The sequence below is a fragment of the Juglans regia genome, chromosome 2, assembly GCF_001411555.2.
Source record: "Juglans regia cultivar Chandler chromosome 2, Walnut 2.0, whole genome shotgun sequence".
In the NCBI taxonomy this organism is placed as follows: Eukaryota; Viridiplantae; Streptophyta; class Magnoliopsida; order Fagales; family Juglandaceae; genus Juglans; species Juglans regia.
In genome coordinates this window covers 15417875-15562053 of record NC_049902.1, presented here as the reverse complement: position 1 = coordinate 15562053, position 144179 = coordinate 15417875, and the positions used below count along the sequence as shown (strand labels likewise).

General features: G+C 37.5%; 2 protein-coding genes, 1 long non-coding RNA gene and 1 other non-coding gene across 6 annotated transcripts; 1 reads left to right on the top strand and 3 right to left on the bottom strand.

The window, feature by feature from the left end:
- Window positions 1-6870: 6870 nt before the first annotated feature.
- On the bottom strand, window positions 6871-6977 carry LOC118347799. Its single transcript, XR_004800946.1, has one exon. It is a non-coding gene; the product is annotated as a small nucleolar RNA R71 (small nucleolar RNA).
- Window positions 6978-45997: 39020 nt separating this feature from the next.
- On the bottom strand, window positions 45998-66838 carry LOC108995587. Its single transcript, XM_018971180.2, has 15 exons — window positions 66332-66838; window positions 66154-66215; window positions 64530-65435; window positions 64258-64324; window positions 64091-64153; window positions 48871-48934; window positions 48683-48776; window positions 48479-48562; window positions 48313-48402; window positions 48160-48187; window positions 47321-47848; window positions 47181-47242; window positions 46843-46952; window positions 46664-46751; window positions 45998-46579 (listed from the first exon to the last, which is right to left on the bottom strand). The coding sequence occupies exons 1-15, from the start codon at window positions 66777-66779 to the stop codon at window positions 46265-46267; spliced, it is 3009 nt and encodes a 1002-aa protein (XP_018826725.1). The 5' UTR covers window positions 66780-66838; the 3' UTR covers window positions 45998-46264.
- A 27619-nt stretch (window positions 66839-94457) lies between these two features.
- On the bottom strand, window positions 94458-104320 carry LOC108995596 (vesicle-associated protein 2-1-like). 3 transcript variants are annotated; one of them, XM_035685442.1, is made up of 8 exons: window positions 104026-104320; window positions 103797-103917; window positions 100855-100925; window positions 100643-100724; window positions 99539-99654; window positions 99296-99427; window positions 95418-95492; window positions 94458-94780 (listed from the first exon to the last, which is right to left on the bottom strand). In XM_035685442.1, exons 2-8 carry the CDS (start codon window positions 103864-103866, stop codon window positions 94646-94648), a joined length of 681 nt encoding a protein of 226 aa, XP_035541335.1. In that variant the 5' UTR covers window positions 103867-103917; window positions 104026-104320; the 3' UTR covers window positions 94458-94645. The 3 variants fall into 3 exon arrangements, with proteins under 3 accessions (XP_035541335.1, XP_035541336.1, XP_035541334.1); XM_035685443.1 differs by having other exon boundaries at window positions 103797-103884; XM_035685441.1 differs by having other exon boundaries at window positions 103797-104320.
- A 1916-nt stretch (window positions 104321-106236) lies between these two features.
- LOC108995509 lies at window positions 106237-108914 on the top strand. The gene is made up of 3 exons (XR_001996871.2): window positions 106237-107845; window positions 107936-108511; window positions 108603-108914. It is a non-coding gene; the product is annotated as an uncharacterized LOC108995509 (long non-coding RNA).
- Window positions 108915-144179: the final 35265 nt, after the last annotated feature.

Here is a 144179-nt window from a genome sequence, read left to right as displayed (position 1 = left end):
TTAAGACCTTATCTGGATAGTTTTGTAGTCGTGTTTATTGACGACATACTAATCTGTTCTAGAAGCAAGGAAGAGCACAAGAACCATCTCTGTTTGGCTTTGGAAAGGCTAAGAGAACATATGTTGTATGCCAAATTCAACAAGTGTGAATTTTGGCTTAAGGAGGTGAAATTTTTAGGGCATGTGATCTCTAGTGAAGGAGTGTCAATAGATCCCAGTAAGGTGGAAGCTATGGTAGATTGGAAACATTCGACTAGTGTGCATGAGATTAGGAGATTTCTAGGTTTAGCTGGATATTATTGATGTTTCCCTCAAGGGTTTTCTAAGTTATCAGGACCCCTTACTGCCCTGACTAGGAAGAACGTTAAGTACGTTTGGTCAGAGGAATGTGAAAGTAGTTTTGTGGAGTTGAAGGAAAGGCTCACAACTGCACCAGTACTCACTTTACCTGAACCCCATAGGCCTTACGTTGTGTTTAGCGATGCGTCTAAGTTAGGACTCAGATGCGTACTTATGCAAGATGAGCGAGTGGTCCCCTACACCTCACAACAACTAAAGAATCATGAGCAGAATTACCCCACTCATGACTTGGAGCTAGCTGCTGTAATCTTCGCTCTGAAGATTTGGAGGCATTATTTGTATGGAGCAACGTATGAGGTATACATGGATCATAAGAGCCTCAAGTATTTGTTTAGTCAGCAAAACTTGAATATGGGGTAGATGAGGTGGTTAGAGACTATTCACAATTATCACTATAAAATCAAGTATCATCCCGGTAAGGCTAATGCAGTAGAGGATGTGTTAAGTCAGAAGTCTCACAGTGATTTGGAAGAAGGATCACTTCTGCACAGCATGAGGAACTTGCTGATTAATGATCTTCCTTAGGACATATATCTCATTGCAGTACAAGAGGTTGTACCTGCTATGTGGGATAAAGTAAAGAAGTTGTAGATAGAAGATTCCATGTGGGTAGAAGTTAGGAATAAGGTAGAAAGGAAGGAAGGGCCATAAGGTTTTGCCCTTAGGGATGGTGGGTTACATTACCGTGATTGGAAGGTAATTTCAGTAGATCAAGAGATTAAGGATCGGACTTTGAGAGAAGCCCATCAAACCTCATATGCGGCTCATCCCAGAAGTACAAGGATGTATCAGGATTTGAAGCAACACTTTTGGTGTGAAGGTTTAAAAAGGGACGTAGCCGATTTTGTTAATAAATGCTCTGTTTGTAGAACAATCAAGACAGAGCATTAGAGACTTGCTGATCAATTGCAGCCACTTCCGACTCCAGAATGGAAATGGGAGGATATATCTATGGACTTCATTGTCAGATTTCCAAGGACCTCGATAGGAAATAATTCCATTTGAGTTATAGTCAATCGCCTGACTAAGAGTGTTCATTTTTTGCCGATAAAGAATATTGACACATTAGAACGACTAACATGGTTGTTTGTATCGAAAATAGTGTGTTTGCATGGAGTACCAAAAACAATAGTAATAGATAGAGATCCTCGATTTACCTCTCGTTCTTGGCAAAGTCTTCAGGATGCACTGGATTAAGTTGAAGTTTTGTAGTGCCTGTCACCCTCAGACAGATGAACAATCTGAGCGGACTATACAAACTCTGGAAGACATGCTGAGGGCATGTGTTCTGTAGGTTCCTATGTAATATTAGAAAGGGTAGGAGCCGTAGCTTATAGGCTAGATCTTCCCGCGGAATTCTGACGAAATCATAATGTATTTCACATATCTTCTCTTAAAAAGAGTTTTGAGAAATCGACAAATGCTATCGTGGATACAGTTGAGATTTTGCTACAACCCAACCTGACCTACGAATAAATTCCTATACAGATCATCGATTTGAAGGACAAGGAGCTTTGGAATAGGAAAATATTGTTAGTTAAGGTTCTTTGGAGGAATCACGATATCGAGGAAGCTACGTGGGAAAAGGAGGAGGACATGAGGAACCAATACCTTTACTTGTTTGGCATGTGAATTGCATTGCATCATTCACATCATCATGACATTCACATCCATTCATGCATGCATGGCATCCATATCATTTTCATCCTTTGACCCACAATTTCTCTCATAATTTACAGTTTCACCATGGCCGAACGAGACAGAGTCGCACGACGGGCATATATGACCTCCAGTAGACTCTGATGGCTTATGGCTGAAAGACGGCGTAAACGACTGGAGCACACTAGAGAGACACTGGAGAGGTTGGATTATCATAGAATTCATGTTCTTGATCATGACAGGAGAGGCAACATCTATACTAGGAGAGCTCTAACCCACAAGGAGCGTCAGCCCCTCGAGCCCATTAGATACATGGATGTGTCAATCGTAGCCTGGTTTAGTAGACACCTTAGAGTTTCCCTCTGGATGTGCTAGATCAGCCAAAGTGGAGTCACCAGTTCCCGAGCCTCTAGTTGAGGACACTTTTGAACTTTCTAACTCTTCGATGGATCGTATATGATTCTGTGAAGAGGGTGAGCCTTGGTTAGAGAGGACGAGGTTTGCCAGTGGAGGTTTCATGAAGAGCATCTCAATGTTTTTTATGATTCGGATGATGACGAGTATTATTATCATTCTGAAGATGAGGTGTCTGATGAGGATTCTGATAGACCCCCATCGAGCCCCACGTCTTAGTGCAGTCGATGAGTCTTGTTTGACATTGTGTTTGATGCTTGTTTGTTTTGTGTGCTAAGACTCCGATTTTGAGGACGAAATCTTGTTTTAAGGGGAGAGGATGTAGAACCCAAGAAGCAATTGGCTTAGATCCTTTTGGAGAACTGGATATTTTGTACTAAGATTAAGCTACCTAATGTTTTGAAACTTATGGTTCAATCTATATTATTGGGATGATTTAGTTATTCTGGCATAAGTTCATTATCACCCTTATTTTCCGTTGTGATTATTGCATACTTCTAGTTGCATTTCTAGGATGCATTGCATATTAGCTATTAGGTACGGGGCTATGTAACCTTGTATTGCATGTCCCGTCGCTTTAAGTCTTTGTTACATCCCAAGCAGAGGTTTGGGGGCGTCATACCTAGGGAATGAGCATAGGAAGAAGAAGGTTTTTACTTAGGGTAGAGTATGGATCACACATGGGGAAGGGGAAGATACACCATGGGGAAGAGGAAAGATCCTTATGGGGAAAAGAGAGAGGGGGGACAACCCTTGAGGGACTCCATATGCCAATGCCACTTGGCATGCATACAACACCCACTTTCTTGGAAAGATGAAGAGGCTTTGAGGAAAATTACACAATTGCATATAGGATTCAGGATTCATTGAACCTAGACATTGGAGGGGAGCTTAGAGGGCATTGGGGTTTCGGCCAAGGAAAGAAAAGGAAGATCCACACCACATGTCCAACATGCATTGGCTCTTGATTGTCCAATTGGCTTCAAGGAGGTAGGCTATATAAAGACCACATGCCATATGACCACCCATTTTCTTCTTGTTCATTTTTGGATTCCTAAGGCATTCTCTCTACTCCATTTCTCTCACACCACTTAGAGGATTCCTCAAGTCCACACATGATTTTCGAACACTTTCCTTCCAACCAAATGATGTCCATACACTCACTACATTCAAGGGAAGGCCATGGCTTTAGGAGAAGTTCCACGGTAAGAACGTTACACTTCGATTCCTTTCATCTTACAATCAAACACACCTATTCCAAAGTGTAGGAGATGTCGAAGTGAGTTTGAGATGTCGAAGAACACACTTACACACAGAATTTCAATGGGCAATTTCATCTTTGAAATACCTAAGGTTTCCAAAGAAGGGAGACCGAAAGTTTAAGGACGCAAATCCTCAAACCAATCGGCCATATCACTTGCACATCTATTACAAGTTGGTGACCTAGCAAGGGTCGAGTAAACTATAAGGTTTCATCTTCTAGAAACCTATTGACCGAATATTTGAAAGGGCCACCTTGGGCAAAATGACCAACCCTGGTTATCCCTTGACACACACACTCATGGATTAGGGTTAAACCCTTGTTCCAACAAGTTGTATCATCCATTACAGCTTGCTAGCATTTCTTTGAAGGACTTTTGTAGGTAAACCCTCAACCTATTTTTGGTTAACATATGTATATACTTGTGTGAATCTTTCATCTTGTTGGTATTGTGTATGTTTGTTATTTAGTGAGTTTGTGAATAAATATCTTGTTGTAAGTTGTACAAGAAATAATGCCATGATTATATGTTTCGGTTTGTATGATGATATGCCATGATTTGAAGTGATTAGGGTTTCAGCTAGAGATTAGGGTTTTGGCTTGTGTGATGACTTACCATATTTTCATGATTCCGATTATGTGATTATCTTTGTCATGATCTATAGTCCATTGTAGTTCAGATTTGGTCCATGATTAAGATGAATTTAACATACTAATGAACCCTATAAGTTTAGGCTAAGCATGTTTGTGTATGCTTGGATTAAGGGTTTTGATGTTCCATGTGTAATATGCTTCGGATTTTGTCCATGAACTATGCCATGCTCATATGTTACTAGGCCATGACCCCATTGTGTTATGCTTGTTCTTGCATACACGACATTTCATACATTACATGTCATGTAATAAGTGTGATTTTTAAGTGATTTTTATTACTTTTTTATTTATGAAAAATGTCATTTTTCCTTCAATGCTATTGATCTTATTTTATTTCTATATATATTTTTTTATTTTCTTAGATTTGAAGGAATGAGAAGATTTAGTACAAAATGAGAGCATTTTGGTACAAAACAAGAGACTACAGATCCAAACCAAGATCTGAAAAGAGCCAAGGAGATTTAGGCAAGGAGACTCGTGACCAGAAGACGTGACCAGAATTGGCCACAAGAGTTAGGCAATAAGCGATATATTTTACCTTCTGGTATGAAGACTTGACGACAAGGATTTGGGCAGTTAGATTGGGCGACTAGTTTAAACGACCAACTTAAGTAGCCAACCTAAACAACATCGTGGGCAACAAATAGAAAATGCGAGTAGCTTTACTGCTCGATAGGTTGGCGAGAGGGTTCTATCATCCCAGTTGGGAGTCTTCCCTCTCGGTAGGTGAGGAGACCAGTTATATTTAGTGCACATGGCATCTACCCTGTGGGACCCTTTCAAGTTCCGCAATCAATTTGCTAACCACCAAATCCTCCCGAACTCTGTAAATCAAGCCGCTTATTACTGAATCTTCCATTTTAGGAATCTTCCATTTTAGGTAATTCCATTATTCTTTGGATAATTTCTTTTATGTTAACATTTATCTTTAGAAACTACTTTCCAGATCTTCAGACTACATTGTAGCTACATTTATCGTGTTTCTAGATTTGAATTTTGACATCTATTTAATCTTGTCTTGCGGGATGAATAGAGGGTCGAAGTTAGTTTTTAGAGTCTAAGTTAGGGTAAAAAATATTCCAGAGTTTATTCTTGAAGTTTCTTTGAAGGAGGCGGATCTAGGGAGCAGAAGCGAGAGTTGCATGCTTCATCAACTGACTCCAATGAAGAACACTATTTTTATTTTTCTTTTTAGTTTCATTATGAACTAGTTCTATTTTCTAGAGTTTTGATGTAGTCTAGCATTGAACACAATTTATATTTTAAGTTATCATGTTTTCAATATTTCCATGATTGAGTATTTATTCAATGTTCTTAATGCTTGCAATTTTCTAACTAATTAATGTTTGATCTATTGAATTGCAATGAGACTGAAAGTGATTTGTGATTAAAACTCTAGGATTAAGCACCATCAGTTGAGCAAAAGTAGAGATATTTTACCGCGATTAGTGTAATTTTCAAGAAAAATTCAAAGAACTTAATGAGTCTCCAATTTGTTAAATTCACAATTAGATATGGAGTTATTAGTTGGAGATATTTTTGGTATTGTTCAAGAGAAAATATTGAATAGTTAAGAGATTTTTATCATCAACTTTGAATAATTGGAATTCTATAACAAGGAAGAATAAATTGTGTGAGATTTGCAAGATGAAATCAAACGCTCTAGATCTATTCTTATTATCTTTAAAATCTTAATTTTAATGCTATTTTTCTTCAGTTTAATTTAGATAATCTATCCTTTAAATTTTGGTTTTTCAAATTGTAATTAATTTAGTCAATTTCAATACTCAATTGCATAATTATTCCATGTGGGTTCGATATCCATTTCATTTAAAACACTTTACTACTTGTTAGGATTTTGTGCCGTTGCAGATATATTTTCAGCACAGAAAGCTTTTGACGCCGTTGCCAGGGAATAGTTATTTGTTATTGATATTGATACTAACTAGATCTTTACTACTTTGGATTTTATTTTATTGGTTTAAATTAGATCTCAGTTTGGTTTTTCTTTTCAGGCGTTAGAAGTGCATGCCCCGATCTAAATCATTAGAGCATACACTTTTCAATCCCGAGATTGAATGAACCTTATGTCAGATCAATAAAGAGAAAAAGAAAGAGGTCGCCACATCTAAATTTAATATGGCCGACTAGGAGCACATGGCGTTAAGAGACTATGTTATGCCTTCTGTCAGTGGGGCAATAACTAGTATAAAGTGGCCAGCTATACAAGCCGATAACTTCGAGATTAAACCAGTCATCATTCAAATGATTCGACAAACCGTCCAGTTTGGGGGGCTATCACAAGAGGATCCTAATGTCCATATTGCAAATTTCCTAGAAACTTGCGAGAATTTTAAACACAACGGAGTGATTGATGATACAATTCGATTGAGACTTTTTTCTTTCTCACTTAGGGAAAAAGCAAAAGCTTGGTTGAACTCTCTGCCACCAAGTATCATCACCACCTGGGAGGAGTTGGCACAAAAATTCTTAGTAAAACATTTCCCTCCAACCAAGACAGCAAGTTAAGGAATGATATCACTACCTTCACCCAATTTGAGGGTGAATCATTATATGAGGCATGGCAGAGATATAAGGATTTATAGTGCAAGTGTCCACATCATGACCTCCAAGCTTGGCTTCAAGTATAGACATTTTATAATGGTTTGGGACCAACAAATCGATCTATGATTGATGCAGCTGCAGGAGGAGCATTAATGAGTAAGACCCATGAAGCTGCATATGAACTTCTGGAAGAATTGGCGTCTAACAACTATAAGTGAGCTACAGAGAGAGCAATGCCAAAGAAGGCGACCAGTGTCAATCTTGACTCTATGTCCGCAATTGTAGCCTAGTTGGCAAATCTATCCAAACAACTAGGTAAAATGAACTTTAATGCTATTCAAACTAATGTTGTTTGTGAACATTGCGCAAGAAATCATTCAAGTGTAGATTGCCAAGTGGGGAATCATTTTGCTCAACTAAATTATCAACAAGTCCATTACGTGTCCAATTTCCAACGTCAAAATAATCCTTATTCAATCACATTCAATCCTGGATGGAGAAATCACCCTAACTTTTCATGGAGCAATAATCAAGGGCTGGTTAGACCACCTCAACAGTTTTCACAGCAAGAGAAGAAGCCTACACTTGAAGATATGCTTATGCAGTACATGCAAAAGACTGATAAGGTGATGCAAAACAACTGGGCTTCAATCCACAATTTTGAGGCACAAATCGGTCAGCTCTCAAACATGCTTACCAAGAGGACATTAGGGACTTTACCGAGCAACATTGTGACCAATCCGAAGGAACACGTCAAAGCCATAACATTGAGAAGTGGGCGGACATTTGGCCAGCCACAAACAGTAAATACCGAGCAAGATGTAGAAGCTACTAAAAATATGGAGTCCGAGAAGAAGGAAATCGAGTACAAGGTAAAAGAAGCAGAGCGGGATGTTATCGACCAGCAAGCTAAAATGACTAAGGAGAATAAAGAGGCTGCAAAACCCAAGAAATCTAGGGAGTTTATATCTTAAACTTATTTTCCTTCAATTTATGATGCACAAATTCCTTTCCGCAGAGATTAAGAAAAAATAAGATTGATAATCAGTTCTCTAAATTTTTGAGTATATTTAAGCAATTGCATATTAGTATTCCTCTCATTGAAGCTTTAGAGCAAATGCCTAAATATGCAAAATCTTTGAAGGATAAATTATCAAACAAGCTGAAGTTGGAAGAGCATGAGACTATAATACTGACTGAGGAGAGCAATGCAATTTTACAAAAGAAGTTGCCGCCTAAGTTAAAAGATCCAGGGAGTTTCATGATCCCTTGCACTATACAAAGTTCATATTTTGATAAAGCTTTATGTGACTTAGGGTCAAGTATTAATCTAATGCCTCTCTTTGTTTTCAGGAAACTAGGTCTTAGAGAAGCAAAGCCGACCACCATCTCTCTAGAGTTGGCAAACATATCTATTAAATACTAGAGAGGACTCATTGAGGATGTACTGGTGAAAGTTGATAAGTTCATCTTCTTGGTCGACTTCGTTGTACTCGATATGGAGGAGGACAAGGAGATCCTTTGATACTGGACCGACCTTTCCTTGCGATGGGGAGAACTTTAATTGATGTCCAGTAAGGGAACTCATTTTGAGGGTCGAAGAGGAGCAAGTCACTTTTGACATATTTAAATTTATGAAATTCTCTTCCAAGGTACATTCTTGTTTTCAAATAAACGACCGAGACATGATCATGACCGATGAGACTTATGGAGCTAAATTTCCAAAGCTACCACTTGAGGTATGCCTTACTCACTCTACATCTATTGAATCTAAAGATGATGAGGTTAGGGAGTGTGAGAGATATTTGGAGGCTACACTATCCTTTCCTCCTTCAATAAAATTGAAAGTGGAAGAACTAAACTCATCTCAGCCAACATCTCCAAGTATTAGTTTAGGCCAGGACTTTACTTTTCCATTTATTATTAACAGTTCCTTGAGTGATGAGGAAGAGAAGTTGCTGAGAGTCTTGCAGGAACACAAAATGGCCTTGGGTTGGACCATCTCGAAAATCAAAGGAATTAGTCCTTCAATTTTGCATGCACAAGATTTTAATGGAGGATAATTTTAAACCGATTGTCCAACCCCAGAGGGGATTGAATCCAACGATGCAAGAAGTAGTGCATAAAGAGGTATTGAAGCTTTTAGATGTTGGGATCATTTATCCAATCTTAGATAGTGCATGGGTAAGTCCAGTACAAGTCATCCCAAAGAAATGAGGACTAACCATGATCAAGAATGACAATAACGAACTCATACCGATGAGGACGGTCACAAGATGGCGAGTATGCGTAGACTATCGAAGATAGAATGATGCAATTCGGAAAGACCGACCATTTTCCCTTACCTTTTATTGATCAAATGCTAGAAAGACTTGCCGACCATGCTTACTACTGTTTTCTAGATGGATATTCTGGTTACAATCAAATAGCCATTGCACCCGAGGATCAAGAGAATACCACATCTGTCCTTATGGCACTTTTGCAAATAGGCGCATGCCTTTTGGTTTTTACAATGCACCAGCCACTTTCCAAAGATGCATGATGTCCATCTTCTCAGATATGGAGGAAAATGTTTTACAACTCTTTATGGATGACTTATGGGTTTTTGGGTCACTCTTTTGATAATTGCTTATCTAATTTATCTTTGGTTTTGCAGAGATGCAAGGAGACAAATCATGTTTTTTTTTTTTTATAAGGAAAGAAACTTCATTGAAAATAACCAAAGTGTTACACAGACTTGTCCACCCATACAACCTGTGGGATGAAGTCTGGACAAGAGTCCCACCAAGTTAAAATATCATCTACATGCCAAGCATGTCTAGCTAGATTGTGGGTACCTTCATTACCTACCCGCCCAACTTGTTGGATAGTGTAACATCGTAATCTGGCCATAAGTTGCTTTGTTTCCATTATAATATTCCCCAATAGAGACCAGGGTTCCTCCTCTTCCTTCAGTTGTGTAACCATCATGAGTGGGTCACTCTCAAGGATAAGTTCCTCAATGCCTAAGGGGAGAGACTAAGTTGCAGGCCTCTCAGCATAACAGGAAGTTCAACTTCAGCTGGATCATTAACTTCATTCTCGTTTTTGCTCGTAGCCAAGATGACCTCCCCAGCTGCATCTCAAAGGATTAAACCAACTCATGCCCTGTGTTGATCTTTGAATATTGCCCCATCGACGTTGAGCTTCAACACACCTGTGGGTGGCTTTTCCCACCCAACAAGTAGCTTGGCACCCTGTTCTAACTTGTGTTTCCCTTTCTAATGTGACTTTAACATAGAGAGTGCATGTTCCATTGCTTGTTCTGGTAGCAGGATCTTCCCCTCATGTACCATCTGATTCCTCCTATACCATAAGCCCCAGGACATCATTATAATAGTCTCTAACTCTGCCTTTCTTCCCCCTTCACATATTTGGTGTAGGATATCTTTGAAGCTTCTACTTCTCTCTATTATATTCACATGGGGAAACATTGGATACTTATCCCAGCAGCCTTCTAATTGAGGACAAAAGACTAGAGCATGCGAAGCATCTTTAGGTTCCTGCTGGCAGAGATCATCAGTTAACACCCTTCTCTGCTTCAGGTTGGTCCTCGTGGGTAGGCTCTCCTTGCAGGCTCTCCAAGCAAAGATCTTAACTCGGAGAGGAACTTGTAGCCTCCATATTGCCTACCACACTCCTTTCTGTTGTCTCACATTCTCCCCTTCCTCATTTCCTTGGCCCTTCTCCTAGAACAATCTGTATGCACTCCTCACACTGAATTTTCCATCCTTTGTACCTCCCCAGATCAGCTTGTTAGCATGGTCACTTACTCCCTAGTTGATCTTCTATATTTTTGCTGCAACTTGTGGTTGAAAAAGCCTACTAAGCTTCTCCAAATCCCACCATTTGGTATGTTGATCGATGAGGAGGGAAAATGTGTCTTCCACATTACAATGTTCAGACACCAATAGGCAGTGGCTGGATGGATTGAACCCTAGTATCCAGTAGTCATGCCATATTTTAATGGATCTTCCATTACCCATTCTCCAAATACACCCATTTTCCAGCTTTTCCTTTGCCTCCCAAATCCCTCTCCATGCATTGGAAGGTTGTTGGCCTAAACCTACCTCTAGGAAATTGCCATGAGGGAAATATTTTATTTTGCCTTATATAACTTATACAGTAGAGATGAATCCTCTTGCAAGATGCGCCATCCTTGTTTTGCAAGGAGGGCCATATTGAAGGATTTGAGGTCCTTAAAAACCATTCCCCCTTCTGCCTTTGGGATACACAACTTCGACCATCCAACCCAATGAATATTTCTTTCATTCTTTCTTTGACCCCACCAGAAGCTAGCCATGAGCTGCTCTAATTCATTGCACAATGTCTCAGGTGTCTTGAAATGACTCATTGAATATGTGGGGATGGACAATGCTATTTCTTTGATGAGGATCTCCTTTCCACCCTAAGATAGTAGTTTTCCTTCCAAGCTTGTAGTTTTTGCCAGACTCGATGCTTGATGTCTAAAAAGACTTCTCTCCTAGCTCTACCTACCATAGGGGGCAGACCTAAATACTTCTAATGTTGGAAATTCCCTTGCACGTCCCAAAAAGCCGAGATATCCCTTCTATGTGCAACACCTACATTTTTGCTAAAGAACATAGTTGTTTTGTCTTGGTTTACTTTTTGACCTAATGCATGTTCATATTTCTCAAGCATGTTATGGATATTCTCATTCTCCTGCATTGTAGCCTTATAGAACAACTGACTATCATCTGTAAATAGGAGGTGGTTTAAGCATGGGGCTCCACTACAGATCTTAACACCAGTAACCAAGTGACTTATCTCAACTTTGTGCAATAAGGAAATGAGGCTCTTAGTGCTTAATAGGAAATGGTATGGTGACAAGGGATCACCTTGTCTAAGGCCTCTTGAGGGGATGATAGGTCCTTTAGGTCCTCATTAATAAGAACAGAATAGGATATAGTTTTCACACACCTCATAACCAAATTTATCCATTTAGTATGGAACCCCAGCATGTACATGGTTTGTTCAAAGAAATGCCATTCTAATCTATCATATGCTTTGCTCATGTCTAGTTTAATGGAGATAAAGCCAATTTTACGCACTCTCTTCTTTTTAAAAAAATGCACAACCTCATGAGCCACTAGGACATTGTTAGTAATTTGCCTCCTTGGGACAAAGGCACTTTGAGAATCTGATATGATGTGTGGGAGGACAAGTTTCAGCTTGTTAGTAAGAACCTTTGCCATCAACTTGTAGGCCACATTGCAAAGGCTTATGGGACAATAGTCTGCCACCCTCACTGGCTTATTATTCTTTAGAATTAATGTGACATAGATATGGTTAAGAGAGCTAGGGAACATACCAGTGTTCAATGCAAGCAAGACAATAGCAGTAACTGACCTCCCAACTAATTTCAAGTATTTTTGAAAGAAAATAGGTGACATTCCATCCGGGCCAGGTGATTTGGTAGGGTGCATTTGTTTAAGGGCTCTCTCAACTTCCTCCCCCTTGAATTCCTGAGTCAACATCTAGTTCATGTCCTCACTCACTCGACCTTCTAAGCCATCCAAGCAATCCAGGCCTTTGTCTATATTTCCTTACTAGTAGATGTTGTGTAAATGTGTTGAAAATCCCCAAGAATTGTGCTGTCTCTTCTGTCCCCCACCTGCCATACTCCTGCATCATCAAGCACTCCTTCAATCCCACTTTTTCTTCTTCTCTATGAGGCTTTATGGTGGAAAAACTTCGTGTTTTGGTCCCCTTCTCTCAACCACAGGGACTTTGATCTCTAGCGCCGCATTATCTCCTTCTTCTCCAGCCAATACTGGAGGGTTGCTCTAGCTGCTATTTGCTCATCAATTCTGAGCCCCGTGGGGTCATCTGCTTGTAGTTGCTGAAGTCTGTCTCAGGCTTGATGAATGTTCTTGTGTATGTTCCCAAAGGTCTTGTGATTCCAAGTTGTTAGGCTCCTACTGCATCTATCTCAGAGTGGGCTATTGTCCCATGAATAATTCTAGCTGATGGGAATTTGTTGTACCATGTCCAATTAGCCAAACCTCTATCCAGTCTTTCACTAACTCTATCATGGGGACCCCTTCTATTACACCAAGTATATGGAATCCCTTCAAAACCCATATCTTTGAGTTGAAATTCATCCATCATGTTTCTGATGGCAGGCATTTGCCTCTCTGGCCTCTCTCTTCACCCCCCCCCCCCCGCCCCCCCAACTTTTTCCCTTTTGTTCAGAATTTCATTGAAGTCTCCCAATACCAACACCCCTCACCTTCTTCAATTTCCTTTAGTGACTTTAACAAACTCCAAGTCTCTTCCCTTCAAGCTGCTTTTGGGTGACCATACACCCCTGTTATAGACCACTTGTTAGTCCCCCTTCTTTTGTAATACAGGCACTAATATGGTGCTTTGAGAAGCTTCTAACCGAAAGATTCATCTCATTGTGCCACAATAGGGCTAGCCCTCCACTATGACCTTCACAGTCCAATACTAAACAACAGTTAAAGCCCAGTGTAAACTTTAAATTTTGCATTCTACTAGCTAGCAACTTATTATCTTGTATGAAAACAAGATCGAGAACTTCTTTCCTGATTAAGTCTCGAAAGGCTCGAACTCCCCGGGGGTTCCCAAGCCCCCGAGAGTTCCAACTTAACAGCCTCATAGCCCCCGGCAGGGCTGCTGGCCAGCCTCTACCGATATCTCATTAATACTTGTATCACCACTCCTATCCACCTTCAATCTCTTCTGTGATTGTTGCTGGAGCTGAGAGACAAACACCCCCCCCCCCTCGCGAACCTCCTCTCTTCTGATTTGGTAAAATGGTTGGTGAAATATTCCTCAATCCCCTCCTACCTCTTGGTCTCATGGGCTGGGCTTCTGATTGGGCTATGGGGCACTCTACCAGGGCCTTATCATCCACGTCCCCCGAAAGGCCCTTTTTGGGCATAGCAATTGACCCTTTTCCTTTTTGTGTAACTGCTGCCTATTTACAACTCGCAGAGACAACCTCTGGTTCGATAGGTTGCTGCCTACTCGTATCACCTCTTCCTGCCTCTACATGTATCATAAATGGGGAATGTGTCAGGAAATCTTTCGGATCTCCCTAGCTACTGGGAACCTTATTTTGGTGAAAAACATATGCACCTAGTTTCATCGACCTCTCAAGGCAAACATCTTGAGCAGCAAAAGGACTGTCTTCATTGACTTCACCTACCATCGACATAGGCTTTGCCGCCCCCCGTTGGTTGTGATTCTGTCATCGGGGAGGGACGTCGAGTTCCTGTTGACTGTTTTGCCCGTTGATCCCCGCCCCCCATCTTCTATAGATATCACCAACTCGCATCCACTGTCGAAACGGTAGCCCTGACTCTTCACTATGGTCATCCCTCATCTTCCATAGTGAACATTCTTTGTGGCTGTGACCAAGAATTCCACAAGCATAGCAAAAAGTTTGGTAGGCGTTCATATGCAAAACTAACCCAGCAAGACCCAAGGTTTCCCAAGTTAACTTTCTTTCCCCTCATCCATGGTTTAGTAACATCCAGTCTTACTCTGATATATAAAAACTCACCCCAAGCCACTTTGCCCTCCTCAGCATCCACCTCCTCTACCACTCCAATGGCAGCCCCTATAAGACATCCCACTCTCTCGTTCATATATGTGGTGGTAGGTCATACAAACAGATCCAGAAAGAGGGTTCAAAGAGTTTGATCTGGGCCGCCTATAAGTCACCTTCTAGTTCCTTCATTAGGACTAGGTTCTTGTCAAAAGACCACGGGCCCTTCTTACGGATTCTGTCCCAATCCCTACCCTCCTCAAACTCTTCTAGAATCAATGTTGGTCCCAAATTCTGGAATGAAATACTCTTGACTGGTCTCCAAACCTTGAGCATTGTTTACTTGAATGCTTCATGGTGATCAGTAAGTAGAGAGATGCTCAAACATCTCTCCCACCATATGATGGTTTCCTCCAGTAACTTAGTCTCCACTAATACCTCCTCATTTTCCTTCTCAAATAGTGATAGTCTGTTATATAGAGCTTCCAATCCTTTATTCATGGCCATAATAACCCTAGAGTTGCACCTCATTGGGCTACCTATTAATGACCGAGAGAGATATAACCTAGACTAAGCCAGGGAGAGAACCCCCATGATGGAGCAGAGCTAGCTTTGTTTGAATTCTAGATATGACTTTTCAAATGAACAAAATGGTGGAGACAAATCTTGTTTTAAATTGGAAAAAATGCCACTTCATGGTTGAGGAGGGAATAGTGCTCAGCCACATCATTTCCTTCAAGGAAATTGAGGTAAACCGAGCAAAGATAAAAGTTATTAACAAACTTCCACCACCGACCAATATGAAGAGCATGAGAAGTTTCTTGGGTCATGTTAGGTTCTATCATCGGTTTATCAAGGATTTTTTTCAAATTACTAAACCTCTTTACAATCTGTTGATTTAAGATACTCGGTTTGAACCTTCTGATGAATGCTTGCATGCTTTTGAAACATTGAAAATGAAATTAATTTCAGCCCCTATCATTGTATCACTAGATTGGAATTTACCTTTTGAATTAATGTGTGATGCTAGCGATTATGTTATAGGGGCTATTTTGGGGCAGAGAAAAGATAAAAAATTTTCATGTTATTTATTATGCAAGTCGGACCTTAACAGAAGCTCAACTTAGTTATACTACTACTGAAAAAGAATTGTTAGCAGTAGTGTTTGCCTTCAACAAATTTCGTTCTTATTTGATAGGTTCGAAGGTGGTCGTCTACACCGATCACTCAGCTCTTAAATACTTGTTGTCGAAGAGGGATGTCAAACCAAGACTGTTAAGATGGAGTTTGCTATTACAGGAGTTTGATTTACAAATAAAAGATAAGAAAGGTACCGAGAATGTAGTGGCCGACCACTTATATCGTCTTGAGCCTAAAAAGGTGGCAGGCAAGGAGAAATTCCCAATTAATGAGACCTTCCTGGACGAGCAATTAATGGCTATACAAGTCGTTCCATGGTATGCTGACATGGTAAATTATTTGGTGTCCAAAATTCTATCAGCCGATTGGGTAAGTGATTAAGGCATTCTTTGGACCGATTGAGTCTTTCAAGCTTACCTATTTAATTTCTTTATCCCTAGTCACCCCTTTGAGCTTTTTTGAATTATACATTGGCCTTATATTTTTCTTTCTTGTAAACCTCATAGTCTCTGCCCTATTTGAGTTTAAACAGTTATTTTCTTACCTTTCAAGAGAATTAAGTTTACACAAAATCACAGACTCACAAGAGCATGAAAGGCAAGAAAAGTAGAAGGTCTAAGAGTAAAGTTAATTATAGCCGTATTATAAAATCATAAGTTTAGGGGTATTAAAAGTCAATTCGTCTACTGTGTGGCCAACAAGAAAAGGCCGACGAGAGTCATCCACAAAGGTAGTCGAAAGGGAATGGGATATTTCCATCAAAAAAAAGAGAGAGAAAGGAAAAGAAAAAGAAAATGTCTGACTTGCCGAATAGAAAGGTAAAGAGAGAGATACTTGAAAGTACAATAAAGAGAGGTATGTTAAGAGATTTAGAATGATTGAGAAGAGATGTTAGAAGTGAGAATGCTCTATTTGTCTATTGGTGTTCAAACTTAAGTTCTCTTGCTTTGTTTGAATCCTACATTTTCTTTGTAGCCCTCACCATATCCTTACATTACAAGCTTAATAAAGATCTATTGATCCCTGGTGATAGTTTCTATTCTACATTAGTGGAGAGTGATTTGAAAAGCAAGCTTATTGAGTGTTTAGAGATCCATTATTTATTTACTTGTTTGCAAAAAACTATCCAGGGAGCTAATGATGAAGTGAGAATGATGGGTATGCATGAATGTAAGGATGGATAATGCGGTGGAATCTAGTCTTGTATTAACTTTTGGGACTTGGTTGATCGTGAATGATTCCTTTGAATTATAGACTTTAAGCTATCTTTGAGGCAATAAATTTTATGAATCAAACTAATGCTTGTCTTAATTGTCTTTCTTTTCTTCTTTGCTAGAGGGTGAGCAAAGCTTAAGTTTGGGAGTATTTGATAAGTGTAATTTTTATGTGATTTTTATTACTCTTTTACTTATGAAAAATGTCATTTTTCCTTCAATACTATTGATCGTATTTTATTTCTATATATTTTACTTTATTTTCTTGTATTTGAAGGAATGGAAAGATTTAGTACGAAAGGAGAGCATATTGGTACAAAGAAGAAACTACGGATCCAGACCAATGAGAGCCAACGAGATCTGAAGAGAGCCAAAGGGATTTAGGCGAGGAGACTCACGAATAGAAGGCATGACCATAATTGGCGACAAGAGTTAGGCGATAAGCGATATATTTTACCTTCTGGGGGCGGAAAAGTTTACCACAAGGCTCTGTATGATTAGATTAGGCCACTAGTCTAAACGACCAACTTAAGCAACCAACCTAAACGACATCATGGGCAACAACTAGAAAAGGCGAGCAACTTTACCGCTTGCTAGGTTGACGAGAGGGTTCTATCATCCTGGTCGGGAGTCTTTCCTCTCGGTAGGCGAGGAGACTAGTTATATTCAACGCACACTGCATCTACCTAGTGGGACCCTTCCGAGTTCCGCAATCAATCTGCTGACCACCAAATCATCCCGTACTCAGTAAATCAAGCCACTTATTACTAAATCTTCCATTTTAGATAATTCTGTTATTCTCTGAATAATTTCTTTTATGTTAACATTTCTGCTTGTATGTTATGTCTTAACTTACTGAGATTTTCTGAAATCTCATCGTGGTAGTTTCCACTACCATTCTCCACCCAAAATGGTAGAAATTGTGACAGGTCAGGAAATCGATCATGGGGAAATGCAAGAAGCCTGATCCCCCGGTAGTTAAAGAAGTCCCGAAGAGCCTTGAGATCTCGGTGGAGCCATCTTTAGAGGATAGGCTAGCGGCAGCTGATCAGTTCATCTATGAAGTGCTTAAATTATTTGAAGACTTGCAGAAGATTATCAACAAGAACAAGGTGAAATTGAAATAGGCTCAAGAGAAGGGCTTGTAGGATTTTTTTATTTTTATTTTTTTAAAAAAAAAGAGGGAAATAGTTTACTCTTATATTTGGGAGTTTTGAACAATGATGTTATTTTGGGATCTATAGTTTTAAATGTTACAATGACACTTTTGAAAATTGCTCATGATCTTACTTAGATTTATATGAATTTCCATTGTGAATTATTACATACTACTAAAAATACACTAGGTGCATTGCATCTCAACTCATATATATAGGGGTATGTAGCCTTGAATTATATGTCCCGACACTTCAGTCACCATCCAATTCCAAGCAGGGGCTGGGGGCATCACATACATTGATTCTTTAATTTGTATTATGTTAAAATACCACGCCAGCATCAATAATACTACTGAATGGCTGCCATGTGTTATTTAATATATCATCTGTAAAAAAAATAAACAAAAATTAAAAGTTAAAACAATCAATTATGAGCATAAGAAATTATAAAAAGAAAAAAAAAGACTTGGTGAAAACGTGGGTCGTGCACATGCTTTCTTCCCAAGAGGAGGTTTAGATATACAAAGTGATAACAAAAGAGTAAACTAAAAAATTGAGAAACTTTGATGTGGTACGTCAAATTCTGAAGTTCTGTTTTGATAAAGTAAATTAGATGTATCACATCAGGCTACTTCAATTTGTAAGTTTACTTCTATGAGATCTCTCTATGGATGAACCATTTTTCTTTTCCACTTATTTTGCTTTTTCTTTCATGATGTGGCGCCCACAACCTCTTCTTGGAATTTGATGGAGATTGAAGCATTGGGATACGCAACGCAAGTTTACATACCCCTGTTAAAGGTTAAAAATAGCGCAACAATCCGGAAGGGGAGAAAGGTCCATTTCCAGCCCTGCTGAGGTTGTTCTAGGCCTAGGCTTGGATCAGTATTGTGTGGAGCCCCCGACAATGGTCCAGTGTGGCTGTACGGTGTACCATGTCTGGTGTACATCCATGACGGTGAACAATAAATAAATGCAGGGAAAATAAAGAGAATGAGATACACAGATTTACGTGGTTTGGTATTGGGCCTACATCCACAGGGGTTCGAGAAGAGAAGAATCCACTATAATAAGCCTGTTTTATAGTCTCTCATCCTTACTGTACAATAGATCTCGAAGGTCTGTCTTCTAGAGGAGATATTGTCTCTAGAACTCCTTTTCGTGAGGTTGAAGAAGCCTTCCAGGAGAAGCTTGGCCAAAAGTCCCTGAAGTCGTCGTATGTGCCCTTGCCTTTAATCTCTTGTTCCTTTTGCTTTGTGTCACATCACCCATCATTTATGTCCACTCCCCTTTTTTCCTCCAAACACCCTGACACCATTTTCAGCCTTTTGTCTCATTCTTCCCTCTCTCTTTCTTCTTTCTTGTTGAGTTCCCCCTAATGGGCTAGGCCGAGGAAATACCACGAGCTTGTTGTATTTTATCCCTTACAGTTGCCTGCATATCTTAAAGGTAATTTGCTCCAAAAAGAAGACATTGAGAATCTTCAAAAATAAAATATGCAATTGAAATAATCCACCCAAGTCTGTAGAGAAATAAACTTCAGGAGTTGGCCTGGGTTATCCGTTCCTTTTGCGTTAAGTAGTGAAGATTTCTGAGCACGTGATTAAGAGGGACATGGGCTCAACCTCATGAAGTGCTAGCGTGAGGCTCAGCTTAGCGAAGTGACTGGGAGATGGACTCAACCGCTTAGAGTGCGAGTGATTAACGAGAAATCATGTTGATTTAGATATCATTAATATTACTCGATTGAACAAGTTTTATTTGTTTAACATTAGATTACACAACATTTAGCAGTTGGGTGTGTATTAACCTGTAAAAGACCAATCTGCATGTTAGAATGATTGACACTGGGCCTTAGACTTGTCTAAATATGGGCAAACACTTGACAGGTGAAAATTGTAGGATACAGGGCCCAAGTCCCTAATACTGATCCAAAGGGATGAAAGAGCCTATGGGGGAAGCTTCTAGAGAGAACACAAGGAAAGAGGATGAAGGAGGGAGGAGGCAACAGTTACAAAGAGAGAGAGAGAGAGAGAAAAAGGTCATGGGGATCACGAAAAAATCTGAATGAGAGACTAAGAGGAGGAGGTTGGGTTGTTGGCAAATTTATGCACAATCTGTTTTCACATTCCTAGCGGAAGTATCGAAAGTTTTTATTCTCTTTAGTTGATTTCTCATATTTGAAACGATGATGTTAGGCTAATTCTGAAACTGGGGTTGCAGGAAAAGCTTCTATTTGTTTTCAATGTGTACTTGATTTCTGTGGTTCTCAATTCTCTACTTCACTTTGTCGAAAACCAGATTATGAAATTGGAAAGTTGAATGAATCTCTTACTATTGTTCTATTGTAGACATAAGGCACATCAAAACCTTGAATTAATCATGGTTTCGTTCGGCCGAATGCTAATACAATGTTGGTTGGTGGTATAGTGAGGCATTTTCAAAGTAATGGTGCAAACATCTAAGTGTATTCTTTGATTGGATTGGTAATAGAGAAATAGCACCCAGAAATCCAAGTTTAGTATTGAATCAGAAGAAGCCCTAAGCCATAGCTCAAGTGTTTGTTAAATTGTTACTTAGATCTTTGCCATTTCGAGTTTTGGTAATTACCCTTTTCTGACTTCAAACTAATTACCTTAGGTTCATTAATTCCATTTTCATTACATTTCCTATTTCTTTGCATTCTGATTTTACAACTGAGACCTTAAAATCTTGACCATTTATAGCAATCATTCCCCTACGTCCATACTCTTCAAACTTTTGTAGATAGACCTCAAAACATACTATGCTTTTGACCAAATTTTTATATATATGATTTTTTTTCATACAATTTGACAATAACCTTTTTATTTTAGCCATTTCCCTTGCATATTCCTGCATTGAAAAACTTCGGTACACTTTTGTCTCTGAGGAAATGACCTTGGAATCTCCTTTGTAAAAATGCTAACCCTCAACAAGATAAAGATGAGCCAAGCACATTAGAGTTTGAAATAAATTCATGCCTCATACCTACTCCATTCCCTCATCGATTGTTTTCTCTGTATAAAGAAAAACAGCATGCTGAAATCCTAGAAATTTTTAAGCAAGTTAAGGTAAATATTCCTCTCCTAGATGCTATTAAAGAGTTTTGCTATGTACAAGCAAGTTTGGGTACCAATCTGCACGCTAATGTTGTTGCCTTCATATTCTAAATTCAAATTAGCATTGTTTTCAATAAAATCTACTTTCTGACCAATCAATTGAATGGGAATACAATTAGTTCGCAGAATCGCTTACAATAAGATTTTTCCGCTATTAAATAAATCTCTGCCTATGCTAAATTTTTAAAAGCTTTATGCACTGTGAAAAGAAAGTTAAATGTGTAGAAAAAGGTTTTTCTCACTAAGAAAGTTAGTGCAATCATTCAAAATCACACATCACCTAAGTACAAGGATTCTGGTTTACCTACAATCTCTTATGTCATTGAAAATTCAAAAATTGGCCAGGCTTTGTTGGACTTGGGGTCGGGAGTTAACTTGCTGCCCATATAGTGTTTATGAATAGTTAGGGTGAAGGGAGTTAAAACCCACCTCCATAATTCTGCAATTAGTCAACAGATCCATCAAAATGCCAAAAGGCATTGTTGAAGATGTTTTGGTCCAAGTGGATAAATTCCACTTCCCAATAGACTTTGTAGTATTGGATATGAAGCTAACAGCCCACTCAACCTCTTCAGCACCAGTGATTTTAGGAAGACCATTCCTTGTAACTTCTCGTGCCATAATTAATTGTAGGAGTGGTGTTTTAAAGTTTAGTTCTGGGACTATGACTTTGGAACTTAATGTTTTTAATTTGTGTCGACAGGACAGTCTCAAGAATTAGAGGAAGTTCAAGAAGTTAATGCCCTAGAAAATCTTCTTACTGAAAGTCCATTGTTAAGTAATAATTGTGATGAACACTGGGGAGATTTAGATGACCCCCTTTACTTAATTGATGTTGCTGACAAAATTTCAACTGTTTTTGCTACAAGAAATTCAACTGATGTACAGTGGAGGCTTAGATTTGAGCCATTGTGATGCCCCTGATTCCGCTTGGGATCGAACTAACATTTGAAGCGTCGGGAGATGCAACACATGGTTACCTACCCCCTTTCATGACATATAAGAGATGCAATGTTCATAACATGCATCTAGCAATATGCAATATTTGTAACGGATAATTTTCTTTTTAACAACATTATGCACCAAACTAATAATATCTCAAATGCTTAAAACATGATCCATTCATACTAAAAGTATAAACATCCATGATTATAGTACAGGTCTCAAAAGACTGTAATCTCAAAACATGGGAGACCGGGCTCCCTCATTATATTACCAAAATACACTATTGAGCTAGTTCGTAAAGTAACTCGTGCAACTCGACTAACGAGGATAGAATATTGTCCAAAAACCTAATTATGGAAGTTGAAAGGTCCACATCGTGTTTGCGGTGTCTAGTCAACCTCCTCTAGTTTTCCAATGTTCGCTTCCTGCTCTGATCCTGACACATCGCCTACCATTCAGGGGGGATGGTAGTTGGAACTACCACGGTGAGATTTGATTACAAATCTCAGCAAGTTAACAGGAAACTTACACACAGGTTAATAATAAACATAACATGGCATGAAATAATAAGCATAACGTGACTTCTCATAACATGGCATGTGGGTTCATAACTTGAACTGAAACATGACATAAACTGGAAACTTGACATGACATGAACTTGAAATGGAGACTTGACTTGACGTGACATAAACATGAACTGACTTAGACATGAACATGAACTAAAACATGATGCAACATGAGACATGACTTGAATGTGAAATACATGAACTTGGAATCTTGTTCAATAGACTTAATTAATAATGTGACAATATGGGTTCTACACGGGTCCCTTTGAGCTGTGTGTCCCTGTCGATTACTACATCACAACACAAGTATCTACACCACCTGTGAGTGCGTTAATACGTACTCCACAGTTGTTGTGGCCCCATGTATTCTACATGTCACAATTGTTGTGTCTTACGTAGTGTATGCTCCACAATTATTGTGGCCCCATGAGTTGTTGGTGCCACAATTACTGTAGACACAAGTAAAATAAAATATGGCTCCATTGGCATTAGGCCTGGCGCTACGGTGACCAGCTAGTTAAGCCTCATTCGCAACTTGTTGATAGTATTTTGTCAACTCAGGAAATTTCATACCTATTTAGACAATCCAGCATGAATGAAAGAGTTCTACTAGGATATTATCCCATCCTAGTACTTAGGGTCGTGATTGACATGAATAATTTTACATGATTGTTCTCGAATACACAAATTGTATCCGAGACAAAAAGTGACATGAATACGTAAGGACAAAAGTCCTGACATAGTGTAACATGACATGAAAGTAAGACAACAGACATGACGTACTTGACAAAAAATATTTCTTAGCATGACATAACATGTAGCAGACAATATTTTGTAACATGCATAATATATAACAGACAACATTTTGTAACATGACATAACGTGCAACACTGAATATTACGTGACGTGACATAAATGTAACAAATGGAATACATGACATGACATACTTGCAACAAATAGGAATGCATGATAGAATATATTGTAACAAATAAGTATTTCGTGACAGTATACATCATGTGTAACAGATGAACATGTAATGATGTTGCATGGCATAACATATATGACAACATATGAATATAATTGTAGTTCCTTTACCCATCATACATACACAGTAAACTGATAGTAAGTTAAGAGCTAACTTTTCCCGGTCTTTGCATTTTTAAGCAAAAACTCAAGTGCGATTACGAGGAACTAAAAGTAGTGATTTCTAAAAAGTAGAACTTAATCACTAACATTTAGAAATATGGAAAAATGCTAACTTAGAGCAAAATTACCATTCTACCCTCCACATGTAAAAAAATGACCATTTTACCCCTAACCTAAGGATTTTGCATCCTAACTCCAAAAATTACCAAAATTAACATACCTCATGTAAAGTTTGTCCTATACTCAAATATTAAATAAAAAAAATTAAAACTAAACATAACCATGAAAACTCTATAGGGGCCAAAACTTACATAGGCTATTTCCCTTATTTTTGTTGCAATTCTTTTAAATCCAAAACTCATGATTAAATTGAAATTTTGCAACAAAGATCTTCCTATCCTAAGTTTAAAAACATACTTAGATATACATTAAAAGAAATGCTAATCATCACCACCAAACTTTTTAATTAAAAGATCCAAACCTTTTAACCAAAAACAAACCCTTGAAACCCAAGTTTTGACCTTATTCAATATAGCTCCAGGAATTCCAAAAAAATCAAATCTTACATCAAACATATTCATAATGTCATCCTAAGATCAACCATGCTTTAAATCATCAAACAAAAGTCACCAAAAATCACAAAACAACACTTAGAGTTTTCGGCTCTACACTTAGTCCAAAAACATAAACTTTTCCTTAACTAGCTTTGATCAATCTCCTGATCCATGGCTTAAAAATATGAGATCTTCAAACTAAAATATCACATGGCTTAAAAATGTGTCCTAAAGAGATCTAACCATCAAACTTAAAATCACATGGCTACAAATTAATAAAACATGGATCTAACCCCAAAACATCAAATCTTAGGCCTAACCGCAATCCTCTTGTATAGAAAAATCATATCTTTGAAACTGATACTAAATATCTTCAAACCAGCATCCTAACATACATATAAGAGGCTTAGGATCATCAAATAAAAATATAAAAGCCATTAGAGTAAGATTAATCCACGAAACATTCAAACTTTCTCAAAACAGAAACTGTTTTTCCACTTCCAGTTTCTAAGTTTCTATATCTAAGAAAATCTTTCATCAAAAGTTTTATTCATGCAACAAATCCTCAATGAACATTCATAAACACATGTTAACAAAACTCCATAAAATTCTCAGACCAAGATATCTCCATTAGCTTGGTCAAAAATGATAATATATAACATACTCTCCAGTTTAAAGCCCAGAATTATCTTTCCATGGTTAAAACAACTTTTTCCTCACCTAATGACCACAAAATTAAACAAATAAGATATATATGGAAACTACACTCAAATTATAACAACTTTTATGAATCAGTAATTGTGGGAAAATGCCTACAAAGAGTCAAAAAGTGCCATGCAATGTGACTCATAAAATGAAATGAAGTCTGTCTTGCCTGACTTAAGACTTCTCGAGGGAGGAGGTATGGGCTTGAATGACCTTTGATTGGAGGTGCCTATATCACATAAAGGGAAAAATAGTGAAGGGCAAGGACTGTCTGCTGTTGCTGTGAGGTATGAAGGGTGATGAGGTGGTTTTCCCCTCTCACATCAAGGCACAATTGGGTGAAGCCAAGGGCAGTGGATGGCCTACCATGTGAGGGAGGATGAACCCCTTCATTTCACTCATAAAGTAAAACAAAACCTAAAGTAAGCAAAGATACATGTGGTGGTCAAAACATGGAGGATGAACTCCCCCTTCACTAATCGGCTTCAAGGGTTTTTCTTGAAAACCCTAAATTATTTCCAAGCAAACGGTAGAAAGTGTGTGTGTTCGATCTTTCTCAAAGTCTAATGAGATTTGAATCTCATTTTTGGATTGAGAAATGACATGTGTGTGTGCAAGACTTAAAGGAAGCCGATCCTTACCATGCTAATCCTTGGTAGTGCTGAAATCTCTTCTCTTGCAAGGATCCTCCTTGTTTGGTTGGAAAGAAAATACAAGTAAATGAGGGAACTTTCAAATGAACATGAGAGAATTGTGTGGAGAGAGTGAGAGCTCATGCAATTCCGAAAAAAATGGCAAGGGAAAAGCCCCTTGGCATGAACCCTTCTATTTTTATAGGAGATCCTTCACTTCACTTCCCTCCTTGGTTACATCCAAAGTCCCGTGCATGGATGACAAGTGGTAAGGTTTCTTCTCCCCCTTTCCCTTTTGCTGAAATGCCTCTTGGAGTTCTCCACTTGGATTGCATTGGGAAGGGACATCTTGAGGGGTGGCGTGTAGGGTCATGTCATATTAACTCGACAGTACTTTGTTGGGTTACATGCCTTATGCACCCACTAGCGTTAGGCGCTTCCTCTCTCCGAAACTCTTTAAAAAGAATCCATTCGAGGCTCGTCGACCAAGGGGTTACCACTCCATTCTTAAGAACTCCAGAGTCAACGGAGGAGTCCCACTAGGACATTCCGTCGTCCTAGCAATTGGGGTCGCGATAAACCATTTAGACTCTTTCATCTGAAAAACACTTTTCTTTGAAACCACCCTCCCAAATGCATGTGACATGATACTTAAGACTTACACATTCTTGTACTTCACATGTGGCACACGAGATGTCATGCATGAAATAATCAAGCGTAACATGTTTGAATCTTGGCATAGTAACAAAGAATACATGAGATATCAAAACACATACATGGAACTATGAGAACTAGTCTTGGCCGAAACATCCAAGTGCAAAATCCTGAGAAAACATCACTTTAACATATTATAAACTTGGAGCATATTACATAGGAATCATTGAATAATGAAACAAAGCAGAAAATCATGGTGTTTGGCTAAGATCTGAAACTTCTAAAACATGCAATAGCCAAATCTTCAAGTTTCACAAATCATCAACATCATACTTACAAAACTGAAACATATAGAGGTTGTTCTTGTTATTTTTCATCACAAACCGAAGCATATAATTCCTTTCATAGACATGTTCAAAATCACATTAGTATATTCAAACAAAGAAACAAGAAATAACAAGCAAAATAAAGATAACATGAGACGGATCTACACAAACATATATGAGCATTAACAAAGAGTAGGTTGAGTGTATACTTACAAAATCCAAGAAATCAAATCAAAGCAAGCTGTAAATTGAAATATAACTCATTAGGATGAGTGTTTTAGAACCCCTAATCCATGATCTTGAGTGTGTGAGGGTTTCTAGGGTTATCACTAATTTTGACTACTCGGCCTCTAGAGTTTTTAGGTCAAGAAACCCTTCATTTCACTTGTGTCTTCATCCAAAACACGAAATGGAATAAGAACATATGAGTTGGCCGAATTCTTGGAGGATTAGCACCTCCCACCATTTGGCTTCAAGAGGATTTTGAAACTCTAATTCACTTTTTATAAAAACGTGTAGAAAACATGTGTGTTTCGCCATTTTTGAACTCTTTTGAGATTATCTGTGTGCAAAGACTAAGAAAAACCGAGTCCTCACCTCGGTTTCTCCTTGAGAATGTTGAAATCCTCTCTTGTAACGAATCTTCCATGCTTGGTTGGAAGAAAGTGTCAGAAAATATGAGAATCTTCAAGTGAGAGTGTGAGAATTGTGTGGAGAAGAGGAGGACACATGCAAATTCAAAAAATAGCCAAGAGGAAAAGCTCATAGGTGTGTGGCTCTTCCCTTTTATAGAACTCTCCTCTCCTACCTATTGGTTGCCTCAAAACCCTAGCATGAGTGATAAGTGGCAAGTGTTTCTTCTTCCTTTCTCCCTTTTGCCGAAAAAGACTCTTAGAATCCTATCTTGGGTTGCATTGGGAAGGAACATGCATGGGTAGTGTGTAGGGCTTCCTCTCCCTTGGCCGAAACCCTCATTTTTCCCTTTATGCCCTTCCTTTTTCTTAAGCAAGTGAATATTCTCCAAGGGTACTTGTGTAATATACTTCATGTCTCTTCCTTTTCCCAACAAGCAAGCCTTGCCATGAGTGACAAGTGGCACAGGCGTGTGCCTTGCCCATTGCCATAGACTCCTTTCCACTTCTTCCCACTTTGTTGCTTCATCTTCCTCTTGCTTCTTCTCATGGTGACTTTTCATGTGCCATTGGCCCATCTTGTAACCTAAGTGACAAGTGGCAAGTGATCGTCATACTTGGGATAGTGGTGCCAGAAATTATAGGGGTAGTTTAGTCCTTTGTGCAAAAGTCTTTTCATCTTTCCTTCTAGAAGCTCATTTGTAACACCCCGCTCCCCAATAAAGACATTTTTTTAGAATATTCGGGGAGCTATTGTGCTACTAAACTTGACTAAAAACTTTTCTTTTAATAATGCGTCAGATGCGAAAGATTCCATAATTAAAACAAACTTTATTAAATATTTAAAATCCAAAATAGAGTCTGCGGAAGCACTTATTTAAGAAAAATACTAAATCGTAAATTGAACATGACATAAACTCTCTAGGGTGATTTAAAAACAAAAGAAATATAAGGTGGTTTAGGTTTAGGGTTAAAAACAAAAAAAAATATAAAAAAATGAGTCGAATACTCAATAAACAACACATCATACAGTAAACATAATAAACATAAGGTTTCTTGAAAAACGAGTAAACTCGTAAATACATACATAAATAAAATAAACATGAACATGAACTTATCTTTCACATATCATAGGTCGATACTCACTATTGAATCCTGTGAGTTAGGGTTAGCAAATCTAAGTAGATTCCGATTCCACCCATGGCCGCGGGTTGTGGAATCCATACATAAGGAAAACATACTGGGTGCACTACCAACATGTACGACCTGGCAATATAATATGCCCATAACATAGGTACCGTCTTCATATCATAACATAGGTCGTTACATATCTTATCACTCATACTTCATTATAATCATACTTGTATACTTGTCATATCATAGATTTCAAAAGAAATCGCATGCATACTTATCATATCTTATTATATCATATCATTGATTTCAAATGAAATCGCATTCTTTCATAAATTTCCGTGATACATGTTTCCTCACATAAAATCATGATTTTTCATAAATATTTTTATGCATAAATCTTCACATAAAATCATGCATGGCTTTTTGTAAGTAATTTAATGCATAATTCTCACATACAATCATGTCTTTTCATAAATCTTTTGATGCATAACTCCTTTCATATAATCATGAATTTTCATAAATAATTTAATGCATAAACCTTCACATAAAATCATGAATTTTCATAATTTTATCATGACTTGGGTACGTAAAAAAAGGGCTTCCAATGGAAGGCATACATGCATAATATTTTTATAAAAGACATGTTGTTTACCATACATACATGTAATGGTATGATCATGCTACTTATCTCGTAGCGCTAGTCCAATATTTTCAACACGTAATCGGTCACCTATACAATAAGCAAGTAATTTGCATAAATTTCTAATTAAACATGTGATTTATTTAAAACCTAAACTACTAAAATAGTTTATAGTTTATATTTTCTAAACCTAAATTTTTCCTAACACTAAAATATTCTCACCCGTTAGTCTTAGATAGGTATGGGTATTTTTGTAATTTGGCCCACACACTTAATATTTCAAGCTACAGGGTTCAAGCATTGAAATAGGCTTTACACATACAAGAGACAATGGCCAAGAGCATTGGTCGTGACCTTTGGGCTAGGCGGTGCTTCAGGGCGGAGCTGGGTGGTTTTTCGGTGGCTCAAGGCTGGAGAGATAAAGAGAAACCGAAAGCTTGAGAGAGAGAGAGAGAGAGAGAGAGAGACCAAGTATGAGAGAAAGAGATGGATTTCGGGAGGGAAGAAAAAACACCGAGAGGCTATGCATGGGAAGGATCTGCATGAGCTTACGGGGAGGTGGTCACGGCGGACCTGGGTGCATGACTAGCTTCTTCTGGTTATAGCTGGCGGTGGTGTCGTGACCTCAACTATGGCAAGGTGTGGCTCTCGATGGGGGAAACCAATGCTCTGTTTTGGTGGGGCTAAAATAGAGGTGGCGGTTGTTCTCGGATTGGTTCTCTTTTGTGGCGCCTCCAGCCCCCGCTTGGGATTGGACGGTGACTGAGACGCCGGGACATGTAACACAAGGCTACAACCCCTTGTACATGACAGATAAATGCTATGCACCTAAGTACACTTGCAGTATGCAATAACATAGCAGCAAAAAAATAATAGAAGTCAAATAAACTAAGCAACGCGATAAGCAATTGCAAAGTACATGGCACCATACTAATATTATAACCCAAACATTGTCCAAACGTAAACATGAGCCATAAAGGCGTAATATCCAAAAACTCATAAAGCATTGTTTAAAACTCCCAAAACACAAGATCTCCTCAAAAAAACATAGTTCCACATAAGTTGGCCATAAGTATTGTTTTCATTCTTCTCTTTTTCTTTTCTATTCAAAATAACTTAAGCTCCCATAATCTTCAAAAAGATTCAAGCTTCACACGTTTTTCCAAAGCCTTATCCTTGTCCTGGTTGTTATACCGCTTGAACTCCGCCATGACTTCATGTATACCAGTGATCACCCAGTCAATGGCCTCAATTCGCTCCAATATGGAGGGCTTGGGCTAATTCATAGCCATCTTAGGCACAATCCTCTCCGAAGGAAGGGGTGCCGTTCTCTTCCTCTTGTTCATGGTCGTTATTTACTAAACTTGTCACAACTTCTACCATTTTAGTTGGGGAATGGTAGTGGAAACTACCACAATGGGATTTCAAGAAATCTCAGCAAGTAATCACACAACATACCATAGTTAACACAAGCATACAAAAGGTATATCATGAAATGCGTACATGGACATGTACTTAACTTATGCCTTTGACTAGAACTTGACTTATGCACCTGACCATTATCAAAAGACTTGTAACAGAGACTTAAGTTTTTCATAAAAACTTCTTAACTTTTTCTTATTCACGTGAACTTCTTCAGAACTTGCCTTATCAGTACATATCACAAGATTTGCATCGAGTGATCCTTAGCACTTAGGCTCATATTCTTATTCAGAGGGTGGACACAACACAGTTCCCCTTAGCACTGCGTGTTCTTGCTAGTTACCGCACCATCAACGGTCTGTGCACCCTGATGAATACGTTGTAAACAAAGATTCATATTAACTCGACCATACTTCATCAGGTTACATGCCTTATGCACCCATTAGCATTAGACGCTTCCTCGCTCCAGTATCCTTTGAAAAGGATCCATTCGAAACTCGTCGATGATACTTTGTCGACCCAGGGGTTACCACTCCATTCTTAAACACTCCAGAGTGGATGGAGGAGTTCTACTAGGAAATTTCCCCTCCCCCCAACACTTGGGGTCGCGATAAAACTTTAAAATCTTTTCTTTGAAAACGTTTGTCCATGAAAACACTATTTGAAAAACACTTCTTTGAAAAACTTTCCCCAAATGTATGTGACATGAGACCTAAACATGCTTACTTATACTTGAAATATGACATATTGAATGTCGTGCATGAAATAACAAAGCATAACATGTTCATTTCATAGCATGATAACATAAACCATAAGAGATATCAAAACATATACATGGAACCATGAGAACTTGCTTGGGCTGAAACTCATAGGTAGAAAAACATGAAGATTCATCACTTAAACATGTTCTAAACCTCAAGCATATAATATAGAAATCAAGACATAGTAAAATAAAACATGAAATCATAGGTTTTTGACCAAGTCCGAAACTTCCAAAGCATGTTCAAACTGAAACATCATGTTGCATAAACCATCAACCTCAATCAAGTGAAAACTGAAACTTATAGGAACATTTCATGGCATTTTCATCACAAATCCGAAACATATAATTCCTTCCTTAGAGTTACTCAAGATCATATTAATATATTCAAATAAACAATCAAGAGATAACAAACCAACAATCAAAACACTGAAAGGATTTACACAAATATATACAAGCATTAACCAAGAGTAAGTTGAGTGTATACTTACAAAAATGCATGTAAAGAAATACTAGCAAGCTGTAAATCCGAACATACTATATTAGAAAGAGTATTGAAAACCCTACCTCATGTTCTTGAGTGTGTGTGGAATTCTAGGGCATCAACTTGGTCTTAAACCATTCGACCTCTAGGGTCTTTAGGTTAAAACCCCTTCATTTCACTCATAAAGTAAAACAAAACCTAAAGTAAGCAAAGATACATGTGGTGGTCAAAACATGGAGGATGAACTCCCCCTTCACTAATCGGCTTCAAGGGTTTTTCTTGAAAAGCCTAAGTTATTTCCAAGCAAACGGTAGAAAGTGTGTGTTCTATCTTTCTCAAAGTCTAATGAGATTTGAATCTCATTTTTGGATTGAGAAATGACATGTGTGTGTGCAAGACTTAAAGGAAGCCAATCCTTACCTTGCTAGTCCTTGGTAGTGCTGAAATCCCTTCTCTTGCAAGGATCCTCCTTGTTTGGTTGGAAAGAAAATACAAGCAAATGAGGGAACTTTCAAATGAACATGAGAGAATTGTGTGGAGAGAGTGAGAGCTCATGCAATTCTGAAAAAAATGGCAAGGGAAAAGCCCCTTGGCATGAACCCTTCTATTTTTATAGGAGATCCTTCACTTCACTTCCCTCCTTGGTTGCATCCAAAGTCCCTTGCATGGATGACAAGTGGTAAGGTTTCTTCTCCCCCTTTCCCTTTTGCTGAAATGCCTCTTGGAGTTTCCCACTTGGATTGCATTTTAAAAAATGAAGGTATTTTGAGTGTAGGCCATGTAACGCCCCGATCCCGGAAGTCCGGAGAGTTAGCTCTTAATATTAATATCAACTCCAAAAACACAACTATAAAATCTAGAAAACCCCATAAAATGTTAATCCATTTACTTAAACCAAATCTCTATGTTCCTTCATAAGGACAATACATAAATTCTTAATAAAATAAATTGAAACTCTCCAAAAGACTCGATAACATTCTTAACTCATCAAATCAATAACTGAAAATAAATTACTAGCTAAGACTCTCAAATAAAAACTTGTACCCTCGGGTACTTATTCCTCAGCAAACATCAAACATCTATAATACTGCCTACTCTTGCTCTCCAATAGAACCATCAAGATTGCCTAAAAAAATGATTGGAGACAAGGGGTAAGTTATCAACAACTCAGTAAGCAGAGAATATATACTAGTGTGTAAACATGAGCATTTACATAGATTAGAATGCAGAACAAAACATTTTCATTTTCAGAGTGTGGAAGCAAAACATGTTATCAAAATGTCTGAGCGAAGATTTAGAAATAATTTCATTCAAAAATATCCTTTGGCATAGCATAAATGATCATCATCATCATCAGAACATCATATCAGAACAGAAGCCATGTATAACCCCCGTGGTAGGGTTGTGCATCTGCGGATAGCCAAGCAGAACATAAATCACTCTATCACTAAGGTGTGCACTCAAAATAGAGACCACTACTATAACCCGTGGCAGGGCCATATCCACTACTATAAATCGTGGTTGGGCCGTATCCACTATTGTAACCCGTAGTTGGGTCGTATCCACTATTATTACTCATAGTTGGGCCGTATCCACTATTATAACCCATAGCAGGGCCATAACTGAATAGAGCAGAAACAAAATCAAATTCAGAATCAGAATCAGAGAGTCATGCCAGAGGTTTTCAGAAATCACGTCTTATCCAAACAGAGTACTAAACAAAATCTTCAGAACATAACAAAATTATATCACAACATAATTTATGCACAAATTTTATATTCGCTCTCTTTTTCAAAGTTTAGAAACAGAATGTCAAAAATAAGCTCATGTCTTCACCAGTCAAGACAGAAAATACTTTCTTCTTAAACAGAATCTCATGAGTAATGCCGAACAAATAACTGAGGTAGTTCAAATTTATTTTCATAACCAAATATGTATATTTTCCAAAAATCAACCTCAGCTCATTTTATTTTAATGCAAAATCTAGCATAGGAACTCCGCTTACCTGGACTTAGCTTTTTCAGAATTTCCTTCAAAATGTCGAACAATAATTAATCGTCACCTATAAAATAATCACGTAATTCTCGTAAATTTCCAATTAATCTCATATTTAGATATTTAATCCTAAAATTCTAAAATAACCTATTTAATTCCTCAAAACCTAAAATTCTCATAATTCCCAAAATACCCTCATTTTCCCAAAACCATCAATATCCACTTAATCGAATTCGTACCGAATAAGAATTTAATCAAACAAGTATTAAAATAAATATAAAACTCAATAAAAATTAATATTCAAAATATTTAAAATACCAGCAACATTTTATAAATAAAAAGAATACATTGGTTACTAAACATTTCCATAAAATAAGTCATGAGAAACTCCTCTCTTAAAAAAAAAATAGGTTTGCTTCCTTTAATTAACAATATTATTAAAATATAAATATAATATTTATTGAAACTTAAAGCAAAACTCATTTAAACATAAACCCCAAAAAAATAAAACTTCTCACTCGAAAACATTAGGTTAAACCTACCTTCCATATATATATATATATATATATATATATATATATTATATATATATATATATTAGGTCAAAACTAGTAAGTACCCAACCTAGGTTAAAACTTTCCATATAATATATATAAAGTACGTATATATAACTTATAATCATATAACAGACAAATAACACACGGGATTAACACATATGCGGCAGCAAGAACTTACCTAAGGGAAACCGAGGCACGCGTCGAGGAGTGAGGCGCGACAGGGCTAGCTGGAGGGATAGTGGTGGCACGGCTGAGAAGCAAGAGTGCGACAAATATTTCGTCGAGTTGGGCTGAGCATGAGAGAAAGAAAGAGAGAGAGCAACCGAGAGGGAGTGAGAGAGTGCTGAGAGAGAATGAGAGAGTGATAAGCAAAAGAGAAAGTGATGGGGGAACGGAGAGAGAGTGATCATGGCATGAGGAAGAAGATAATACCGAGAAGAAGAGAGGGTTGTACGGTGGCGATGCATGGTGGCTCTGCATGAGAAATAACACTGAGCTGTTGATGCTCTGTTTTCGGGAGCTAAAACAGAGTATGTCGTGCGTTCCTCCTTCAATGGCTGGGCGACGATGGTTGGCTTTCCGTGGTGGTGAGGACGGCTGAGGGGTGGTACATTGTTGCACAGAGGAGTTGTTGTCTGTGAGTTCGTGTGGCAGGGCAGCTGCGTCACAGAGAATCAACCAGTGTTGCGCTACAGGCTTGGCCAGTGATTGGGTGTTGCATGGCTGCACTGAGGAGAAGGTCTCACAGTGAGGAAAAGAAGTGGTTATGGTGAGGCTTTGGGCCCTGGGTGATGGTTGTTTACAGTGGAAGTGGGTTGCTATTTGTGTGGGAAGGAGTTGCTAGCGGCGGCAGTGAACATAACGAAGGCGTTCTCTACGCATGGCTATTGTGTGCGTATAAATATGATGTGAAAACCCTAGAGATAAGAGAGACGTGTGTGCGGATGAAAGGCTGAGTCATGTGTGTGCATGCATGTTGTGGACGAGAGGAAGACCTAGGGGGAAAAAGAAAATAGACGGAAAGAATAAAACATGCGGAAGTTAACGTGTGAGAAAAAAATAAAATAGATTAAAATAAAATAAAATAAACTAAAAATAAATAAATTGAGCTTGATTGGGTGTGGGTGTTACATTCTCCCCCCCTTAAAAAAATTTCGTCCTTGAAATTTGCTAGTAACACAAGCAAAGCCTAAATATTTGTCCGCTACAAACGTTCCATGCATACCCCAAAAGTCAATCATATTATCAAACTTAATTAATATTCCACAATTGTCGAACCAAATATTCCAAATTCTAACCCTCCCATATTATCGATCATATTCTCCCATATTTTCCTTAGCCATACACGTTCGCACACACTGCTTTTCCAAGTCTAGAATATAAACCTCCCTAATGCAATTGAAGACCAAATAATAATTTCCAAAATCTCCACCTAATATAAAACCTCAATAAATAATGAAATAAACTCTCAAATTATCATCCACCAAAACCACACTTCCGCTGCTCACTCTAACAACTTATAGTCCTAAAAACATTGAATCTCATACATCAGAAAAGAACTAACCCCCACATTTAACCAGTCCGTACATTTTTTCTTTTAAACTAACTAATAGAGAACTCCTAAAACCATATAATATAATCAAAAGTTCCAAGCTTAAGTCCTAAATAACCTCGATTCACAAATTTCAAGTCCTCAGAAAATCTACTTTCAACCAAACTTCAATATTCTAAGCTATCCTATTAGAATAAATCCACACAAGCATAACTAATCTCGACTCAATTAAAAGATTTCAAGGAGAAGTAGAGTGAGGTACCTGTGATCTCATTGTTGTCGCCCTCAGCATCTTCAGCTATCAATGCAAACACTCGAGTTGGTCCCATTCTACATTGATTTTTTCCCTGTGTCGTTTGTCGGGGACCTGGAGGTGTATTGGACTTATTCTTGTTGTCTGACAGTAATGGGCATTCTCTGATAAAATGGTCAGTCTTTCCACATCGAAAACATGACCCATTTTCCTTTCTACACTCCCATGTGTGTACGTGGTTACAAAACTTATAGGGGTTATTTTATTGATATCCCTGCACTTGCTTTTGCCCCGAGCTGCTCCCATCATTTCTCTTCTTCCATGGCCCTTGATCCATCACAGAATGAGACCCCTATGGCATAGTCCTCTTCCTCTGTTCCAACAGTGATGCGCTTCTTTAAAGGCTCCTCTCGAATATTGTGGCCTTATTCACCAACTCTGAGAAGTTTCGGATTTGAAAGCCCACAATTCGTTCATAAATATTTTCATTCAGCCCCTATTCAAACTTACGAGCCTTCTTCTCCTCATCAGGGATCAAATATGCAGCAAAACGTGATAACTCGATAAATCTAGCTGCGTACTGGTGTACTGTCATAGCTCACTGTACCAAATTAGCGAACTCCATAGCCTTGTCATCTCAGACTGAGGTTGGGAAAAAGTGTTTCAAAAAGATCTGCTTGAAGTGCAGCCAACAGACTATTTCTGTCCCTTCCGCTTCTCTGATGGTTCTTTCAGAAATCCACCATCTTTTTGCTTCTCCCGTTAGTTTGAAAGCAAAGTATAGAACCTTCTGTTCGTCCGTGCAGTTTATAACGCAGAGTATCTCCTCAATATCTTGGATCCAGTCTTCTGCTAAGGTTGAGTCGCCCCGACCATCGAAGGTGGGAGGATGCATTCAATTAAACTGTTCTATGGTGCATCCCCATTCATCATTTGTTGCATTCATACCCGATACACTTCTTTCCCGATGATGAGGGGGCATCCTGACAACTTGGATTATTAAACAAATATTACAAGAATAAAGGGTTTGTACAAAATAAGCAAATGGCGATAATAGTAAAACAAACATAAATACATATAAAAAAAAATTGTACACGCAACACTAGTAGCTTCTCTCCACCTCACGGCCTAGATCCACCACCTCCAGCCACCATGGCGCCTCCCCAAAGCCACCACAGCTCCACCAGCAGCCCCCTTAGCCCTTCCATGGCCAGCCACAACCAGCCATGCTTTTCCCCCCATTTCCATGCTTTGCGAAGCACGGATTCCCCTTGGAAGCCCACAGCTCCGCCGTGCTCCGCCACCCCAGCCACCATGAACCACCCTTAGCCTCCCTTGGCCTTCCCTAGCCTAGCCCTAAGCCCAAACCGCCACTTTATGTGGTGGACAGCCACCATACATGGTGGACAGCTAGTGTACGTGGCTAACCGCCACTGTGCATGGCCTTAGCCGCCACGTACGACCCTTCCAACACCATCAACCGTGATGGTCAGCGAACAATGCACGGGTTATCGCGTCGATGGTATAACCATTTATCCCTCGTTATTTATGTTATTTGTTGGTTGGTTAGATTGTGGACTGTGCTGTTAGTATTTGTGGAGTTCGTTGTGTAATGTGGTGATGTGATGTGCTGTGTACGTGAAGTGTTGGGCGTAGTTGGGAAATATGTTGTGTAATGTTGTGGACCGTGCTGTGAAGTGTGGTTGTGGAGTATGTGTTGTAATGGTGACGTGGCATTGTGTGAATTGGACACGTAAGGGTACTCTGTGAGGCGTAGCGTGTGTGAAGGGAGTACACGTGGAGTGTACTCCATGTGGTGGAGTAATGCACCATATGATGGGTATGCCGTAGTGGTGATGGGTCGTAACGTGTATGGAGGGAGTACACGTGGAGCGTACTTCATGAGATGAAGCGACACACCGTGTGGCATGTCACAGAGATAAGGATGGTTGTGTGGTTTATGGGCGTAGAGCGTAGTGAGTAGTGTCGGGAACTGTGGAACAGTGTCCCGAAGTAGCTGTGATGTGGCTTGTAGTCTGAGGTGACAAGTGTCACCATAATTGACTTATGGCTGGGAGTATGTGTGAAATGACAGAACAAGTGTAAGAGTGCACAGCGGAAGCATGACTGGGGAATGTCACGAAGTGGCATGGTTACTGGTAGTCGTGCTTGTGATGGGTGAGGAGTTAGTGTAGGAATGGCGTAGCAGGAACGTGACGAGATGTCACGATGTGACAGGAGTACATGAGGGACTGTACTAGTGATGAGTGAGCAGTGGTGTAGAAATGACGTAGCTGGATGTCAGATGACGTGACAAGGTCACAGTGTAGCTTGGGAGTAGTCTTGAGCTATATGAAGTGACGTAAGACGTAGTTATGAATGAAGTCTTGTAGTATTAAGTGTTGGGATGAACTATCAAAAGGGACAAGTAGCATGAAGAGTCATGCTAGCCGGGTTAAGAGAAGGTTGGTATCGGAGTATGGCGCTTGTCCCTATAAGCATGTGATCAACGCATTATATGTTGGTCTTAGGTGTTGAATGGGTAAGGTACACGTGTAATCTGGTGAGACATGTGCCGGACAGGTTCACCATATGTAATGGGTAATCTGTCTTAAGTACAAGCACATGGTGCTTAAGTCTCAGAGTTGGCTTATAGCCGTGTGGCATGTATGGATGAGAATGAGGATTAGTATGAGTTAAGGAGCATGGAGGTAGTGACGGGTGTATTGTCTAGGATTGGGATACGGGATCCGTCGGTTGGAATCATGCGTCGAAATGTGGTGTCTTAATCAGTGTTTTAAATTTCCTACTGTACCGGCCGGTACGGTCGAAATTTTTCGTTTCGGCTGTCCAGCCGGTACAGGTACTATATCTGTTCCGTACCGGCTAAAATACCGGCCGGTACCGGCCATACCGATCTAAATTTTGGCCTGTACCAGCCTATATTTCGGCCTGTGTGTTTTTTTTTTTCATTTTTTCAAACTACAAACTTATTTTTTAACCCTTAATTCAGACTAGACTATTTATAATTTATATATATATGTATTTATATATAATTTATTTATATACAGACTATTATTTTGGAATATAATTTTTATATATATTTATATATATAATTTATTTATATATCGACTATCCCGAAATGCTATCCCGAAACGCTATCCCGAAACAGTATCGGTACTGAAATATTTCGTTCCAGTGCCTTGACCGGTACGACATCCGGTACGGTATTCAAAACATTGGTCTTAATCCTAAAGTGAATCATGGGTTCACCTTAGTGGATTGGCACTCGAGGTAAGACCTTGAGTTTGGAAGATGTAGTGACCATAAGTGGATCCCGAAGGTTTTAACATAGTAGAAGGCACGTAAGAGCACAGGATAGAAGAAGAGTGTTCCAAGTGAATTGTAGTTTGTGGCTTCTAAGTTTAGTTGCTTATGTATTAGATAAAGAATGACGTCAAGGTTATGTGTATGCATGTAGATTGCCATCTAACACGCACATGAATGGACTGCATGATATGAAAGGAGCATGGAGTCCAGGTAAGTATTACGTTCATACACTTCTAGAGTTTTCAAAAATACACAAAATGAAAATGAAATGATTTTCCCTTACGATGCCTTACGAAACGGCACTAAAGATGTTTTACGAAAACATGCTAAGTATAAGTGCTCAAAGGTATACGTATGTACGGCCCTCCTTGGCAACCCCTTTTTACGCAACCAAAGTATTAATTGTACACATGTGAATCGATGACTATACGCAGTATCTATTGTATGTATTTTCTACGAAAATATATGTTGAGGCTTGTGCCTTGAGCTTTGACTGATGCGAAGAAAGTGCTTTAAAAGGTCCCTATGAACTGATGTTTTAAGGATGCAATGAACTAATGCTTTAAATGATGCCATGAAAGATAATGTTTAAGCCCATGCTCTTAGATGACGTTTTTCCATGAATGAACTGAAAAGATAGAGCTGAAATGAACTGAAAGAAAAGACTGAAATGAATGGACTAAATGAAATGAACGTTTAATGCATGAAAATACGTAACGGCCATATGAATGAATGAAAAGGGTACCGAATGAATGGCCAAATTGCAATGTCGGGTAAGTAGTACTGGTAGTGTAACAGCCCGCTAGAAATTCATTGGTGGAATTTCTATTGACTTTAGGAATCTCGTGAAAACTCCATAAGTTTTTACGAATCGACCAATCGCATAGGTTTTAATCTGTAAACATAGTCAGTGTTATCACTCACTATGGTGTTAGAAATATAAGTTTTATTTATTTAAGGTGGTTAGAAGTGTCAGAATGCATTATGGTCCACGCCATTAGACTCAATGGATTATTTAGGATTTTATGGTGCAATAGTCTATTTTCATAATTCCAGACGAAACGTCTGTTAGAAACTGTGAAATTATTTTTATAGGCACTTTGAGGTTGGATTTCAGTAAAAGATTTTCACTATAGGTTAATATGAATATTTAGGAATTTTTAGTGTTAAGTTTATGATTCACTTTTTCAGAGTGAATAGTAACCTCGGTAAGCGTACCAATTGCAGTGTTTCAAAATCACAGTGTGGAATGTCCAAATTAGATTAGAGAAATTTTATTTGGACACTTGGCAAGTTCTTAGCCACACTTAGTGAGTAATATTAGACACCTGGTACCATGAGGAACGTTTGATGGATTTGAAGGAATCAAGCTGTGAAATCATGTCACTTAAGCAAAACTTTGTTTCATCTGATCAACCATATTGTGCCAGACCAAAGAGATTTTCAATCCTAGTAAAACCCTAAATGGTGGGAATCCAATTGAAAGCACAAAAGCTTTGTTGAAATCGAAACCCTAAACGGTTTCCCCAAAACCCTAAAGTTGGCCTCTAAACATTTTCTAATCCGATTTCTAGTATTGTGTTTAATCACTTGATTAAATCACTTCCACATGCTATTAATCCTTCAAATTTGTGTTAAAACATCATTATCTAACCTTGTTAACCTTGAAAAATTGATTGGACCAAGTGATATTGGATTTGGGCTTGATAGCAACCCAAACCCTCTTTAAACCCCAAAATTTAGGCCCATTCGGTTTAGGCCCATTAAGCCCCACGAATTTGGTCACCATAGGTTTGCTTCATGGCTAAGTTTTGTACCCCCACTTGGCTGGCCAGATCTTTACAAGAAGGGCCTAGAAGGTTCTTGAAAGACAAAGCTAAAGGGCCACCTCACTCTTTCACTCTCACACTCCACCTTGAGAAAAGATCTTGGTCTGATTTTTATGAAAAGAAAAGGCCAACATTCAACCATTCCTTCAGTCCTATCACTTTACATAGCCTAGGTAAGAATCTCTCCAGTCCACTTCCCACGAAAAGCAGCTCTCCTTTACACTTTTCCTTCATAGAACACAAAAGACACTCTCGGACAGTTTTTCTTACCTCTTTTGAACGCCAGTCTCGAAGCTTTTGTAAGTGTTTTCTCGAAACGTTTCCTTCATGAAAGTTCTTTATTTTGGAGTCTAGTTTACGTGGATACCTTATTCGTTCCATTTGGAGATCGTTTGATTGGTCAAAAGTTGTTTAGACCCCAGAAAGGTCATTCTGGGCGATAAACTGGAGAGTGTGTTATATTTGGGAGTTTTCGACCAAGCTAATGAATAGATCTTGGTCCGAAATTTTTATGGAGTACTTTTAACATGTGTATATGATTATTGGTTGAGGATTTGTTTCATGATTAAAAGTTTTGGTGAAATATTTTCTTAGGTCTAGAAACTTAGAAACTGGAAGAGGCAAAACAGTTTCTGTTTTGAGAAAGTTTAAATCTTTTATGGTTTAATCTTATTCCAATGGCTTTGATATTTTTATTGGAAGATCCTAAGCATCTTATATACATGTTAGAATGTTATTTTGAAGATATTTGATATTAGTTTCGAACATATGAAATTTTATGCATTGAGATATTTGGTTAGGTCAAAGTGATTATGTTCTTGGCTAAATTTATGTTTTGGGTGATGTTTAACCATGTGATCTTGAGTTTGAAGCTTGGATCTGTTTTAGGACACCTTTTTAAACCATGTGAAGTTTTGGTTTGAAGATCACTTCTTTATAAGTCATGGATCAAGAGGTTGATCAAAACAAGTTAGAAACAAAATTCTGTTTTGAACTTAGAAGAGAAACCAAAAAGTTCAAGTATGGTTTTAGTGATTTTGATGACTTTTTTTCATGATTCAAAACATGATTATTCTTAAGAATATGTTATGAGTGTAGTAGAAGAAAAAAATTTGGTTTAATCATGCGTTTTGAGATTTGAAAGAATTACAACAAAAATCAAAGGAAATAGCCTTTGTAAGTTTTGGCCCTATAGAGTTTTAATTCTTGTGTTTAGTTTTAAATTTTTCGGAATTGATATTTGAGCTTAGGACAAAATTTACAAAAGGTATGTAAATTTTGGTGATTTTTGGAGTTAGGATGCAAAATCCTTAAGTTAGGGGTAAAATGGTAATTTTACTCTAAGTTGATATTTCTCCATTTTCCTAATTGTTTAGTGATTAAGTTTTAATTTTTAGAAATCACTACTTTCAATTTCCCGTGATCGCACTTGAGTTTTGTCTCGAAGCGCGAAGATCGAGGTAAGTTAGCTTTTAACTTACTATCAATTTAATGTGTATGTGTGATAAGTAAGGAAACTAAATTGTATGTATGCATGTTATCATGTGCCATGCCAAGTCATTACATATTTATCTGTCACACAGAATTTATTCTGTCACGTAATGCTATACATTGCAAGTATGTCATGATAAGGTAAGTATGCCATATGTTACATGTATTTCATGTCACGTAATATTCACGATCACATGTTACGCCATGTTAAGAAATGTTGTCTGTTACATGGTATGCTATGTTATGAAATGTTGCCTGTTACATGTATGCCATGTTATGAAATGTTGTCTGCTACATTTATGTCTCAAAGTATGTCATGTCTGTCGTCTTACGTTCATATCACGTTATGCTACGTCAGGACTTCTGTCTTTTATGTCACGTTCATGTTACGTCACATTACGAAATGTCATGTCTGCCAGTTAAGTCATTCATGTCAATCACGACCCTAAGCGCTAGGATGGGGTAATGTCCTAGTGGAACTCCTTTGTTCACGCTGGAATGTCTAAATAGGTGTGAAATTCCCTGGGTTGACGAAATACAGTCAACAGGTTGCGAATGGGGCCTAATTAGCTGGTCACCGGAGCGCGCCAGGCACTAACGCCGATGGTGCCACACATTATGTTACGTGTGTCCACAGCAAGGGTGGCACAAACAGATAAGTCATGGGGCCACAACAACTGTGGAGCATGAAGTATGGGGCCACAACAACTGTGGAGCATACACTACGTGAGACACAGCAATTGTGACACATAGAATACGTGGGGCCACAACAACTGTGGAGTACGTATTAACGCACTCACAGCTGGTATAGACACCTGTGATGTGATGCGGTAATCGGCAGGGACACACGGCTCAAGGGAACGTGTGTAGCACCCATATGGTCACGTTAATGATTAAGTCTATTGAATAAGATTCCAAGTTCATGCATTTCACGTTCAAGTCATGTTTCACGATATGTTATGTTCAAGTTTACGTTCATGCAATTATGGTAATCCCATGAGACAAGAATATGTTCCAAGTTCATGTTATGTTATGTTCACGTTTACGTTATGTTTCAAGTTCACATTTATGTTATGTCATGCTCAAGTTCATGTTCAAATTATGCATGTTCACGTTCATGTTATGTTTCAAGTCCATGTTATATTTCAAGTTCACGTTCATGCTATGTTTCAAATCCATGTTATGTTTCAAGTCACGTTCATGCTAAGCTTCAGTTTCAGTTTCAGTTTAAGTTATGCCAGTTATGTTATGTTGTATGTCAAGTTATGCTATGATTACTTATGATTTGATTATGCATTCATGCTTTTACTACCATGCATGCATCATTAACCTGTGTGGAAGTTTCTTGTTAACTTGTTGAGATTTGTAATCAAATCTCACTGTGGTAGTCCCAACTACCATTCCCCCCGAATGGTAGATTTTATTACAGGATCTGAAGGAGAATCAAGAATCGACCATCTGGAAATGATCGACTAAGCGATGGTGCGACGTAGATGGTAGTACAGTAGTTACCTCAGGTTACGACTTGTATTTATGGAGTTCAATCTCCAGCACTCTTTTGATCACAACCATTTTGGACTAGTGTAGTTATCTCAGTTGTTTAGTACCTCATTATGTATGAAGTATGTTTTAAGTATTTGGGATATTTCGGTTTGGTGCATAGTATGGCGGAGTCCAGGTCCAAAGGAAGACTGTTAACCCCAACACACGGGGCGTAACAATGTGTACCAACCAATGAAAGTGATAAGAAAGAATGTATAAATGTATGAATACATCGCATTCTTTAAGAAATGAAAGCACTGACAGGAGAAACGTTTTACAAAGATAAAACCCCGTCCAGTGATGTTTTGAAACAAATGCACGCATGCATGTACGTATAGTATGTATGGTATGATGAATGCATGAATGAAAACCTATGTTATTATATTTTATCTATATGAAGTAATGCTTACAAGCCATTGACTCATTTTAGTTTTTATGTATGCCCCTCCCTCCACAGGAACTGAATGAGCAGTACGTGTCAGAACAGATATGGCCCAAGGGGAAGAGCACGGAAGTCTAGGCTTGAGAGTTTTAACTGTATGAGAGGCATTTTTATCTTAAGATTAATGTTTTCCGCTGTAAACCTCTTTTATTCTCAAAGCACATTTTATTTTATAATGTAGAGTCTTGCACCCTGGGTATGGAAGCAAAAAGTTTTAAAACTAACGGTAATTCCCGTCGTCCTTTCTAAAATCATTTTATAAAAAATCTCACCACAAGGACGGGCGTTACACTTTTATGTCACGTTCATGTCACGTCACTTTATGAATGTTATGTATCTCAGTTAAGTTATTTATGTCAATCACGACCCTAAGTGCTAAGATATGATAATATCCTAGTGGAACTCCTTTGTTCATGCTGAAGTGTCTATATAAGTGTGAAATTCCCTAGGTTGACGAAATACAGTCAACAGGTTGCGAATTGGACCTAACTAGCTGGTCATCGGAGCATGCCAAGCACCAACGCTGATGGAGCCACACTTTATGTTACGTGTGTCCACAGCAAGTGTGACACAAACAATTCATGGGGCCACAACTGTGGAGCATACACTCCGTGAGACACAGCGATTGTGACACGTAGAATACGTGGAGCCACAACAACTATGAAGTACGTATTAACGCACTCATAGCTTATATAGACATCTATTTTGTGATGAAATAATTGACAGGGACACACGGCTCAAAAGGACTCATGTAGCGCCCATATGGTCAATTTTATTAATTATGTCTATTGAATAAGATTCTCAAGTTCATGTATTTCACATTCAAGTCATGTTTCATGTTATGTTATGTTCAAATTTACGTTCATGTTTAGTTTCAAGTTCATGTCAATCATGGTAATCCCATGAAATAAGATTACTCAATCATAGTAACCCCATGATATAAAACTACTCTATCATGGTGACCCCATGAGACAACCTTGTGTTACATGTCCTGGCGCTTTGGATGTACGTCCAATCCTAAGCAGAATCTGAGGGCGTATCACCCACACCATGTCTTTGCTCGTGGGTGTCTCATACCTACAAGAAGAAAAAGTGGGGCAAAGAGGAGAGAATAAGTAGAAGAGGCAAAGATGTTATGCCTACTACGAGGTTGGGGTGGCAATGGAAGAGGAGATGAAGAACAAAAGAAAAGAAAGGGGAGATAGAAGTCGAACGACATAAGTAGAGAGTGATAGAAAATGCTACAATTATAAAGTGAGATGAAAGTGAGATAGGAATATAGCATATAACAATGCTCATTGATTAGACATCTCTATTCTCTAATTCTACAATATCTTAGCACTTGAATTCATATCATTGAAAGAGATACAAAACTACAAAAGGAAACTATACAAGGTGATAAAAGGAATCTAGCTAAATGGAAAAAGCATGGCTGATATTTTACAGCATTACAATGGAAATTGATATCATAAACCTAAGGGCTGAGAGCCAAAATACATGGCTTAAAAAAGCAGAAACCCTCCATATCGCTGATCAAGCTTGGTCCCCAAAAATGTTCACAGGTTCAATGTTGTTTTGTGTATATAAAGATTGGCTACTTCCAGAATCCAAGTTAAAACTGTGCCTCCGCAGTCTCTCCCTTCTCAGACCTTCACGGCATGGAGCAAAGAATTCGTGCTGGAGAGCTTCCTCTGCGCCAATCCTCACTCGAGGGTTCACCGCTAAACACTTATCCACAAGATCAAAAAGGGATTTTGGAATTTCCTCCAGAAATTCTGGTCTTTTTGTGTTTGTTTCACACCAGTCTTGTAGCTTTATGGATGGCAAACATTGTGTACTATAGAGATCCTGCGTCAAAATGATCCTATTCAATACAAGGTATCTTCAAATTAATATATAACTGACCAAATGGCTATTATGAATGATGAATACCACTGGGAATGAGGATTCACGATTGTGTAGCTTAGCAAGTTCCCATAATTCTTCACTGCCCCTCAACTTTGCTATGTCTTTTATGTTCCTGAAAATAGCAATAGCGCTATGGTTGGCCAAATGGATTATGAAGAAGAAATACCAAGAAGACAAAAAGCCTTCCGAACAACAATTCTTACTGTTCAGGATCACCAAAAAAAGGCATTCTTCCAATAATCAGGTACAGTAAGGTGACCCCAGCAGACCAGATATCAAGCTTGGGGCCTTGATGTAAAGACTTGAACAAGACCTGCATTGATCACTAAAAACGTCAGCTCAACCTTTCCAGTTGAAAACAACAATTGAGGAAACAATAGGGTTTATATTTGAGAAACTAGACAATTTTAATGATAAAAGAGCTTGAAGCTCACTCAACTAGCATCTTAATTTTCAAGTCTAGGCAGCATGATGCTGCAACAGGACAGACAGTTTATAAAGCGAATTAATCAGTTATTAAGGTTCATTTATATTTTTTCACCTCAGGAGCCCGGAAGCCTTTGGTTCCAACACAAGGGCCTTCTCTCTTCTGCTTTCCATCCCCTAATAACAAATGAAACAAAATCAATGGGAAGAATACAGCTTGTTCAGTCCAGTGTCCCAATACTGCAAGAAACACACCTTTTTTCTTTGTTGAGCCAGCACCAGTAACATCAATTACAGTTGAATGCAGGGGCATAGGAGTAATATATACAAGCTTGCCATCCACTTCTCTAGGAGAGGCAGAAACTCTCTTTCTCATAGGAGCTGGAACACTTTTTGCCTCACAATTTGGGCTTTGCATTGCCTCCTGCAACAGGCTGATGAGCTCCTTCCTACCTTGGCATGGCATAGGTTCCCTCCACCTTTCTGCTGGAGTCGTCCTGGTGCTTGTCACATCCTTGGCTGAGGTTATGCCTGACCCATCTGCTTCTTGACTTTTGATTGCATTCCAACTACCCAAGTCATTATAAACCTTTGCTTGCCCGTACACCTTTCTTTTCAGATCCTTTGGATCTAAAGTTGACTTTGAACCTCTTGCTCTCTCCAGCTTGACTGCTTCTGAAGTTTTAGCAGTTGGGAACTTCCCACTTTTGGTTGGAGAAACAGATTTGGAATTGGGAACCATAACATGATTGATGCTTACATCTCGTCCCATCCTTGACTTGCCTATAAAAGTATATAGATGAACAGAAAGTTTGAATTCTCTGATCATGTGAAAGTAGACCAGAAGGCATCAGATGAAACAATTATATATATAGCATATAATTTTTGGGGTGGTATCAATGGTATGAGTGGGGCGGGGATAGGGTTTAGAAAGCAAGGGCCAACTTAGTTATTTTCCTTTTCTTTTTCTGTCAAACTAGCTGTTGTGAATTAATTAGAACTAAAACTGGACGCATTACACAATCAGATGGTCATTACAATAAATTCGTGATACAGTAGATTAAAACACGAACTGGAGAGAAAGAAGGGCTTACTGGTGTTCCCATACTTGTAATGCAAATCCTATAAAAAACAGTAAAGAAACACAATCATGAACCAATAAGATTAAATTATATTGGAGAATTGAGGAAATATTGGTAAAAAAAACTAGACGGGAACAATATTATAACAGGAAAACTGTAACTAACCATGGCAAGGTTAAAATCAATAAGATAACCTTTATTGGCCTTGCGAGAGAAAAGGAAATTGCCAGGTTTAACATCTCTATGAACTATTCCCTGTGTAGAAATAAAAACCCTGAACATGTGAGAAGTAAGTGAATCCATGCAAAACATACGTGTAAACTATATTTACCTGCTTGTGGAGACTTGCAAGCGCTCTAAACATGCAATAGCCATACCACCGGAGCTGAAATACATCTATTTCTTTTTTTAACACCTGAAAATAGGGCACAGCAAATATGTTTTTTATAAGTAGATAAGTAGGCATAGTCATCATCAAACACAAAATAAACAAAAGAAAAATGGAAAAGAATAGATGAGAGCATCCAATAATTACCTCAGGCCTATCATGCTCAACATGCTCTAGAACAAAGCAATCAAAATTTCCATTCTTGAAACAACCCTCGTATTTTATAACAAAGTTTTTACCCCTGAATTAAAATAATTCATTTGCATATCAGATCACAAGTTCTTGGTTTCAGAACACAATGCAGTAATGTAAGTGAACTTAAATGAAACCCTTACCCAAATCGCTCCAGCATCTTCAGTTCATTGCTAACATGGTGCCTATGAGCATTTGCATGAGGGCCTGCAGATCCATTAGAATAAAACTGGATCAATACATGGCATCTTTGGGTAATGAGATGAGATGACAATTACGTGAATAGTAGTGAAATGATTTGAGTTAAATTATTTTATAGGGTTTTGGGAAAGGAGAAAGAAACGTTGAATAAAAATATTATAAAGTTAACAAATTGTTAGAATATAATTTTTGTTTTGAAATTTGAAAAAGTTGTATTGTTTTTTGTGTTTTGTTTGGAATCTTAGGAAAGTTGTAATGAGATGAAAATTTTGAAAATTTGAAATTGATAAGTATTTTGTGTTTGAGTGATGTTTGGGAAGGTAATTATGAGAAGTTTTGAGATGAGATGAGAATTTCTCTAACTTCCCAAACAACCCCTAGTCTTCATCAAGTGTCTCACTTTTAGTACCCCAATATTCCTCCAGAACACAAAATGTAGTGGAATTTTTGTGATGTCATTGGCTACACCATACTGCTGGGTGCAAATACGCATCTAGGTGTCAAACTCTTCTGGTTTGGACACAGAGATATGGCTAAAGATCTAACTATACATTAAGTTCAATATGAGGCAAAAATGAGGTACATATGCGTCTTAGGATGTCCAGCATTCTACCTCACTCAAACAGAACTACTTGGTAACAAAGAACTAAATTAAAGGGCATATTTGATGCATCTCTCATACTTAAATCCAACTCATATCATGTCCAACAAATGTATCAGCCATTCTTTATTGTCCATGTAAAACAGCCTATTTTAGACATGATTATGGCATGGAAGCTAATGTATGAGAAAATGAAATCAGCAGAAACAAATTATTTATATTAACACAACAATTTGTCAACATGCTTTCCATTCCCCATAACAGTATTTGCAATCATATCGTTACCATGCAACCATACTACCACAAGGATGACTTAATAAGTCTAAGAATAATGATATTCATACAACAATTTTACAATTTATTATTTTACAACAAACCTAGGTTATAATGCCACTTCATCAAAAATACTAAGTTTTATTTGAATTTCAAATTTTGTATAGCCACCCTCCATTTAGAACGGAGTCATAAAAATTGATTGAGGGTGTATCGTTACTCTAATCGGATGTTTGTGAATAATTGTAAAAACTTTTTGGGATCAGGTTTTAATAAGTTTTATAAAATGGTGGTACCCATTGAGAATATGTTTAGATGTAAGAAATTTTTAAATGGGTTCTATGGAGGATATATAAAAAAATTTAAAATTTTTGTTTTTTATTTTCAGTTTTTTAGAAAAACCTAGAAGCCACCTAGTGGTAGCCTATCACCATGAGGGGGCCATCTTGATAGCCACGAGGCAACCCAGATCGAGTTCCTTGTGGTGGCCATAATCCTCTGGCCACCCAACAGCCAGAGGAGCCACCACAAGTGGCCCAATCTTGGCCGCCTAACCTGACCACTGAGGGCATGATCTGGGACAGCCCTAGTGGCTAGGCAGCCACCTGATGCCATCTTGCCAAGATTTAATATTGTTTGGGAGATGGGTTTTTGAGTTTTGGTGTTTTGGAAAATTTGAGGAGTTTTTTAATATAGATGTAATATGTTTGGGAATGAAGACGTGTGATGACCCGAGTTTGTCTAGACATGGCTCATAGAATTCATTCTTGATTGCCATGGCATTTTAAGAGCCTTAGTTACTTTGGAAGGCCTTAGAGTCTATGATTTAGTGACTTGAGCCCAAGAGGGGAGTGACCTTAGATTACCTTGTAATTTTTGGCCCTATTAGAAACCCACGCCCAATGGCTTTAGGCCCATGACCCAAATCTTAGTCACTAGTGCCATGTGTCATGTAAGTGTTACACTTTGAATCTAGACTTGATAGTGGGATAAGGGGGAGAGAGAAGTGTAGGAAAGCACCAAGAAGTGGCTTGCACGCCTACCCTAGAGGAATTGCCACTTGTCATCATGCTAAAAACCTTCTAGATGAATCAAGGGACAAAAGGAACCTAAGAAGACTAAGGGATTTTCAGCTAGCCCATCATCCCACATGCCTAGACCCTTGTCTTGGCCCAAATTCAAGTTCCAAGGTAGATTTCTTTTGGAGTGAAGCCTAGGGAAGAAAAATAGAGCTTTTCTAGAAAATCTGCATGGGGAACCGAAGGGGGGGCATATAGGATTTCGAATTTGGTTAGTTTTCACCAAGTGTCACGCATGCACTAAGCTTCTAGAAGATTAGATGAAGGGACTTGTATCAAAGAATATGCCCTTAGGGTTTCAGCTAACACACTCCCAAGCACCCCATTCACTTGCCACTTGTCACTTAGACTATCCTTAGACCAATGGCACATGAGAAGTCACCTAGGGAATGAGCACTAGGAAGATGAATCATAAATTTGGGAAATGGAGGAAGGAGTGGACAGCTAGGGCAATGGCACATGCCCAATGCCACTTGTCACCCATGCCAAAGGTTACTTGTAAGGAAAAGGAGGAGGCATGAGAGGTTTTACAAAAGTACCCTTGAAGAGATATTCTCTTGCTTAAGAAAAGGGAGGGCATAAAAGGAAAAAGGGAGGGTTTCAGCCAAGGGAAGAAGAACCCACACGCCACCCAAGCTTTTTGTCTTCCCAATGAAATCCAATGTTGGGGAAAACCAAGGGACATTTCTGCTAAAGAGAAAAAGGAAGAGGGAAGGGCCACTTGTCTTGCATGCAATGGACTTCAAAACAACCAATGAAGGATTGAGGAAAATTCTATAAAAAGGGAGAGGAGTCACGCCCAAAGGCTTTCCTCTTTTGCCATTTTTGGATTTTTACATGCTCTCATTCTCTCCACTACCACTTAAGGATTTCCACTACTTTCACTCCGTTTCTTTCCAACCAAGCAAGAGGGTTCCTTTTTAAGAGAAGTTTTCGCCACCCCCAAGACTAGGAAAGGTAAGGATCGATTTTTCTCTTAGTTCCACACATCACTTCCTCAATCCAAAAGTGAGATTCAAATCTCATAAGATTTCAAAATTATAGAACACACACTTTCTACCCGATTTCTTGGAAAATGACTTAGGGTTTTTAAGAAACCCTTGAAGCCGAATAGTGGGGGAGTTCATCCTCCATGTTTTCAACCACCACATGCATTTTTGTTTTACTACATGAATGGAATAAAGGGGTTTTTGACCTAAGAACTCTAAAAGCCAAGTGGTTTAAGATCAAGCGATGCCCTATAAATCCTCACTCAAGAACACGAAATAGGGTTTTTAGATACTCTTTCTAATGTAGTATATTCGGATTTATAGCTTGCTAGTATTTCTTTACACAGATTTTTGTAAGTATACACTCAACTTACTCTTGGTTAATATTTGTATATGATTGTGTAAATCCTTTCATTGTTATGTTTGCTTTGTTCGCTATTTCTTGTTTATTGGTTTGAATATGCTTATACGATCTTGGAATATGAATATTACATGAATGTATGATTCGGTTTTAAGAAGAAAATGACAAGAATGTCCTATGCATGTTTCAGTTCTAAGGAAAACATTGTGGTTGAGTTGTGTTACTTGATGATTCGGCTATACCATGTCTTAGAAGTTTTGGATCTTGGTCAAATACCATAATTTTATGTTTTGTTTTCTTTTGTTTTGCTTTGATTTCTAAGCAATTATGTTTGAAGAAGCATGTTTAAGTGATGAACCTTCTTGTTTTGCATCTATATGTTTCAACCAAGATCCTTTTTCATGGGTTCATGTATATGTTTTGATATCTCATGTGGTTTATGTTATCACACTATGAAATGAATATGTTATGCTTGGTTATTTCATGCACAGCATTTCACATGTCATATATCAAGTGTAAGTAAGCATGTTATAAGTCTCATGTCACATGCATTTGGGAGAAAAGTATTTTCAAAGGAAGTGTTTTCAAAGAAAATGTTTTTAAAGAAAATGGCTTTAAAAGTTTTCGACAACCCCAAATGCTAAGACGGGGGAATGTCCTTGTAGTACTCTTTTGTCCACTCTGGAATACTTAAGAATAGAGTGGTAACTCCTGAATCGACAAAGTACCATTGACGAGCCTTGAATGAATTCTTTTCAAAGAATGTCGGAGCGAGGAAGTGTCTAACGCTAGTGAGTGCATAAGGCATGCAACCCGACGAAATAAAGTCGAGTTAATATGAATCTCTGTTTATGACGTATTCATCATGGTGTACGGACCATTGATAGTGCGGTAACTAGCAGAAACATGCGGTGCTAAGGGGAATTGTGTTGTGTCCACCCTCTGAACAAGAATAAGAGCTTATGTTATAAGAATCACTTAATACAAATTTTGTTATATGTTCTGATAAGGCAAGTTCTAATTAAGATCACGTGAATAAGAAAAGTTAAGAAGTTTTTCTGAAAAGTTAAGTTTTGTTACAAGTCAAGTTCTGGTCAAGTGCATAAGTCAAGTACATGTTCATGCACGCATTTCATAATATACCTCTTATATGCTTGTGTTAACTGTGGTATGTTGTGTGATTACTTGTTGAGATTTCTTGAAATCTCATTGTAATAGTTTCCACTATCATTCCCCAAAAGGAATGGTAGAAGTTGTGACAGATGTAAACAATGACCATGACCAAGAGGAAGAGAACGGCACCTCCTCCTCCAAAGAGGATCATGCCTAAGATGGCTGTAAGTCGGCTTGAGCCCTCCATCTTGGAGCGACTCAAGGCCATCGACCGGGAGATCACTGGTATACTTGAGTTCATTGCGAAATTCAAACGGCGTAACAACCAAGACAAAGATAAGACCTTGGAAAAACGTGTGAAGCTCGAACCCTCTTGAAGAGAACAAGAACCTAAAGTTATTTTGTGGGAAAAAAAAAAAAAAAAAAGAAATAGGACTTATGGTTTTAGACCTCAACTTTTGTAGAACTATGCTTTGAGGAGGTCCCGTGTTTTGGGAGATTTAAACTATACTCTATGATTTTGGGATGTTATATCATTCTAATACATGTTTTATGTTTTGGGCAATGTTGGGATATGATATTAGTACGATGTCATGTGCTTTGCAATTGCTTATCGCATTGCTACGATTATTCGACCTTTACTATTTTTCCGCTACTACGTTATTGCATACTGCTAATGTACTTAGGTGCATAGCATATTATCTGTCATGATCGAGGGGTATGTAGCCTTATGTTATATGTCTCGGCGTCTCAGTCACCGTCCAATCCCAAGCGAGGGCCGGGGGCACCACAAGACGTCTTTAACTATCAATTTCTTTGAGGGGATTTTGGTTGCCAATCATTTCCCAAGTCTAAAGGACCCCAATACCTCCAACCCCACCCACTCCCTTTTCTTTCTTTGCTCATTTCTTGATTTTGAAAAAGTTGTGCAAGTAGGCAAATGCCAATGATGTTACTACATAGGAGCACCATCTTATACAATGACCAAGAAAACCCAAGCCACATACAGAATTATACTCTACCAAGACCATTAATATAACAATTCGAAGTTCCATGAAATCATTATAAATACCTTCTCCCTCTTAGCCAATATAAGATCCCTTATGCTTGCCTATAGTTCAATCAAAGCTATTGCAATCTTCCCTCATAAATCCGAGCATCCTTGTTAGGCTTGCACAACTCAAACCCCACATTTCAAATTTGTTTTGGAATGAAACCCAAATGTGACTAGGCCATTCCTTAGGTCGTTAGTCGTTACAAAATCCTACATGAGTACAATGTCAATCGTCTCTACTCGTGGATGAGGTTGGAGAACAGAGGTCATTTGGTCCAGAAATAATCTAAGATATGTGTGAGAAGATCAATATCATCTCTAAAAGACATAGCCGCGTAAGAATGACAAAAGAAGAATGCATACTGTCAACGACAAGAGTTGCAATTTGAAGTTGGAAAGAAAGTATAATTAAAAGGGGACAATGAGGTTTGAAAAAGGAAAACTAAGCTCGAAATGCATACGGCCTTTGAGATACTTGAGAGGCTCAAAGCAATAGCTTATAGACTTGCCCAATTGCCATGATTATCGATCATCGACAACGTCTTTCACATATTGAAGTTAAGAAAGTACGTTTAGTATCCTTCTCATGTATTGGAGTACGAACCACATTAAAAGAGATTTCAAGTGGCATATATTAGGCAACCCCTTAAAAAAGATTAAACCCCCTAAAGAAGCATATAACAGGCAACCAAATTAAACTCTTCAGACTTTAAAAAAAAAGTGTCCAACAGGGGAGAAAAGCAAAAACTTCAAGGTATGCATGGTTTGCACTTAAAGGTTTTGGAAATTTCGATGTGTCAAGTTATTCATAGCATTATTAACATGAACTACAGTGTTGATCCAGGGTTAAAGGATAGCTTTGTTAGAGATTAAACAATGCAACTATGATTGTATGCAAAGAGAGTGACATCGGTTAGGAATTCTACTACATCAGAAATTATAGTTTTTTCTACAAAAACTGGCCCCATTCAGATAGTGAAAGTGTTTCATGATTTCATCTCATCTCATCTCATTATTACAAATTTTCCTAATTTTCATACAAAATATAATAAACAATTCAATTTTTTCAGATCCCAAAACAATAATAATATTAAAAAAAATAGTTTATTCAACTTTCATCTAAAATCATCTCATCTCATTTCACTATCCAAACCGCACCTAAATGTGCTCTTTGGCAAACCAATGAGTAGATTTTGAGATTTGATATGTTAGGCCTACCCTGTTAAATTTTACGACTCATACTTGAATTTCCACTATTGCCTTCTCCAACCTTGATTGTGATAAGAATTAGGATATAATGAAAGAAAGAAGTTTTTGTAAAGGCCACATGTCAAACAGTGATTTTGTAGTCAAAATAGGATTAGGGCTTCATAAACTAAATTGGGAAAAAAAAAAATTTGAGGGGAGTTGAAGTATTAGTCTTAAGCTGATAATAGACATTTTGGTGTGAGAAAAAGTCTTAGGATTTCAGGTAACTCAATTAGTGAAAATCTATTTCAGGTAACTCAATTGGTTTTTCAAGGAAACAAGACCTCCAAATATGGCAAAAGCCTTGTAATTCTTCTTTGTATTTCCTCCCAGAACATTCGATCAGTACATAAACAGAAAACAATTTAAATGACTATAGTGCCCTTAACATGATGATGGGCCCTCAATTAACTATCGATCTAAGGGACCAAGCTCCATCATGTGAATCTTTTAACTGACTTGCTACTACAAGCCCCAATACAATTCAGCCCACAACTTTGTTGTGAAAAAGATGACACACAAAGCAAAAGCAAATATAAGCTAATCAATCACACGATACAAAATTAACGTGATTTAAAAATGTGTCTACGTCTATAGAGCTGCAGAAAATTTTATTGTACTAAGGAATTTCAAAATATACTTTGAGACGAAATCTTGCTGTTCAGAACACTCAAAACACATATACTATTAATTAAGTACATATCTATAGTGTCACACAATGACAACCCTAATTTTCATTTTTTTGCATTATTCGTTTGCAAAGTGTTGAGCACGCCTCAAGCAAACCCATTGTTCGACATTCGCTCGCGCAAACTTTCTGCTAGTTCTTCCTCTACACTCCATGGCCCAAGCCTAGTTAAAATCCGCCAAAAAATCATAACGCATTATTGTCAGGTCAGGTCATCAAATCAAACCAACACAGCAACAAACCAATCTCCACAAGTAGATCCCTGGTCCAAAAGTTGCCCTTGCTGTAGCTTCTGGCAAAGTTGAAAAAGTTCCATGTCAATTTTGTAGGAGGCCTTGAGATCTTAGAGCCATATAGGGTCCAAACTATGATCCTTGCTAAGGAAATCTCCCCCTCAACCTCGGGTTGCCTGTAAATCTTCCCTTGTATTCAATAGAGAAATCATATCCTATTAGTTTGCTTATCCACTTATGTTGAGATGAAGCACCTATTTTCTGATCTAGCAGAAATTTCAAACTCTGCTAGTCTGTCCTACAATAAAAGGCTTGCCCAAAATACTCGCACCAAAGGTTAATAAAACCAGAATAAAATTGTGCGATAGGTAAATTGCCTTGACTATAAGTACTAATTTCCAATTCTAATTGGAACTTCCGATCACTATGATCTTGGTGGTAAATACGGTGAAGATAATCCCACATAGCTTGAGCCGTAGTAAAAAAACTAAGATTGGTCACAAGGTGGGACTCAATCGTCCCCAATAACCAAGAGATTACCTTGGCATCCTTGACCTCCCATTGAGCAAATTCTTTTTCATTAGTGGGAACTTCAGTAGAATTATCAATATGATTTGATAATTCTTTTCCTTTTAAAAACATCTTAAACTGAAATTCCCACGTAGGAAAATTCTTTCCAGTAAAATTCTTTCCAGTAAAGCGAACAATAGTATTTTCAATAGACATGATGAAAAGCACTTAAAGAAATATGCTTAAGTAGTCAATCAAATAAGTGGTAAGTTTAGGATCACAATAAGCCAAACTCAAAGTCACGGTAACAAGGAGGGGCCAAAATAAAATGCCCAGACTAAAAATAAAGGACCCAAAGGCACAAGAATAATAGGCACTTCACGAAACAAGGGCCCAAAATCAGTTATTGGAGAGAAATACTTACGGACTGCAACAAGAAGTAGCCGACCACCAGAAACAAGGGCCAAACTCAAAGTCACGGAAACCAGCAGAGAGAGACCTGACTGCAACACAGCCACACCCAAAAACTTTCGAACCGCCACAAGACGTAGCCGACCACCAGAAAGTGCCAAGAAGCACCAACAAACCACCACAGACGTAGCCGACCACCACACAGCCACCCACAGAAGGAGTCGACCACCACAAAAACTACCGTCTGCCACAGAAATGGCCTACTGCCCCACAACTGCCCAACCACCACGAGAAGGCACCAAAAGAAGGAGCCCGCAAGGCAAAACAGTGTTCGTAACACCCAAAATAACTCCGACAGCCACCAAATACTCAAGCCCACAAGTGAAAACACCACAGACAGCTCCGACTCCCAACCGAGAATACCAAAAAAGAAGGAAAGCAAGAGAAACTTGCGGAAACAGCGAGAAAAAAAAAATTCCTCCCGTCGCAACAAGCCAACACTCAAGGATTAAGATCACAGAGATGAATATCAGACTAGGGGCTCTGATACCATGTCAAGATTGGTCTGAATACCTCTTTCTACTGTTTTCCTTCATTTATATAGAAAAGAGTTACAACCGAGCATTGAAGCCAGCGCTTAATTGCTGCTGGTTTTACTATACACGTTAGCTGTTATTTACACATTAAGTCTATTTACGGTACACGAAGAGTCTATTTACTGTACACATTATCTATTTATCTGATATACTATCTAGATATAGAAAGCATAAAAGTATCTCTATAAAAGTATCTCTGTAACAGATAGATCCAAGGCTTTCCCCTTGAGGGCATGGCTAAGACAAGTCAATGATCTGTCCTCCAACATCAATGCAATCCCTATGCCCAATCCCTTATGAGAAAGGGTTTAGAAAAATTAGGTAAGGCTAACACTAGAAGTTTAGTCATTGTTGTCTTAAGCTCCTCAAAAGCCTTAGAAAATGCTATAGTCCATTGAAAAGAGTTCTTTTTCAACAGGGCAGTGATAGGTGCAGCTATCAATCCATAGTGCTTTATAAATTTTCTTGTAGTACCCTATTAGCCCTAAAAGAACCCTCAAGGACTTGTAAGGGCCAATTCACCATTGATTGAATTATAGAAGGGTCGGTTTTTACCCCTTCAACTGAGACCAAATGTTCCAAATACTCTATCTCCTTGCACCCAAATCTACATTTACTCTTTGGCAAATAGAGTATGTTCTACCAAAGTTTCCAACACAACAGTCAAGTGTATTAAATGATCTTGAGTTTTACAGTATATCAAAATATCATAAAAAAAACAATCATGAACATCTTCAAGTAGGGCTGAAACACCTCATTCATGAGTCCTTGAAATGCTGCTAGTGCATTAGTTAATCAAAAAGGCATCACTAGGAACTCATAATAGCCATGATGAGTCCTAAAATGATGTCTTCCTCCCTTACCCTTATTTGATGGTAACCCGACCTTAGGTCCATTTTAGAGAAGATGGTAGCACCATGTAATTCATCAAGGAGCTCATCAATGATTGGGATAGGAAATTTGTCCTTGACAATCTTCTTATTTAATGCTCGATAATTAATACGCATTCGCCAATTCCCATCAGTTTTTCTAACCAATAGTACAGGAGAAGAGAAAGGTGACTGACTGAGTCTAATTACCCCAGCAGCCAGCAATTCCTAGACTATTTTCTCTATTTTTGACTTTTTATAGAAAGAATACCTGTAGGGTCTAACAGATATAAGAATAGTCCCTTCCTTGAGAATAATGTGATGGCCATGGCTTCTTTTAGGAGGCAGCCCTTTTAACTCCTAAAAAACCCCACTGAATCTCAGCAAAACCTCCCCTACAACTGGTGATATTGCCACTTCCACCTCTTCATGCCCCACTTCAGAAATTTGAAGCATTCCTCTTCTTTCTACTTTAGTGAGTTGGGACAATCCAACCCCAGCCACTTAGAATCAACTCCATCCACCCATTTTGAGTGGCTGGGTTTTAATCCCCTGAGTATGATTGATTCCTTATCATAAGTGAAAGTCATTGTGAGAGAAGCAAAATCCCATAACACAAGACCCAAGGTTATGAGCCACTACATACCAAGGACTATATCACAACCCCCCAAGGGCAATAAGAAAAAACCAATAGTGAATAAATGCCCTTGCACCAAAATTTCTGCTTCTTCTAGCTTTCCTTCACGTTTAATTCTTTCCCCATTTGCAACCCTTACTTCAATTTGTTCCATAGAGTTTAAAGTTAAATGGGCCTTGGAAATAATGGTGGGATCATGAAAGTTGTGGGTGATACTAGTGTCCACCAAAATGACCACTAATTGCTCCCTAACCCTTCCTAACAACCTCATTGTCCTTGGGTTAGGAGACCCAGTGTGATACCCCATATGATATGGATAAGGGTAGGTGATGTATGGGATCCCACATTTCTTGGGAAGGAGAAGTTATTGCTCTTTATAAGATTCCAATGAGACTCCAATTGTATCATTGACTAGTCCTTTTGGAATATATGCCATATGGTTTGGGCCTTCTATTGGGGCGTTACAAATGGTATCAGAGACTATCCCAACCAGAAATGTGGGACTTGAGCCATGCCACCTACAATGGACAGGCCCGACGAGGACGTCGGGAATTTAAGGGGGGTAGATTGTGATACTCCATATGATATGGATAAGGATAGGTGGTGTATGAGATCCCACATTGCTTGGGAAGGAGAAGTTATTGCTCTTTATAAGGTTCCAATGGGGCTCCAATTGTATCATTGACTAGTCCTTTTAGAGTATAGGCCATGTGGTTTGGGCCTTCTATTAAGACGTTACACCCAGTAATAGCATGCAAGGAAATTTCAGGTGCTTCACCTCCTTGCCCTTGAGCAAAAATCCCTTCTTCTTCCAAGCAACTACTCATGTCCATCCACCACTTCATCTTCTTGAAGAAACTCTATCCCCTCCACGACATACAGCCTGGCCTTCTTACACTTGTGGCTTGGATTCCATTTTTCTTCGCAATAGTAGCAAAGCCCTTTATCCCTTCTCTCCTTCATCTCAGTGGCACTCACCTTTTGAATAGGAAAAGAACCCTTAGGAGGAAATCTCATAGAAGCTGGAAAAACCCTCCTAGCTACAATAGGTGATGAACTTGAGCCCCCTCCTCCACTTGAGGATCTTGGTGAGGGTGCATTAAAATGATTCAATGGCTTAACACTCCTCTTGGAGCTATTAATATACTCTTCCTAGATTTTAGTTAATCCAAAGGTAGAGTTCAAGGTGTGGGGTTTGAGCATTCAAGGCCATTAGGAGAGCAACTAAGCTTATAATTTTCTGAAAGACCCCTAAGCTGATTGGAAAGTACCTCAAATTGGGTCATACAAGCTGCAACAATAGAAGTTTGTCTCAACCTTGTAATAGCCTCCATGGGGTCATCATAAGATGAGCTCCCAAACCTAATTTGTAGTGCCTGAGTGAAGGAATCCCAAGTATGTAGGTTGCTCGATTCCTCGGCATCTTGGAACCAAACTAATGCATCACCCTCCATGTAAAAAGAGGACATTAAAATTTTCTGATGGTATGGCATAGGATGCAATGCAAAGTAATTGTTTACCATATACACCCACCCAGTGGGATTTTCACCATCAAACCTTGCGAAATCCAACTTGATGGAGCAAAACTGCATACCCCCAAAAGCCCCCGAGCTTTGAACCTGAAACTTCTCTTCATGAACTCTGTTATGCTACTGTCGCTGGTGTGGGTTTTGCCCATTAAGTGTTTCCAATAACAAATCCATCTTCATTGCTAAATCATCTAACGATTACCGATGGTTCTCCACCTTTTGTTTTTGCAGGTCCTGATGTTGTTTCATCCGCAGCCCGAACTTTTCCACCTCTTTGTATCTAGTACCTTCGGCCATTGCTCACTGCTCAGCCCCCTGGGATCGATTGCTCAGATGCCAAATGTTAAGAACCCACTAGATTGCTAATCAAATTAAAGAAGCAAAAAGGAATAAGAGACAATGAAGCTGGTTTTTCGAGGAAGCAAGGACCTCCAAATATGGCAAAAGCCTTGTATACCTTCTCTGTATTTTCCCCCAGGACTTCAACATAAACAGAAAACATAACAGAAAATAATGTAAATGACTACATTGCCCTTAACACGATGATAAGCCCTCAATTAACTATTTATCTAAGGGACCAAGCCCCATTATATAAATATATTAACTGACTTACTACGACAAGCCCAAATGCAATCCGGCCCACGACTCAACAAAGGTCAAACAACACTTAAACAAAAAGCAAGCTAAGTACTTCTTCTATTTCGGCTTCTCACGTCGTGAGATTTGTTTGAACCCTAGCTCCGCATCATATTTGTACCTTGAATTTTGAACTTTAAAAAAGGCATATATTTATATGTATGTCATTTGTTTTCTAGAAATCCTGGGTTTAAGGTTACGCCTATATTATGTTTTGACTTCTATAATATAAATGAGCTTTTCCTTTTACCAAAAAAATGGGAATGAAGAGAAAATGGATCTCTTTTCATTTGGTATTTTGGCTTAAATTCTTTGACTCCTCGATACTATTTGCATCATCTTGAATCTGGTTATGAAATTTTATAAACTAGTTAATATTACGACAGACTTCAAAATAAATTTCACTTTTTTTTAAGTTCTCAATATGATTTTATGTATCATGAGGTTTAGATAGTATGAAACGTGGCAGGAATTCAAAGAAACTAGGGTTAAAATGCTTTGAGGTTTTCACTGAGCAAATGACAAATTTTAAGCGGGATGATTGTTTAGGACTAATTTTATGTGATTTGGAATTACAGTGAATTATATATGAATGCTGCAAGCAGCAAATGTTGGACTGTAAAATTCTGCAGCAAGTTCCAGATTGCGAGTTTTAGCTTGTGACTAATATTTCATACATCAAACGATTTCCAAATGCTACAACTTTTGGATATGTGAGAGCCCTAGATGTTAGGAATAAATTGGTTCAGATTTGAATAAATATAATGAGAATAAAAGGATTAAAACCCAAGAGTGGATTTTGGAGAATAAGGTCTCGTTTGGATAGTCAAATGAGATGAGAAATTTGTTAATACTAGGAGATGGTTTGTAGATAGTAGTAAAATAGTTTAAGTTAAGATTTTTATTGGGTTTTGGAAAAGGAGAGAAAAAAAATTGAATAAAAATATTATAAAATTAAAATATTGTTATAATATAACTTTTTAGTATTATTTTTGTTTTGGGATTTAAAAAAGTTGAATTGCTTTTTGTGTTTTATATGAAAGTTTGAAAAAGTTGTAATGATTAACAATGAAAAAAGTATGAAAGATAAATTGAAAAGTGTTTGAGTAGTGTTTGGATATTGAGATGAGATGGGATGAGATGAGATGTGATGAGACCAACTGTTTATCCAAATGGGGCCTAAGTGTATTGTGGCATAAGGTTGTCATTTCTAAAGAGTTAAACATTTGTGGCCCTTAGGAGATGCTTGAAGATGGATTATAGCATGGAGTGACAAATCAAATGAGAATAATTCAAGCATGAATAAGTGTCTGTTATGTTGTTCATGTTATAAGGGAGTCATTTATGATGGATTAAATAGATATGTAATATGGCCACACCCATGATGTTCAAGAGAAAAAAATGTTACTTTTTTTCTCAAATGAATTCTCACGCAACATGTTATGTTACATGCCTTTTCTTGTAAACCCTTTTATATGCATTTGTTGAATTATATGATAGTAAAGTTTTGTAAATGCTTTAATGTGATCCATGTGCAATGAATATGTTTATGTTATGAAAGCTATGAGAATGTTTATGAAAGTTATGATTATTCTCATGTTATAAAATTATGAGAAAGAACGAAAGGAAGTATGGTGGTGAATTAATCTCTTTTTATGAATGTTCTCTTATTCCATATAATCTAGGCACACAAGGGTTATAACATCATACAGTAAATATTTTTGACGATGTGTTGGTTATGTTAAATGCATTATAGAGATGTTTTCAGATAAATCAAGGTTGCTAACATTCTTAATGTATGATGTACACTCCTGAGTATTTGACTTCTTTTTAATGTCTTAGGTAATGATAAGAACAAGTCTGCAGACCACAGATAATAGGTTGAGATAAGCGTTTATCACATAGACTATTAGGATTTAGGCTTTGTTCTAAAACATTATAGTTTTCCCTTAAGTTTTGATATTTCAGTTTTATTACATGCATTACTTTGGGTGGGTTTTAATAGCGATGGGCATTGTTTGAAGTTTATCATGTTTATAGAACTCTTGTTAGGTGATGTTATGAAAATTGTGAAGTAACAATCCTAGATTTGACAGAAAGGTACTGCTTGGAGAAACAGTATTAAAGACTTAATTTGGAATGTTGCATAAGTGATCAAAGTGGAAAATTTACAAGTCCCATAATTTGATGAGACAGGCTAAACTCTTTTTTTTCACCTGGACTGCAAACTATTACTCTTGGTACGTTGAAAGTCCAAGATTATAAGCAAACTATTATAATGCTGACTATCAGATATACTTCATATTCAACTATGAAGTATAATGTCATCACTTACATTTAATTGCAACGGTAATTCCGTCACTTTTCCTCCGTGCCCTGTAAACAGTGCCATAACCCCCTGCAAGTTTGGGTGTAGTGAAAACAATCAATAATCAAAATATCAACGAATGGTTTGCCAGACGTGTGGTGGATATAAAAGGAACGTAATTGAAGTTTTAATACCTGAACCTTCTTCTTCAACTACTACATAAGATTCAAAATTTGGAATCACTTTTGTCTCTTGTTGATCCTACAAAGTAAGCATCTATAGTTATTAAAACTAACAACAGTGGTTAAGCTCATTTTTTCACTTCGGCTCAGAAATTTAATGAAACTGGCATGCATCCTGGCTCCCAATACTCTTTCATAGATTGGACTAAAGACCCAATTGTTAGGTCACAGATGAAGGCAACCAAGTACAACATGGGATACAGATATTCCAGATAGGAACTTACCTTTGGAGGAACACTAGTGTTTTCCCTTTTCTCCTTAATACGCATGTCAACATGATCACGCTTTAATTTCTTCACCGTGCTGATTGACAGCCGATTTCTTCTACACTGCCGCTTCTCTTTGGGAGAACCAACTGCTTTATTACGCTCCAAAAACTTGGAGGAAACATGCAGTGTTGAAGACATCCAATCCTTGTGTTTTGTCTTCATTTTTGCAGAGGATTTCAATGACTGCTTCTGAGCTACAGAAAGATCAGCTCCTGGAGAGAGAGCCCAAGTTTCCACATGTGTAGCTTTATGCTCTCTTTCTAAAGAAGAAATCATATCAAAAGAATTCACCTTCATCTCTTTCGAGTCATTTTCAGGTAAAATGTCCAAAAGGAAAGTATTAATTGGCAGTAAGAGACTTTCTGTTTCCCCTTGAAGGCTTCCAGAATCAATAAACTGTTGATTCTCCCTGCCTTCCCGAACTCTTTCATTTTCAACTATCTTAACTTGTGGAGCTCTAAAATCATCATCGACATATCCAGCCTCTAAAGGAGATATATCTCTATATTTAAAATCTCCTTGGCAACATATTTTACTGAAATTTGTCGTACTTCCGAGACCACTTTCATTATTTCCAGCATCTTCGCAAACAACTATATTATCCAAAATGGTATTTGGAAGAGCTGGTCCTGGATCAGGTTCACATGCCATTATTGGCATGTTAGTCTTCCTTTGTAGAAGCATGCTTGTATTATTGTCACCTTCTAAAGGTTCAAGGTTCTTCACTTTATATGTTGATTGACCTCTACTGGAATTAGGATACATGGGGGGAGTGAACTTCAACTTATTCAAAATTACTTCCATGTCACCTGGCGGCACATTTATGCTCATACACATATTGTCAGTCATATGAAATGGTACCTGCATGAACAATATGATTCAGAGGCTGTTGGGAAGAATGATTTGATTGGTTGCACCCATTAAATGGAAAAAATTATGTTTCTGAAAACTGATATGATGGAAAAACCTTGAAAACATTTTGTTTTAGAGAAAACAGAAAATAGAAAGGGAAAAAACTGATTACATGAAAACCATTCACTTGCTATCGGAAGAGAGATGGAGATGTCACCTAAACAGAGTCAATAATTAAAGGCCATTACAATATTCTTTTTTATTAGGTGAATAATTAAATACTATTGAAATATACAACCGCAGACTTTTTGTTACAACACTAACCATAAAATGCAAAAGTCGCTTGCAATTGGATAAATCCTTTCTTTTTTATGCTAGCAGGGCAACACTACCCAATGAGATGACAATAGCAAGTGTAATTCTGCTACCACAATGAGGCACAAGGGACCTTCACCATTTTAAAGATGTGTAAAATAATGATGAAAGAAAAGTTCCAAATCCAGTGCTGCAAGAACGATGGAATTGTGGTCAACTTTAAACATTGACTCTTGGAAAAAAAAAACGTCCGCTGGAACTTCACATAATACACCAAAAATTCTAAATTAACAAAAGCAATAAATCCAAACCTAATCATATTGAAAAAAGCAAGCAAACGAACTAGAACTTCACTTGATTTTATTTAACATAACCTATAAAAAAGAATCGAATAACTTTGATTCAAGTGTACCTTTGCAGAAACATATTGAATTGTTTTCCGTATACACAAGCGCGCTGGTTCCTCTTCTTCCGCTGTAATTAATAACCAGAATTACCAATGAAACAAATTGACACCAAAATTGAAAAAAACAAAAGACCAAAGAGTCTCTAAATAGAATAAAAAGAGAATACAACGAACTCCTACTTACCAGCTCCCGAATTCAAAATCACTTTTCGTTTTGACACTGGGTCTAGCGAATAAACCGAAGACGAAATGGGCTTGCGCTTCCTAGAGTACATTCTTAAAGAGTGCATTTTATCACAACACCTATTTGCCCCGCCCACTCCCATCCGGATCCGCGGCGTCAAGTCAAATATCAAATTCGAATTCGCCGTGAGCCCCGCGAGAGCAGAGAGGGCGACAGGAGAGAGAGTGACGTAGAGATCGCGGGTGAAGAAGAGCGGCGAGCCAGGGATTGAGCAGAGGGACTCGATGAGCTCAGGGGAGACGGAGAACAAGGCGCATCGGGAAGCGAGCTCGGTGGGGCGAGCCGTGCGGCCAAGCGAAAGGAGGAGGGCGAGGAGGTGCCACGACTTTTCAGAGTCGGTGGCAGAGGTGGTTAGGCTGAGTTCGGAGTCGGTGAGACGAGTATCCATGGAACTCCAGATCTGAGAAATTTTGGGTTTGGGTGACGCTTGGTATAGAGATTGAGAGAGGCGGGAATGTTGCACAAGTAGGGTTCGACAATTGGCACCTACCAATTTCCCGCCAACAATATTTTCGAAAAAAAAAAAAGAGCGTTTAATGACGGAACAGTTCGGTCCTGCGCCAGTGCTGCGAGTGCAAGATATTGCATTCGCACGTTTAGACGTGTGAATTTGGTAAATATTAATCACAAAATTCTCGCACAAAATTCTCATACTAAATTTTTATTTCATCTTATCTTATTATTATAATTTTTTTAAATTTTTATGTAAAATATATAAACAATTCAACTTTTTCAACTCTCAATTCAACTTTTTTCAAATTATAAAATAATAATAATATTAAAAAATAATATTTTAAACTTTCATTTAAAACTCAAATTTTTCATCTCACTCAAAATATTTTATTAAATTTTAATAAATAAGAAAAAAAATTAAATAAAAATATTATTTAAATAAAAGTAAAATTATGTGGGTGGGGCAGTGGTCGACCGGGGGCCCGTGCCCCTCTACCCAGCCCTACTTTTGAAAGAAGCTTCTAAAGTCAATTGGTTGGTTTGGTTATATAAAACCAAATTATCTCATCTTATTTCATTTAATAATTATAATTTTTTTAAAATCTTACACAAAATAAAATAAACAATTTAACTTTTTTCAATCTCAAAATAAAAATAATATTATAATTTTATATTATAATAATATTTTATTCAATTTTTAATAAAATATTTTATTTTATTTCATCTCTTCTAAATTACATAACCAAACCGGACCTTACTCTTTCAGCTTAGAATTTTTAACAATAATCGCAGTCTATCTTTCATTAAATTAATTAACAGTAAGGTGGGAATTTGCAACCAATCAAATTCAACGCATAGAATTTTGAATGTCACGTCAGTAATTTTACTAAGAAATAGAAATATAAAATTTATTAAAAAGAGATTAAAAAGTGAAAAATTTAAGATAAATATTTGAAAAAATATGAATGTTATTTTTTTAAAAATAAAGAGTTTTAAATATTTAAAAAAAATAAAAAACTAAAAACAATTGATAAAAATATTCAAAAGTTAAAAATAAAAGGATTATGTCTTTTCCCCTGGGTGATACCCAAGTCCCCACGATCTAATAGAGTGGCTGCAGCCACCCAACGGTGTCCACGGGTACCTCCTTCCGCTGCGAATAAGAGGTGGTCTCCCTCCCCACCTTCCTTTTTATTTTTCAATTGAATACTTCTTATCAATTTTTATTTTTTTAGATTTGATTTTTATTTTCAAATGTTTGTAACTTTATTTTTTTTTTCTAAAAAAATAAGTTTCGTTCATATCTTAGTTTAAAAAATTTTGTTATCTCTGTCAAATTATTATTTTTTTAATAATGTTAGATATAATCATCGATTATGCAAGCATTGCGCATTCCTTATGAAAAATAGTGTGGTACATTATTAAAAAATTAATTTTTTTTATATAGGTTTCATACTTTCAAAATAAATATGCGATACTTGTGTAATTTATGACTGTAAATATCATTTATCTTCTTTTTTACTTATTTTATATATTGTTGACAAACATTTGGATGCCAAAGTGTCAAATTCTGATTAATTGGTGGATGGTGTTATTGCTGCGTGGCAATCTCATCTTTAATTGATTTCAAGGAAGATGAATAGAGGGGCTTAATTGCCAAGATTTGTAAATTTTGAAGATTTACAAGAGAAATGATATTTATAATAATAGAGTGCACAAGTGTCGTATACTTATTTTTAAAAAAGTGAGTAAATATGATATCCACGTGAAAAAATTATTTTTTTAATGATAAACAATACTCTTTTTGAAAATGAGTGTGCAGAGCTTGCATAATTTATAATTATATATAGTATTACTCGATTCACAATCGCCTTACTCTCTAGATTACATATCTTTCAATTTCTATCAATTAAACATCCTTCTATTCTATATTCTATAACATTTTTCTACAATATCTTTGCAGCTAAATTTACATGCCATTTGAATTTCAATTCATATCATTGAAAATGTTATAAACCTAAAAAAAAGAAACAATACATGGTGAAAAAGAAATCAAAATGAAGAAGCATAGCTTATATTTTTCATCATTACAATAACAAAATCGCAACAAACATAAAAAATTATACAAAAGCAAACTCAAAAAATTGTATAATTTTATTTGATCTATTAAGTCTATTTTAAGATAAAAGTAACTTTATCCCACAAGATAGAAACTTTATCCTAAAAGTAACTTAAGCATAGCTTAAAAGTAAACCCACAATGGTATCATAAACCTAGGTGCTAAGAGCCAAAACACATTGCTTAAAAGATAGAAACCCTCCACAACACTTACTACAACACAATTTATCTTTTGTGACAAAAGAAACCGTCACAAAAAATAATCAAAACGTCACTAAAGATATATGGTGACGATTTGAAACCGTCACCACGACCGTCACCTAATGTACATCATAGAAAACAACTGGTGACGGTTTACTATTGAACCGTCCCTAAAAATATTCTTAGTGACTGTTGGAGGTGTTTCGTTTGGTGTAAATTCGAACGTTCCCTTTTTTTGTAACGATTGAAATCTGTCATAGAAAGTAACGTTCAGACGTACAATTAAACATTCGAACGTCAACCCGCCCGATTGGCATTCGAATGTCAGAAATTGATGTTCGAACGTTAACAGACCATTGTTTGAATGTAATGGGTATAACATTCAGACGTTAGTTCGAATGTTAACAAAGAAGTGTTCGAACGCAAGTGATATGCTCTGAGGTTTGTTCGAACGTTAATCGTTTAAACATTCAAACGTTTTGTTCGTTTGAAGGTGAGTACATTTGTAATAGCCCACTAGAAATTCATTAATGGAATTTCTATCGACTTTAGGAACCTCGTAAAAACTCCATAAGTTTTTATGAATCAATCAATCGTACATGTTTTAGTTTGTCGACATAGTCAGTGTTATCAATCACTGTGGTGCTAGAAATATGAGTTTAATTATTTGAGGTAGTTAGAAGTGTCAGAATGTGTTTTGGTCTACGTCATTAGACTCAGTTGATTATTTAAGATTTTATGACGCAATAATTCATTTTCATAATTCGAGACGAAACGCCTATTCGAAATTATGAAATTATTTTTAGGGGCACTTTGGGGTTGAATTTCGGTAAACGATTTTCATTATAAGTTAATATGAATATTTAGGATTTTTCAGTACTAAGTTTATTATGCATTTTTTCAGAGTAAATAGTAACCTCAATAAGCACATCTAGTGTAGTGTTTTCAAAATCACAGTGTGAAATATCCAAATGAGGTTAGAGAAGTTTTATTTGGACATTTGGCAAGATCTTAGCCACACATAGTGGATAGTATTAGACACTTGGCACCATGAGGGACCATTAGATAAATTTGTGAAGGAAATCAAGGTGTGAGATCATGCCACCTAAGCAAAACTTTGTTTCATCTGATCAACCAAATTGTGCTAGACCAAAAAGTGTTTCAATCCTAGCGAAACTCTAAATGGTTAGAATCCAATTGAAACCCCAAAAGCTTGGTTGAAACCGAAATCCTTAACGGTTTCTCAAACCCTAAAGTTGGCCTCCAAACCCTTTTTAATTCGATTTCTATCATTGTGTTTAATCACTTGATTAAATCACTTCCACATGCTATTAATTAATCAAACCCTTGTTATGACATCATTATTCAACCTTTTAAATCTTGAAAATTTGATTGGGCCAAGAAAAATTGGATTTGGACATGATAGCATCTCAAACCCTAACCAAACCCCCTTTAAACCCCAAATTGAAGCCCACTTGGTTGAAGCCCACCAAGACCCACGAATTTGGCCACCTTGGCAAAACTTCTTGAAGAAGTTTCCTCCCTCACATGGCAAACCATTCACTACCATTGGCTGCACCCAATAGTGCCATGATGTGATGGAGAAATCCACCCCATCAACCTCCATATCTCACAGCTGTTGCAGTCAGTCTTTGCTCCTCTCTATTCTCCACTTTATGTCACATAGCCACCTCCAATCAAAGGTCATTCAAGCCCATAACTTCCCCCTCCAAAAGTCTAAAGTCGTGCAAGACACATTTCACTCCTTTTCATCACTTCTTCACCCCATTCTTAGAGAGAAATTCAAAAGAGCTCTCTTGAGCAGATTTCTGAGTCTTTTTACATGGAGCTTTTCAACCCATTGTAGGTATTTTCGCACGATAAATCCTTCATAAAAGTTCTTCATCTTTGAGTGTAGTTTTTGTGCCTATCTTATTAGTCTCATTTCATACTCATTTGGTTGGTAAAAAGTATTTTTAACCATGGAAATGTCATTCTGGGCGTGAAACTGGAGAGTATGTTATGTTTTGAACTTTTTTACCAAGCTAATGGACATATCTTGGTCCAAACATTTTATGGCGTATTTTTAGCATGTGTTTATGAATTTTCATTGAGGTTTTGTTGCATGAATAAAGCTTTTAATGATAGATTTCCTTAGATCTAGAAACTTGAAAACTGGAAGTGGAAAAACAGTTTTTGTTTTGTGAAAATTTGAATATTTCATGGTTTAATCTTATTCCAAAGGCTTTCATATGTTTATATGATGATCCTAAACCTCTTATATACATGTTAGGATGCAAGAGGATTTCGGTTAGGCCTAAGATTTGATGTTGTTGGGTTAGATCCATGTTTTATTAATTTTTAGCCATGTGATTTTAAGATTGATGGTTGGATTCTTTAAGACACATTTTTAAACCATGTTATGTGGTAGTTTGAAGATTACATGTCTTTAAGCCATGGATCAAGAGATTAATCAAAGTTAGTTGAGAGAAAAGTTTCTGTTTTTGGACTAAGTGTAAAACCAAAAACTCCAAGTGTAATTTTATGCTTTTTGGTGACTTTTGTTTGATCATTTAAAACATGATTGATCTTAGGATGATGTTATGAATATGTTAGAAGTAAGATTTGATTTTTTGGAATTCTTGGAGACTTTTTATTAAGGTCAAAACTTGTGATTTAAGGTTTTACTTTTTGTTAAAAATTTTGGGTTTTCTTACAAAAAGTTTGGTATTGATGATTAACTTTTTCTTAATGGATATTTTAAGTGTGTTTTTGAACTTAGGATAGGAAGATCTTTGTTATAAAATTTTGGTTTGATCATGGGTTTTGAAGATGATAGAAATTGCAACCAAAATCAAGAGAAATGACCTATGAATGTTTCAGCTATAGTGAGTTTTACATAGTTGTAAATGATTTTAAATTTTTCTGAATAGATATTTGAGTTTAGGACAAAATTTATATGAGGAATGTAAATTTTGATAATTTTTAGAGTTAGGATGTGAAATCGTTAAGTTAGGGGTAAAATTGTCATTTTTCCACATGTAGAGGGTAAAATGGTAATTTTACTCTAAGTTGTCTCTTTTCACATTTCTAATTGTTAGTAATTAAATTTCTAACTTTTACTATCAGTTTACTATGTATGTGTGATGGGTAAGGGAACTACAGTTTATATTCCTATGTTGTTATATATGTCATGTCATGCCATGTCATCACATGTTTATCAATTATACGAATAATTCTGTCACAAAAGTCTTATCTGTTACATAATATACTTTGTCTCATGTTACTATCTGTTACAAGTATGTCACATTATGTATGTCATCTGTTACATGCATGTCACATAATATTCATTGTGACATGTTACAAAATATTGTCTGTTACATGGTATGTCATGTTATGAAATATTGTCTGTTACATATATGCCATGTTATGAAATATTTTTTGTTACATTTATGCCTCAAAGTATGTCATGTATGTCGTTTTACGTTCATGCCATGTTACACTACGTCAGGAATACTGTATTTTATGTCACGTTCATGTCACACCACGTTACAAAATATCATGTATGCCAGTTAAGTTATTCATATCAATCACGACTCTAAGCGCTAAGATAGAATAATATCCTAGTGAAACTCATTTGTTCACTCTGAAGTATCTAAATATGTGTGAAATTCCCTGGGTTGAGGACGTACAGTCAATAGGTTGCGGCTGGGGCCTAACTAGCTGGTCACCGGAGCGTGCCAAGCACTAACGCCGATGGAGCCATATTTTATGTTACGTGTGTTCACAGCAAGTGTGGCACAAACAATTCATAGGGCCACAATAACTATGGAGCATGAAGTATGGGGCCACAACAATTGTGGAGCATACACTACGTGAGACACAGCGATTGTGACACGTAAAAACGTGCAGCCACAGCATCTGTGGAGTACGTATTAACGCACTCACCGCAGGTATAGACACATGTGTTGTAATGTGGTAATCGGTAGGGACACAAGGCTCAAGGGGACCCATGTAGTACCCGTATGGTCACTTTTATTAATTAAGTCTATTGAATAAGATTCCAAGTTCATGTATTTCACGTTCAAGTCATGTTTCACGTTATGTTATATTTAAGTTCAAGTTCATGTTATATATGCTCATGTTCATGCTATCTTTCAAGTTCATATCATGTTTCAAGTTCACGTTCATGTTATGTCATGTTCACGTTCACGTTATGTTTCAAGTTCAGGTTCATATTCAAATTATGTATGTTCACGTTCATGCTATGTTTCAAGTCCATGTTATGTTTCAAGTTCACGTTCATGCTATATTGCTAGTTCATGTTATAAGTTCACTTACATGCCATGTCACGTCAAGCTAAGTTTCAGTTTCAGTTTCAGTTCAAATTATGTTATTTATGTCATGCTATATGTTAAGTTATGCTATGCTTACTTATGACTTTGATTATGCATTCATGCTTTTACTGCCATGCATGCATCATTAACCTATGTGGAAGTTTCTTGTTAACTTGCTGAGATTTGTAATCAAATCTCACCGTGGTAGTCCCAATTACCATTCATCTCAAATGGTAGGCGATGTGTCAGGATCAGAGTAAGGAGTAGACACTGGTAGACTGGAGGAGGTTGACTAGATGCCGTAGAAGTAAAACGGAGCTTGTAGCCTCCATAGTTAGGTTTTTGTATAGTATTCCGGCATCGTTAGTCGAGTTACGCAAGTTATTCAATGAACTAGCCTAATAGTGTATTTTGGCAATGTAATTATGGAGCCAAGTCTCCATTGTTTTGAGATTATAGTCTTCTGAGACTCTTACTGTAATCGTGGATGTTTATTTTGTTAAAGTATGTATGGATTATGTTTTAACTATTTGGGATATTATAACTTTGGTGCATAGTATTGCTAAAAAAAAAAAATTATTCGCTGCGAATATTGCATAATACTAGATGCATGTTAAGAACATTGCATCTTATATGTCATGAACGGGGGCAGGTAACTTTGTGTTGCATGTCCCGACGTTTTGGATGTCCGTTCGATCCCAAGGTTTGAACTTTTTTATTTACATTCGAGCGTACAGATCAGAAATACTAATTTTATAAAATTAAAAAATATACCAATTGTATCATATTATACACCATCAATTGACAACTAACAATGTCTTATAAAGTTTCAAAATTAGATATTAAAATTAGTTATATACATTGATAAAATTCATTTTTTCTTCTTTCCTCGCCCACCGCGATTCTGTTGCAACGACATAACACGCTCCATTTGCACCATCATCTCCCATTGCACTTACTTTTGGACTTCACTGCCTATTCTTTCCTCCTGGTCTCTTTGTTGGTCCTACAAATGCGTCTCTAAATGAGACTGTCGCTCTAAGAGAGACTCTAACTCTTATTGTCTCGACCTCATATACTCATTCTCGCACCGTGCAACTTCTAAATCTTTGGTAAGATTATTAATTTGTGAAGTCGATAAGGTTGAGGAGGATGAACATCTATGCTTGAAAGATCGTCCCAAACCTCTTGCCTTACTAGACTGCGGCCCAAGCACTTGCGTGAATATGTTGGAATATTGTAGCCATAAACTCATTCACAATTCTCAAATCTTCACTACGGCCAAAGTCAACGTCGAAATCATCCTAATAAGTGAATTAGGTCAAAAATATACTATACTAATCTAGGTGAAAAAATGTACTCTCAAAGTAAACTCACCAGCACACGACTTCGAATTTGCTCCTTAATCTCATTCAGAACATCTCGCCACGAGCGCACATAAAATGGAGCATAAGCTCAGACTACTATGCCAATATAGGAGGAAGTACTATTGCACTATCATCCACTCATCAATTTCTCTTACAAATAGCACAGGAAAAGATACTGCCTAATTTTTCAAGACTTTCGCACGTGTAAATACATGTTCGCATGTCAATACAAAACGTTCGAATGTAGATTTGTATTGTTCGAACGTAATTTGCATATTTATATATTTTTTAAACAATAGTGGTTTATATAACCATAGTGATTTATATATTTATATATTATTCGCTTATAATATGTTAGGGCATAACATTAAGTATTAATAAGAATGTTATTAATTATAACAACACTAGACTAGTATATATAATATATATACTATACTAGTGCACTATGTACTAATATATAAGTTATACTAGTACATAATGGTATTAGTATAACATATATTATTAGCTTATAATATGCTAGACAACATGTTAATTAGACTTAATTAAATTAATTAACAACATTAGATTAATATATATTGTATATATACTATAATAGTGCACCATGTACTAGTATAACTTATATACTAGCATAGTGTTATTAGTTTAACTTATATTATTAGCTTATAATATGCTAGATAACAAAATTAGTTGTTAATTACATTTTATTGAACTAATTAACAACACTAGATTAATATATATAGTATATATACTAGTGCATAGAACATAAGTATAGTGTATATACAACATATTATTTAGTATGAATTATAAAAAATTTATTCTAGAGACGTTCAAATGTACCAACATGATGTCTGCATTGAGTAAAAGCGTTCACACGTACTAACATAACGTTTGCATGTAACGGAAATTAAGTAATTAAATGTTCGGACATTATAATTGAAACATTCGGATGTCTTTTCTCTCATCAATTGAAGTTCGCATGTTAACTATTAAATGTTCAAACGTTAAGTGTATAAAATTTCAAGTCCGAACGCGAAACAACACAACTCACATTTCCCTCAAAACTCAATCTGTAGGCTCTATCACATACCACCGCAACCATCACAAAAGAGGTAGGCATCCATCTTTAACCTTTGGGTACATTTTTTTGGATGTTTAATGGAGGTTTCGGTGGTTCCCAAAACCTATTGGTGGCCAAACCTTCATATTCATTTTTCGGCCACCATGGATTGCCAATGGCCAAACGGCCACCACATAAAGCTTTCTTGAAGTTTATACTTTATTTCTAAGGTGGCATTTGGTCAATTTCATTGTGTTTGACGTACACAGAAATGACTGAGTCGATTCACCCATTTCTATATCATAACGTTTGAACCTTACGATATAACATTCGAACATTATATCTTCCAAACGAGGAAGACGACATACACATTCGCACATTAATTATATAACATTCGAAAGTTCTACAGTACGTGTGAAAGTATTTAGTATGCATGCAAATTTAAATTGTACATGCGAATGTACGTTTGTAACATTCTCACGTATGATCGTTCATCTTCTTGAGCGGCAGATACGTGCGAACATTAATATTACGTGTGAACGTTATTTGTAATTCGTGCGAATGTAAAACCTTCAGTTGCCATAACCAAATATACGTTCGAACTAATAGTTATGTACGTTCGCACGCATTATTAAATACGTTCAACAGCTTCCTCATGTATTAACGTGATATGCTTTATACGTTCCAACGTGTATTTGAGCCGTCACATTCAAACATTTATCATATTACGTTCGAATGCTTATACTAGATAATCTAACGTGCGAACGTAATAACCTAAACGTTCACATGTATAAGCTTATCCTCCTAACAATAAATTTTACATTCGAACGTGTACCTGAAATAATTTAGATTATAATACATAATATGCTTCATAATATTAATATTGCTCAATTTTTTTTTTGTTTCAGGATATGGCTCATCTTCTGACTACTAGGAAAATGGGGAGGGAAGGAACAATAGAGGACATGTCTCGTATCAGGGCTTGAACAGTGATGTCTGAACGAGAAGTCATGATCAACCACTTTCACGAACTCATATGGAGCAGAAGAGCATTCACGACGTGTTCGTTACAAGAGGTTGGATGAGTATCTGCACATTGAGGGGTATCTTATACCCCTTAGTGGTTTAGGAATTTTATATGCAGATGTGCTCCATGCCTAAGGACGCATCCTCTCACACTGTAACAGTACACGATGTTTAGTTCGAGGTCTTGGCGGAAGTCATCACCGAGCTTTTGGGATCGGTCGCGTAGCTGAGATATAGACAGAAAGAGATGCTTAGCCTATGGATGGATCCCGAGTAGATGCAAATGTAGTCACTTCTGCATCATCTATTGGCCCAATTGACCGGTCGAAGGTTGGGGATACTGATGAGGAAGATGGCAACCGAGATGAGAATTTCTACATCCTCATTGGGACTAACCAAGACCGGATCGATAGGAAGAACTCCTTCAGCCAGGTAAAACTCCTTTTTCCGCATGTTGCATCTTATTGTTGCAACAAATATGGATCCATTGGGACATAAGACCACATTTATCCTGAAACGTGCATAGTTCCTTATACAAGTGGAACGTGGAGACCCCATCGACTTGTCACTTCATATTTTTGAGATAATTCGTTACGAGGCGAGCATCGTCTCCATGGAAAACCTCACATATGGAGTCCTCATTACCAAGCTATTAATAGCCCGGAGTGTGCAACCCATGGTGGAAGACAGACCAGATGAGCCCCATTGACATTACCACACATTGTTGGAGCATTGGACAGGGGAAGGGGCATGCTTGACTTCAGCTAGACCTGTACTAGATCTTGTTCCTCCGATCCAGTCCGAGCCTTGTGTTAGGAGTACTAATCAGCCACCGATGGGTACATCAATGGGAGATGCGCGGCTTGCTTGGGTTGATGCGATGGTCTCAGATATTACTGCACACATCGACCGAAAGATCAAGTCTGTAGAACATAGTGTTGGAGATTTTGTCACCAATGTTCTCCATCAGATAGATATCTTAAACACAAAGGTCAAAGCATTGACTGATGATTTTAATAAATATGTAATCGACACGTTTTGAGTATTTTGTACTTTATTTTTATCATATGTAATGAACAATATTATTATTTAATATATCTACTATTTTTGAATTTCAATTCTCAATCTTTTTTAATGTTAGCTTATACAACTTTAATATTAAATCACTGCATTCCAATTCTTAATCTTTTTTAATTTGAAATATCCAATTTTAATATTAAATCAATTAACGTTTACACATGAGAATCAATAACGTTCAAACGATGGCACCAAAAGTTTTTACGTTCGCACATAAATAGACCCCACATTCGAATGTCCAGGGAAACACCCCACGTTTGAATGTCTAGGGAACATTCTAAGGTGAATATGTATACGTTCGAATGTAATGCAATTTCTCAGCTGCCTTCAGTGATGGTTTCCACAAATCGTCTCAAAAAATACTTTTTTGTGATGATTTGGGCACTGTCACAATTTTCAAACTGTCACAAAAACTAATTTTTGTTGTAGTGACTGATCAAGCTTAAAAGATGGTATCAATGTTCACAGGTTTGATGCTACTTTGTCTATGTAAAGATTGGCTAGTCCAACTCATGTGTGTTTTATTTTCCATTATCCTATATATATATTTATATTATATATATATATATATATATATATATACACATAGATAGATAGATAGCATGAGAAGTAAGACCAGAAAGATGAAGCAACCATATATATCATATACTTTTGGGGTGGGTATAAAATCATGTCTTAATTAATGGGTGAGGTTAGCGGGTGGGACTTGGGAGGCTTTAGAAAGCAAGAGTCAATTTATATAGTTTGTTTCTGTTCTTTTTTTTTATATTAGACTAGCTTTTGTGAATTAATTAAAACTAAAACTAGAGGCGATACAACGTCAAAAGTTCATTACATTAAACTGGAGAAAATAGGACTTACTGGTGTTTCCATTATTGTGATGCAAATCCTATATAAAAAAAAAAAGGGTAAAGAAATGCAATCGTGAACCAATAAGATTAAATTATATTGGAGAATTGGTGAAAGATATTCAATAAAAACAAACTAGTTGGGAATATGGATAAAAGTGTGTGTTAGGGGTGAGAAAAGGTCGTGAGACTACTAAAGAGGTATGTGCAAGAAGCCCACTTAAGAGAAGGCGATGAATGGTTGAAACTAGGTAAAATGCACCATTTGATGGGACTAAGTGGCCGCACTTAGAGTTGCAGTGATCAACAAACAGTTCTATCCAATAGACTATAGTGTTTATCTCGTGAGAGACTCACACTGGCGAAACATCTTCGGCAGAGACACCTGCCTTGGAAGGACACCACCATCCATTGTATCATGCTCAAACGGGATAGTTCCTTCACAAAGTGCACCCAAACCTTATAAATATTCTTCCAGGTACGCAATACAATCTATATATTCATTCAAAGATTCTCACTGACTGAATCATCAGAGATAAAATTGAGGTGCTAACCGAGGTTGTTTATTTATTTTATAGATAAAATTGAGGATGTAAAGGACGTTGTTGGAACTATTGAGAAAATTCTCAATAGTGGTGTCGTCTATGGGATTAACTTCAATTCAAGGACTTTCCTGCACACACAAAAAAAAAAATATCATTGGGAATATATTCAGGCACAAGCAACTACATGTTCTCATACGTTTCGTGATGTAGAAGTAGTTGTAATGGATGGACATATGGCTAATGGGATACAAAGGAGATTTTCTTAGATGGAAGAAAAGCTAAGTGGATAAGCCTAGCCATGGAAGCACTCAAGAAGCAGAACAAGAAGTTAAAATAGCGTTTGGAATGGAAGGAAGTTGGCTCGAATGAGGAGTCTCAAAATGAATGGGGACCAAGTCAGAATGATCAAGACGAGAAGAGGAGAATACATGATAGCCTTAGTAATTTGATGGAAAATTACAAGGAGATGGCAAAGCGGGTGGGAACACCCTCTATAGTGGACAACCTACTTGACAATACAAATATGCCATACAACAGGAAGATAATGATGATCCATTTTTCCCCAAAACTTAAGGTTCCAAAAATGGACCTCTACAATGAGCCTAAGGATTAAGTTGCGCACCTATAGAGACTTTTAAGTCCCACGTGACCCTATACGAGTTCCCAAGAAAGATAGCATGTCGCATCTTTCCTTTGACCCTCAAAGGTATAGCCAAAGGATGGTTTGGGAGTCTATGAACCGGGTCTTTCACTAGTTTTTATAAGCTAGGTCAGTAGTTTCTCACGTAATTCATGGTCAACGGGAGGATACGACAGCCAACCACTTACCTCCTTACCATGAAGCAGTGGGAATATGAGACCTTGAAGGGCACGATGGCCAACCACTCCAGAAGCATAACAAGAAGTTAAAATAAGGCTTGGAAGTAATGGTGGTTGAAAATTCAAGGGCATTTTCGGATTGGACAAAATTTGGGGTTTTAGCTAAGGTTTGTCGAAAATCAAGCTTGGTAGGAAATTTCATGAATAAATTGAGGGGCCAATGACAAAAATGTCCTTGATAAAAATGGTATAAAAATATTTGAGCTAGGGGCACATTAGTCCATTGCACACAAAAGTACACATGGGTGCCGATTGGTATGGTTTTAGAGTTTGACATGTCATTACCCTAAATGACATGTGTAAAGGTTTATCTAAAATTCTAATATGATCTAAGAGTAATAGAAATGGATAACCAAACAAGGAAATTTTAGAACAAAAGGATGAGAAATGATAAGAATAAAAATCAAGCTTAAAACATGGTTTCAAGATCACTACTTGTGTGGTGATCGATCAATGCTCTTAACCAAGATTCTAAACTTAATTTAATTATTTCTAAAGTTCTTAGGGTCGTGGACTACTCTAATGAACTAGTCTTCTAAATTCTAGTATTGATCTAAGAGTTAATCTATAAGGATAAATAGCCCCCACCCCACCCCCTCCCCGCCCCCCCCAAAAAAACAACATTCCGTCTTCGAAATCGGGGTCCTAGCAACAAGACATGCATCAAACACAAAGTCAAGTATGACTCACAAACTGTACTATGATGTGGGGCTCGATGGAGGTCTGTTGAGATCCTCATCAGAAACCTCATCTTGAGAATGATAATAATACTCATCGTCATCAAAATCATAAAAAGCATTAACATGCTCCTCATGAAATCTCCACTGCCTAATCTCATCACTCTCCAGCCAAGGATCTCCCTCCTCACAGAATCGTATGAGACTTACCGAGGAGTTAGAAAGGTCTGATGAGTCGAGAGGTGGGGAGTCAAGAATAGGTGACTCCTACTCAGTCTGGCGCTGCTCAGCAACTCGGCTCGACTCTGGCTGATCAAGTATAGCTAGAGGGGTAATCCTATTATGTCATCTAAACCATGATACTGTAGACTCATCCATCCACCTAATAGGATCAAGAGGTTGACTCTCCTCGTGCAGTAGGGCTTTCATCGTATTGTTACCCGTCCCGTCGTGGTCAAGGATGTGAGTCCTATGGTACTCCAATTCTCCAGAGTCTCCCTTATATGCTCAAGCCATCTACGTCTCCTCTCAACCATAAGTCTCTGAAGTCGACTAGGGGTTGAATATCCTCGTTGTGCAACTCTGTCGGTTTTGGCCATGTCGTAACTGTAATTGATGAGAGAAGTTGTAGGTCATAGGATGGAAATGGAATGGATGCCATGCGTGCATGAATGGATGCGGATGCCTTGATGTGGGATGATGCCATGTAAGTTCACAAGCCAAACAAATAAGGGTATTTGTTTCTCATATCAACTTCCTTCTCCCAAGTAGCTTCTTCGACATCGTGATTCCGCCATAAACCTTAACCAGGGGAATTTTTCGATTATGAAATTCCTTATCCTTCCAATTTATGATCTGAATAGGAATTTCTTCATAAGTTTGGTCGAGTTGGAGCGAAATGTCCCTCGTATCTACAATTATTGGTATATGTTTCTCAAAGCTCTTCTTGAGGAAAGATACGTGGAAACGTTGTGAATTCCTTGGAATTCAATGGGAAGATCCAGTCTACGAGCGACTGCTCCTACTTTTTCCAGTATCTCATAGGGTCCTACGTATCTTGGACTTAACTTCCTCTTCTTCCCAAACTGAAAACTTATTTCATGGGTGATACTTTAAAAGATAAACCCAATTGCCAACTTCAAACTCGAGGTTTGTTCTTCAACTTTCGGTATAGGTCTTCTGTCTATCTTGGGTAGCCTTCATCCTTTCCTTTATTAACTGGATTTGATCCTTCATTTCCTGAAGAATATCAACACCAAGAATTTTTCCTTCTCCTACTTCATCCTAGTATAAAGGAGATATGCATTTACTTCTGTATAAAGCTTCGTAAGGCGCCATCTGATTGGTAGGCTGAAAGTTGTTATTGTATGCAAACTCAATCAATGGCAAGAGCTTTTCCCAATTGCCCCTTCCTTGTAATACACATGCCCTTAGCATGTCTTCCAATGTCTGAATTGTCGGCACTACTAAATTTTAACTTAGTGTCTAGAGTGTCTTGAAGGCCTTGCCAGAAACGAGAGGTGAAACGCGTATCCCTATATGATACAATCGTTTTTGGAACTCCATGTAGTCGCACTATTTTTTATACAAACAATCGAGTTAGTCGGTCTAACGTGTCGGTATTCTTTATTGGCAGAAAATGAGCACTCTAGTTAGGTGATCGACTATAACCCAAATAGAATTATTTCCTGCCGAGGTCCTTGGAAATCCGACTACAAAGTCTATAGATATATCTTCCCATTTCTATTCTGGGATTGGGAGTGGCTGCAACTCTCCAGCAGGTCGTTGACACTCAGCCTTAATTGTTCTACAAACAGAGCATTTATTAACATGCTTCGCTACATCTTTCTGTAAGCCTTCCCACCAAAAGTGTTATTTTAAATCCCGATACATCCTTATGCTTCCTAGATGAGCCGTGTATGGGGTCTAATGTGCTTCTCTTAGTATTTTATCCTTGATCTCTAGATCTGCTGGAATTAACTTCCGGTTTTGGTAATACAACAACCCATCATTCCTAAGGGTAAATCCTTCTAGCCCTTCATTCCTTTCTACTTTCAGCCTAACTTTTGCCCATTTGGAATCTTCCATATGCCGCTTCTTTGCTTCGTTCCACATAACAAGTACAATTTCTTGTACCTCGGCGATAGATGCGTCTGGATGAAGATCCTTAATCAGCAAGTTCATCATGTTGTGCATAAGTGACCCTTCTTCCAAATCGGGATTGTCACTTTGCGACTTCTGACTTAACGCATCAGCTACTACGTTAGCCTTACCGGGGTGATACTTGATTTCACACGTGCTAATTGTTTCCAACCACCTTCTTTGCCTGATATTTAAATTCTGCTGACTAAGCAAGTATTTGAGGCTCTTGTGATCCGTGTAGATCTCGTAGGTTGTACTATTCAAGTAGTGCCTCCAAATTTTCAAAGCGAAAACTACGACGGCTAGCTCCAAGTCATGAGTGGGGTAATTTTGTTCGTGATTCTTTAGTTGTCATGAGGCGTAGGCGATAACTCACTCATCTTGCATAATTATGCATTTGAGTCCTGATTTGAACGCATCGCTAAATACAAGGTAAGGCCTATGGGGTTCAGGTAAAGCTAATACTAGTGCGGTTGTGAGTCTTTCCTTGAGTTCCAAGAAACTCCGCTCCCACTTCTTTGTCCAACTATACTTAGCATTTTTCTTGGTTAGGGCAGTAAAGGGTCTTGATAGCTTGGAGAATCCCTTCATGAAACATCAATAGTAGCCAACTAATCCTAGGAAACTTTGGATCTCGAGCACACTAGTCGGGCACTTCCAATCTACTATAGCTTCGACCTTGCTTGGGTGAACTGATACTCCTTGACTTGAGATTACGTGCCCTAAAAATTTCACATTCTTAAGCCAAAATTCACACTTACTAAATTTGGTATACAACCTATGTTCTTTTAGCCTTTCCAAAGCCAAACGGACTTGAGCTGATGATATTCAGACCTTAAGTCTATCTTTGAGAACATTGATGCTCCTTGCAATTGATCTAATAGGTCATCGATACGTGGTAATAGGTACTTGATCTTGATCGTTACTTTGTTTAATTCCCTATAATCAATGCAAATCCTTAAAGACCCATCCTTCTTCTTTACAAATAGAATTGGCGCATCTCAAGGTGATGAACTAGGCCAAATGAATCCCTTTTCCAATAATTCTTCTATTTTTTCCTTTAGCTCCTTTAGTTCTAAAGGGGCCATACGATAAGGTGCCTTAAGGACAGGGGCAGTAGTAGGTTCAAATTCTATAATGAATTCTATCTCTCTATTGGGGGGTAATCTAGGTAAATCATTCTTGAAGACCTCCGGATATTCCTCATCTACAAGTATCACTCGAATCTCCTTACTATTGCTACTTTCTTCTAGTATGAAAGCTAAATAAGTTGTGGCTCCATCCATGATGCACTTTCTTGCTTGTAAAGTCGAAATCAACAAGGGGGTAGTTGTCACTAACCCTCCTGTATAATGGATTTGCCCATCTACAGGTGATTCAAAGATGATCTCCTTATTTCTACAATCTATCCTAGCGAAATGCTTGGACAACCAGTCCATTCTTACGATAACGTCGAATCCTAATAAGTCGAAGACAATTAAGTCAGCTTCCATTAGTACTCCTAAGTTTAGCTGGCAGCTTCTCATTACGCGATTACATGTGATCGAGCATCCATCGGGAAATGACTCTACCATAGCTTGAGGTAACATCTAAGTCAGCAGGTTACATGTGCGTGCAAACGCCGCGACACAAAAGACCTCGTAGCACCGAAGTCAAACAAAGCGCAGATCGTATACTCGTATAGCCCTACTTTACCTAATGCGTAATCAGTACCAACTACTTAGTAGTTATAACAAGTAAACTACTTATTAAAGAGGGGCACTTAAAGAAAAATACCAATGATGACTCTTGTTTCTTCATCATCGGGGATTTCCTCGTTAATCTCTTCAGGGTGAGAGCGTACACACGGGCTTGGATAGGTGGCCTGTGATTGGGCCGATTGCCAGGAGCGTTTCCACCTTGCCTACTATGAGGGCATTCACATATCATATACTCGGATTGACCACATCGGTAACACACTCCTAATCTAACTCAACATTCTCCACCATGATTTCTTCAACATTTCTTACAAGTGGTAGGTGGGGCCATCATAACACCTTTGCCCTTGTTGGTACTTTGAATAATCTTTCTCTTAGCATTATTTCCTACTGCAAAGGAAGAAGAAACCCTTTTTCATTTTAAGTTAATCTGAGCTACCACGTTTCGCTATTCTGCTTCAGTTATCACATCCACGTTAACTGATTCTTGAAAATTATTGATACAAAATCTGACCACGTAACTACGAATTCAGGGTTGTAGTCCTCCTTGAAATTTCAGGGCCTGCCTCTTTTCTGTAGCAATTAAGTGGGTAGCAAACCTTCCTAATTCCATAAATTGTGTAGCATATTGTTCGACAATGAGATTCCCTTGTACCAAAGTGGCAAACTCTTGGGCCTCCTCTTTGAACCTATCCCAAGTCAAAGTAGTGATATGACCCAATTCCCTTACCAGTAAATTACCTCTAGGTGACCCACCAAATGCCAGCTTCTCCTTGAAGCAGATGCCTTGCATACTGTACTCTATGCTCTTTCGTACAGCCGCTGATCTCGAAGGTCATGTCGAGATCTAGTAGCCATTCATTGGCTTTTAGGGGTCCCTTGACACCTATAAAACTAGGGTATCGGTAAATCAAGAATTTCTCATACGAACAACTTCGATTCTCCTGCCTCTCAACTTGAGGGTTCCGTCTCAAAATTAACTCCTGTTGCTGCTTCTTGGTCTCCCTCATCTAACAAATTGCGTCTACCAAATCGCATCCTCCATCCAAACAAGGATCCTGCTCATGACGAGTATTGGATCTTTCGGGGTTCCTTTCCCTTCTTTTAAGTGCCATCTTGTTATGTACGTGCGCCAGAACCAATCTTTGCTTCATGACTCAAGCCTACCCGATCTAAAGATCAAAACCTATATTCTGGCAAATACCTAAGGACACGTGGATTTATCCAGAGATGTAATTGCTTTGATATCACCCTGTGACGCCCCCAACTTTCACTTGGGATGTAACAAAGACTTAGGCCCAGTCTGGATTGAGAGATTATCTCCACTCATCTCATCTCATTTCATCTTATCATCATAATTTTTTCAAATTTCTATACAAAATATAATAAACAATTCAACTTTTTCAAATTCTAAAATAATAATAATATTAAAAAATAATATTCTAATAATATTTTATTTAAAGTTTAACTTTCATCTCAACTCATTTTATCTCAACTCACTATCCAAACCACACCTTAGAGTATCGGGACATGCAATACAAGATTACATACCCCCGTACATGACAGTTAGTAGGCAATGCATCCTAGAAATGCAGCTAGTAGTATGCAACAATTATAGCGAAAAGTAAGGGTGAAAATGAACTTATGCTAGAATAACTAAAATTATTACAATAATATTGATTAAACCATCCGTTCAAATCATGAGATAGCTTAATCTTAGTACAAAATACCAAGTTTTCAAAAATCTAAACCAGCTGCTTCATGCGCTTTATGGCACGAAGGGTCATGCCTAGAAATATCAAAATAAGATCAAGTCTTCCAGCGACATCTGGTTTCTCCTCAATCCTCTTGATCCACTGGTCCATTGGGTTCATCAGCATCTACAACTTCTATTATTTCGAATGAAATGATAATGGGTTCGCAAAGGGTGAGATTTACTTGAAATCTCAGTAAGATAGACAACCAACGTGTACAAAGATAAACTGTGCATGAAGAATGATAAACATGAGCTGCATGCAATGCAAAAAAATTGTATTTGTCTCCCATTCAGATTTTTCAAGAATCTACATTTTCTTACAGAAAATGTAATTTCACTTTCATCGTTAAGAACTTTGTTTTTTGTTTTGTTTTTGTTTTATCATGAATCACATGAAATCATAGAATTAACATAACGTATGGTATCATCCAAAAGAGCTCTCTCGGAAAGTTTTCTGAGTATTTTTGCATGGCCCTTTAGTACCATTTGTAAGTATTTTCTCGCAATAACTCATTCATAAAAATTGTTCATCTTTGAGTTAGTTTCTGTGGATATCTTATGTGTTTCATTTCGTGGTCCTTTGGTTTGTTAACAGCTGTTTTAACCATGGAAAGGTCATTCTGGGCCTAAAATTGGAGAGTGTGTTATATTTTAGAATTTTTTACAAAGCTAATGGACATATCTTGGTCCGAAAATTTTATGAAGTGTTTTTAACATTTTTTTTATGAATTTTCATTAAATATTTGTTGCATGACTAAAGGTTTTGATGAAATATTTTCTTAGTTGTAGAAACTTAGAAACTGGAAGTGGAAAAACAGTTTCTGTTTTGAGAAAGTTTGGATATTTCGTGGTTTAATCTTACTCCAACGGTTTTGATATTTTTATTTGATGATCCTAAGCCTCTTATATGCATGTTAGGATGTTGGTTTGAAAATATTTAGTATTAGTTTCAAATATAAGATTTTTCTATGCAAGAGGATTTCGATTAGACCTAATATTTGATGTTTTTCATATTTTATTGATTTTTAGTCATGTGATTTTAAGTTTGATGGTTAGATATATGTAATGACATGCCACGTTATTACATGTTCATCTATTACACATGATGTATACTGTCATGAAATATTTATATGTTACAGAATATATTTTGTCATGCATTCCTATCTGTTGCAAGTATGTCATGTTGCGTATGCCATCTATTACATGTATGTCACGTCATGTAATATTAACTGTTACACGTTATGTCATATTACAAAATATTGTCTGTTACATGTTATGCCATGTTGTCTGTTACATGTTATGTCATGCTAGGTAATATTTTCTATCAAGTACGTCATGTCTGTCATCTTACTTTCATGTCATGTTACACTTCGTCATGTTACGTTATGGCATACGTCACGTTTCATCTCGGATACAGTTTATGTATTTGGGAACAATCATGTCAGATTATTGATCTCGAAAGGACAGTCGAGAAGGTTCTATACACTGGATACCTATTTTAAGGTGAAACTAGAATATGGTGGGATACACGGAGGCAGCTTCTAGTTGGGGAACTAGGAAGTCTCGCTGCACTGTCATGGGAGAGGTTCAAAGAAGAGTTTGACAATAGATTCTTTCCAGATTCTATCAAACAACTAAAGGCGCAGGAGTTCGCATCTTTGACTCAGGGTAGTTTAACTACGGAAGAGTACACTACCAAGTTAATGGCGTTGGGGAGGTTTGCACCTCACTTAATATCTACAGAGAGGATGCAGGAGCAGGAATTTCAAGGAGGACTTCAACCTAGGATCCGTAGCCAAGTGGCTTGTCATAGAATAGAAACCTACTAGGAGTTGATAAATGTCGATGCCATAGCAGAGGCAAAGCAAAAAAAGCAGAAGGGTTTGACTGCCCAGATCATTTCAAAAAGAAAGAGGACTTCATCGAATCCTGCTAAAGAGAGTTTGGAAAGGAAGAAGATGTTTACTGGATCAAATAAAGGAAAAGGCATTGAGGCTGGGAACTCAATGCCGATCGCATTTCCACTTTGTGGAGAGTGCGGTAAACACCATGGAGGCAAGTGCAAAATCGCATTGGGGACTTGTTTTAGGTGTGGCCGATCAGGTCATATGATCCAAGCCTGCTTCAGTGTTACCTTGATGAAGGAAAGACAAGGGGTTTTCCTAAACGGTGACTACAAACCAAAGCCGAGGCAGCATGTACCCGTTAGAGTGTACTCTGTCACTCAGGGAGACACGGATGCTGACGCCCCAGGAACTGAAGGAGATGGCACCGTCACTGGTATTTTTCTAAGACCTCTATATTGATTAAGCTTAGTTAAGGTTGATCAGATTGCAATTGATGGTATTATTGCATTATTGTTATTTTAGGTAATGTTAAGTCATTGAGGTTTGTAACTTATACGCTGTTTGATTCAAGTGAGTCCTTTTTTTTGTTGTGATTGTGGTATTGCATGAGAGTTTAGTTCAGAAGCCGAATTGTTACCCAGTTGGTAAGAGTAACAATTCTCATTATGAGTATTATTGCTCATATCGGTGTAGATATAGAATACCCTTTAACAGTTAGAGGAAGGATATTGAAGGTTGATGGACTAGTATTCGGTGTATTTGGAGTTTGTTTTGATTTTGAGGATCCAATAGAATTTGTGTTCGGAAGAGTAAAGTGTTTGGGACAAGCTTTGGCCTTAGTAGGATTCATTTATGATAGTAGTTTTATCCAGTCACCATTAAATGGTTTTTGGCGAAGCATTGTGTTTGTGGAAAACGTAGATCGCCCTTATATTGGAGACTTTTATATGGGTAGTAAAATCTTGGTCTTGAAGATTTACGTGAACAAGTAGGAATTGATCCTTTTATTTAGAATTAGAATAAGAGGCAGCTCATGATGGATAGAAGAGCTATGCCAATCGTAAGAGATAAAGTCTTGAGTTTAGGTTAATAGTTGATCGTTTATCGAGATATACCGCCTAGGAGGAGGAACGATTCGTTTCAATTATGAAGGAGTAAGCTAGTCCTAGGTGGATAGGATTCCCTGATGAAATAGAGAAAGTGTATCGCTTTTTTTTTTTTTCTAAGGAAACGTTTTGGGAGATTATTCGCTTGAAGTTTTAGATTTAGAGAGTATGCCAGTACGACTTGATCTACTTTGTGGAAGGATTTCAGTACAAGTGTTGATTTGAGAGAGAGAGTTAAGGAATGGTAGACTTCAGGGGATATATATATATATATATCTGTGGTGAATAACTCTTTGAGCAGTAAGGAAAATAGTGTTTTCACTTAAGCAAGGATTCATTATCCTAGAAGGGTAGCCTAGAAGTCATTAAGTTTAGGCAGTGACCTTTGTGAGTGTTATACTTTTCTCTTATATGGTGGTTGTTATTTTGTATAACCATGTGATAGTTATAGATAATAATAGTGTGGGCTACGAGAGGAAGGCGTTACCTCATGAAGAACGTTGCCTACTCTACACTCGACTATGTGGTTAAACCAGGATAGCTTCAAAGCGAGGACGTCATGGGATGGAGTTGAGTCCAACAGAGCAGTAGAAAGGTGTGCCGTAGCTGCCAACACTAAGCCTGTAGTGTCACGATCATCTATGCCATCAACTCACCACGAATGCTTGATGGTAGAGGGTCAAGAGCCAAATAGCGATGATGAAGAGGTCGTGCAGCACCTCGACCCAAGTTATTTTTGCAATCTGGCATATGATTCAAAGGACGACGTGTACTACAACTTACCCCAACACGCCATGTCGATGGACATCGATGCACCTCCATCGGAGCTGACCAGTGATGATATGTCTAGTGATAGCATGTTGGGGTAAGTTTTGGCGAGCAACATCTTCTCCTTAGTTTGTTTAATGTTTGTACTTGCGTCGATTTTAAGGATGAAATCTTTTTTTTAGGAGGGAATGATGTAACAGCCCATTAGAAATTCAATGGTGGAATTTCTATAGTCTTTAGGAACCTCGTGAAAACACCATAAGTTTTCACGATTCGACTAATCGCGTAGGTTTTAATTTGTCAGCATAGCCAGAGTTATCACTCACTATGGTGTCAAAAAGTGCGATTTTATTTATTTGATATAGTTAGAAGTTTCAGATTACATTATGGTTTGCGCCATTAGACTCAGTTGATTATTTAGGATTTTATAGCGCAATTATCCCATTTTCAGCTTTCAGATGAAACGATTGTCGAAAACTGATTTTGCTTATTTCGAGGCACTTTAGGATTGAATTTCAATAAATGAATTGCACAGTTAGATTTTTGTGAATATTTAAGATTTTATAGTGCAAAGTTTATGTTTTGCTTTCTTGGAGTGAATAGTAACTTTTATACTAGCATTTAGTGCAGTGTTTTCAAAATTACAGTATGAAATGTCCAAATTAGGTTAGAGAAGTTTTATTTAGACACTTGGCATGATCTTAGCTACACTTGGTAAATAGTATTGGATACTTAGCACAAAGAGGAACAATGAGATGAATTGTGAAGGAATCAAGGTGTGACATCATGCCACCTAAGCAAAATCTTGTTTTCCATCTAATCAACCAAATTGTGCCGAACCAAAGAGGGTTTCAACCCTAGTGAAGCCGTAAATAGTTGGAATCCAATTGAAACCCTAAAAGCTTGGTTGAAATCTGAAACTTGAAACGGTTTTCCCAAACCCTAAAGTTGGCCTACAAATCTTATTTGATCCAACTTCTAGCATTGTGCTTAATCACTTGATTAAATCACTTTCATATACTATTAATTCCTCAAATTCATGTTATGACATCATTATACAACCCTTTAAACCTTGGAATTTTGATTGGGCCAAGAAAAGTTGGATTTGTGCTTGATAGCATCTCAAACTCTAACCAAAACCTCTCTAAATCCCAAATTGAAGCTCATTTGGTTAAGCCCACCAAGGTCCACGAATTTGGCCACCTTGGCAAAAATTCATGAAGAAGTTTCCTCCCCCACATGGCAGGCCATCCACTGCCCTTGGCTACAGCTAATACTACCTTGATGTGAGAGGGGAAAACCACCTCATCAGCCTCCATACCGCATGGCAGTAGCAGACAGTCCTTGCCTCTCACTATTTCTCACTTGTGACATAGGCACCTCCAATCAAAGGTCATTCAAGCCCATGCCTCCCCCCTCCAGAAGTCTAAAACCGTGCAAGACACACTTCACTCCATTTCATCACTTCTTCATCTCGTTCTTAGAGAGAAACCCAAACGAGCTCTCTCAGGTAGTTTTTTGAGTATTTTTGTGTGGCACTTTTGGACCCTTTGTAAGTATTTTCTTGCAATAACTCCTTGATGAAAAAGTTTCTTCTTTGGGTTTAGTTTTTGTGGATATATTATTTGTTTCATTTCGTGGTTATTTGGTAGGTCAAAAGTTATTTTAACCATGAAAAGGTAATTCTTGGCGTTAAACTGGAGAGTGTATTATATTTTGGAGTTTTTGACCAAGCTAATGGACATGTATTGGTCCAAAGATTTGATGGAGTGTTTTAACATGTGTTTATGAATTTTCATTGAGTATTTGTTGCATGACTAAAGGTTTTGATGAAAAATTTTCTTAGATATAGAAACTTAGAAACAAGAAGTGGAAAAAACAGTTTATGTTTTGTGAAAGTTTGAATATTTCATGGTTTAATCTTACTTCAATGGCTTTGATACTTTTATTTGATGATCCTAAGCCTCTTACATGCATGATAGGATGTTGGTATGAAGATATTTAGTATTACTTTCAAAGATATGATTTTTCTATGCAAGAGGATTTCGGTTAGACCTAAGATTTGATGTTTTTAGGTTAAATCCATGTTTTTATTGATTTTTAGCCATGTGATTTTAGGTTTGATGGTTGGATATTCTTTAGGACACATTTTTAAACTATGTGATGTTTTGGTTTGAAGATCTCATCATTTTAAGCCATGGATCAACAGATTGATCAAAGTTAGTTAATGAAAAGTTTTTGTTTTTGGACTAAGTGTAGAACCGAAAACTCCAAGTGTTGTTGTGTGATTTTTGATGACTTTTTTTTTTTTTTTTATGATTTAAAGCATGGTTGATCTTAGGATGATGTTATGAATATGTTAGTTGTAAGATTTTATTTTTTGGAATTCTTGGAGATGTTTTGATTAAGATCAAAACTTGTGATTCAATGCTTTGCCTTTTTGTTAAGAAGTTTGGGTCTTTTTACAAAAAGTTTGGTGTTGATTATTAGCTTTTTTCTTAATGTATGTTTTAAGTATGTTTTTAAACTTAGGGTAGGAAGATATTTGTTGCAAAATTTTGTTTTAATCATGAACTTTGAAGTTGGAAGAAATTGCAACAAAAATAAAGAGAAATGACCTATGGATGTTTTGGCCATAGTGAGTTTTCCATAGTTGTGTTTTGTTTTAAATTTTTCTAAGTTGATATTTGAGTTCAGGACAAAATTTATATGATGAATGTAAATTTTGGTGATTTTTGGAGTTAAGATGCAAAATTCTTAAGTTATGAGTAAAATGATCATTTTCCAACATGTAGAGGGTAAAATGATAATTTTACTCTAAATTGCCTCTTTTTCACGTTTCTAATTGTTAGTGATTAAATTTCTAACTTTTAGAATACTCTCTTATAGTTCATCGTGGTTCGCAATTTATTCTCGTAGAACGCGACAATCTAGGTAAGTTAGGTCTTAACTTACTATCAGTTTATTGTGTATGTGTAATGGGTAAGGGAACTACAATTATGTTCGTATGTTATATCATATATGTCATGCCATGCCACATCATTACATGTTCATCTGTTACACATGATGCATACTGTCACGAAATACTTATCTGTTACACAATATATTCTATCATGCATTCCTCTATGTTGCAAGTATGTCATGTCACGTATGCCATCTATTCCATATATGTCACGTCACGTAATATTCACTGTTATATGTTATGCCATGTTATGAAATATTGTCTGTTACATGTTATGTCATGCTACGAAATATTTTCTGTCAAGTACGTCATGTCTGTCATCTTACTTTCATGTCATGTTACACTACATCAGGACTTCTGTCTTTTCATATTCATGTCACGTTTCGTCTCAGATACAGTTTATGTATTCGAGAACAGTCATATTGAACTATTCATGTCAACCCGAGGTGATTCTCCATGCGCTATACTAAGGGATGACCAACTCTTGAGGTGGTGGCAAACACCTAGATGGCCGACTGGAGTGGCTACTGATGGTGGATGGTGGTGCTGATGAAGGAATTAGTGTTTGAGGTTTTTTAGGTTTTAGAATTCTTAAGATAAAGAATGTGAAAATAATCTTATATCATGTGATTATTTAAAACCAGAGAGGTCCTTACGTGACAGTTTGAGATTGGAGGATATAAAACCAAACCAAATTTTACATGACGTCCTGTCAGAAGTGGCGCCCTTGAGACAAGCCAATCCATGATCAATCTCTCCTACTCAAATTGTTGACTCGCATTAAGCCACACTACACGATTACGACACCTTTGAATTAAATGAAGTTATATTCATTCTGATATCATCTATCTTGATCTCTAATTGTATCTACACGATATGAAAGTAGTAATTTTAATCGGACTATTGGAGCTCTATTATATAATGGCATGTAGAATCCAATTCAGTCAGGATTATTCCAACACGAGATTGTGTTTTCTTGTTCTTTTTTGTATTAAATAGTAGTCGAAGGTTTAAGAGACTGCTTTCAAGGCCACATTCTTACCTTTATTTTATCAGTTGGGAAGCAGAGCTATAAAAACTAAAAGGACCAAAAGGTTCAATGAAAGTAGCATCATTACATAACCAAAAAGGGGAAAAAAAAAAATAGGAGGAAAAAAAAATAGGAGGAAAAAAAATGGGGATGGGGGTTATTAACATTTGGGATTAAACAAATTTTCACTCACATTGGGAGTAACCTGTTGATGGAAAAGGAGAATCTTTGTAAACCAACTGATCACAACAGATTTACTATGACCAATATACAAAATAGGTAAATTCCCATCCAACCGAGCTTGAAATTATACAGTGCACAGATAAGAAAAGGGATCTCATGAATCCTGGAAAGTATTGAATCATTCTGCAGATGATGAGAACAATGAAAGGTTCATGAGGAAGCCAACCATAATGCCAATGAGTGCCGCAAATATTGCAAAGGTGAGTGAGAAGCCTTGGTCACTTTTTCGAGATCTTCGCCTCTTCAGCATGTCCTGTTGCAGAGACGAGATAAATTAGCCAATAGTCACAACTATCAGTCAGCAGCAGTATGTAGTTTAAAAGCTGATCGTATAAAAGCTAGATTATCCAGTGGACCACATAATTTCCACTAAACATTTAAAGCTCCAATCAATAGGGAAAGGGATGGTTAAATGGTAAAACTTGTCCAGGGTATTGATATGTGTGTTGGTTCCTGACACAACAATTGTCTGTTTTTTTTTCCATCTTAATAATCCAAAAAAACTTCCCTTTCTTTCTTTTCTAAGATATCACTTATCACCTAATGAAACGTCCCATTCTCCTGGTTTGATTTTTTTCTGCCACATTTAAACTTGATTCATAGATTCCAACTCTGTTACACGCTATATCTTTATTCATAATCGCAAAGATGCATATTTTTGGACTCTTAATAAATGTCAAACATCCATTTAACCACTTAAATAACACAAGTTTCTACTTTCCGTAGTCATCATGTAAGTAGGGCATTTCGAGGTGGTGTTAAATGTGCTCCTGTAAGTTTATGCATATACGGGCTTCTCTGGTGGAGTCTGAGAGATTAAATTTGTTATTATCAACATCAAACCAATAAATGGAAACAAACTGATCCAAGGAAAAACAGAGCACAATTACCAGTTCTTGTTGTAGCTGCTGTGTTTGTTGAACTGCTGCATCTCTTTCAGCCTTCAGCAACTGCAAAGCCTGGTTCTACATATAAAAGAAAATAATGGAAGAAAAGATGTAGTCGACTTAGTGAGCTTGTTAAAAGTTGGATTTTACAGTGGCCGCTTCAGTATATGTTACATTATAAGCATAATTAAACAGAATTCCCACTTGCAAGCATAACAAGATGAACTGCATAAAGCATTCAATCCTATCAATCAAACTAAGAAATCTAAAAGAAATGACCAAGAAATATATTCGCAATTAGTAAACTGACAGGCTAACACATGTAACTGCAGATACAAGAACGAAGGAATTCAACACAATTATCATCATTTCTCGAAGAAGATCCATGAGAATCAGTCACATTGACAGGCATAATTAATTACCAATAGAAAACTGATAACACAAATAAACTGCCTGCAGAGGGAGGGAGAGATCAGTACATCCAATTGCTAACCTCAGTGGTAATGAACTAATGATAGGTCAACTCTGGTGCATGTTGATACAAGCGTGGGGAATTCTGGTGTGGGAAATAGGATGTAAGTTGTCTTTTCCATGTTGAAATCATTCTAAGTAGCTTTTTTGCCCCTTCCATTTGTTTTCTCAACTTCCTGCTTTTTGTTGTTCCCAAGTACCTCATGCACTGATACTTAAATAAAAAAAAAAAAACAAGGACCTCATTCACTGATCATGAGGCTGATCCCCACACACCCCAACTTGCGATAGAGATATGCTCACAACTAAAGCCTCATTTCATTCTCCCACTTTTCCGTGATAAGATGTTTAGGAGCTAAGTTTCCAATAAGGAGGTACATTAGTGCTTGTAAGTAATTCCAATGAAAGAGCTTTTATTTTGAAGTGATGAAAAATATAGTGCAGCTAGGGGTGTAAGACTATTGGTCCAGACTGGGAAAACCGACTGGGCCGAATGGTTTGGTCCAGACCACCATTGTGTGTCTTTTGTACCTCAAGTTGATAATCGAATATCTAGTCCTTTTGAATTGGTTCACTCTCATATATGGGGACCAATCAACATTGTATCAAACAAGTTTCAGTATTTTGTAACATTTGTTGATGACTACTCTCGTATGACATGGTTGTTTTCTTTGAAGGCAATTTGAACTTCTTTCCATATTCAAAGTCCTTTGGGAAGAAATTAAAACTCAATTTAGACAAAAAGTTCAAGTTTTTCATTTTGACCATACTAAAGATATCGATCTAGTGCCTTTGTTATTTACTTAAGTAATAAAGGAATTGTTAATCAAGCTTCATTAACTTATACACCCCAACAGAATGGAGTGGCTGAATGCAAAAATCATCATTTGTTAGATGTGACCTAAGCACTTTTACTGCACATGCATGTTCCTAAATGTTTTTGGAGTGATGGTGTTCTTACTGCGTGCCAATGTCACCTTTACCGTATGCCTTCATCAGTCCTCGATGTTTCCTCTCCCTTTTCCATCTTGATCCCTTCCTCTCCGTCATTTTCTCTCCAAAAATCTTTGGGTGTGTTTGCTATGTTCATAACCTTGGCCCAGGCTTTGATAAGCTTGATCCACGTGCTACCAAGTGTTTTTTTGTTGGCTATTCCCAAACTAAAAAAGGATATTGCTGCTATAGTCCTGTTCTTAGATGCTACTTCACGAGTGCTGATGTCACATTCTTTGAGTCCATACCCTATGTCTCAGACACATCTTCGATTGTTGAATGTGATCCTCTACCATTAGCTACTCTTACCCTTTCTCCTGCACACTCACCCACTCTTACCCAACCCTCCTTATTGCCTTCGCTTCATTACAGGTGTACTCGCGTCGCTTGTGGCCCTCATCTCCCATGCCTCCACCAACATTGTCTTCATCTTCAGATCTTGAGTTACCGAGTGCTTCAAACTCTCCACCTATTGCTCTCCAAAAAGGTACTGGTTCTTGTGTTACTCAACATCCAATTAGCCAATATATCTCTTTTCATGCCTTATCTCATTCATGCTCGTGTTTTACTTCTCAACTTTCCAAACTTTCTGTTCCTAAAACAGTTCAAGATGCTTTATTTGATCCGGGATGGAGGACAACTATGAAAAATGAAATGTATGCTCTTCACCATAATGGGACATGAGATTTTGTTACTCTACCACCTGATAAACAACCTTTTGGCTGTAGATGGATATATATAATCAAATTCCATGCCCGCTTAGTTGCTAAGGGTTACACTCAAACTTATGGCATCGATTACGACGAGACTTTCTCCCCTGTTGTCAAAATTTCTTTTGTTCGAGTATTGATCTCTCTTGCTGCTAATTTGGATTGACCCTTATTTCAGTTGGATGTTAAAAATGTCTTCCTACATGGCGACTTACATGAGGAAGTTTATATGGAACAACCACCTGGGTTTGGTGCTTAGGGGGAGTATCAAGGTACTGTGTGCAAGTTAAAAAATGCATTATATGGTTTAAAACAATTTCCTTGAGCATAGTTTGGGAGGTTCTCTGATATGATATTCGCATTTGGTCTTCATAGATGCCAAATAGGCCATTCGTTATTTCACCTACATAATGATGCAAGTCATATCTTGTTGGTTATATATGTGAATGACATTGTAATTACTAGAAGTGACTCAGCTGTAATTGCTAGGCTGAAACAATGTTTACATGATCAGTTTCAGACAAAAGACTTGGGCAAACTTAGATACTTTCTTGGAATTGAAGTTAGTAGATCTAAAAAAGGTATTAACCTATCTCAGAGAAAATATGTACTTGACCTTCTGGAAGAAACTAGCATATTGGGTGCACGACCTATTGACACTCCTATGGATCCAAATCGTAAACACTTAAAAGGGGAAAGGGAGTTGTTTGGAGATCCAGGTAGGTATCAAAGTCTTATTGGAAAATTGAATTATCTTACTATTACTAGACCTAATATCTATTATGCAGTGAGTGTAGTGAGTCAATTTCTACAAATGCCCAGGGTCTCACAATGGGATGTTGTAATCCATATTCTTCATTATCTTAAGCGAGCTCTTGGCCTTGGATTGTTGTATAGACCAAATGGACATATTAGAGTTGAAGCTTTTTTAGATGCTGATTGGGCAAGATCTCCTTCAGATAGAAGATCTACTGTTGGATATTGTACCTTTGTGGGAGGTAACTTGGTTACATAGAAGAGTAGGAAGCAAATAGTAGTAGCTCGGTCTAGATCAGAAGTTGAATACAGAGCAATGGCTCACACTACTAGTGAGCTGAATGGTTGCAACACTTTCTTCAAGAGATTGGGTTTCCAACTCCTGTCCCTCCACTTATTTTGAGATAATCAAGTTGGAGTGCATATTGTCTCTAATCCTGTGTTCCATGAGAGGAGTAAACACATTGAGATCGATTGTCATTTTATTCGAGATAAAACACTAAGTGGTGACATTGATTTGTGAAATCTGCTGATCAACTTGTAGATATGGTTACTAAGTTATTGTGTTATAGTCGGTTAAAGTTTTATTTGTTTCAAGCTGGGTCTATATGATATATATGCCCTAGCTTGAGGGGGAGTATTAGAGGACATGGTTGTAATTAGTGTAACTTGTGAGGGTATAATTGTTAATTGTATGTAGTATATATATATATTGTTGAACATCAATGAATAATAGCAAGTATTCTCTTTATGTTTGACTACAGTCACATCGTCAAATGGGGGTGACTATGCACCAACAAACTACATGCATGCACAAACACAAGGCTGCACAAAATGAAAAAAGCCCATAGAAACTCCCAAGCAAGACAAACAATAAAAATTAAAAATAAAAATAAAAACAAAAACAAAAACAAAAACAAAACAAAACAGCATGAGTTCAAGAAAACTTACAAAATTGGTATTAGGACTTTGTGCAGATCCCATTAATGCTTGATCTTCTGAGTTTGTTTGAGCTGAAGCGGGAGAGATATACACAACTTTAAGTTTGCATTCCTCTATTGCCCTTCCACTGTCCTTGTTAAACTGAATTCAAAATTAAACATTGATGTCCCAACATGATATACTTTCAAAGGGATATAATCAAGCTGGTCAAACAAAGTTACACAGATGTGGATCTCAACGCCAATTTCTTACAGTATCCTGCGGAAGTTCATCAACATCACTATGTGGAGGCACTTTTGTACTCTGCAAGAGAAATTTATCTTTGCAATACATATCTGGAGGACATTCTCTCTGTGCTTGGAGGGTGACTGCAAATCAAGAAGATAGTTAAAGGCATATTAGGTAAGAAAATCATAATGGACTATTGGAAAATACTTTAAACACAAATATTTTGCATTTGTGCTGGTAAAAGTAAATGACTAAAGGCCCATTATCTCTAGCTTAGGACTGACTGTTCCATTCATAACAATGTGACGATTCAGGATATTGTTTATTCACAGACATCTATAATGCCTTTCTTGTGAAGGTGGGCTGGATGGTGGTGTCAAACAGGGTAGACCGTAGGAGCAAATTCTTAGAAGCAACTATGTCAGCAATAAAATATTTCTAGTGAGATTTACTTGTCAAAAAAAAAAATTTATTTCTAGTGAGACCATGCTAAGTCAATGCCTCAAGGGTTTGGAAAGGCAGCTTATCCAACTATGAGAGATCAAGCATGCTCATATCTATACATGATTTCATTGCCCAAGGCCTTTCCTCCATCTGTATATAAGATTCATGCTTGATGGATGTAATTATTTACTTCTAGTTAGTATATAATTTTCACCTGCAACTTAAAAGGAGGGGATGGTAACAGTGTATGATCAAGTGGCATATGAGTGGTCAATGCCAGCAAGTACATTCTTCAATCAAAAGCTACTTGAGTTTATGATCTCACCAGACAGATGTTTATTTATTGGCCAATCACTACTTTGATCATGTCTATACGTTAGGCAATTTACACTAATTTTTTTTTTTTTTAATATCATTAAAGAGGGTGTTGGACTTGAACCCGGGCCAACCCCTTAGAATGGGTGCTCTGTAACCATCCAGCCAAGTCACTAACTGTATGTACTTGTAATAAGTTATAATTCATCCTTTATTAAAAGGTGCAAAAGGAGAAACTCAAGTACACAAAAATTATACAAAAGAAATGTCTAGCTAAACTGTCCATATATTATCAAATGGTCATTACTTGAAGGAGGAAAATAAAACAACAAAAAATAAATAAGTTCTTAACAAGGTATTGTAAAGCACCTCTTATGAGACATGAGTCCCAAGGCTGTATAACACCCGTGTTGGGCCGCACAAAGTACTTTTTGGGTGAAGTGGTTTTAACCTAGCAAAAAAGAGGGGAACATTCAAATTGAACTTGGTCAGTATCGATTTAAAATGGCTTGATAAATATCAAAATATGTATACAATAAGAAATAAAAATGGTTATATTTGTAGGGTAACAAAGATAGTACCTTAAAAGCAACATAATGTTCCGTGTTGTTTGCAACTTTAACATCACAGTAGCTTTGCTTTTCCAGTTCAACTGGTCACATGTATACCAAAATTACTAAGTTTGTTAAGAACTTTCTTCTTGAAAAAAACAATTCTATATAAAAACACAAAAATGGAAGACAAAACTCACAAGTATATTACAGAAACCAAATTAGCAGCTAGGAAACAGGCCCATATTTTACCCATGTCAAATTTCAGTTTTTCAATTCAATTTCACACTCAGTGTCAGCATTCCTTTTAGTTTATCTATTTAAATTTTAAAGGACCAACCCAGTTGAATCTATCACTATCTTTCCTTCTTTTCTAGTTGAGTTGACCACATCCTTCATGTCTTAGGATTCATTTACTCAAATTGCAGATCCCTTTCTAGACAAAACTTTGCTTATTTTAAAATTCACCCTCCCCTGCAATCCGTAGGTTGTTCTTTCCCCCGTGACTTCAACTCGTTTGCAGATATTAATACAAAGCAAGGAATCTGCAAACAGTAATGAGGATGCAAACAAAAAAAAGTGATGGCACGCTGTCTATTCCAGAGTCTAAGCATACAACACTAACATATCAGCTAACTTCTTGGATATTTTTCCAATTGCATTTAACTTTTTCCCGTATGCAATCACATCTTATCATGTTGTTCCTCTCGTCTTGCATGCATCCCTAGTCCTAGAATCTCCATATCAGCCATACATCAAACCTTAAGGTCTATGAAACAAATTTTTTGCCACATCAGCATCAGAAAATCTAGGGTATATTCGGTTTAAAAAGATTTTCGGATTTTTTTTATTTTTTATTTTTTAAATTTCAACTTTAATCCAAAGGTTTTTTTAACACCAAAAATAATTTCAATTTCAATTTCATTTTTTTAAATAATTTAATTACTTAAGGTTCAAAAAGAAACAAAAACCAAAACGAATTTCTTTTATTTTTAGGCAAGTAAAAACAAAACAACTTTTACAAAAACAGAAAAATAAAAACGAACTTTTCAACTCTACCTATCCATTTTCTAAATCCCAATACAAAATACATTTCAACAATTTTTTTGCTGGAATTCTCAAAAACTGAAGAAAATTTTTCGCCATATATGCTCGAATTTCTGCTAAATCCATGTACGGTAAAAAATCATTAGTGTTATGGACACAACCACAAAAAGCAGCAAGCCATCAAAATTCTCCAAGCATTAGGCACCAATTGAGCCGGGGCAAGCCCTAGGACGTCTAACACGTCGCAAACTGGTCGCACGAAGGGCAATCGAAGCCCCATGGTGAACATAGCAAAGTAAAGGGCGATAGAGACAACCATACCTTTGGCGTTGATAGCTTTCTGGTTTGGAGTAGGAGCCCTCATTTCGACAGAGTCAAGAATGTTGAAGTTATTTCGGGCATTCTCCAATTCATGCAAAGTAATGGTTGAAAATTAGCGAGAACTCGCAAAAATGGACACTGGAGGAGCAATGACAACTTGGGGTGAGAAGTCGCAGGGTGGTGAAGGGCCTGAAGCAGGAACCACAACCTTGCCTTTGGAAGAAGAGGAAGCCATGGAGGAATGAAGAAAATCGCGAGAGAAAAAGAGGGCAAGAACTCAGAAAGATAGGCAAGAAACGTGAAGGAAGCAGAAGTCCAAAAGAAGAGGGAAAATGGGCATTAAATAAGAGTTGAAGTGAAATGACAGTTGGCGTGCCGAGGAATGGAAACGAAACGGCGCACTGACACACCTCGAAAAGTGAAACGACACTTAGATTCAAGTCTCATCACACTGTGCATAATGAGACTTCGCGGGGTAACTAGAGAGGACATCCCGACCGGTTAGCCCCCGAGGTGGGCCTAGACCCTTACTTAAGCCCAAAGCCTGCGTCATTACCGAAAAGCTCAGCTCAATGCCAAGAGAACCCAGCCCATAGCTAATACCGACTGGATAACTATCCAACGGTGGCAAATGATAGAAACATCCATTGGATAACTCATGGAGCTCTATATAAGGGAAGAATTCAGGTATGTAAAGGGATCGAACTCATTGGTATTATTAAAATTATCTCCAGTCATTAACTTAGGCATCGGAGACGTTCCGTCGAACCCCTAAGCCCTCTACTCTTTGGTTGCAGGTGATCATGAAGTGGTGGCAGTGAAACACGTCCATAACAATCAGTGTTCCCCTTCTCATTTCAAAATACACGAGGCCATAACATCAAACCATAATTATTCGGGAAATAAAGCCATAACTTCGAATAAAATTTTGAATATAAGGAACATAATCGGAGTCTTGCCTGATCAACACAAGATACGACTGTAGAATATAACCAAGAAATACATCACAACAAAGCAAATTGACACATTATCAGATAAAAGAACAAATATAACTCATGGAGCTCTATGTAAGGGAAGAACCCAGGTATGTAAAGGGATCGAACTCATTGGTATTATTAAAATTATCTTCAGTCACTAACTTAGGCGTCGGAGGCGTTCTCTCGAAACCCTAAGCCCTCTACTCTTTGGTTGTAGGTGATCGTGAAGTGGTGGCGGTGAAACACGTCCATAACAATTAGTGTTCCCCTTCTCATTTCAAAATACACGAGGCCATAGCATCAAACCATAATTATTCGGGAAATAAAGCCATAACTTCGAATAAAATTTTGAATATAAGGAACATAATCGGAGTCTTGCCTGATCAACACAAGATACGACTGCAGAATATAACCAAGAAATACATCACAGCAAAGAAAATTGACACATTTCCAAGGGCTCGACCTACCGTGATACATAGATAATTCAAATTCATGCAAATTCAACAAGTTTCAGACGCATGCAAAAGAAACAGAACTTTGATTTAAAAAACAATGACAACCATAATTGAGAACCATAATAACTATCAAAGATAATCCACAGAGAGAGAGAGAGAGAGGTAAATATACATGGAAACTTGAGCTCATCGGGATGAACAGAGATCAAATGATTGCCCCCACCACCACCACCGTCGCTCATGATGGTGATCAATGATCCCTACCACCGCCACCACAAACTCACTCGATCAATCTGTCAAAGCGAATAATAGTTGCACGCTAACAATCCCCAGACCTCCAGAGACAGACACAGAACGAGAGAGAGAGAGAGAGAGAGAAGGGGAATTGATTGGGGACTCACACGTGGTGGAACGAAAAGCAGGGGCGCTACGGATGGCCAGCACCCAGTGGGGTGGTTCCGAGGTTTGTGGCCACCAAGATCGGACCCGCTCCCGAGGTAAGTCCGAACCAGCCTCAAAAAGAGCGCGAGTTTTGGTGTGCTGGTTACAGACTACCCTCCGATGGGTACGACGCAGCTTCAATCAGAGAGAGGGGGAAGGAGATTGAGGAGGCACGTGTTGTGTCATGGAGACTGCGACGTCCGGTTCAAAAGTGTGAGCGCTTTGAGGAACCAGTTACCAGACAGGCAGACAGTGAGCGCGACCCACCTACGTTCACCCTTTTAAGAGTTTTTTTTTTTCAATAAAACATGTTTGTTGTGAAATATAAGATTTAACTAATAATTTAAAAAAAATTTATTTGCAGTCGTCATTTTGCAAATTTTTCATTAAATAGAAAAAATATTATTTTAATAAAAATATTATTATAATTTAAAAAAATTTAAAAATAAAATTAATTAGGTTTACGATGTAATTTTCATTTAAAAACTATACGTAACATTGCTCAATTATTTAAAATACAGATACAGATTACTCTCAAGACATTACATTATTAAAGAATGATAATCATATAATTTTAATAATATGAGATGAGAGTTCGTAACTTGTGATTTAAGGTTTTCAATTAATTTGGATCGGTTGGATGAATGATTGGTGTTCTATATCTTGTTGGTGGATATGTACCCTCAACGACCCAAGACAAGTTTAGTGATCTACACGAAATGATTGTTAGTGTCTAAACTCTAAAATGGTGTCTAAACATAATTTAATTTATTAATATTATTTTAAAATATGGGATTGATAGTGTGTAATTTAATTTTTCCTTTTTAAAATACGATTTGGGTCAAGTGTCTCTATACCTTGAAGTCATAGGTAATCGATCAATAAAAAAGAAAGAGTGTCTCTATCCCTTGAAGTGTGTTAGGTAATCCAATCAGACAGCCCACTTTGATTATTAGGGCAGGTTCTTTTAATTAAAACTTTCTTTGCTTTCAATCCAATCATTCGCATACTAAACTAACCTCAATCATAAAGACATGTAATCTAACTTTTTGTAACAAATAAAACTAGCAATAAAAACATATTTAAATAACTATTTAATCAAAACTTATTTTTTTATGAACTTTTCAAATATCCCAATTAAATCTATTTTAATAATATTTTAAAAAATCTTAGAAATTTAGAAGAAAATCTTAAATGGAATATCCTCATAGTATAAGTAGAGTAAATATATATATATATAAAATAGACATTTTTCTGCATATACATAGAGTAGGGCTCTAAGAGCATTGGCATCGGACTAGGTAAACACTAGTCATGGCCAAAATATATAGAGTTTTCCTACAAAATTGCTGCATTGGACTAGGCAAAAAATTGAGTTTCAGACTTTGAACTACAGTTTTTGCAAAGTTATTTCTATACTTGGCCAGTAACCATTCATAATCCTCACTATTATTTTATTATTACGTAACCAACTTCTCTGATTTCCCTCGTGAATTTCCTTATTCCAACACTTCATTTTTCTTCCTCTCATTTTCTCCATTCCCTCTAGCTCCGAATGCCCATTGCATTATTTTTTTCTTCATTTTTCACTTCATTTTCTCTTTTTCTCTCTCTCTCTCTCTCTTTCCTCTAGATTGGCCCAACACTCCCTCTCCCAACCTTATAAGGTTCCTTCAAGTAACTTACTGTAATTCAAGCAATCCACATGTAATCTCAAATAAGAACACATGGAAGATTCAGTCAAGTCAGGAAATGAATCAGCAAGATTCCATTATGAAACTTGCAAAGAATTTTCGAGAGATTCTCAACCTCCAAAAGCTAAATCTTCATATGATCAATGTTCAAACTGATAAAGCATCCACACACTGCTTATATATTCGCAGGCTGTGATGGAAGAAACAAAACGCAAACAACAGTAATTAAAACGCAACTACAAAGACTACAACATACAAAACGCTCCGTTTTATTGAACCCAACTCACAAAACGCAGCTGCTTTGCACGCTGAACGACACCCATCACTTAGCCTCCAAAACTTCCCGTTTCATAAAACCTTCATTCCGTTATTTCAGTTATTTTACTTCCTCACGAATTCCTTCTCCAACACTAACCTCCTTCAGCCTTCTTAAGGCCACACCCCACTGCAACACTTCAAGGCCAGCCCCAAGGCACCCGTGACACCCCTTCTCTCCATTTTTTCTTTTTTTTTTCCCAGTTACGTTACTGCTTTCCTTGTCCGAAGGTTGTCGATTTCTTCTCTCTTGGCTTAGGTCAGGAGCAGTCGGCAGTTTTGTATCGGTTTGGGATAGAATCTCGACATCAAATATTTCTGGTTGCATCGTTGGGTTGGGACTTGAGATTTCTGCCCTAGACTGCCTCTCCGAGTTGGTCTATTTCGATTTCTATTGTGTGGCAAGGGTAAAAATTCCTATTGTGCCTTGTGGATTCGATTTGTATTTATATTGGCTGATTTTTTTTTAAACTCATTTGATCACTTTCGATGCATAATGTTTAAATTGGCGCTTGCTTTGTGGTCTGATCTGTGCTTTCTCTGGAAATATTCGTTTGTAAATTTCGAAGGTTTCTTCCTAATTAAATTTGAATGGGTTATTTCTAGTTGCTAGGATTATTTGATTTGATAGTTGGCAAGTATGGTTTGGTCAGAAAAGTATGGAAGATTTTGTGTCAATATTCTGAACTGAAAGTGAAAAATGGTTTGGTTGGGTAATTGTCTTCGTGGGTTGGCTATGATAATTTTTTCTTTTCGATAAGTAGGTTGACTATGCTAAAATGAAGCTGGCGTGTAGTCTGAGTTGAGTTTATTTTGAGTGGAGTACAATTCGGTTTTTTCGAGTCTATTTAGTTTAATGCATGTTTCGGCTAAAGAGAAGAGTTTGAACAAACTGTAGGTGATATTTAGCTGCAAAAAACAGCGATCTAATTTTTTTTGTTAAGTTCTGGAAATTAGAATACAGGGATGATATTTATGAGGAAGTTTATCAAAATTGATAATCCATTGGATTGGTTTAACTTGGGAATGCCGATGGTTGCTATGTTGGTTGAACAATGTAGTAATTGGGGCCGTGAGGATTATTCTGCATAGTGCAGGCTTTTATCAGAAGATATTAATTGGTCTTATAGATGTTAAGTTCAGTTTGGAGTCTGAGTATATTAATTGGTCTTATACATGTGGCTGGGCAGCAACTATGATTTTTTATTTTTGGCTAAACATTGCTAGTATTTGCATGTGGTATGTATGGCAGCTAATACTTGACAGTTTTTTTATTTGATACTAGAACTGGACAGTTTTGTATTAGATGGAATAACTGGACAGATTTGATGGACTTTCCTTTGGTTAGATACTATAACTGGACAGATTTTGTATTTGCAATATTTCAGTCAAAGTGACATGTTTTGTATTCTAATGTTAAGTTTGGAAATGGCATGTATAGTGGGTTGGATTTATGTTCTCTATTGTTTTACATTTGCACTGAGTTTGGAAATGGCATGTATAAGTTTTGTATTTGCACTGAGTTTGAAAATGACATGTTTTGTATTCTAATGTTAAGTTTTATTTTTGCACTGAGTTTGGAATGGCTATTGTTTATATTTGCACTGAGTTTGGAAATGGCATGTTTTGTATTCTAATGTTGAGTATTATATTTGCACCGAGTTTGGAAATGACGTGTATGAATTGGACTGGAACAACTAGACAGTTTTGTATTAGCTTAGCATGCTCATCGTGGTTGCTGAAACTCTTGACATTTCTGTTGTGTGAGGAGGTAAAGAACAGTTTTTAGATTTTTCCAGTTGAAACATATGACGACAGTTTCTGTTGCTCAAATTCTGAGTTGGATTGGATTTATGTATAGTGGGTTGGATTTATGCTCACAATCCTGGGCAGCAATTAATGATCCCTCTGCATAAATGGTGTCTATGTCCAACAAACCAAGAAGAAATTGCAGAACCATTGAGTGGAGAAGACCGGGCCTCCACTTGTGATCCTTCTCCTCCCTCTTTCATTTTTCTTTTTGTTTTCAGTTTCTCTCACTCTCCCATCTTGACCAATCACTTTGATCCAAATCTATGCTTCAAAGCCTATGGGCTCCTTATGGCAACTGTTTTTTGCAAGGATCTTGGATTAAGGCAGTTCTGCCTGGAGGGGGACTCAAAACAGGTAGTGGACCTACTGAACCAAGATAGTTCCAATTGGAGCATGGGTGGATGTCTCATAACAGATGCCAAAACTATTCTAAATTCGGCTGCTGCTTGATCAGTTTCACATGTATATCGTGAGGCTAATATGGCAGCTCACATGTTAGCAAAGGCTGCACTCGATTGCATTGAAGATGTTTATGATATTGAGATGTGTCCAACCTGTATTCTTCCTTTGGTTACTAAGGATATGAGTAGATCTGATTCCTTTACTTTGTATTATCAAGTTTCATGTAAGTGTTTGATGTTGATTAATGAGATCAGGTTTATTATAAAAAAAAAAAAAACCCACAACTGGGACTAATTTTGACTTTTTTTAATCAGTTTCAGAGACACAGTTGACTGCAACTCCGCTTGTTGAATCGACGATCGCACACTGGTTCTTTGACAAAGTAGTAGCAATTTTAATGTGAACTTCAGTTGTTTCTGTATCTGGGTTTTGATAGTTTTTATCAGGTTTTATAGGTTTGAAGCTTATGGTCAGCTTCAAGATTGCTTTTCTTTTTCATTTGGTATTAGAGATGGAGGATCAGGAGCCCCATTTGGGAAATTAAAGAATCAATTGTGAGTTAGTTTATCGATCTTCATACAGTTGTGTATCTTTCTTTTTATCAAAGTTGAGATTGTATAATCTAATATCTGATCCGAATTTATTCATTTGTACAAAATTGCTGCAAATTATGCAAATAAAATTTCCTAACCGTGTAAAAAAAAATTTTTAGTTTTGCAGTGCGTTTTTTTTTTTCCCGAAAAATCATCATGTAGTTTTTTGACTGTTCGAAGTAAATCTGAAGAGGGATTGTTATGTATTGGACATGATTGTGCATGTTTTGGACAGGATTGGGAAGACAATTCTAGATTTTTCAATAGTAGTTGATAAGTGTGATTTTTATGTTATTTTTATTACTCTTTCATTTATGAAAAGTGTCAGTTTTTCTTCAATTCTATTAATTTTATTTTATTTATATATATTTTTCTTTATTTTCTTAAATTTGAAGAAATGAGAAGATTTAGTGCGAAGGGAGAGATTTTGGTACAAAAGAGGAGACTACGGATCCAGACCGACGAGAGGCGACAAGATCTGAAGAGAGCCGAGGAGATTTAGGCGAGGAGACCAAATGGCGACCAGAATTGGCGATAAGAGTTAGGTGATGAGCGAGATGTTTTACCTCCTGGGTGAGAAGACTTAGCGACAAGGCTCTGGGTGGTTAGATTGGGCAACCAGTCTAAACGACCAGCTTAAAAGACCTAAATGATATCGTGGGAAATAACTAGCAAAAGCGAGCAGCTTTACCACTCGGTAGCTTGGCGAGATGAGTCTTTTATCTTAGTCAGGAACCTTACATCTTGGCCATTAGGCGATGAGACCAGTTATATTCAACTCACATGGCATCTACCTGGTAAGACCCTTCCGAATTCTGCAATCAATCCGCTGACCACTAAATCCTCCTGAATTTCGCAAATCAAGCCGCTTATTCAAGAATCTTTCATTTTAGATAATTTTGTTATTCTTAGGATAATTTTATGTTAACATTTATCTTTAAAAACTATTTTCTAGATCTTTAGGCTAGATTGTAGCTGCATTTATCTTATTTCCTAATTTGAATTTTGACATCTATTTAATCTCGGCTTGTGGGATGACTAGGAGAGAGTCTAAGTTTTAGAGTCCAGTTTTTTAGTTTTAGTTTTTATTCCTTAAGTTTATTTTAAGGAGGCAGATCTGGAGAGAAGAGGCAAAAGCCGTATGCTTCATCAACTGACTCTAACGAAGAACACTAGTTTTATTCTTTTTCTTTTCAGTTTCATTATGAACTAATTTTATTTTCTAGAGCTTTAATGTAATCTAGCATTAAATACACAATTTATATTCTAAGTTATTTTATTTTCAATATTTCTATGATTGAGTGGTTATTCCTTATTTTTAATGCTTGCAATTTTCTATCTAATTATTGTTCGATCTATTGAATCCCGATGAGATCGAGAGGTGATTTGTGATTAAGAGCTCTAGGATTAAATACCATTAGCTGAGCAAAAGTAAAGATACTTTATTGCGATTAATGTGATTTTCAAGAAAAATCCAAAGAACTTAATGAGTCTCCAATTAGTTAAATTCACATAGAGATATAATGCGTTATTAGTCGGAGATATTTTTAATATTATTTTAGGGAAGATATTGAATAGTTATGTGATTTTTATCATCAACTTGGGATAATTGGAATTCTATAACAAGGAAGAATATATTGTGTAGGATTTGGTAGGTGAAATAAAAAACTCTAGATCTATTCTTATTATATTTACAATCTTAGATTTTATGCTATTTTATTCTTAAATTTACTTTTGTTAAGTATTTCAATTTAATTTAGATAGCAGAATCTTTCCATTTTTTTGGTTTTTCAAATTGTAATTAATTTAGTAAATTTTAGTACTCAATAACAAAATTAATCTCTGTAGGCTCGACATCTGTTTTCTTTAAAACACTTTACTATTTGTTACGATTTTGTATACTTGCAAATATTTTTAGCATAACAAGTTTTTGGCGTCGTTGCCGGAGATTAATTACTTGTTATTGATATTGGTACTAGCTAGATTGTTACTAATTTGGATTTTATTTTGTTTATTCTTAAAAGTTGTTTAAATAGACCTCAGTTTTGCTTTTCTTCTATTTCTATTTCAAGATTTAGAAGTATATGCCCCGATCTAAACCATTAGAGCCTAAACTTTTCGATCCCGATATACAAGCCAATAACTTTGAGTTCAAACCGGCCATGATTCAAATAATTCAACAAACAATCAAGTTTGGGGGCTGTCACAAGAGGATCCTAATGTCCATATTATAAATTTTTTAGAAATTTGTGATACTTTTAAATACAACGGAGTGAGAGATGAAGCAATTCGATCGAGACTTTTTCCTTTCTCACTTAGGGAAAAAGTAAAAACTTGATTAAACTCTTTGCCGCCTGGCATCATCACCACCTGGGAAGAGTTGGCATAAAAATTCTTAACAAAAGATTTCCCTCCGGCCAAGATAGAGAAGTTAAGGAATGATATTATTACCTTTACCCAATTTGAGGGTGAATCATTATATGAGGCATGAGAGAGATACAAAGACTTATTGGAGCAATAATCAAGGGTTGGCTAGACCACATCAACAGTTTCCACAACAAAAGAAGAAACCAACACTTGAGGATATGTATATGTAGTACATGCAAAAGACTGATATGGTGATCCAAAACAACTCGGCCTCAATCCACAATTTTGAGGTACAAATCAGTCAGCTCTCATGCTTACCGAGGGGATAGTAGGGACTTTGTTGAGCAACACTGTGACCAACCCGAAGGAACATGTCAAAGCCATAACATTGAGAAGTAGGTGGTCATATAACCAGCCGCAAACAGTAAGTACCGAGCAAAATGCAAAAGCTGCCGAAAATGTGCAGTCTAAGATGAAGGAAGCCTGAGTCTGAGGTGAAAGAAGCAGAGCGGGATGCGGTCGACCAGTAAACTGAGAAGACTAAGGAGAATAAAGGGGTTTCAAAATCCAAGAAATCCAGGGAGTTTATATTTAAAACTTATTTTCCTTCAATTTATGATCCAAAAATTCTTTTTCTGCAAAGATCAAGAAAAAATAAGATTGATAATAAATTCTCTAAATTTTTGAGTATATCTAAGCAATTGCGTATTAATATTCCACTCATTGAAACTTTAGAGCAAATGCCTAAATATGCAAAATTTTTTAAGGATATATTATCAAACAAGCGGAAGTTGGAGGAGCATGAGACTGTAACATTGACCTAAGAGAGTAGTGTAGTTTTACAAAACAAGCTACCGCCTAAGTTGAAAGATCTGGGGAGTTTCATGATTCCTTGCACTATAGAAAATTCCTATTTTGATAAAACTTTATGCGACTTAGGGGTAAGTATTAATTTAATGTCTCTCTCTATTTTCAAGAAACTAGGTCTTGGAGAAGCAAAGCCGACCACCATTTCTCTATAGTTGGCTGACAGATCTATTAAATACTCGAGATGACTTATTGAGGATGTACTAGTGAAAGTTTATAAGTTCATCTTCCCGGCCGACTTCATTGTGCTCGATATCATTGTGCTCGATATGGAGGAGGATAAGGAGATCCATTTGATATTGGGCAGACTTTTCTGTGTGACGGGGAGAACCTTAATTGATGTTCAATAAGGGAAACTCATTTTGAGGGTGGGCGAGGAGCATGTCACTAAATCTATGGAATTCCCTTCCAAGGTACATTCTTGTTTTCAAATAAGCGACCGAGACGTGGTCATAGCCGACGAGACTTATGGAGCTAAATTTCCAAAGCTACCACTTGAGGTATGTTTTACTCACTCTACATCTATTGAATCCAAAGATGAAGAGGTTATGGAATGTGAGAGATATTTGGAAGCTACACCATCATTTCCTCCTTCAATAAATCCGAAAGTGGAAGAGCTAAGCTCATCTTGGCCGACATCTCCAAGTAAGGAACCACCCAAGCTTGAACTCAAATTACTTCCATCAAATTTAAGGTACGCTTTCTTAGGTCAAGACTCTACTTTTTCAGTTATTATTAATAGTTCCATGAGTGATGTAGAGAATGAGAAGTTGTTGAGAGTCTTGCGGGAACACAAGATGGCCTTGGGTTGGACCATCTCGAACATCAAAGGAATTAGTCATTTAATTTGTATGCACAAGATTTTAATGGAGGATAATTTTAAGCCGATCGTCCAACCCCAGAGGAGACTAAATCCATCCATGAAAGAAGTGGGGTGTTTAGAAGTATTGAAGTTGTTAGATGCCATGATCATTTATTCAATCTCAGATAGCGCATGGGTAAGTCCATTGCAAGTTGTCCCAAAGAAAGGAGTGATAACCATGATCAAGAATGATAACAATGAACTCATACCGATGAGGACGGTCACGAGATGGCGAGTATGCATAGACTATTGAAGACTTAATGATGCAACTCAAAAAGACTATTTTCCCTTACCTTTTATTGATCAAATGCTATAAAGACTTGCCGGCCATGCTTACTACTATTTTCTAGATGGATATTCTGGTTACAATCAAATAACCATTGCACCCTAGAATCAAGAGAAGACCACTTCCACATGTCCTTACGACACTTTTGCATGTAGGCGCATGCCTTTTGGTCTTTGCAATGAGCCATCCACTTTCCAAAGATGCATGCAGACATGGTGGAAAAATGTTTAGAAGTCTTCAGAAATGACTTCTCGGTTTTTAGTCACTCTTTTGATAATTACTTATCTAACTTATCTTTGGTTTTGTAGAGATGCAATTAGATAAATCTTGTTTTAAATTGGAAAAAATGCCACTTCATGGTCGGGGAGGAAATAGTACTCGGTCACTGCATTTCCTTCAAGGGAATTGAGGTCGACCGAACAAAGATAGAAGTTATTGACAAACTCCCACCACCGTCTAATGTGAAGGGAGTGAGAAGCTTCTTGGGTCACGCCGGGTTCTATCATCAATTTATCAAGGATTTTTTTCAAATTACTTTGTAATCTGTTGATTAAAGTTACTCGGTTTGAGTTTTCTGATGAATGCTTGCATGCTTTTGAAGCATTGAAAAAGAAATTAATTTCAGCACCTATCATTGTATCACCGGATTGGGATTTACATTTTGAATTAATGTGTGATGCTAGCGATTATGCTATCGGGGCTATTTTGGGGTAGATAAAAGATAAAAATTTTCATGTTGTTTATTATGCAAGTTGGACCTTAACAGAAGCTCAACTAAATTATGCTATTACTGGAAAATAATTGATAGTGGTTGTGTTTGCCTTTGAAAAATTTTGTTCTTATTTGGTAGGTTCAAAGGTGGTCATCTATACTGATCACTCCGCTATTAAATACTTATTGTTAAGATGGATTTTGCTCTTACAAGAGTTCGATTTAGAAATAAAAGATAAGAAATGTACCGAGAATATAGTGGCCGACCACTTATCTCGTCTTGGAGCTTAAAGAGGCAGCTGGCGAGGAGAAATTTTCAATTAATGAGATCTTCCCAGACGAGCAATTAATGGCAATACAAGTCGTTCCATGGTATGCCAACATGATAAATTATTTGGTGTCTAGAATTCTACCGGCCGAGACGACATATCAACAAAAGAAGAAGTTCTTCTCCGACTTGAAATATTATTTTTGAGATGAACCTTTTCTATACCGACATTGTGTGGACATGATTATCAAGAGATGTGTGCCCAAGGAGGAAATGGAGAGCATACTCAGACACTACCACTCATTGGAAGTGGGTGGCCACTTGGTGCAAAAACAACAGAGAAAGTTTTACAATGCGACTTTTATTGGCTGACTATTTTCAAAGACTTTTTTAATTTTGTTAATTTATGTGATCATTGTCAAAGGGTTAGCAACATCTCTAGGCAACATGAGATGCCTTTAAACAATATTTTAGTGATCGAATTATATGACGTTTGGGGTATAGATTTCATGGGTCCTTTTCCATCCTTATATTCTAATAAATTTATTTTGGTAGCTGTAGATTATGTCTCCAAATGTGCAACACCCCTCTTAATTAACCACTAGATCAACCCTTAAACATTCTATATTAGGCTTAAAATTTTTGGTTATTAATTATATTAGGGTTGATGGTAAGTTTAGCCTTAATCTTGGCACTTAGTACAATTCACATAATATTAGCGTGATTATCTAAAATGGAAGAATCAGTGATATGTGACTTGAATAGTGGAGCTCGAAAGGATTTGGTTCCAACAGATTGATTACAGAACTCGATTTTGGTGGTTAGCAGCAGATTGATCCTGGTTGAGAGGAATTATCCCATCGGGTAGATGCCATGTGCATTGAAATGAAAGGGCGTAGAAGTCACAAAGACCACCAGCCCCCTCCTTGCCTACCGAGTGGAAAGGCTCCTTTCTCCTTTATTTTTTTTTAGTTGTTTCCCACAATATTGTTTAGGTTGGACTTTTAAGTTGGTCGGTTAGACTAGTCGCCCAATCTAACCGCCCAAAACCTTGTCGCCAAGTCTTCTCGCCCAGAAGGTAAAATATATTGGTGCCAAGTTTTCACACCCTCTAGTCTTCACCCTCCCGTCGCGAATCTCCTCGCCTATCGAGAGGTAAGCCTTCTCGCCTTTGGGCAAGAGAAATATCTTTGCTGCCAACGGGACAAGGCTACTCGCCTAAGTCTCGTCGGCTCTCTTCAGATCTCGCTGCCTCTCATCGATCTGGAAAAAAATCACATAAAAATAACACTTATCACCCCATGATCTGGCCACCACTGTATGAACATTTTAGCCACAGTAGGGAAGAAATCATGGTGGTTTCAGGCCATTATTCCCCCTTGCTCAAAAGGACACAAACTGTAGAAGGCAGTTTGAAAATTTCAAGACACCTCCATCTCATCACCTTATTTCGGGTTGCACCTTCATGATCACTTGGCAGCCAACTCTCCACCCTCTACCACCAGTAAAATTCTTCAAGAAGTAACCTTGCTCCTGTACAAATCAGCCATGATGATGGTTCAAAGGGATTAGTCAAGATAATGATCAAAATTTGCCAAAGGAAAACCATCCGAACTTGTCAGCCCCTTGGGTATTTTGATGATTTTTCTCCCCTCTCCTCTGCACCATGACTTGACCAGCCCCCATAGGAGTAATGTAACAACTATACAAGTGAAATCATGGGGGTTTAGGGCACTGTTTTGACCTGCACAAGATGACACAAATGATGGAGTGCAAATCTGGAAAATTGAGATTCACACACCATCTTCCATCATTCCCCTTGACCAAAGCCAACATCCCCTTCCCCTTGGCTGCATATAAAAGGCCCCCTCACCCTCTCATTTCCTCCACACCTCAGCTCCAAGTTTCCTCTTGAGCCTTGAAGAGCACTTCCCCCTCTTAGAGATCAAAAGAGTAAAATCAAGTGAGTTCTTGAGTGTTCTTGTGCAAGGCTGTCTAGAGTGCTTGGAAGGCCATGAAATTTGTAAGTTTTCTTGCTTTTTGATCTTAGTTAGCATGTCAAGCTTTGTTTCAATGTGTTGGTACGAAATTTGGGTTAGTTTTGAGAAGGTTATCAAGCTTAGTTCAAAACCTGGTCAATTAAGGATGCTTTGGATAATTAAATGCTTTTAAGTGGAAATTTAGATCTGGCATGTCTTAACCATGATTTGGCATGATTTATTATTGTCTTAGCATAATTATGGAAGGTTTCAATTGTGATTAGAAGAATGCCATGGTAGGTTTTGAATCTATCTTGTTTTGATCATCAAGTATGAATCGGTTTTGAATGAAGTAGAGATTTAGGATATGTTAGCCATGATTAAGTGTTGGGATGAACTCTATTATCCAAAAATTAGTCTTTACTATATCATCAAAGATGTTAGCGATCATTTGTAATTAAAGAAAATCTCATATGCATGCAACCATAGGGACCAATAATTGAAAATACACTTAGGCATAAGCTAAAGTACATGCCAAGGGTTGGGACCATTTGGGCAAGTTCTACTTTGATTTTGGACTTCACCCATAGAAGTATCCTAACTTAGTACACACTTGATTTACGCAGCAATGACATTATTTTTCAAATTACTCCGAAAATTTGTAAGTTGGCTTCTAACTTACACCTTGATAGATTATTTATGATTTATTGATAAATGTTTCATTCATGTTTCAATTATCACATTGAGCACAAAATATCATGTTATATGATACATTGAGTGTATATTTACATGACATGTGATATTTCTACCATTTTAGCATATTGCATCTAAAAATGTCATTTCACATAAAAAGCTTGCTACATATGCACATGTTATGAAATACATTTTTCAAGCATAGCATAAACATAATTTTTGACACAACCCGAAAGGTTAGGATGGAGAATTATCCTAGTGGAACTCCTATGTCCACTCTGGAGTGTTTAAGAATAGAGTGGTAACCCCTGGGTTGACAAAGAACAGTCAACGAGTTTCAAATGGGTTCTATTTAAAAAACGACGGAGCGAAGTCAATATTTTATGATACCTAATGCTGGTGGGTGTACACGTTATGATGTTATGTTACCAATGCATTGAGAATGATGTCTGTAGACAATGACGTAGTGCCAACATGAGTAGTGCTACGGTCACTGGTAGGTGCTCATGGTGCATATGAGGAATCATGTTGCTACCAAACGTATGTTAATGATGGCTTTAATAAACGATGAAATGTTATGATTTTTGAAAGCAATGAAGTATGAAATGTTCTCTTTCGAAACGTCATGTTTTTGGAATGAGAAAGTAAAAATGTTCTTTGAACGAAAATGTGTCTCCGTTTTTCTGAAAGTGTTGAGGAAATCTGGATGGAGGCAAACACACATTTCTCTGCATTTCAAGCACTGCATCTTTATCATCCTTCATGCATAATTTATCTTTGTACAAGTTGGCTGTTAACTAATTGAACTTTTATGTAAATCTCACCCCTTGTGGACCCACTATCATTCCACTTGGAATGATAGAAGTTATGTCAGGATACAAGGAGGACGGATTAGATGGAGCACTAGATCCAACTGATTGAGGAGGAGTCTGACCTCGAGAGGAGACTAGATTTGATCATCATGTTTATAACCCTAATCCTTCATGGCTTTGATCAAATGAAGAGAACGATTTAATTTTGTATCTAAGTTGATCTATGCTATGTTGGTTTTTTGAACCTGATGATTTCTAATGAAATTGGGATATTTTAGTTATTCTGGCATAAGTTCTATTTTCACCCTTCTATTCGCTGTGATTATTGCATTCTGCTAGTTGCATACTAGGATGTATTGCATATTAAATGTCACGAACGGAGTATGTAACCTTGTGTTGTATGTACCGATGCTCTAAGTCTCAATTCCATCCCAAGCGGAGGTTGGGGCGTCACAAAATGGGTGGAAGTGGTCGCCTTGCCAACCAATGGTGCGAGGGTCGTAGTGAATTTCCTAGGAAGAACTATCTTTTTCAGATTCGGCACTCTGAGGGCCATAATCAGTGATGGTGGGAAGCATTTTTACAATTGCCAATTCGTAGCGCTACTGACTAAGTATGGAGTTACCCATCATGTGGTTACACGAAACCATCCTCAAACGAGCGGCTAGGTCGAGGTGTCTAATCGAGATCTGAAGCACATACTGGAGAAGACCGTGAGTATCTCTCGGACAGACTGGGAGAGAAGGTTAGATGATGCGCTATGGGCCTATCGGACAACATTCAAAACATTGATTGGAATGTCATTGTATCAGCTTGTTTATGGAAAATCATGTCATCTACCCATGGAGCTAGAACATATAGCCTATTGGGCGATGAGGACATTAAACTTTGATTTACAAGCGACTGGTGAGAAGAGAATATTGCAAATCAACAAGATGGATGAGTTTCGCAATGATGCTTATGAGAATGCTCGGATTTACAAATATAAAACTAAAAGATGGCATGATAAGCATATTCTGAGAAGGGAATTCGAAGTCGGGTAGAATGTTTTATTATTTAACTTAAGACTGTGACTATTCCCGGGAAAGTTGCGATCTAGGTGGTCGGGACCATTTGTTGTGACTCGTGTTTTTCCATATGGGGCAGTTGAAGTCCATCACAAGACAAAAGGGACATTTAATGTAAATGGATAGAGATTAAAACCCTATGTGGATGGAGACTTTAACTCGGAAAAATGTTCCAATTATCTCGCCAATGATAAATGATTAGAGGATAATGTCTAGCTATAAATTTTAAATAAAGCTCTTTTTGGGAGGCAATCCAAGTTTTTTTGTTTTTCTCTTTAATTTTTATTTTTGTTTAATCTTTTTATTTTTGTTTTCATCTTGTAGGTTTGCATAAGTTTGGGGACTCTCAAATGAGTTACACGGTTGCACTTTCAAGGACAACATTTAATTGGAAATTGAGGGAGCACTTCTTACCTTTTCTCATTCTTTTTCGTTTTTCTTCTTCTTTCTCATTGAGGACAATGTGTTATTTAAATTTGGGGGAAGGGAGTTTATGTTTAAAAGAAAAGAAAAAAAAAAAACAGTATGGTTTGATGAATAAAAAGCCTATGATAAGAATATGGTTGAAATTGATTATAGTTTTTAGGAAAAATTCTTATTGCTTGAGTCTATTTGTTAATCCTTGACTTGATTTTGCTTAATTTGAGATTTCTTATATTCAATGAATGCTTATCATGATCATTAATTATTTTGCATACCTAGAGAATGTTTTTGTGAATTTTTTGAATTTATATGGTCTCAACTTCTTCTAAAACTTGTTTGATTACACTCAAGGTGAAATCCTAGACAGAATGTTACAGGGGAAATGATTAAGGCATTCTTTGGACCGATTGAGCCTTTCAAGTTTACCTATTTATTAGCTTCATCCCTAGCCACCCCTTTGAGCTTTATTGAATTATATTTTGGCCTTATATTTTTCTTTCTTGTAAACCTCATATTCCCTACCCTATTTGAGCTTAAACACTGATTTCCTTACCTTTCAAGAGCATTAAGTTTACACATTTTGGACTCAGCCGGAGAGGCTGAAGTACCATTGGACTCAACATCCTCGACCATGATAGGAGAGGTAACATCCATTTGCAGAGAGCATTGTCGCATGAGGAGTGTGAGCCTTATGACCCCGTCTGATGGATGGGAGAGACTAGGATCAGATGACTTAAACACCGTATGAGATCAACTCTCTCAGTCATGCTAGATCAGCTTGAATTGAGCCAGGCAGCTGAGCTACATCAAGTCGAACAGGAGCCGCTTATTCCTACCCCCACTCGATCGACACATCAGATATTTTTGACTCTTCCCCGAGTTGAGTTCATTTTTGTGAGGAGGGAAACTCCTGGCTTGAGGACGAGGAATTTAAGTAGCGAAGATGCCATGAGGAGAGAGTTGACACTTTCTATAATTCAAAGGAGGTTGAGTATTATTACCACACTCAAGATGAGACATCAGAGGATGGCGATGAGAGACCCCCATCGAGCCTTGAGCTTTAACATGGTTGGTGAGTCACACTTAACTTTTTTTTATTGCATGTCTTGTTTTGACCCCGATTTCGAGGACAAAATCTTGTTTTAAAGGGAGGATGTAACACCTCGCCTAATTAACCATTAGGATTCATCTTTAAATGTCCTTCGATTAAACTTAGATTAAACTCAAACAGGACATATGATATGGGAGTGCCCTCAAAATGCGCAAGGTGGAAGGAACGCTCCTAACAATCGGCCCAATCAGAGGCCACCTGTTCAAGCTCTTGTGTATGCCATCACCCCTTGAGAGATCAATGAGGAGATTCCCAAGGATGAAGAGATGGGAGTCATTACTGGTATTTTTATTTAAATACCCCTCTTTAGAAATTAGCTTTTTAAATAGCTGCTTAGTGCTCAGTAGTTGATTACACCTTAGGTAAAATCACGTTATACAAGTACACATCTTGCGCTTTGTTTGACTCTGGTGCTACAAGGTCTTTTGTGTTCGTAGCGTTTGTACACATGTGTAACCTGTTGACTCAGACGTTACCTCAATCTATAGTAGTGTCAATTCTTGATAGAAGCATGATCACCTGCACCCATATGTTGAAGAACTGCCCATTAACCCTGAGAGAGAGATTGATGGACTTGATCGTCTTTGAGCAACTAGGGTTTGACATTATACTAGGAATGGACTGGTTATTCAAATATTGTACTAGGTTATCCAAATACTGTACTAGGATAGATTGCCAGAACAAGGAGATTATCTTTGATTCACCTGTAGGTGGGCAAATCTATCATACGGGAGGGATTGTGAAGGCTACCTCCTTTCTAATTTCAGCATTGCAAGCAAGGAAATGCATCGCTTGTGGTTGCATAGACTACTTAGCATTCATATTGGAAGATTATGGTTGTAGTAAGGAGATTCAAGGGATGCCTGTAGTTGAGGAATATTCTAAGGTTTTCACTGATGATCTACCCGAATTGCCCCCGATAGAGAAACAGAGTTCACTATAGAGCTAGAGCCCGCTGGAAACCCTGTCCAAAAAACCCCTTGTCGTATGGGCCCTCTAGAATTGAAAGAACTAAAGGAGCAAATAGAAGAGCTACTGAAAAATGGCTTTATTCGACCTAGTTCATCATCTTGGGGTGCGCTAGTTCTGTTCGTAAAGAAGAATGATGAATTGTTAAGGATGTGCATTGATTATAGGGAGTTAAACACAGTAACATTTAAGAACAAGTACCTGTTACCACGCATCGATGACCTGTTAGATCAATTGCAAGGAGCATTAGTGTTCTCCGAGATAGACTTAAGGTCTGGTTACCATCAGCTCAAGATTAGGGAAAAAGATATCCCTAAAATGGTGTTTTGAACTAGATACAGTCACTATGAATTCTTAGTGATGTCCTTCGGTCTAACCAATGCCCTCGCCACATTCATGGATATGATGAACAGAGTATTCAGACCCTACCTAGATAACTTTATTGTTGTATTCATCGATGCCATACTGATATACTTGAAGAGCGAAGAAGACCACAAGTAGCGTCTCCATTTGGCATTGGAAAGGCTAAAAGAACAAAGGTTGTATGCCAAATTCAGCAAATGCGAGTTTTGGCTAAAGGAGGTAAAATTTTTAGGGCATGTGATCTCAAGTCAAGGAGTATCAGTTGATCCCAGCAAGGTCGAAGCCATGGTAAATTGGAAGCGTCTGACTAATGTGCACGAGACTCGAAGTTTTCTGGGATTAGCTGGTTGCTATTGATGATTCGTGGAAGGGTTCTCCAAGTTGTCAGGACCCCTTATTGTCATAACCAAGAAAAATGCTAACTATATTTGGACAAAGAAGTGTGAGCGGAGTTTTGTGGAACTCAAGCAAAGGCTCACAACTATGCTAGTACTAGCCCTACTTGAACCCCATAAGCCTTACGTAGTTTTTAGCGACACGTCCAAATTAGGGCTTGGATGTGTGCTCATGCAAAAAGAGTGGGTTGTTGCCTACGCTTCACAACTGAAGAACCATGAAAAAAACTACCCCACCCATGACTTGGAGCTAGCCACCGTAGTTTTCACTTTAAAGATTTGGAGGCATTACTTGTATGGCACAAAATGCAAAATCTACACTGATCACAAGAGCCTCAAGTACTTATTTAGTTAGCAAAATTTAAAAATGAGGTAGAAAAGGTGGTTGGAAACTATTAGCGACTACTAGTGTGAAATCAAGTATCACTCTGGCAAGGCCAACATAGTAGCGGATGCGCTAAGTTGGAAGACACAAAAGGATGATCCCACAAACCCCGCCTTAGAAGTAGAGTCCCTTCTGCATAGTATGAGAAGTCTATTGATCAAGGATCTTCTTGCTGAGGCATCCCTGACCACAGTACAAGAAATTGTACCTATGGAATGGGAAGAGGTGAAAAATGGACAGATGGAGGATCCCAAATGGGCATAAATCAGGCAAAAGGTAGAAAAGAATGAGGGACCATAAGGATTCACCCACAGAGATGATGGGTTGTTATACTACCAAAGTTGAAAAGTTATTCCAGTTGATCAAGAGATCAGGGATAAAATACTAAGAGAAGCGCATCAGGCTCCATACACGGCTCACCCAGGAAGCACAAGGATGTATTGGGATTTGAAGCAACACTTTTGGTGGGAAGGCTTAAAGAAAGATGTAGCGAAGTATGTTAATAGATGCTAGGTATGTAGAATAGTCAAGGTAGAGCATCAAAGATCCACTGGTGAACTATAGCCACTTCCAAGCCCAGAATGGAAATGGGAGGATATATCCATGGATTTTGTAGTTGGACTACCAAGGACTTCGAAGGGTAATAACTCTATTTGGGTTGTGGTCGTTCGCTTAACCAAAAGTGTTCACTTTTTTTCAATAACAAATATCGACCCAGTGGAGAAGCTAATTTAGCTATTTGTATAAAAAATAGTGCCACTACATGGAGTTCCAAAAACAATTGTATCAGATCCCAATTTAGTTAAAATTGGCAAGGCCTTCTAGACGCTCTAGGCACCAAGTTGAAATTTAGCAGTGCCTATCACCCTTAAACTGATGGGCAAAGTGAGCGGACAATTTAGACTTTGGAAGACATGCCGAGAGCATGTGTTTTACAAGAAAAGGACGATTGGGAGAGGCTTTTTCCATTAATTGAGTTTGCTTACAATAATAGCTTCCAGGCCACCATTCAGATGGCACTTTGCAAAGCTTTATATGGAAGGAAATGTAGGTCTCCTTTATACTGGGATGAAGTAGGAGAGGGTAAGATTTATGGTGCAGAGATTCTTCAAGAAATGAAGGATCAAATCCAGTTAAAAAGGGAAAGGATGAAGGCTGCCCAAGATAGACAGAAGAGCTATGCCGAACTTCGAAGAAGGAACCTTGAGTTCAAAGTTGGAGATTGGGTCTACCTCAAAGTATTGCCCATGAAAGGAGTTTTTTAGTTTGGAAAGAAGGAGAAGCTAAGTCCAAGATACGTAGGACCTTTTGAGATACTAAAGCAATCGCTTATAGACTGAATCTTCCCACTGATTAAGGAATTCACAATGTCTTCCATGTATCTTCCCTTAAGAAGAGCTTCGAGAGAGAGATACCAACAGTTGTAGACACAAGGGATATTTCGCTCCAACCTGACCTAACCTATGAAGAAGTTCCTATTCAGATCACAAATTGGAAGGATAAGGAACTTCGGAATCAGAAACTTCCTCTAGTTAAGGTTCTGTGGCGGAATCATGATATTGATGAAACTATGTGGGAAAAAGAAGCAGATATGAGAAATAAATACCCCTATTTGTTTGGCCTATGAATTGTTTGACATTACATCATGGCATTCACATTCATTCATGCATGCATGGCATCCATTGTTATTTCACCGTGTGATCCACATTCTTTCTCGTCATTTTTAGTTGCACCATGGCTAGTAATGGTAGGATTGCTCGTCGGACTTATATGACCCCCAGTCGACCTCGGAGACTGAGAGTTGAGCAGCGACGGAGACATCTAGACCATATGGTCGACACATCTTGGACTAAGCAGGAGAGGCTGGAGTACCATAGGACTCACATCCTCGACCATGATGGGAGAGGTAACATCCATTTGAGGAGAGCACTATTGCATGAGGAGCGGGAGCCTTAACGACCCCGTACAATGGATGGGAAATACTAGGATCAGATGGCTTAGATGTTGTATGAGATCAACTCTCTCAGTCACGCCAAATCAGCCTGAGTCCAGCCAGGCAGTCGAGCAGTGTCAAGTTGAGCAAGAACTGCTTATTCCTGACCCCACTCCCCTCGACACATCAGATCTTTCTGACTCTTCCCCGACTTGCGTTCATTTTCATGAGGAGGGAAACCCCTGGCTTGAGGACAAGGAATTTAAGCAGTGGAGACTCCATGAGGAGAGAGTTAACACTTTCTATAATTCAAAGAAGGATGGTGATGAGAGACCCCCATCGAGCCCTGAGCATTAGCATGGTTGGTGAGTCACACTTAACTTTTGTTTATTGCATGTCTTGCTTTGACCCCCGACTTCGAGGACGAAATCTTGTTTTAAGGGGGGAGGATGTAACACCTCATCTAATTAACCATTAGGATTAATCTTTAAATGTCCTTGGATTAAACTTATGATTTTGGGCTTTAAATAATTTTTTATTATTTTATTGTTACCATGATTATTATATTATTTTATTGCTTATTTTATTTATTTACTTCAATGTTGATGGTTAGATTTATTTAGACCATGACACTTAGTGCCATTAAGCATAAATGATTAGAGAAGCAAGCCCATTAAAAATTCTATCAAGGCCTTTAGAACCTTAGGACATTTATGGGCCAAGCCTTAGAAGCCTTAAACCAAGCCTCTTAGGAATTCAAGACTTGGTAGGATAGCCTTAGCCCAAGTATGAGGAAGGCATAAGGCCTTTGGGTCAAGCTTGGTATAGATTTGACCCATGGCCTAATTATGTCAAGGAAAGCCTTTCAAGCTCCATCTTAGTGGATCTTGATGCCTCTTTTAATCCCTCAAAATCTGAAAACAAGACCCCCATTCACTCAAACCCAAAAGCCCATGGACCACTAACCCACACTCATGGCTCTTTTAAGCCCACAAGGCCCAAAGCCTTGTTTTGCTTCTATTTCACTCTTCAATTTGAAAGCCCAATACACCATACTGTGGGTTTTTTTAAGCCCAAGTCATACCCTAAGTACCCAAATTAAGTTTTGAAATTGGGTTAAGACCATTAATCAACTTACCCTTGATTAGTAATCTTTATACCATGTTTTAGAGTTTAATTTTCCTTCTTAATCTTTTTAACATTTTTTATCTGAAATTTTCTTGTTTCATTATTTAATTACATCATTCTTAGATCATATTAAGGCCCTAGAAAAACCTCCACACATGTCATTAGAAGAAATGACACATTGAACCCCAAATTACACCAATCTGCTCACGTGTGCTCTTTGTGTGCAATTGACTGTTTTTCCCTTAATTGCAAACTTTTTGTGCCTTTTTCTTAAGGGCACTATAGTTTTTAAACACCGCATATGATCCCTTTAGATCCAGACCAAGCCTTGGATGAAATTTTGTTTCAAATACCAAACCAAAACCCCAAACTAATTGCACCCAACGACTAGTTGGATAGGAACCGAGTTAGTTGGGTTTCAACCTCCCATCTGCCCATGGCTGAGCTACCACCCCATGCCACCTCCATCACCACCCAATCCCCAAGAGGCACTCATGGTCATCATGAGTCTTTGACCAATTTTTCCCACCCAAAGAAGGCACCAAAATCGAATGGCTTTTGTGCACCACTCCACTCGGCAACCATCCTCCCTTGCATCATCTTCTTTGGGCTGCACCTTCATGATCACATGGCAGCCAACCCTCCACCCTATACTGCTTGAAAAAGCCTTCAAGAAGTGACCATTGACCTGCTCAAATCAGCCTTGAAGAAGAGACAAAGGGATGAGTCAAGGCCATGATCAAATTGCCCAAGCAAAAACCACTTGAACCCGTCAGCTTCATGGATAGTTTTTTATGGTTTTTCTTCTCTTGCTTCTGCACCAAGACTTGACCAGCACCCTTAGGAGCAATGTAGCACCTGAAGTGGTGAAGTCATGGTGGTTTTAGGGGACTATTCAGTCTACCCAAGTGACACGAGGTGATGAAGTGCAAGCTGAAAATTCAGCCCCTTACACCACCGCCCACCTCATCCAATCCCATTGGACTTAGGCCAAGGTCTCCACCCCGTTGGCCACCTTTAAAAAGCCCTCCACCCCTTCATTGTCTCCACACCTCATCTCCAGCTCCCCCTTGACATTGAGAGCCATCTTCCCCCTTAGTTTTGAGAGAAACCGAAAGGTGTGTGCGCTTAAGTGTTCTTAAAGTTCTTGTGAGTTCTTGTGCTAGGAGATTGAGTGGGCTAAAAAGTTTGTAAGTATTATTGCCCTAGATCTTAGTTCACATGTCAAGTTGTGGTTTTAAGTGTTGAAGTAGTTTTGGATGAATTTAGAAAATGTTACTATGCTTGATTCAAAATTGGGTTCATTAAGGATGATTTAAGTGTTTAAATTGTTTTAAAGTGAAACTTTTAGGTATGGCATGTCTTTACATATTTTGATATGATTTATTAATGTCTTAGAATGATCATGGAAGGTTTGATTTTTGATTAAAATCATGCCATGATAGATTTTAATTCTATCTTGTTTTGGTCATCAAAACATGCATGAGTTTTAAGTAAGTTTGTGATTAAGGCATGAAGTTGGATTTATTCCACCTAGGCTTGATGATTAAGCATTCAGAAACCTTATGATTGGGATAAAAATGATATTGCATGTTTTGGGTGAGTTTTGAAAGTATGCCTTTGTGATTTACACTAGAAACATCAAGCTTGATTAATGGAGGATTAATGAAGATTAAGGGTTTTAGCCTTGATTAAGTGTTGGGATGAACTTGCTCACCAAATAATTGGCTTTTATCATATCATTAAGGACCATAGTGATTATTTGTGACTAAAGAAATTTGCATAAGTATGCATTCATAGGGATCAATAGTTGATAGGAGTGGCGTATCGACCGTTTCACTAGACCCCTGAATTTTCTGAAGAGGAGGAGCTGTCGGTGGTTCCAGTTTGGATTTTCTTACCAGGTTTGGCTCCAAACTTCTATCATCCTTCCATCCTGTAAAGCCTTATTGCGCCTATTGGAAAATATATTTGAAGTGATAATTCTACGCGGTGTGCTACTAGAACAGACGGAGCAAGGGTATGTTTAAAATTAGATGTTGCTAAATCTTCTCTATTATCGTTCTGGATTGGTGAGCCATCTTGTCTTGCCAGTTGTATGCAGGAGGTGGTGTATGAAACAATGCCTGCGTTCTGCACCGAATGTAAAATCCAAGGGCATAATTTGAAGACTTGCAAGAAAGGTATTTTAAGGAAGGAGCAAGAGAAGCATTGACTTGTGTATAAGTGCCAAAACTATTGAAAGTTGCGGATCCATCATGTTCGAAACTGTCGCTAACGGATGTGGTGGATAAGGGTACAGAAAGCAAAGTTTTGGATGCGTTGGTGCTGGTTAGTGTTGATCAGCATAGAGTTGATAAGGAAGGTGAGGAAGAGAATACATTACAGTTGGTGGATGTGCATGGCATTGACTTTGGGATATGGCAAAGGAGGGGGTGGTGCACGTCCATACGGAAGTGGTATCCTCTGTTCTTGAGGAGATGGTTCCAGTGGTTTCAGAGGTGGTGGAAGTGCCGTGCTCTGGTTTTGAGGAAGTGGTTTCGAAAGTAGTGGAGTTTCGAGTGGTTTCTGAAGAGGATCCATTGGTTCTTCTAGAGGTGGTACTCTGTATAGCGCTTGACGTGGTGGGTTCCTTTGTTCTTGCGAGGATTAACGTACAGGGATTAGAAGAAGGGCTGCGCTCGAATCATGCGAAAGTGGATTAGGAGGCTTTGGTCTCCATCATGGTTAATCATTCAGAAGCTATACAAGGTGGTTTGTGAAGTTTATCTGATACTGAGATAGTGGAAGGAAAAATGGTACATACTAAGGATGTAATTTTTGACTCTAAAATGCCTGATCAAGTGAAGAAAAAGGGTGAGGATATAACCACGAAAGTTCGTAGCAGTAAGCGGGTTATTACCTGGTCATCTAAATTGAATTTATGATTAGTCCAATTTTGTATTGGAACGTTAGAGGGGTAAGATCTTCTTGGAGTAGGTTGAAAAAGATTATGCAAGTGTATAAACAGAAAGTTGTTGTGATAGTGGAGCCTTTTAACGGGATGAGAAATTGGATGAAATTAAGAAGGTACTTGGTTTTGATTATGGTTTTTCGAATGGTGCTTGGGGCGATAAATTGTGGGTTTTGTGGATGAAGGATGTTAATGTGAGTATGGTAAGCTATGGAACTCAACAAATGTCTATTCTTGTGACTACTGGTATGATGAACTATAAAATCTGATTTGTCTATGCAAAATGTTCTTATGAGCAAAGGCGTGAGCTCTGGGCAGATCTTGCTAGGGAGAGTAACTCAGCTGATCCATGGTTAGTAACATGGGATTTTAACATCATTGCTTCTGATGGGGACCGATGTGGTGGTCGGTCACGGCTTGTGGTGGCTATGGAGGAGTTTAATTCTTGGATCCACTCTTGCAGATTACTGGAATTAAATTTCTTGGGTAAGAGCTTCTCATGGTGTAATGGGCATGCTAGTCGAACTCGTAGTTGGGCTCGGTTGGATTGTTCTTTGGTAAATCATAATTTTTTTGATGCATTTCTGGATTCAGTTATGAGATATTTGCCTTGTACCTCATTGGATCATGCCCTTATGGTCATTTCTCTGGTGAAAAATGTTGAAGTGTATGGGCCGTCACCATTCTATTTTTAGCAAATGTGGGTGGATCATGTTGATTTTACTAGATGCGTATGAGAGGCTTGGGAACAAACGGATGTCAGCAGTGGACTTATGAATCTTGAGGCAAAATTAAAAAGGGTGAAAGTAACTCTAAAAGGATGGAATAAGTCAGTTTTTGGATGGACGAATGGGTACATTCAGGAGTTGCAGAATTGTATTAAGCGACTAGAAGATCAGTTGCAGATCCAGTATGATGAGGAGGTAGAGCTCGACCTGTTTCCTTCAAAAATGGAGTTGGACACTTGGCTTCATCGTATAGAAGTTTGGCTAGCTCAGTGTGCTAAAGTTAGATGGTGGAATCATGGTGATAAAAATTCCCGTTATTTTCATGGCATTCTTAACAAAAGGAAGCAAGCAAGGATCATGGAGATGAGCTTTACAAATGGGTCTACGTTAAAGTTGCCGCAAGAAATACATGATGGTGCCGTGCAATATTTCTGGAATTCTTGGGGCAGTCTACACGTGTAGTGTTGCCGAATTTGGGTGATTTAGTGGCTAATGCGATTTCTGATGAAGAAAATTTAGACTCTATTCATTGCCTACAGAAAAAGAGGTGAAACAAGCAGTTTTTAGTATTCCTGTAACAACCCGATCCTAAGAATAGGCCATAAGATAAGTGATATGTATTTCTCTTATAACTATAAATATTCTATCATTATTATTATTATTATCATTATTATTATTATTATTATTATTATTATTATTATTATTATTTTTCTCCATGCTCATGAGTCCAAACACTATTACCATTATTATTTTCTTTTAATGATAAAACTCCTACCTATCAGTTTTTCTTAATAAAATTCCAATGCATGTACGTTTCTTCCTCTTATTCACTAGGGTTTCCCTTGGTCTATATATAGAACTCATATATGATAGACGTAAATGTCTTCAACCTAGAGCTAGAGTTGCCGCAACAGCTCCATGGCTTTGCACCAAGCAACCGTTGCGCTGCTGCCAACGTCAAGATACACTCACGCACGTAGATAACATTTCACAAACTTACCGAACGCTCAGCCGTCCACCAGACCACTTACCTCGACGGAACTCCCACCTCCCCTTAGTTCGTCTAGCAAACTACCCAAGACCTCCTCCGTGACGACCACCGAAAGCCATTGCGCAAACCACCTTCATGACCGAAACTTGTGCGTTAACACTGCCCAGCCCCACGTAAAGCAGAAATCACTTGGTCTCCTTCCATAAACCAGGCCACCCACATGACAACCACCAGGAAACGCCTCCATGCCACCCTGTCCAGGAATGCGCAGCACCCACGCACTGCCAAGCCAACCACGTCCGGCGAAATCCACCAGCCCACCACCCAACCAACACACAGACAGGCTCTGTTTTCACCACCAAAAATAGGGGATTTTTCTCCTCACCGTGAGCCACAGCCAGCCACCCCACGACACCAACCCCCTCCACGTCGTCACCGCATTGCTTAGAGACTACTTGTGACGCTCGCAAATTCCGCTTGGGATCGGACGGACATTTGAAGCGTCGAGACATGCAACACAAGGTTACCTGCCCCCGTTCATGACATATAAGATGCAATATTCCTAACATGCATCTAGCATTATGCAATATTCGCAGCGGATAATTTTTCTTTTTAGCAATACTATGCACCAAACCGAAATATCCCAAATACTTAAAACATACTTCATACATAATGACATACTAAACAACTGAGATCACAATATTAATCCATATGGTTGTGATCAAAAGAGTGATGGAGATTGAACTCCACAAATACAAGTAGTAATCTGAGGTAACTACTGTACTAACACCTACATCGCATCGTCGCTTAGTGACCGTTTCCAGTTGGTCGATTCCCGATTCTCCTTCAGATCCTGTAACAAGATCTACCATTCGGGGGGAATGGTAGTTGGGACTACCACAGTGAGATTTGATTACAAATCTCAGCAAGTTAACAGGAAACTTCCACACAGGTTAATGATGCATGCATGGCAGTAAAAACATGAATGCATAATCAAATCATAAGTAATCATAGCATAACTTGACATACAACATAACATAACTGGCATAACTTAAACTGAAACTGAAGCTTAGCATGAACGTGACTTGAAACATAACATGAATGTGAGCTTGGAACATAACATGGACTTGAAACATAGCATGAACGTGAACATGCATAATTTGAACTTGAACTTGAGCATGACATAACATAAATGTGAACTTGGAACATAACGTAAACGTGAACATAACATAACATGAACTTGGAATATAACGTGAACGTGAACATAACATAACATGAACTTGAAACATATTCTTGTCTCATGGGATTACCATGATTGCGTGAACGTAAACTTGAACGTAACATAACGTGAAACATGACTTGAACTTGGAATCTTATTCAATAGTCTTAATCATTAACATGACCATATGGGTGCTACACAGGTCCCCTTGAGCCGTGTGTCCCTGCCGATTACCGCATCACATCACAGGTTTCTATACCAGCTGTGAGTGCGTTAATACGTACTCCACAGTTGTTGTGGCCCCACGTATTCTACGTGTCACAATTGCTGTGTCTCACGTAGTGTATGCTCCACAGTTGTTGTGGCCCCATACTTCATGCTCCACAGTTGTTGTGGCCCCATGACTTATCTGTTTGTGCCACACTTGCTGTGGACACACGTAACATAATGTGTGGCACCATCGGCGTTAGTGCCTGGCGCGCTCCGGTGACCAGCTAATTAGGCCCCATTCGCAACCTGTTGACTGTACTTCGTCAACCCAGGGAATTTCACACCTATTTAGACACTCCAGCGTGAACAAAGGAGTTCCACTAGGATATTACCCCATCCTAGCGCTTAGGGTCGTGATTGACATGAATGACTTAACTGGCAGACATGACATTTCGTAACGTGACGTAACATGAACGTTACATAAAAGACATAAATCTTGACGTAACATAACGTGACATGAACGTAGGACAACAGACATGACATACTTCGAGACATAAATGTAACAGAGAACATTTCATAACATGTCATACATGTAACATACAACATTTCGTAACATGGCATACCATATAACAGACAACATTTCTTAACATGGCGTAACATGTGACAATGAATATTACATGACAAGAAATACATGTAACAGATGGCATACTTAACTTAATATGACATACTTGCAGTGTATAGCATGTATAGCAATACGTGACAGAATATCTTGTGTAACAGATGAATAATTCATGACAGAATAAATTCTGTGTAATAGATAAATATGAAATGACTTGGCATGGCACATATGATAATATGCATACATACAATTTAGTTCCCTTACTTATCACACATACACATTAAATTGATAGTAAGTTAAAAGCTAACTTACCTCGATCTTCGTGCTTCGAGACAAAACTCAAGTGCGATCACGGGAAACTGAAAGTAGTGATTTCTAAAAATTAGAACTTAATCACTAACAATTAGGAATATGGAAAAATATCAACTTAGAGTAAAATGACCATTTTACCCTCTACATGTGGGAAAATGACCATTTTACCCCTAACTTAAAGATTTTGCATCATAACTTCAAAAATCACCAAAATTTACATACCTTATGTAAATTTTGTCCTAAACTAAAATATCAATTCATAAAAATTTAAAACTAAACACAACCATCAAAACTCTATATGGCCGAAACTTACAAAGGCTATTTTCTTTGATTTTTGTTGTAATTCTTTCAAATCTCAAAACTCATGATTAAACCAAAATTTTTCTTCTACCACACTTATAACATATTCTTAAGAACAATCATGTTTTGAATCATGAACAAAAGTCATCAAAATCACTAAAACCATACTTGAAACTTTTTGGTTTCTCTTCAAAGTTCAAAACAGAATTTTGTTTCTAACTTGTTTTGATCAACCTCTTGATCCATGACTTATAAAGAAGTGATCTTCAAACCAAAACATCACATGGTTCAAAAAGGTGTCCTAAAACAGATCCAAGCTTCAAACTCAAGATCACATGGGTAAACATCAACCAAAACATAAATTTAGCCAAGAACATCATCACTTTGGCCTAACCGAATATCTCCTTCCATAAAATTTCATATGTTCGAAACTAACATCAAATATCTTCAAAATAACATTCTAACATGTATATAAGATGCTTAGGATCTTCCAATAAAAATATCAAAGCCATTGGAATAAGATTAAACCATAAAAGATTTAAACTTTCTCAAAACAGAAACTGTTTTTCCTCTTCCAGTTTCTAAGTTTCTAGACCTAAGAAAATATTTCACCAAAACTTTTAATCATGCAACAAATCCTCAACCAATAATCATATACACATGTTAACAGTACTCCATAAAAATTTCGGACCAAGATCTATTCATTAGCTTGGTCAAAAACTCCAAAATATAACACACTCTCCAGTTTATCGCCCAGAATGACCTTTCTGGGGTCTAAACAACTTTTTACCAATCAAATGATCTCCAAATGGAACGAATAAGTTATCCACGTAAACTAGACTCCAAAAGAAAGAACTTTCATGAAGGAATCTTGGCGAGAAAACTCTTACAAAATCTTCGAAATAGGCGTTCAAAAGAGGTATGAAAAACTGTCCGAGAGTGTCTTTTGTGTTCTATGAAGGAAAAGTGTAAAGGAGAGCTGCTTTTCGTGGGAAGTGGACTGAAGAGCTTCTTACACAAGCTATGTAAAGTGATAGGACTGAATGAATGGTTGAGTGTTGGCCTTTTCTTCTCATAAAAATCAGACCAAGATCTTTTCTCAAGGTGGAGTGTGAGAGTGAAAGAGTGAGGTGGCCCTTTTGCTTTGTCTTTCTAGAACCTTCTAGGACCTTCTTGTACAGATCTGGCCAGCCAAGTGGGGGTACAAAACTTAGCCATGAAGCAATCCTATGGTGACCAAATTCGTGGGCCTTAAAGGGCCTAAACCGAATGGGCCTAAAATTTGGGGTTTAAAGAGGGTTTGGGTTGCTATCAAGCCCAAATCCAATATCACTTGGTCCAATCAATTTTTCAAGGTTAACAAGGTTGGATAATGATGTTCTAACACAAATTTGAAGGATTAATAGCATGTGGAAGTGATTTAATCAAGTGATTAAACACAATACTAGAAATCGGATTAGAAAGGGTTTAGAGGCCAACTTTAGGGTTTTGGGGAAACCGTTTAGGGTTTCGATTTCAACAAAGCTTTTGGGCTTTCAATTGGATTCCCACCATTTAGGGTTTCACTAGGATTGAAAACCTCTTTGATCTGGCACAATTTGGTTCAGCAGATGAAACAAGGTTTTGCTTAAGTGGCATAATCTCACACCTTGATTCCTTCAAATCCAACAAACATCCCTCATGGTGCCAAGTGTCTAATATTATTCACTAAGTGTGGCTAAGATCTTGCCAAGTGTCCAAATAAAACTTCTCTAATCCAATTTGGACATTCCACACTGTGATTTCGAAACACTGCAATTGGTGCGCTTACCGAGGTTACTATTCACTTCGAAAAAGTGAATCATAAACTTAACACTAAAAATTCCTAAATATTCATATTAACCTACAGTGAAAATATTATACCGAAATTCAACCTCGAAGTGCCCCTAAAAATAATTTCACAATTCTCAACAGACGTTTCGTCCGGAATTATGAAAATAGGCTATTGTGCCATAAAATCCTAAATAATCCACCGAGTCTAATGGCGTAGACCATAATGCATTCTGACACTTCTAACCACCTCAAATAAATAAAACTCATATTTCTAGCAGCATAGTGAGTGATAATACTGACTATGTTGACAAACTAAAACCTATGCAATAGGTCGATTCGTAAAAACTTATGGGATTTTCACGAGAGTCCTAAAGTCAAAAGAAATTCCGCCAATGAATTTCTAGCGGGCTGTTACACTACTGCCTGACACCGCACGCCACCCTTGCTCGGTAAGTTCATGCTGACCCTCTCCATGCATAGTCTCTAGACATCTCTGCTCCCCATAAACACTCTCTCACTCTTCGTCTCTCTCTCTCTCTCTCTCTCTCTCTCTCTCTCTCTCTCTCTCTCTCTCAGAGCTCTGTTGCCGCACTCGCCATCCTCTCCTTAGCCCCCGCTTTGTAGCGTGCTTACTCTCTCGGTTGTTTTCGGTTTAACAGAATTCTCCTTCTCTAACTCTCGCTTTCTCTCTCGGCGCTGCACCTCCCTGCCCAGAGGACCACCTAGTCACGTTTTCGTGACGCCTGCCAGCCACCCAGAGCTGTCGCACGTCAGCTTCTTCTTTCGGTGAGTCCCCTGCCTCGCACGCCTCTAGCCGCTGCTCCTTGTTCTCTTCATAATATGAGTTGCTTCTAGGTCTTATTTTACTAAGTGCAATGAGATTACTTTTATGCTTTTTTAATCCCTTCCCATAGTATCTTGAAGGAGTGTTTTAAGAATAATTATAATTATCACCTTACATTTAAGTATATGTTAATTATGAATATTATTATGTCATTTTTAATTGAAGTTGAGTTTAATTTTATTAAATAAATATATTAGTCAAATGCTCATTTTATAAGAAAGCGTTGAAAGAATTGGAAATATATTTTTAAAGTATAATATTGAGCCTAATATTTTGTTAATATTCCTTTATCTATTTAGTAGAATTTTAATAAAATTATTGTGTTAAGAATATTTAAACAATATTAGTATTTATTAGGTTTCTCATAAGATTTGATAATTATGTTAAGAAATGAAACTTATTTTAAGAATTGAAGTTTTATAACTTATTTTAAAATAGCCCAAGTATTCTACTAAATTATAATATGTTATTAATATGTAAGTAATTTAAATACTGGGATTTATTGATTATGGTGTTAAACAAAAGATTTATTTGACTATCTTTCAGATTGTAAAATTAATTTAATAGGATATTAGTAAATATTGTTTCCCAAACAGATTTAGTGATAGTTATTATTACGTATAGGTGTCGAGTTACGAAGTGATATTCAAGAAGAAGTGCAGCGATGTAAGTAATTTGATCATAAATTAGGATCATCACAGTTCAGCTTATATATAATATTATTCAAGCCAGTTCATTGACAGCCATTATTTATGAACCACTCATGTCATATGCAAACATGTCATCCAGCATAGCATACGATCATGTCATTCCGCATAATGTTCAAATTCAGAAATTATAATTATGTATGTATTATATCATGCATCTCATGTGTATAAGACACGTAATCTATCTTAAGTTAAGTGCAAGATAAGATAAGATCAGTTAATAATATGGCCATTTAGATGCATGGTACCAATGCAGTTCAGTTTTAGGGTGGATGTGCAAACCACAGACTCAAGCGTGGTCGACCATAGTATGCCAGAATACTATCAGCGGCTCCCCTTGCTGCAGCGGGACTTGGGGCAAGTGCACAACCTCGCACAGAGGGTTAAGTGTGTTGGCCAATCAGATCAGTCAGTTAAATCAGACCAGTCAGTTAATGCAGATAAATCAGTCATGTATAGCACAAATATCAATATGAACAGTCATGAATTTTTTAAGCTCTCAGCATGAAAACTTTTATGAAAACATTATGTTTATTACGTTTACGTTGTGATGGATTTCTTGCTGAGTCTTCTACTCATTTTAGGTTGTTTTCATGTTTTTAACCAACAGGTGAGGATGATGAATACAAGCAGGCAGGCCAGGATTAGAAGGAGCTGTTGATTTAATTTCAGACCTTCTAGAATAAAATTATTTTTATGACTTAAATTTTATTCAGTTTATACATTTAATATTTTTGAAGACATTTTATTAGACCTTTTCCTACAAAATAAATCATATTTTTATTTATTAAAATATGAGATCTATTGCCGGGTTTATTTTATGAAAAATACGTGACACTCCTAACCTACAAGAAGGGGGTGTTACAATTCCCATAAAGAGTAGTCCAGGGCCTAATGGTTTCGGGTCAGGATTCTACCATGCATGCTAGGATATTGTACGTTCGGAGGTGGTGGGGGCGGTACGGGAATTTTTTCAAGGGGTTCCTCTTCCCAGATTCTATACAGCTTCTTTTGTAGTGCTTATTCCAAAAATGGCTTTGCCGACGGGATTTGACAAGTTTCGGTCTATCAGCTTATGTTCCATGTTCTACAAAATCTGCACTAAGGTATTGGTGGTGAGGCTTGCATCTCTTTTTTCCTCTTTTATCTCCTTCAAGCAGCATGCGTTTATTCCAGGTAGGAGTATTTTCGATAATATTAGCCTTACGCAAGAAATGGTGCGTTATCTTGATAAAAAGGCTATGCGTGGTAATGTTATTTTGAAACTTGATATGGCAAAGACATATGATAGGGTGGGGTGGGAGTTTCTTTTGCATGTGTTGATAGCTTTTGGTTTCTCTCCTTCTATTAGTGCATTGATCAGGAATTGTATTGCTTCGCCTTGGTATTCGGTCATGATGAATGGCACGTCTCAGAGTTTTTTTCAAGGAGGTCGGGGATTGCGTTAGGGTGATCTTTTATCGCCATATCTTTTTATCATTATGAAAGAAGCATTTTCTTGATTATTAAAGAATAAATTTTTTGTGTGGCAATATTAAAAATTTCTCTCACCCAAGAGGTGCATCTCTTGTTTCTCACCTTCTTTATGCGGATGATGTAGTTATTTTTTCTAATGGTGGAATGAATTTGATGAGAGAATTGATGAAGGTTATTGAGACTTACTAGTCTTGGTTTGGGCAACGAGTGAGAAAGGAGAAAACGACCGTGTATTTTGCTAAGCAATTTTCAACAGGGAGGACGTGGGAGCTAGTCAATATCACTGGTTTTATAGAAGGTACTTTTCCTTTTACTTATTTTGGTGCACCTATTGGCAATGGGAGGCTAACCAATTTACATTTGGATCCTATTTTCAATAGGGTGAGGAATAAACTTGGGGGGTGGAAATTAAGATGTCTCTCGGTTGGTGGCAAGTTGATTTTGTTGAAGCATGTGCTAGCTAGTATGCCTATTCATATTATGTCTATCCTTCAATTGCCAAAAGGGATTTGAAAAATCTAAATAGGCTTCTTAGCTCATTTTTTTGGGGCGAAAAAAATGGAAAGGAAAAAAAAAGAAATGGGTTGCATGGAAGTCAATGTGCAAGCCAACTGATGAGGGGGAACTGGCCTCCGTGATTTTGATGAGGTTCAGACTTCTCTTCATATGAAATTTGCATGGAAGGTTATGATTGGGAATGATCTTTGGTCACAATTTTTTCATGCTGAATATATTGGGGATAAACATGTTTCTTTATTAGATCCCAAAAAGGGCTCGCGGAACACTGACTATGGTGGTGGAGTGCATTCCGGCGATGTTAGAAAATTCAAAATGGAGAGTTCGGGATGGGAATATTTTGATTTGGTGGGATCATTGGTTGAATGAAGGACCTCTTGCTAATTCTTTTCTTGTGGTGGATGTGCCAAAGCTGATGTTAGCTGACTTAAAAATTGAAAATGGTTGGGACATTGAAGTCTTAAAGAGGCTCGTGGGATTACAAAAAACGAAGGAGATTTGTAGTTTCTTGGGTGCTCACAAAGCTGGATAAGATTTACTTTTTTGGCTTCATAATAAAGACGGCGGCTTCTCCACCAAAAGTGCATGGCAATGTATTTGGGTTTCGGTGCCGGCTGCGCCTTGGGCTAAGTGGGTGTGGCATGAAGCTTTACCAAAAAAAATTTCCATTTTAATGTTGAAGGCTTTTCATAACAACTTAAGTGTTAATGATAGATTGCAGAGAGTGGGTATTCCTATTACGTCCAAGTGTAATTGTTGTGACCAAGGGAGATATGAGGATTTCAATCACGTTCTTGCTGCAGGTGATTTGGCTTCAGGAATTTGGAAGAGGTTCTCTGTTATCTTGGGCATTCCTTATGACCCAAATAAACGCTAGTTGGGTTGGCTTTACTTTGGTTTAGACATGCGTCTACCAAGTCCCAGGTGGGTTGTATTTTGGGTATTCTTCCTTCTATTATTATTTAGAAGTTGTGGCAGTGCATATGTAAGGCAAGGATGGAAGGTAAATGCCTCTCAACGGAAGAGCTTTGGAGGTCTATTTGTGTGTGGCTAAGGAAAGTGCAAAGTAGCTTGCGTAAATTAAGAAAGATTGGCTTTGCCGATGAGGAGAGGTTGAGAGATTTGAACATTTAGATTATTCGGATTAAATCTATGCAGGCTAAATTGGTTAGTTGGGTGAGGACTAGGCATGGAAGAGTTAAATTAAATGTTGATGGGTGTAGCCTCGACAATCCGGGGAGTTTAGGCGCAGGGGGAATTATTCAGGATTTGCATGGTGATATGGTGCTTTCTTTTTCGTGCTATCTTGGGGAGGGTTCTAATAATCTTGCTGAGTTGAAGGCCTTGTTAATAGGGTTGAAATATTGTCCTGCTTTGGGATTGCATCATGTGGAGATTGAGTCTGATTCCTTGGTTTGTGTGTCTTGGATTCAGAAGAAGCATTGTGCTGTGTGGTACTTAGAAGATTTCTGGGAGGAGGTGATGATATTGTACGTAAGTGGGGATTTTGCTATTAATCATATTTATCGAGAAGTAAATGCACCGGCTGATTATTTAGCAAAAATAGGTACTGAAGGTTCGACCTTTGGTTGGAGATCTCTTTTGCATGTTCCAAAGTACCTTAAAGGATTGATTGGAACATATAAATTGTCCTTGCCTTATTTCATAGGTCATTGAGTTGTTTTCTCTTGGTGTCAAGTTTTTTGGTTTTTGTTTTGGTGAGGTTGATATTTTTCGGCATGTGGAATTTTGTTTAATATTTTATGCTTGTGATGTAATTATGGTATTCCTCCGCCGTAAGTGAGGGTCTTTCTTAATAAATATGGGAATGGGTCACTTTTGGACATGTGGCCCTAACTCTTTCTCAAAAAAAAAAAAAAGTTGGCCTCTAACTTACACCTTGATAAGTTTTTTATGATTTATTGATAAATGCCACATTCATGTTTTAATTTTTATTTTGAACATAAAATATCATGTTATATAATACATTGAGTGCATACTTACATGAGATGTGATATTTTCACCATTTTAGCATATTGCATCTATAAATGTCTTTTTACATGAAAACTTGCTACATGTCATGAAATTCATTTTTCAACATAGCATAAAAAATATTTTTTTCACAACCCCAAAGGCTAGGATGGGGTATTATCTTAATGAAACTCCCATATCCACTATGGAGTGTCTAAGCATGGAATGGTAATCGTTGGGTTGACGAAGAGCAATCAATGGATTTCGAATGGGTTCTTTTTAAAAAATGCTAAAGCGAAGTGAAATGTTATGACACCTAAGGTTGGTGGGTGTACATATTTTGATGTTATGTTATGTTACCAATGCATTCAGAACGAGTTTGTAGACAACGTAGTTTCAACGTGAGTTGTACTACGGTCACCAGCAGGTACTCACAATGCACATGGGGAACTGTGACGATACCACACGTTATGATGTTAAATATGAATTCTAATATAATGAAACGTTATGATTATTTTGCTAGTAAAGTGAAAAAATGTTTTCTGAAAGATAACATGTATCTCAATTTTTTTGAAAATGTTAAGGAACCTGGATGGGAAACACACATTGTTTTTCCGCATATTATACATTTTATATTTATCATTCTTTATGCATAATTTATCTTTGCACACGTTGGTTGTTTAACTTACTGAGATTTCAAGTAAGTCTCACCCCTTATGGACCCACTGTCATTCCGCTTGGAATGATAGAAGTTGTGTCAAGATTCGAGGAAGATGGATTGGATGGAATGCTAGATCCAACTGATTGAGGAGGAGCCAGACCCCGAGAAAAAACTAGACCTTATCCTTATATTTATAGCACTAGTCCTTCATGCTCTAGATAGCATGAAGCGATTGATTTAGCTTTGGAGACTTTTGTGTTTAGCTGTACTAAGTTTATGCTATGATCTGGTTTGAACTTACAACAGTCATTAATGCATTGAGATGTTTTTAGTTATTCTAACATAAGTTTTATTATCACCCTTAATCTGCTGCGAATATTACATTCTACTAGTTGCACTTATAGGATGCATTACATATTAACTGTCAAATACAGGGATATGTAACCTTGTGTTACATGTCTCGACGCTTTAAATCTCCATTCCATTCCAAGTGGAGGTTGGGGGCATCACATTTAATAAATAAATTTTCTCAAATTGTTTTGATCTTATAAAATTCTCAATTTAAAATTTTGTTTTGTAATAAATATTATTAGTTTTTGGGAAAGTTTATTTGCTGCTCGAAATTTGTCTCTATTTGATTTTTTCGATTTCCTTTTTGATCTTTTAGTATCTTGTCAAAACATTATTTTATATATATCGCTTGCCAAACGTCGTAAGCCATAACAAGTATTATCAATTTGGTTTTTAATTTATTTCTTAGCTTTGACAAGCAAACGTTGATCTGTAAGTTTTCTAGGGACAACATTTATTCTTTTATTAATCTTATATATTTTATCTTCCGTTCAATAGAATTGATGATAGAGTAATGTTAGAACAGTCCAAGAGTGTGGAACTCTCGATCACTCCATTTGAAAAAAAAATAAAATCTACTATTAAAAAAATAATTTTTTCATGTGGGTCCGAGATTTACCTACCTTTTTTTCCAAATGAGTGTGCAGGACTTGCATAGCATAATATTGCAAATATAATTTCTCTTCACGATAATTTTTTTTCCCATCTATTAGATGAGAGTGAAAGTTTGTTGAAAGGTTTTGTAAAAGTTCTAACATATTCTTCAAAGTAACAAATATTTTAAAATCCTAGCTTGAGTAATATAAGATTTTGTAAAAGTTCTAACATATTCTTCAAAGTAACAAATATTTTAAAATCCTAGCTCGTGTCTATTCGGTCTTCAAGCAATTTATGTGTGTTTATTGATGTTATTCTATTCAATTACTGTGACGCCCCCATATTCCACTTGGGATCGGACGAACATCTCAAGCGTCGGGACATGTAACACAAGGTTTCCTGCTCTTGTTCATGGCAGATAAAGATGCAACATTCCTATCATGCATCTAGCAATATGCAATATTCATAGGGGATAATTATTTTTCTTTGAGCAATACTATGCAACAAATTAACAATATTCCAAATACTTAAAAAATTATCCATACTTACTGAAATGATAAACATTCATGATTATAAAATAAGTCTTAGAAGACTGTAATCTCAAAACATGGGAGATCGAGCTCCATAATTACATCATTAAAAATATAACTACTGAGCTAGCTCGTCGATTAACTCTCGTAACTCGGCCAACCATGCCATAATACTATCCAAAAATCTAATTAAGGAGGCCATAAGGTTCGCGTCACGTCGATGCCGCCTAATCAACCTCCTCTAATCAACTAGGCTCCTTTCCCTCTGCTTGATCTAACACATCTCCTACAATTCAGGGGGAATGGTAGTTGAAACTACCAATGTGAGATTTGAATACAAATCTCACCAAGTTAACAAAGAACTTTCAAACAGGTTAATCATGCATGCATGACAGTAAAAACATGAATGTATAATCAAAGTCATAAGCAAGTATAAAATAACTTGACATGTAACATGGCATAAAATGACATGACTTGAACTAAAACGTGAACTGAACTTGAAACTTGACATGGTACGAATTTTATCTCAATAACATGAACTTGAACTGAAACCTGAACTCAACGTGAACTTGAAACATGACTGAATGTGAAATTGAAACATGACTGAACGTGAAATTGAAACATGACTGAACGTGAACTTGAAACATGACTGAACGTAAACTTGAGCATAGCATGAGTGTGAATGCAAAATACATGAACTTGGAATCTTATTCAATCAGTTTGATAAATAATCATGATCATGTGGGTGCTATACGGGTTCCCTTGAGCCATTTGTCCATATCAATTACCGTATCACAACACATGTATCTGCACCAGCTGTGAGTGCGTTAAGATAAGTTCCAATTCACAAGTATCTGCACTTGCTCTGGACACACGTATTGTACATGCCAGTTCACATGTATCTGCATCTGCTATGGACACACGTACTGTACATATCCCGGGTCAGGTATCTGCACCCACACGAGTACATATAAAATGAAGTTGAAATGTTGGTAGCACCATCGGTGTTCGGGTTTGCTGCACTCTGGTGACTAGTTAATTAAGGCCCATTCGCAACTCGTTGACCTTTACGTTGTCAACCCAGAGAATTTCACACTAGTTAGACACTCAAGAGTGAACAAAAGAGTTTCACTAGGATATTACCCCATCCTAGCAGTTAGGATCGTGATAGATGTAAACAGACTTGACATGACTTGAAAGGTTATTCTCGAGATATACAAACTATATTCAAGATGAAACATGACATGTAATGAAAGCACAAACTATATTCAAGATGAAACGTGACATGTAATGAAAGGACAGAAGTCCTGACATAATGTAACATGACATGAATGTGAGATGAAAGACATGGCAGACTATGAGACAAAAATATTTTGTAGCATGATATAATATATAACAGACAACATTTCGTGACATGGCATAACAGGTAACGTGTAATATTTCACAACATGACATAACATGTAACAAACAATATTACAGGACATGACATACGTGTAACAGAAAGCATTACGTAACATGATATAACATGATATACTTGTAATAGATAACAATACATGACATAATAAATTATCTAACAGATAATCATGAAATAACATGGCATAGTATGAATTATATGCTAACATACATACATAAATTGTAGTTCCATTACCCATCATACATACGCAATAATATGATAGTAAGTTAAGAATTAACTTACAGTGATCATTGTGTTTTATGAGGCAAAGCACGAAATACGAGAAACTGTAAGTAGGAGTTATAAATGTTAGAAATTTAATTACTAACAATTAGAAGCCTGAAGAAATGCTAATTTAGAGTAAAATTATAATTTTACCCTCTACATGTGGAAAAATGACAATTTTAGCCCTAAGTTAAGGATTTCACA

What these genes read in the sequence shown, in the direction of transcription:
- LOC108995587 (XM_018971180.2), bottom strand. Translation starts at nt 66,779, where the DNA reads ATGGATACTCGTCTCACCGACTCCGAACTCAGCCTAACCACCTCTGCC. An exon ending in GATTTTGAATTCGGGAGCTG is followed by an intron (nt 66,216 to 66,331) that starts GTAAGTAGGAGT and finishes TATTAATTACAG; the next exon opens with CGGAAGAAGAGGAACCAGCG. An exon ending in AAGGCTTCCGGGCTCCTGAG is followed by an intron (nt 46,953 to 47,180) that starts GTGAAAAAATAT and finishes TGATCAATGCAG; the next exon opens with GTCTTGTTCAAGTCTTTACA.
- LOC108995596 (XM_035685441.1), bottom strand. Translation starts at nt 103,866, where the DNA reads ATGAGCGACGGTGGTGGTGGTGGGGGCAATCATTTGATCTCTGTTCAT. An exon ending in AAAGTCCTAATACCAATTTT is followed by an intron (nt 95,493 to 99,295) that starts GTAAGTTTTCTT and finishes TTTTATATGTAG; the next exon opens with AACCAGGCTTTGCAGTTGCT. An exon ending in AGCAGCTACAACAAGAACTG is followed by an intron (nt 94,781 to 95,417) that starts GTAATTGTGCTC and finishes TCTCTGCAACAG; the next exon opens with GACATGCTGAAGAGGCGAAG.